At 38.7% G+C, this 143,220-nt stretch overlaps 11 protein-coding genes and 2 long non-coding RNA genes across 19 annotated transcripts; 5 read left to right on the forward strand and 8 right to left on the reverse strand.

Annotated features, from left to right (window-relative positions):
• The first annotated feature begins 20,198 nt into the window (after positions 1–20,198).
• Positions 20,199–21,639, forward strand: LOC121809511 (RING-H2 finger protein ATL16-like). 3 transcript variants are annotated; one of them, XM_042210179.1, is made up of 2 exons: positions 20,199–20,924; positions 20,991–21,639. In XM_042210179.1, the coding sequence occupies exons 1-2, from the start codon at positions 20,429–20,431 to the stop codon at positions 21,326–21,328; spliced, it is 834 nt and encodes a 277-aa protein (XP_042066113.1). In that variant the 5' UTR covers positions 20,199–20,428; the 3' UTR covers positions 21,329–21,639. The 3 variants fall into 3 exon arrangements, with proteins under 3 accessions (XP_042066113.1, XP_042066114.1, XP_042066112.1); XM_042210180.1 differs by having other exon boundaries at positions 20,199–20,920; positions 20,987–21,639; XM_042210178.1 differs by having other exon boundaries at positions 20,199–21,639.
• A 2,308-nt stretch (positions 21,640–23,947) lies between these two features.
• Positions 23,948–27,641, reverse strand: LOC121806814 (elongator complex protein 5-like). Its single transcript, XM_042206966.1, has 9 exons — positions 27,231–27,641; positions 27,021–27,110; positions 26,761–26,921; positions 26,614–26,660; positions 26,075–26,144; positions 24,960–25,180; positions 24,751–24,840; positions 24,484–24,559; positions 23,948–24,338 (listed from the first exon to the last, which is right to left on the reverse strand). Exons 1-9 carry the CDS (start codon positions 27,395–27,397, stop codon positions 24,157–24,159), a joined length of 1,104 nt encoding a protein of 367 aa, XP_042062900.1. The 5' UTR covers positions 27,398–27,641; the 3' UTR covers positions 23,948–24,156.
• A 422-nt stretch (positions 27,642–28,063) lies between these two features.
• Positions 28,064–29,916, reverse strand: LOC121806423 (WAT1-related protein At4g08300-like). 2 transcript variants are annotated; one of them, XM_042206453.1, is made up of 6 exons: positions 29,523–29,914; positions 29,392–29,454; positions 29,196–29,312; positions 28,730–29,123; positions 28,502–28,653; positions 28,064–28,419 (listed from the first exon to the last, which is right to left on the reverse strand). In XM_042206453.1, the coding sequence occupies exons 1-6, from the start codon at positions 29,702–29,704 to the stop codon at positions 28,275–28,277; spliced, it is 1,053 nt and encodes a 350-aa protein (XP_042062387.1). In that variant the 5' UTR covers positions 29,705–29,914; the 3' UTR covers positions 28,064–28,274. The 2 variants fall into 2 exon arrangements, 1 of the variants encoding a protein (XP_042062387.1); XR_006051671.1 differs by having other exon boundaries at positions 28,330–28,419; positions 28,502–28,666; positions 29,523–29,916.
• Positions 29,917–39,063: 9,147 nt separating this feature from the next.
• On the reverse strand, positions 39,064–46,242 carry LOC121809300 (protein tipD-like). Of its 2 annotated transcripts, XM_042209860.1 has the most exons (8): positions 46,033–46,242; positions 45,342–45,608; positions 43,184–43,676; positions 42,860–43,016; positions 41,406–41,450; positions 41,092–41,257; positions 40,413–40,783; positions 39,064–39,606 (listed from the first exon to the last, which is right to left on the reverse strand). In XM_042209860.1, exons 2-8 carry the CDS (start codon positions 45,552–45,554, stop codon positions 39,288–39,290), a joined length of 1,764 nt encoding a protein of 587 aa, XP_042065794.1. In that variant the 5' UTR covers positions 45,555–45,608; positions 46,033–46,242; the 3' UTR covers positions 39,064–39,287. The 2 variants fall into 2 exon arrangements, with proteins under 2 accessions (XP_042065794.1, XP_042065793.1); XM_042209859.1 differs by having other exon boundaries at positions 45,342–46,242.
• A 2,957-nt stretch (positions 46,243–49,199) lies between these two features.
• Positions 49,200–51,539, reverse strand: LOC121808664. Its single transcript, XR_006052235.1, has 3 exons — positions 50,956–51,539; positions 49,773–49,834; positions 49,200–49,243 (listed from the first exon to the last, which is right to left on the reverse strand). It is a non-coding gene; the product is annotated as an uncharacterized LOC121808664 (long non-coding RNA).
• Positions 49,846–51,503, forward strand: LOC121808663. Its single transcript, XR_006052234.1, has 2 exons — positions 49,846–50,552; positions 50,644–51,503. It is a non-coding gene; the product is annotated as an uncharacterized LOC121808663 (long non-coding RNA).
• Positions 51,540–60,538: 8,999 nt separating the features above from the next.
• On the reverse strand, positions 60,539–63,625 carry LOC121806654 (cyclic nucleotide-gated ion channel 2-like). The gene is made up of 8 exons (XM_042206771.1): positions 63,468–63,625; positions 62,805–63,396; positions 62,394–62,609; positions 62,009–62,316; positions 61,824–61,935; positions 61,501–61,737; positions 61,349–61,435; positions 60,539–61,231 (listed from the first exon to the last, which is right to left on the reverse strand). The coding sequence occupies exons 1-8, from the start codon at positions 63,611–63,613 to the stop codon at positions 60,755–60,757; spliced, it is 2,175 nt and encodes a 724-aa protein (XP_042062705.1). The 5' UTR covers positions 63,614–63,625; the 3' UTR covers positions 60,539–60,754.
• A 9,596-nt stretch (positions 63,626–73,221) lies between these two features.
• Positions 73,222–79,654, reverse strand: LOC121808801 (glutathione S-transferase T3-like). The gene is made up of 2 exons (XM_042209377.1): positions 79,317–79,654; positions 73,222–73,435 (listed from the first exon to the last, which is right to left on the reverse strand). The coding sequence occupies exons 1-2, from the start codon at positions 79,652–79,654 to the stop codon at positions 73,222–73,224; spliced, it is 552 nt and encodes a 183-aa protein (XP_042065311.1).
• Positions 79,655–89,465: 9,811 nt separating this feature from the next.
• On the forward strand, positions 89,466–92,118 carry LOC121807845 (EID1-like F-box protein 2). 2 transcript variants are annotated; one of them, XM_042208184.1, is made up of 4 exons: positions 89,466–89,628; positions 89,701–89,746; positions 90,928–91,698; positions 91,900–92,118. In XM_042208184.1, exon 3 carries the CDS (start codon positions 90,937–90,939, stop codon positions 91,678–91,680), a length of 744 nt encoding a protein of 247 aa, XP_042064118.1. In that variant the 5' UTR covers positions 89,466–89,628; positions 89,701–89,746; positions 90,928–90,936; the 3' UTR covers positions 91,681–91,698; positions 91,900–92,118. The 2 variants fall into 2 exon arrangements, with proteins under 2 accessions (XP_042064118.1, XP_042064117.1); XM_042208183.1 differs by having other exon boundaries at positions 89,467–89,628; positions 91,903–92,118.
• A 2,216-nt stretch (positions 92,119–94,334) lies between these two features.
• Positions 94,335–96,810, reverse strand: LOC121807846 (membrane-anchored ubiquitin-fold protein 2-like). Of its 2 annotated transcripts, none has more exons than XM_042208185.1 (5): positions 96,655–96,810; positions 95,917–96,250; positions 94,935–95,099; positions 94,668–94,764; positions 94,335–94,586 (listed from the first exon to the last, which is right to left on the reverse strand). In XM_042208185.1, exons 2-4 carry the CDS (start codon positions 96,047–96,049, stop codon positions 94,709–94,711), a joined length of 354 nt encoding a protein of 117 aa, XP_042064119.1. In that variant the 5' UTR covers positions 96,050–96,250; positions 96,655–96,810; the 3' UTR covers positions 94,335–94,586; positions 94,668–94,708. The 2 variants fall into 2 exon arrangements, with proteins under 2 accessions (XP_042064119.1, XP_042064120.1); XM_042208186.1 differs by having other exon boundaries at positions 95,917–96,068; positions 96,655–96,807.
• Positions 96,811–97,656: 846 nt separating this feature from the next.
• Positions 97,657–104,178, forward strand: LOC121807843 (nuclear transport factor 2-like). The gene is made up of 8 exons (XM_042208182.1): positions 97,657–97,822; positions 100,609–100,796; positions 101,232–101,529; positions 101,608–102,015; positions 102,211–102,332; positions 102,508–102,573; positions 103,633–103,696; positions 103,781–104,178. Exons 2-8 carry the CDS (start codon positions 100,611–100,613, stop codon positions 103,993–103,995), a joined length of 1,359 nt encoding a protein of 452 aa, XP_042064116.1. The 5' UTR covers positions 97,657–97,822; positions 100,609–100,610; the 3' UTR covers positions 103,996–104,178.
• Positions 104,179–104,420: 242 nt separating this feature from the next.
• Positions 104,421–108,212, reverse strand: LOC121807842 (LRR receptor-like serine/threonine-protein kinase RPK2). Its single transcript, XM_042208181.1, has one exon. The coding sequence runs from the start codon at positions 108,004–108,006 to the stop codon at positions 104,593–104,595; it is 3,414 nt and encodes a 1,137-aa protein (XP_042064115.1). The 5' UTR covers positions 108,007–108,212; the 3' UTR covers positions 104,421–104,592.
• A 15,256-nt stretch (positions 108,213–123,468) lies between these two features.
• LOC121809460 (ribosome biogenesis protein WDR12 homolog) lies at positions 123,469–129,885 on the forward strand. Its single transcript, XM_042210094.1, has 13 exons — positions 123,469–123,724; positions 123,870–123,970; positions 124,654–124,760; positions 124,936–124,971; positions 125,069–125,154; positions 125,704–125,768; positions 125,846–125,956; positions 126,051–126,173; positions 127,171–127,314; positions 127,714–127,959; positions 128,039–128,074; positions 128,393–128,489; positions 129,494–129,885. The coding sequence occupies exons 1-12, from the start codon at positions 123,568–123,570 to the stop codon at positions 128,483–128,485; spliced, it is 1,305 nt and encodes a 434-aa protein (XP_042066028.1). The 5' UTR covers positions 123,469–123,567; the 3' UTR covers positions 128,486–128,489; positions 129,494–129,885.
• The last annotated feature ends 13,335 nt before the right edge of the window (positions 129,886–143,220 follow it).

The following is a 143,220-nucleotide window of genomic DNA, read 5'->3' on the forward strand; positions in this document are numbered from 1 at the left end:
CATTTGCTCAAATGGATCCATGAATGTATTAACTTTGGTAGAATATTAAAAAAGATGATTTGAGATGAAAATTGGAGAGGAAATGGAGGTAATTTGAGAAGAATAGATGTGTGTTTGTGTGTAATGAGGATGAAATGAGAGTATTTATAGAGTTAAAAAAATAAAAAAAGGAAAATGATGGTTGAACGGTCATATGACCGTTTTAAATTTTTAATATTTTTTTATTAAATTCGATTTTTTTTAAAAATGGTTTATTGCGTCAGCGTGACGAAGCCCACTAGCGGACCGGCGAGTGGGCGTCACGCATGGCGCCGGAGCGCGCCACGTCGCGCAAGCGCATGGCGAGACAGCTCGCGCGCCGTCTCGGAGGGACGGGCGTCTTGGCGGGCTGGAGACGAGACGGGACGCTGCAACGCGTCCCGCGCCCATCTCGTCTCGGAGGGACGAGATAATGGACACCCGCGAGACGCGTTGCGGGTGCCCTAACGGTATTAAAACTGGTCATATCGAAAATCAGTATACTAAAACTTTCGATTATGTTCACTCGGAGTTTTCGATGCGGTAATAACTTATCAAGCCAACCTTGTGTTGGAATTCTAAACCTCGTTGCTTTGATATTCCACTGGAAGTATAATTGAAGATTTTAAGGAAAAATTTATATTTATTATTACATATTATTGCACACTGCAAGACGTTAGAATCATATAATTGTCATATATATTGACTTATCCGATAGTTTAGAAAGAAAATATTAAATTAAGTTAAGCGGTTCCCTTTCCATTTCTTCAAAGCAAAAAGGGCAATCTCCAAGCATTTTCCTAAATTATAAAAAAGTAGTGCAAGACCTGGAACTGCAAGAGTTAATTAATTACTCAAAGAATATTTTAACCAGCAGCATATTCGTAAATACTTCCTTTAATATATGCAATACAGTCTATTTATAAAGTTGTTGGATAAAAAAACTATTGTGAAGGTGAATTACTGACATCCACATAAAAAGATATATGCATCGTGATCAGATTTGTCGAATATTAGATATTCTGAATCTTCTGTTAAGATTATGATCACCGAAATTATTTAGAGAAAAGCAAAGCTAATTAGTGTTCAAGATGTCGATCTCAAGATGGTTATGCTCGTACGAATCGAGCATTATTATTCATTTGGTCAAAAATGGGATAGAATTTTCAAATGCGTAAAGTATATATTGCATCCACTGATATTACTTGTCGTCAACATATATTATTCAATTTCATTTGACAACACAGAATAATTCGTCTTGCTTTTACTGTAAGGTAAAAACATTATGATTCCTTTATTATTAAAACACTCCAAATTCATATTAAACGTTAAACATTTATATACTTGTAGAATGAATACGAATATCATAATTAATCTTTTTGAACTGTATATTTTGCAGAATTAGATGAAACCTTGTTCCATATATCTCATCATTGATTTTAACTAATTGAAAAAAAAATGTAAAAGTGCACTCTTCTCAAGGTTCCCTGTAAACTTCCAATTTGATTTTTAATTTAATAATCACATTAATTATGAGATATTAAGTCAGATCACGTAGTCTATTAAAAATGAACACGGATTCAATTACAGTAAAATATTCGTTTTCTATTTTTCCTTCCATAATTCATGTTAGTTCGAAAAAAAATGTTTGCCAAATGAGACGTGACACCTAAAAAATGAACTTGCTTGCGGCTGAAATAGTGTTACTATTTTGAGTCCGGAGGCTCTTATTGTTTTAATAGTGCTCCTATGTTCCCTCACAGTTGAGGTAAAATTTTTTAATACGGAGTTTAAGAAAGGAATGTTGAGTGTGTTAAATAAATTTACTATATATGAAAATGACTCAACTATGATGAAACTTATCGAAATAGAAAAATGACTAAATTATAAAGGAAGATAGTTGGTTAGTCTTATTTTAAGTTAAGAGGGTTCAAGGGCCTTCTTTGATCAGTTGGTTGGTGGGTGGGCTTAGAGCATCTGTAACGCGGTGGGCCGGGCTGCAAGTCGCGAGTCCCGGCCCGTCCCATGCGTTACACGAAGGAGAGTCACGGCCCAGGCCGGTCCCGGGGCCGCGTTCCCGGCCAGGCAAGCGTCCCGCGTCCCGACCTGGGACGGCGTTGCACGGTGACAGACCGCAACTGGCGAGTCCCGGCCCAGCGTTACACGCTCCTCGGGCCGGGCCGCAACCGATTTTTTTTAAATTCGAAATTTTTTTCTATAAATATTACTCCATTTTCATACACATTCAACTCCACATTCAACTTCAAATCTCTTCCTGGAATTCGAAAAAATGCCACCTCGTCAAAGAATATTCGAAGATCAAATGTCTCGGTTGTTAGAAGAGGTGGTACCGGCAATCCAAGAAGAAATCAACAACGAAGTTGAACGCTACCAAGCTGCTGTTCAAGCTTGGAGCGAACAACAAACCCGGGTACCACGTACCCGGATGTATATTCACCGAGACCGTGAACAAGCTGCCTTGCGGCTTTTCACGGATTATTTCTCTAGAGATCCGCGATGGAGTGATCAGATGTTCCTACGCATTGTCAACGCAGTTGTAGCTCGTGACCCGTATTTCTGCCAAACTACCGATGTTGTGGGCCGGGAAAGTATATCGACGTTGCAGAAATGCACGTCTGCCATTCGTCAACTCGCTTACGGAACTACATCAGATATGTTCGATGAGTATCTCCATGTAAGCGAGCCTACTGGATGGGAGTCCCTCGCTAGATTCTGTCGGGCAGTCGTCGAAGCATTCAAGGATACGTACTTGAGAAAGCCAACGACCGACGACATTAGGAAGTTGGTCGACTTGCACGAGTGGGCCCACGGCTTCCCGGGGATGCTTGGAAGCATCGACTGTATGCACTGGCAGTGGAAGAATTGTCCAACGGGTTGGAGAGGACAATACACTAGCGGGCACAAGGGCACACATCCCACGATTGTGTTGGAGGCTGTTGCCGATTGCAGATTGTGGATCTGGCATGCCTACTTTGGTGTCGCGGGGTCCAACAACGACCTCAATGTGTTGAACGAGTCTCCATTGTTCAACGACTTGTGTGCTGGGCGAGCACCGAACGTAGAGTTCACGGCCAACCACCGTCGGTATAGTAAAAATTTCTATTTTTCGAGGATAGATGTAGTAATTAATAAATTTATAGGGTTTGTGTGGTTATCATGACAAACAATTAATCATCGGTTTTTAATAACCAAATTCAAACTAGAAACTAGGCATGTAAATTCGGGTACTCGTGGGTACCCAAACCCGAAAATTTGGGTACCCGAACCCGAAATCTAAAAAATATCATACCCAATACCCGACCCGTATGTGAATTCGGGTACCCTAATACCCGATGCGGGCATCGGTTTTTAATAACCAAATTCAAACTAGAAACTAGGCATGTAAATTCGGGGTACCCGTGGGTACCCAAACCCGAAAATTTGGGTACCCGAACCCGAAATCTAAAAAATATCATACCCAATACCCGACCCGTATGTGAATTCGGGTACCCTAATACCCGATGCGGGTATCCAAACCCAACTAATCAGGTACCCATAAACCCGAAATTATTATATTTCAAATTTATTATTTTATATAAATTATATTGTGATGAGAATAGAAATTATTAAAAATAACACAATAGTTATTTATTGACTATTATTAAAAGTCTAAACTTCAATTCTAAATTTCTAATGTTTTAGCTTTCTCTAAATTTCTAATATGTATAAAATAGACATTAGACAAATAGTCAAATAGACACTACTTAATTTTAAAATAAAGAAATTTTTGGCATAAATTGAAACATAAAAGATATTAAATAAATTTACCCTAGATTTACCCTACGGGCCTATGGCCTCATACTAAATAAAAATATTTATCTCAAATACATAATTAATCAGGTTTAATCGAGTATTAGTCGGGTACCCTAATACGGGTTTCGGGTACCCTAAACTCGAAAAATTCTAACATTAAGGGCATCCGCAATGGGCGGACGATGGCACGCCCGATGGCGCGCATCGTCCGCGCCATCCATTGTCCGCACCCATTGCGGGTGCGCGCCATAGAGCTCGGACGATAGTCGCGCCCTATACTTCGGTCGCGGAGGATAGCGCGGATGATGGCCATCGTCCGCCCCATTGTGGAGGTCGCGGACGATCAACCGCGGACGATGGCACGCGGTTTCATTTTTTTATAAATACCGTTCATTTGTAACATTTCATTTCACTCGATTTCATCTTCGAAACTTACAATTACATAATTACTACGAAATGGATTCAAGCCCCAATAGTCCTATGTTTAGCGCAGGGGCGTATTGGCCGGGTACAGAACCCGAAGATTATCGTTCGTTCGACACCAACGCCCATTACGATCCCGATTTCAGTACGGAATCGTATGGGTTGTCTGACATGGAGCCGTCTCCGCACCGCCCAACCGCAGCGGCCGATCCCGACCCCGCCGCAACCGCTTCCGCCCCAGCGAGAAAGAAGCGAAATCGGCAGCGGGCGCAGAAGTTGCCGCCTCCCGGTAATTGTGATGAGTACGCCCCCGGCCGTACGAACTACAACGACGACGAAACTCTCACCTTGGCCCTGTGTTGGGTAGATATATCGGAAGATCCGATATTCGCGAACAACCAGCGACAGATCGCGTACTGGGAACGCATCGCGAACCTCTACAATTCGGTGAAGCCGCCGACCGCGTACAAGCGCAAGCGTGAGCAACTTCGCAAGCACTGGGATCAAGTCAAGAAGCAAGTGAACTTGTACGCGGCGGAGTTCGAGAAGTTCATGCGGTCACAGGGGAGCGGCGAGAGCGCGAGCGACGTGCGCGCTAAAGCGCTGTTGTCGTACCGGTCGATGTACGGCGACTTCAAGCACGAGGCCATCTGAGCGCTCTTGAGGGACAAGCAGAAGTTCCAAGGTGGAATTCTGCACACTGGTGCGCCGAAGAGGACGAAGACCACTGAAGCTGGTGATTACACGAGCAGCGGCAGCGGCAACCACCCGGTTGACCTCAACCGGACGTACGTGGATGAAGGGAGTTCCGGCACACCGGTGTCCTTCCGGCGTCCTCCCGGCGTCAAGGCTGCGAAGGCCAAGGGGAAGGCGACCGCGACCTCATCGTCGACCGCTGCAACCCAAGCTCCGGTCCCGGTAGAGCTCTCGACCCAGACGGCCACCGCGTTTGAGTCGTTAGCAACAGTGTCGATGGCAAGGACGATGTTGCAGACGCACAGGGCCCTCAAGAAATGTACCGACCCCGACGAAGCCGAATATCTCCGGGCGTTACTCGATGAGTTGTGTCGGAAGTTGGAAATTGGTCCGACTTAGTTTTTTTTTATTATTAGTTCAATGATGTAACTTTTTTTTATTAAAACTTCGCCGTTTGTTATTTAGACCGTTTTTTATTTACTCGTTACTTGTTATTTGAAAACAGTTAAATTAATTAAACAAAACAATAAAATGATGATGTGGCGCACCATAGGGCGCCCCACTGCAGGTGGGGAGGTAGGAAGATAAAACTGCTGACGTGGCGCGCCTTAGGGCGCCCCATTGCTAATGCTCTAACTACCCAAACCCATACCCGAACCCATAATTTCGGGTTTCGAGTACCCAAAACCCGTCGGGTATTGGGTCGTGGTCAGGTATACCTGAAACCCGCGGATTAAATTTGCAGGCCTGCTAGAAACCCCAGGTTTGAAAAAAATTGCTTGCAGAAGTTTTTTATCACGAAAAATGCTCAAATTGCCAATTTCTGAATAAATTTGCCAATTTGGGAGTCTAGCACAACTCTCAAGGCTTTGGTCAAAAGATGGATCCCGGATTGACCAATACAGGTCCAATAGTATTTTGAATAGATTGACTACTCTTTGTAAATTAACTATAGTTCATAACTATATCTGTGCAGACTGTAACAATTAAAATTCATACTTATAATTACTCTGTATACTTCTTAGTTCCTTCGTCCTACTCAAAATATCCACATTCTTAAGTATCACGAATTTCAGAAGGAGTTATTAGTTAGAGTAAGTAAGAAAAAAAGATAGTTGGAAAGAGATTTATTTCTAATATAGAAAGTTGATATTTTAAGTGAGACAAATAAAAGAGAAAAGTTGAACCTTTTGAATGGAAATAGATTTTAGTTTTGTATCGAATATATTTCAACTCGGAAAGTAGTTAATTAATTAAAAACAAATACTAGTTCTTTGGCTGCACACATGACTGCAATTAATTGCAGGGTTTAAAATACTTAGTTTTAATTAGGATGTATTAATTGCATAGTTCAATTTGATGAAAATTCAGTTCGGTGAAAACTGAAAATTGGCTATATATAAAAAATTCATGCATTGAGCACATTCAAAATTAAAGTTAAAGACTTTGAATAACTTATAGTTTTTGTATATTACTCCACCATATAACAGTCTAATAGAGGGTATTATAGTTTCATACCACTAGTATTTTAAAAAAGACAAGTCCTCGTTTCAGTACTTAGAGCATCCACAACGGAGAGCATGTGCTCGTCCGTCCATCCATGCCAGCAGCGCGGAGGAGCTATCCGCCGCTGCGCTCTTGCCGCTGGCACGGCGCTGCTCGATGCATCGAGCACGTCCGTGCCAGCGAGCAGGCGACGTGGCAGCGTGTGATTGGCCAACGGCATATCCGTTGGAAATTTTTTTTTTTTAATTTTTTTTTAAAAATAAAAAATAATACAAAAAAATAAAAAAAAATATATTTTCCCAATCCCAAAAAAATGGCCATTTTTTTGCCCATTTTTATGTATTTTTTTTATTTTTTTCCCCAAAATCATCTATAAATACATGCATTCATCATCCATTTTTCACATCAAATCATCTCTCATTCATCTCTCATTCATATTTTTCATACAACTTAATATCTACACCTTAAACTCTCACTCAAAACCTCAAATGGATTTCACCCATCTCATTGCGGAAGCGGAGCGCGAAGAACAAGAATACTACGAACAACATCGTGCCGCTTATGAAGCATATGTCGCAGCGAATACCCCCGCCCATCCTCCTCAACCAACTAGATCAACTCGCCGCTACATCCATCGTGACCGGGAGGGAGCCCACGAAAGGCTCGTTGCCGACTATTTTGCCGACCCGCCGCGGTTTCTGGAAGATTACTTTAGGCGTCGTTTTCGCATGTCAAAGCGCTTGTTTATGCGTATTGTCAACACATTGTCCGCCCATTTTGAATTCTTCAAAACAAGTCCAGATGCAGCCGGTCGGCAAAGTCTCTCGGCGTTGCAGAAGTGTACATATGCCATCCGACAACTCGCTACTGGGCAAACGACCGACCTCTTCGACGAGTATTTGCATGTCAGTGAGTCCACTGGAATCCTTTGTCTTAAAATATTTTGCGAGGGCGTTCGTACAACTTTCGGTGATGAATTCCTTCGGGCACCCGCCACCAATGATTGCCAACGGTTGCTTCGTCTTTACGAAACAGTCCATGACTTTCCCGGTATGCTTGGCAGCATTGACTGCATGCATTGGAGGTGGAAGAATTGCCCGACTGCTTGGAGGGGGCAACACTTAAGCGGCCACAAAGGCGGCGGCCCAACACTTATCCTTGAAGCGGTCGCCGACTACCGCCTATGGATTTGACATGCATATTTCGGTGTTGTCGGATCCAACAACGACTTGAACGTGCTCTATTCTTCACCCCTCTTCAATGATGTGTTGAATGGTGTAGCACCGGCGATCGACTTCACCGTCAACGGAAATGTATACCACATGGGTTACTATCTCGCCGATGGTATCTACCCAAGGTGGTCGACTTTCGTGAAGACGCTCAGCAACCCGCAAGACCCGAGACGGGTTCTTTTTGCGCAACATCAAGAGTTCGCGCGGAAAGACGTCGAAAGAGCCTTTGGGGTCCTTCAAGACCGATTCAACATTGTGAAGGCCCCGTCTCAGTTGTGGTAAGTGAAAATTATTGCCGACGTCATGTACACGTGTATTATCTTACACAACATGATTATAGCCGACGAAGGACCGAGGGTGGCTAGCTTTTATGACGAGGATGAAGCTGGAAGCTCAAGCTCGAGGTATCCCCCACGCTGAGGTGTGCATACGACGGTGGGTGAGAGGATCGAAACAAGACACACAATGCGCGATTCCCGAACCCACGTTGAGCTACAAGAAGACCTAATCAAACACATTTGGGCGAAATTCGGCCACGAATAGTGGTTTTTTTTTATTTTAGGAGTTGAATTATGTATTTTTTATTGATTAGGAGTTTAATTATGTAATTTTTAATTTTTAGGATTTTAATTATGTAATTTTTAATTTTTAGGATTTTAATTATGTAATTTTTAATTTTTAATGTATTTTATAATATTATTCCGGGTATTTTTAATGTATTTTAATTTTGTGGAAATGTTTTTATTTAAATTGAATAATGGAATGGTGGATCCTTATGCTCGTCCTTGCGGAAGAGCACGGATGTGGGTATTGTGCTCTTGCCTAAGAACAGGCAGAAAAAGTGGGATCGGGCCTATATCCGTGCTCGTTGGCAAAAGCACGGTTGTGGATGCTCTTAGTATCCTTAAGGCGAGTAACACTAACTAATTTAATTTGGCACTATTAAAACAAGACGTCACTAAACTTAGTGCTCACCAATTTGGACCATTTTTTGGAATAATTCATCACGCGCGCCTCAAGCTCACAATTTTGTTTGGCATAGAAAAGATTCAAAGTCTGATATATCCAAAGCCACCACAATGACCAGCCCAGATACATTGCATACCAAGTTAATTGTTCCAAAATGGAAGCTTCTATCCACGTGGCCTTAAATCTCGGCCACACGATCGTCCAAGTAGAACATTCCAACTCATATAAATTGCCACATCACTTCAAATTTAAGTGCACACAATCACAAAGACCAAATATAACTAACTATCATGGACAGCCACAACAGAGAAATCTGTTGGTTTCTGTGATTACAAGAGATAAAAGCCGGGCGTAATACAATCCGAAGAAGGAATACAAAAGAAAACTGAACTGAAATTACAATGAAAAAGAAAATCGAAACAGAAGACCGTAAAAGTGTTTAGCCGAGTCGAGGAGTCATCTTTCCGCAAGACGAGATACGCCCCGGTAGTGCTCTTCGGATTGGCGTTTCGTCCCCAAAGATAAAACGGTTACGTCTCTGGTGAAGCAGCACCGCAATCAACAGAGCTCCGGCGAACTGGATAAAGGAGAGGGCAGAGCTTTCGACAGAAAACCAATGCAGAGAGAGGGAGAGAGCTTATGCTGTTATGCTTGTGAATATTGTGTCTAATGCAGTGGAATGGCTAGCCTATTTATAGGCCAAGCCACCATGCAGGGTCAACCAAGCCATGAAGGCTCATCATGGCAGATTCGTAACCGTCGGCGATTACAAGAGTGTGGCAGGAGTGTGCCTTTCGCGTGTGGAGTGCGTGGTTTTCTCACGTGGCAGCTTTGACTGTGCCACGCTTGACGATCCAAACCCGAGCGAGTCCAAGTCCGGGACCGAGACCCGCGGCCCACGACCGCGACCGCGACCGCAAGCACGAGCACGGGCACGGGCCCGGGCGGGCAGGCGGCGGCGGCGGCGGCGGCTGGGCGCGCGTGTGCGCGTGTGTGGGCTCTTTCACCCATCTTGGTCTACTATAATTATTAAGTAACATAAAGTCACTTAATTTAAACATATTAAAAGATGTGTCACTTCTCCAATGTGGGATAATTAACACTAGTTAATTATTCCCTAAGCTCAAACTCTAAGCTTTAATTAAAAAGCTAATTATGCCCAACTTTAATTCACTATTTCTCACTCACACTTTGAGGTATTTGTAGGATGACTTCCTTCATTTCCACAACTCATAAGGAGTAACATCTTTTCCTTTGAGAGGGATCTTATTCAAGATATAGTTGGCTGTCAAAACAGCTTCCCCCCACATGTTATGTGGTAATCCTGAAGTTAGAAGCAATGCATTCATCATCTCTTTTAGAGTTTGATTTTTGCGTTCTGCAACACCATTAGATTGTGGTGAATATGGAGCAGTTCTTTGATGAATTATACCACTTGCGTTGCATAACTCCTCAAACGGGGCTACATATTCGCCTCCTCTAACGCTTCGAATCGTTTTGATTTTACAACCAAGTTGATTCTCAACTTCGTTCTTATAATTTTTGAACGCTTCTATTGCTTCATCTTTACTTCTTAAAAGATAAATGTAGCAATACCTTGTGCAATCATCTATGAAAGTGATAAAGTACTTTTTACAACCTCTAGTTTGCACCATCTTTAAATCACATTCGTCCGTGTGAATTAATTCAAGGGGTTTTGTGCTTCGTTCATCCGAGTGAAACGGCAACTTAGTCATTTTTGCTTCAAGACAAATTTCACATTTATCTTGAGTATCCACTTCATTAGCCTTTAGTAAATCTAAATTCACTAATTTTTTTATGGCTTTTGAATTTACATGTCCCAATCTACAATGCCATAAATTTGAACACTCAGTCAAATAAGAGGAAGTAGATGTTTTATTATTATTAGCCAACGGCTTTGCAACACTGCGAGTTGCCACACTAAGCTTGAAAAGCCCATCGGTTACATAACCTTTTCCGAGGGATTTTCCAAACTTATACAAAACAAACCTATCAGACTCAAATACAAGTTTAAACCCCTTATTAACTAGTATTGATCATGACACTAGGTTCTTGCGGATGTCCGGGACATGCAGCACATCCTTCAAAGTGATAGTGACGCCAGACGTCATCATGAGAATCACGTTGCCAACGCCGAGGATTTCGGACGATGCTTGATTCCCCATGTTGATCTTCCTTCCTTCAACAGCAGTGTAGGAGGCAAACTTGCTCCTATCTGAGCAGACATGAGCAGTAGCGCCAGTGTCGATGTACCAGCCACCCTTGTTATCAACAAGGTTAACCTCTTCAGTGACCACAGCAATGAGGTCGTTTTCATCCCAGTCCTTGAACTCCTTCTCAACGACGTGGGAAGCCGGCTTCTTCTTCTTGCTGCGGCAGTCCTTTGCAAAGTGGCCCGGTTTGCCACATTTGTAGCAATCGCATTCAAACTTCTTTGCAGGCTGCTTTCCCTTCCCTTTGTCACTTGGACGATTTGGGCGAGGGCGTTTGTTGGAGGGACCGCCCCGCTCCAACAGATTGGATTTGGCTTCAAGTGGGGTGAAGCCCTTAGCCTTTTGGTCACTTTTGCGCACATCAGCCTCAATGCGCAATTTCACGATCAAGTCTTCAAGGGCCATCTGCTTTCGCTTGTGCTTGAGATAGCTCTTGAAGTCCTTCCAACTGGGAGGAAGCTTGTCAATGATCGTGCACCTTAGGAATTTGTCGGGCAAGGTCATCCCTTCAGCCACTAATGCATGGATGATCATTTGGAGCTCTTGGACTTGCTCCTTGATGGGTCGAGAGTCGACCATCTTGTAGTTCATAAACTTGGATGCTACAACTTGTTCAGTACCTGCAGCATTATCTATGCTATACTTCTTTTCTAGGCTTTCCCACATTTGTTTAGATGTGGTTACATTGGAGTATACATTGTAGAGACTATCATCTAATGCACTTAAAATGAAATTTTTACATAGATAATCCCATTTTCTCCAAGTATCATAGTCTGCTATGACTTCGAGCCTAGTCTCTTGATCGTTTGGCGCGGGCGGCTTATTGTCCGTGAGGAAGTTGGTGACGCCCAATGTTGTCAAGTAGAACAACATCTTTTGGTACCACCTTTTGAAGTCAGATCCTCCAAACTTTGGTGGCTTCTCGGCAGGTGGCATCATTCTTGGTGCCAAAGGTGCCGAACTTGGTCCATGGAAGGAACCAATTCCGTTGCCCCCGAAGGAGCCAACAACATGGTTTGGCATAGAGCTCCCACCATTCATGTTGGGCATAGAGCCCGCCATGGTCGTACCAGCCCCGAAGGGACTAGCACCCGCGTGAGACTCGAAGGCCCCAACATTCGTGTGAGACCTGAAGGCCCCAACACTCGATCCATTAAAGGATCCGAAGGAACCACTAAAAGTGGAACCAACCGATCCACCCGAGGTGGATCCACCAGTGGGCCCAAGGGGGTTAACAAACTCCCAAGGGGTTGTTGATGAAGAAGGATAGCTCCCGGGAGTGGGCATCATCGTCGGAATCAACGAAGTGTTGACAGGTCCAGTGGTCGCTATGGTGGTGGAAATGGCGGCGGCGGTGGTGGCAGCAGCGGTGTTGGATTCCGTCGACATCTCCAGCAAAGGTGTTAAATGTTTCGAAAGTGTTAAGTTCAGTTTATAGTCCAAATTCCTTCAAAAGCAAGTTTTATCTCGTCTTGCGATTGTTGGCTTCTGGGATTACAAGAGATAAAAGCCGGGCGTAATACAACCCGAAGAAGGAATACAAAAGAAAACTGAACTGAAATTACAATGGAAAAGAAAATCGAAACAGAAGACCGTAAAAGTGTTTAGCCGAGTCGAGGTGTCCTCTTTCCGCAAGACGAGATACGCCCCGGTAGTGCTCTTCGGATTGGCGTTTTGTCCCCAAAGATAAAACGGCTACATCTCTGGTGAAGCAGCACCGCAATCAACAGAGTTCCGGCGAACTGGATAGAGGAGATGACGGAGCTTTCGACAGAAAACCAATGCAGAGAGAGGGAGAGAGCTTATTCTGTTATGCTTGTGAATATTGTGTCTAATGCAGTGGAATGGCTAGCCTATTTATAGGCCAAGCCACCATGCAGGGTCAACCAAGCCATGAATGCTCATCATGGCAGATTCGTAACCGTCGGCGGTTACAAACGTGTGGCAAGAGTGTGCCTTTTGCGTGTGGTTTTCTCACGTGGCAGCTTTGACTGTGCCACGCTTGACGATGTGTCAGGCCACTTGGATTGCTGACTCAGCGGTGTTCTAAAAAGATTACTACGGGCCTGCCAAGACCGAGACCGGAACCGGGCCCGCGTCCCACGGGCCCGGGCGGGCGGCGGCGCGCGCGTGTGGGCTTTTTCACCAAGATAAAGTCACCGGAAAATAAAGTCACTTAATTTAAACACATTAAAAGATGTGTCACTTCTCCAATGTGGGATAATTAACACTAGTTAATTATTCCCTAAGCTCAAACTCCAAGCTTTAATTAAAAAGCTAATTATGCCAACTTTAATCCATTATTTCTCACTCACCGGAAATCGTATTTTAGAAAGTGAATATACTACATTTATCTACGTAAAATGTAGATCGACGCTATATCATTTAATTTCACAAAATTAGATGTCTCGTCACATTTATTATTTGGTCAAAATCCATTGACCTGACATATTTATTCCATGATTTCTAAAAAATCAAGTATAGAGGCGTGAGGAAGCGGCCGTCGGGAAAGTACGCCGCCGAGATACGAGACTCTGTCAATCAAGGCGCCAGAGTCTGGCTGGGGACATTCAACACCGCGGAGGAGGCCGCCAGAGCCTACGACACCACCGCCTATTCCATGAGAGGTCACTTGGCGATCCTCAATTTCCCCCATGAGTATAACTTGCACAGCAGCTCCTCGCATTTTGCATCCTCCTCGGATTCGACTAGGAAAGATGATCGTGGGAGACAAGTTATCGAGTTCGAGTACTATGACGACAATTTGCTGGAAGAGCTCCTTCAATGAATATAGAGGTGGGGAGTATTGTTTTGTTAAAGAGGCTGAGAGAAAGTGTTACTAATAAAATTTATTGTTTTGTGGTGGCTAATAAGTGTATGTAAAAGGGTGATCAGAAAATTGTTAACACCCTTCATATATGCTTTAGACAATTGTAGCATGAGGATCATTTGTTACTATGCAATTGTACATACATGAAACAGTCTATTTGAAAGTTCAAGCGATAGTGAGTTGCATGTCTAAGGATATGAACCATATGGATCAACCTTGGGGCTAGGGGTGTGGAATCACTGGCATGTGCATGGAGGCGCACAGTCTGCCTACAATGGCGTGTGGAATTTGGTTAGACTTTTAGATGTTATTGCTCGCAATTTGTCCCCAAAATATTGACTCATTTTGTCATTTTAGTCCGTCCCATAAAATTAGTAAACTTTCTATTTTTTGAAACTTTTTAATCACACATTATACTACTAATAAGATGGGTCTCATTGTCCACTAACGAAACTTAAATTATTTGCTCTTTCTCTTTCATACTTTACTAATTCTGTATTAAAACTCGCGTCGTCCTCTAAGTCTCTATTTTTATGGATGGAGAGAATATAAAAGATTTTATCTGCAATAACATTTTCATCATTATCCCACAACTTTAATCAAGCATTTTATCTCAACTTGAGCTACCACACATTTACTAATCCAAAATACCATTAAGTTCAATAATATAATTTGATAAAACCAAATTGCAAAGTAGTACGCAGAAAATACAGAATCACATACTTAAGTTTTGAGCATGAACATAAATTCAAATAGATACTGAAACCAGATGAACTCTCAAAGGCAACGAGAAGCTTATCTTCAACCCGCGGCTGCAGACGGAGGGTGAGGAGGAAGAGGGCGAGGAGGGCGGTGGGGAGGATCCGGCTGAGCATAACCGCACATTCCATACAAGCAACGCCTTCGAAACCCGCATCTGTTATCGCACTTCCCACAGTTATTGCGGTTTCTATTTGTGTTGACACATCGTCCCCTGCAGCATTGCCTTGTGAAACGGCACCGTCTCCCGCATTGCCCGCAGTTGTTGATGTCAAAAGTCACGTCCACGCATCTGTTCCGGCAGCACAGAACCCGGACTCCCAGGGGTTGCCCCTGCCCGCACACCCACGGCCGCAGCCAGCAGCCAGACGGCGGCCGGGGGTTATTGAGCCTGGCAAGCCATGGGGATGAGTTTGTAGCGTTGTTATGTTCAAGAGTTTGAAGAAGTAGGCTTTTTCCTTGTGTTGGTTGAAGATGTAGAATCAAAGGGAAGATGTATAGTAGGAATAGGGGAAATATGGTGTTTAGATTCATTCTGTTGTTACTTATTTTCTGACATTTTCATTGCACAAGGTAGGATTGTTGTTTTGAAATATTTATAGGAGTAAAAGGGGGTTCATTATCTATGATTCCGCAATATTCATGTTTTTTCTTAGTTGGTTACTCGCTAAGTCGTGATGGAGTGAGTATCATGGCCGACTTCGCAGCTTTTACTTTTTTTCCATAATTAATATTGGCTTTTTTCACACCATCAGCCTTTCAAAGCTTCCTCACTAAGGGCTGTTATTACAAAATTAAATAAAGACTTTTTTTTAGAGGATTATTGATCAAAATTGAACCATATGCAGACTCGTCAGTTATAGATAACATGAAGATCATTTTTAATTTATTTTAATTCATTTAAGAAAATGTGGATTTTAATAATACGAAGACCATTTTAATAAACTACTAATTTAAAATGACAATGTGCAGTTATTATTTTAATCAATAAAGTATATTTTACTTGAAATTTACGTATGGGCCGAGTTTAGTGGCCAACAAGGCGGCCCAATAAGATCATTTAGACTAAACTGGGTAACCTACTTAGGTCATCAAAAGGGCCGATGCTATACTGTTAAGGATCCAATTGCAAATGGTAAATCCTCACAAATACAAACTTTACTCACTTCTAAGAAATAATTTCCCTATTCTCATTTTACCCTATAGCGTATAAAAGTATATTTGGCCTACTTTGGTAAATGTACACTCACACGCTCACGCACAGTTCTCTTACATTAGGTTCGTTTCCGATAATAAAAACTTTATGTGTTCATAAGAAACATGACTTATCATGTTAGCATATATATAGTCTACATTTCCTATAAAATTATGTTGAGCACAAACCTATCCCACATCAGGTATTGGAGTTAAGTTGAAAGGTGTATATAAGTCATGTCCAACTCTAATTAGTTTGAGGTATTTTGGGAATGATCCAGAAACAAATTCTTATGGTTTTGACCCAAAGCAGACAATATCAAATTACTGTTGCAGTTGACTATTCGAACAAATATAAATACATTTTTTCCCATGGTTCTTTGCAAAAAATGTTGTTTAACTATGTGTGTGAGTGGACTTAGTGGTAAATTGGTAATTGCTTGAGACCAAAAAGGTCTTGAGTTCGAGTCCACCATGACGTAACTGTAAAATTTATACACTTGTCTATAAAAAAACACTAGTTCGTTTATATTTTAGTAAGATTATATTGATGGAAATGGATGAGATAGAAAACATTAATGTTTTGTTAAAAAGTAGAATTAGTTTGGGTTGGATGAGAAACTTTCAACCAACTCCTAGTATTAAGTTTAAGACGAACTTAAATATGAAAAGCTTAACAAAAACGTTTTCTGTCTAGAATATCATTTAAAAATCGTCGACCTTAAATGTTCAAAAGGAAGCCTCACTCTTTTTTATTGCAACAAAGACGACAGAAGAGAAAACATTAAAGAATACAAATCCCATAATGTTTGGAGAGAGAGACAGTGATGCGTGTAATCGAGATATTGAACTTTTGGGATTCTTTCTACACATAGTTTGACTTTATGAACATATGAAGTGATATCATATATAGCCATTAATAACATGTTAGTCACTCAAAAGATTTGACTGATATGAGTTGAAGGCTGCTTTCATACTTCAAAGTTCCAAATTTCCAGTAGGTAGGAAAAAATATCATATATACGTACTTAATTTCAGTTTTTAAATTTAATGTAGTAGATCGATAAAAATAAAAAATTGAATATTTAACATAAATTTAAAATTAATCAATTTATATACAAAAAAGTTAATTTGATTTGCTATTTTATCAATCTATTATATTGGTCGAAAGTAGATATATAGATCTTCAATAGATCTCCTATATTTTTACTTTAATTTTGTTTGCCACAAATCAAGTTCTTCCTATCCGAAAGCACTAAATAACAAAGAAAATCGTATAGGAAATAAAAAGGATAAACAATATTAAAATAAAACATATTGTTACAAGCGTGATATGCACGCGCCTGCACAGAAAATATTCAAACCACATTATTATTAATGCTAGATCTTGGTTTCACTTCCTCCTAGATTTCATACTATTCAAATAAAACCCCAAGTTCTTATGATGCGTATTCCTTCTAGATTTCATACTGGTCAATGGTCATATAAAACCCAACTTCTTATGATGTCAGATAACATTAAGAAGTGGGGTATATAATTGTGAGTTCACATTTAGATTGACAAAAAAATATTACTCCAATTTAAAGGAGCTTTGTGTTTTTAGAGGATGCAGATGCTCTGACACGTTTCAAGAAAATGAAACCGGGAAGAGGGAAGAGATGCATTGTCGATGTTCCATTTACGTGGTCAAGTGATGTAGGGGGTTGTCCCTCCATCCACACACCCCTCCTTTTTCCATTCCGAACGCATCACGAAGGCTACTCCCTCGCAGCTAAGCGAGTGAGTTTCATAATTTATTTTTAAAATTCGATAAATATACTTAAATGCGAATTTAACCCAATATTTAAAATATATCCGGTACTTGATGGATTTCAACCCAATCGATTTTCTTTTTCATTCTTTGTCCTCTAATACTTTAAACACATCTATAAATACTACAATCAATCCATACTTGTTTCACACTTAAGATTTTACGAATCGAAACCGTCACCGAACCACCGGTTAACTGGCAGTTTCACGGTTCCGACAAGGTATCTGAGGAGTCAGCAGTTGGCAGCTTTTTCAGGCGATTTTTTGACCGGAACCGGCGGTTTTTTTTATCGGAACCGGCAAAAACCGGCGGTTAACCGTGAAACATGCGGTTTTCCGGTGGTTCCGCCGGTTTTACCCCAAACCCGCCGGTTTCGGCCGATTTTTAATTTTTTTTTAATTCTGATTTTGAATTCAAATTGATCCATTTTCCCCCATTTTTGAGATCTCCGACGATCGGATCTACTAGCTTTTCGAATTGAGTGTCGCCTTTGGGTGGTGGCGCCGCCCGCAGCCTCTTGCATTTTCTCTTCTCACTTCCTACACTGGACATAGCTAAGATCGAGCAAATAAAAGAAGGATTGTGAAGGGAATGGTGGAAGGTGAGTGTGGTTCAGAATCGGCTGAATTTAAGTAATGAAACGACTGTATTTATGATGAGAGAGATGAGAAGGGAATCGGTAATGTACCTTTTTAAAATGACCGTTGATAATAAAATCAATTTAACCTATGGTTATAACCGGAACGGGCGGTTTGGATTTGGATTTATGAGACAAGACAACACTGGTAAAACGTAAAAGCAACCTTACGTATCTATTATTGGGAACTGATCGGCTATCGAGAGTTTCCGATACTCTCTATAATAGCTAAGGAGATTTTCGCCGTTCCCGCTTCCACCGTCGCCGTTGAGCAAACTTTTAGTCTCGGTGGTTGTGTCCTAGATGACAAAAGGAGCAATCTCTCCGCCAAAAACATGGAAGTCACTATGTTACTTGATGATTGGGCAAAGGCGGACATGAGAGCACAAGAGCCGGATTTCGACTTCCGTGTAGAGAGTGATGGTGAAGACTTTTCCACCGATGACGAGGTCGGAAGCGAGGGCGCTCAACAATATCAATGACGCGGGAGGGGGGTGAATGGCGAGCACGGCCGACTAAAAAGGTAAGCAATGTAAGAGAACTACGTGGACTTTGATTCCTCAATAAAATTGTGGATACGTAAGCAACTCAACTTAAATTTGAAAAGTTTAACTTTGAAAGTTTAAGTTGAGCTCAAGCCCTTTTCAATTTTTTCCTTTTTCCCCCTATTTCATGTTTTTTTGTTTATGTTCCGGGGACACTTTTAAATTATCACATTGTTGTATACTTGTAGATGTATTGTAAACTGTAATGTATCGTTGTCCGTTACATCTCAAATTCAATAAAATTGATATGATTTTCACCTTATTCGTCTTATTTCAATTTAAATTATCCATTGTCTTGTTCTAATTTATTGTATATGTCCAAATTTCAAATTACATAGCAAAAAAAACTGCCAAAACCGAACCGGAACCGCGAGAACCGTCCGAAAACCGGCGGTTCGGAACCGGAACCGGAACTGCCGGTTTTAGAACCAGAACCGTGAAATAGCCTCACGGTTCGGTTCCGATTCCGCCTTTCTCAAAACCGGAACCGCCGATGACTTCCTAATCTGAACTAAGGAGGGGCTACCTTTTATATAAAAAGCTGAAGATTAATATTTTTAATAGGACCACAATGTAAAATTTCAACAAACATAAATCACATTCATCTGTGTCCATATCTGTTGACTTTACATCAACCATATAGTGGGCGGTGGACTTATTGGCCACTGTCCATGACAAACTAACGATCGAATAGTGAGATACATCGTCACTCTTAAAATAGCTCAAAAAAAAATAAAGTTGCTCCATATCTACGATTTGAAATTATTTCCCATTTTAATTCTACAGTTTGTTGAAAAATCGCCCTTTAGTAGACATAAGATTTAGACATCTATCCTAACTTTCTAACATCAAAATTCAAATTGACTGAGAACTTTGAAACCTATTACCTAGTTATTGTCGTTTGATGCCAAATTTATCACCAGTTGATCGAAATTTCCAATTGCACAATCAGTTTGTCGAATTCCATTTTATCAATACGTGACTCGATTACTTAGCAAACATATGACGAAAACAAGAACGAACAATTTAAACAATAGACTTTTACAAGCCCCTTTTACCATTTTGAGAGATTTCAGAAAAAAATGACTCAATTCGCAGGCCTTTCGAAATTTGAGATTAAATCCGCTGACCTTTTGGAATATGAGAACGTGGATTTAAAAAATTTATCTATTTTTTTTCTTATTATTTCTCAAACAATATTTACCAAATGACCAAAGAACCCCTAATATTTTCAATATTTTTCACCACATATTATATTAACTGGATGATGATTTAAAAATTGTGTCAATGATCTTTTTTCTGGTATGCTCTATTTTCGATCCCTTGATTGTAGGGGATTGATTTCTTTCCAACAATTTCTAGTGTTCATGAAAGATGGTACTGAAATACGAGTATTAATTAGCTGTATTTAAAATTTGATGAATAGGAGCGCAATGCACTCAAATTTTATTTCCTTAAAGAGGGGCCCCACCCACCCACCCACCCTCCCTCCCGAGTTAAAGAGGCGTATCACATTCACATCCAAAATCTTTTCTCCTTTCTTCTCCAATAATACAAGCATTTAATCCAACCTAAATTTTCATAAGCTCTGTCTCTTTCTTCTTACCGAACCTTCCCTTTCGACCCCAAATCTTCATAAATTCAAGCGGCGGGCTGCCTTAAATGCAGTTGTAGTGTGGAGTAATTATTAACGATTATGATGAACATGTTCAATATCTCCGATGACCCAAAACCCATCCCACTTATATAAATACTACTAATAATGGATCTCTCTCCCACGAAGAGCCCTCCACCACCACTCTCCCACTCCCACACCAGCTTCCCCATCATCGCCGTCGCCGTCATCGGCATCCTCGCCACCGCCATCCTCCTCGTCAGCTACTACATATTCGTCATCAAATGCTGCCTCACCTGGCACCGCATCGATCTCCTCCACCGCTTCTCCTTCTCCCGCCGCCGCCCCCCCTCCCAGGATCATCCCCACTCCTCCCCCGCCGACACCCGCGGCCTCGACCACGCCGCCATCCGATCAATCCCCATCTTCAAATTCATTCAAACCCACGCCAAATCATCCGACTGCGCGGTTTGCTTGAACGAATTTCAGCAAGGAGAGAAGCTCCGTCAGATTCCCAATTGCTGCCACGTGTTCCACATCGATTGCATCGACATCTGGCTTCAAAACAACGCCAACTGCCCGCTCTGCCGGATCAGCATCTCGGCCCGGCCCGAGATACTCCTCCCCATTGGCCCTGATCCGGATCCCTTCCCCGGCAGAGACGAGGATTACGTGGTTATCGAGATAGGCACGTCCTCGTCTCTGCCGGGGATCCAACAGGACGAGCTTGCTCCTCCGAGGAAAAAGGTACAAAAAAAGAGCCATGTATCGAGCATGGGAGATGAGTGCATCGACAGTAGGCGGGGGAGGGCGGTGGTGCAGCCGATGCGGCGGTCTTTCTCAATGGATTCGGCAGCTGACAGCCAGCTTTATTTAGCTGTTCAAGAAATTATTCAACGCCACGGCCACGTTAATAATAATGAATTAAACCAACATGAAGCTTGCAGCAGCACCAGACTTAAAAAATCATTTTTTTCATTTGGTCAGGGAAGATGCTCCAGAACTGCAGTTCAGGTTCAGCCACTTGCCTTGGACCCAAGAGCCTAGTTTTTTTTTTTTTTAATATTATTTGTGTTTCTGTTTTTTTTTTTGTGGTTATTTTAGGCAATAGAAGTGTAGAGATTAATTAGATATTTTAGAGTGGTACAGAATGGTGGTTGTCATATAGCAGTGAAAAAGTTTTCAAGATTTGCATAGATAGATGGACGAAAGAGATGGCTTTTGCAATTTTGGATTATTTGGTAGCATTACAAATTGGATGGCTTAATGATGATGGATGGACCACCAATATCTAATTTTGACATTAAGCCATTATTGTAATAATCATTGCTATAACAAGTTCCTTTTGCTTTCCCTCACTTTTCCTCCTTTTTAATTTTCAATAATTGCGATGATTCATTACCTAATGATGTCTCTCCTATTTTAATTTCCCACCTTGAAAATCTCCTATTTTAATGTCCCTCCTAATATGAAAATTGTTTGGAGCTTCATTGTTAAATCTCCGGTTTTGAGTTCCCGATGTTTGACAATATAACTGTGTCTAAACATTTTGTGATAAAAATAATGTTAATATGTAGTAATAGTAATACTCGCGAAAGCAGGCTGAATTTTTTTTAAAATGAAAAAAAAAAGTGAACTTTTGCAGACGGCATCGACTGAATTATTTTACGCACGCTAAACATATTATTAGGTGTATTTGTATTTCCATGACAACGTTTGTTTTCCACTTATTTTATTTTTATTAATTACTATAATAGTATTTTATATTTAGACATTCTTACCATCTATCACTATATATTCAAATTAATTAAGATTTGATTTTTAAAATTTAAATACAAGTCAAATCTAATCTAATGGAGTACTATATTTTTAAATTTCTCTATTGGGATTTCTTATCGTATGGATTTTATATGATTCATATATATTTGGAATCAGCGTCTCTTGTTCTGCCGTTATTTTTTTTATTTTTAATATTCAAAATTCTCATACCTGTCTATTTAAATTTTCCTTTCTCGGTATTAGATAAGATTATTTTTAGTTAAGAAATTCAGGTGGATATTTTTAGAATGTTTGTGGATCAAACTTATTCTGATACTGATCAATAAGAAGAAATTCAATGCATTTAATGATACTTAATTAATTAAAAAGTTTTTGTTCGATAAAACTGTTTAATAAAATGTGAAGTACATATATATTATCTCGGTCACACTCACATTAAAATTGTGCATTTTTACCTTTTTAATTTGTTGCAATCAAGAGTATTAAGTATTCAGAATACAATTTGTCTCTTTTCTCTTCTCATTCATTCCATCTAAAATTTTGTATTATTGAAGAAAGATATCATTTTGAGATAAATGGCGTATTTTGTAATGGAAGAAAAGACACCTGGTAAATAATACTAATGCGTCATTGCAGGTTATGTTTTTATTGTAAATATGTGAGATTGTAATATAAGAAATGAGTGACTTTTTATCAGAAAAATTTGCACAATTTTGACGCATACTCTTTATAGTGACTGTTGTCCATTCTTAATTAACAAAAAATTGAGTACATCCTCCGTCCATAAAAAATAGACAATTTAACCATTTTTGGCTATCTATCAAAATTAGACTAATTCTAAAAAGTTTTAAACCATTACTAACCATATATATAATTATAAATGTGGACTCCACGATCCACTAACACTACTTCCACCATATTTTCCCTTTCTCTCCAATTTACCAATTATACATTAAAACTTGTGTCATTTACAACTTTATCTATTTTTTTTAGACAGAGGGAATATATACAAATTTATCATACACTAAAAAAATTTAGTTTAATTGAGGTTGAGCCTGTTGATAGAGGACCCCTACTTACCCAAAATCGAGCAGAGGCATTGCAAAATGACAGATTACCTAACTAGACAAAATAAAAGATGCATTTACTTATTTCAAGGTTTTCCAGCCTGGAGAATAACTACTGGGTGTTGAAAAAACACTCTCCATAAATCAGCTACCAAACTAGATTAGAAAATAGTAGTATTTGCAAAAAAGTTCTTTTTGCACTTAGCTGTCTAATTGATTTGATAACTGTATCACTCATTTGAACTTACATAAGCTAATGATTCCAAACCATGTATATGTCTGCACTATACACAATCATTTGGATGTGGCTTCCTTATTTGTTTTTCATTATTTTCTTGAATTGAGTGTATATATTCCTTTCCTTGTTTCGGTTACTATTCGTTCATATCAATACAATTTCCCTCCTATCAATACAATTTCCCTCCAATTCTCTACATTTGATGTAAGGAAATGTTCAACAAGCTAAATCACCGGCATGAGTAATTTTAAAATGAAATCAGATTGGAAGGAAATTCATCCACACATCTCCCCAATAATCATAACCCCTCCACTCTTTCATTTTCATTCTACACTCCAGCAAAATCATCAAAGGCAAGGTTGGACTTAACTGATTCAGTTTTAACAGTCAATGACAATTTATACTGATTTTAGTGAGAGACATAGCCTTATACTGTATCCCTAAAGAAAGTCTTCAACTTTGCCCTGTCGTATGGGAAGGATTGACTTTAAGTCACATAGGATATAGTACCTACTTCAAATCATACGTACTTCTTAATTTGATAACTCAAAACTTGTTCCTGTAACAAACATGCACAAAACAAATAGGAGTTCCAACTCCCAAAAAGATGGAACAAACATAAAATTATTTCCAGATAGTAATTTTCGAAGCAGTGTAGCACTCGAATCTTACATATTCAATGCCAAAAGTGGATTGACTAATATACAGCATCTGCAACCAGTGTGTACGATTTCAAATATCGCCATAAGAAGAAAACCCATAATTTAAGGCTCTAGTTATCCTAATCTGAATTATATATCCAAATCATCATCAGGGTCCTCATCTGAATCAGGCATCTCGTCATCTGAATCATGAAAATAGATTATCTCCCCCCTGCCAGAATCTTCCTTCTCAAAACAAGTTTGTTCACTGTCACCTTTGCTCTCATTTAGAGATTTCCTACCATCATATATTTGAATGTTTTTGCCATCACCTGTGAAGCAAAACCTTATGGTTACTGTAAAAATAAAAAAAAAACTTGAAGCCTTAACAGATTCACCTTCCCCTAGTTTTATGAAGCTAAGTCTAATAAAGGAATGACATTACGAATCAGTTACAAATTCAAGATGAATCAGTACCTTGGTGCTCAAATGGAAGGACCACTTTTGCTCGGTCATTTCGCTCCTTTTCAGACAACTGTAAATTGAACTGGACCTGAAAAGAGAAACCCTTTATTTTTCATATGAGCATATACAAATCAATTGTATTATTCCTGAGTTATACGCTGGCCTGTATTTGTAATCTGTATGAGTACATTATTACTAGCTAATTAGTAAAGGCAACTTCATGGACATCGTGCCAAGGGTACTGTATAATAATATCTAAGCGAAAAACAATCGACTTACCTTAGGCACAAGGCTTTGAGAAATTACTTCGCCTTCTGTAGAAAAGGGTGTAAAATTGATGGTTGAATTCTCAACATTGAGCTCTTCAACCTAACAGAAAATAGCTCTTTGTAGTTTAAGTACCATAGAGATTAGAGATTGGAAGTGCTCAAATATCTAAAATAAAACACATATGCTGATATATGATTTGGGGGGGGGGGGGTGTTTACCATAGTTTTAACAAGCCCATTTCGACATTTAACGTGCACACTGAATTTTCCTCTTTTCAAGTTATTTTGCATCAAGGAGAGGCTCGCAGAATTTCCACTCAGTCCATCCATAGGTTGAACCGCTACAGTAGCCTTCATAGATGATATATACTCAAGAGCAGCAGTAGCCCGGGTCTCATGAAGATCCGAATGTATTAACCAGAATAAGCTAGAAACTTGGCCTTGTAATAAAAAAATAAAAAAGTTAGAAGGTATTTGTGTTGGATTATGATCAAGCAAGTGAAGCAACAAGGAATGAAAATAAGGCCATGCAACACAGGAATCAATTTACTCAAGTACCAATAGCTTGTCTCAAAAAAAAAACCTAACACATTTCTCCCTTGTTAGCTGTCACCCTGAATCTGTTAGTGCAAACAAAACTACAACATATCATCATTCCATCATGAATAACACAAAGGATCACCTTTGCATTCCAAATGATGATGTTACAACTCATGTAGGGTGAGTACTTGCGCTCCAAAATAAAGGTAAGACCACCTTTCACTTGCATCACGCCACCAACTGCCTTACACACTCACCTAACCCCCACCTGAAAAATTAAGCCTTCTAATTCTAGTGAATTTTGGTTTTCCTGGAGTTACAGGGTTACATTTAATAGTTCAAATATGCTGTTATGGTGTAGAAGTTTAAAGTATAAAGAAGTTATCATGGAATTAGTACTGATAGTATTTTAGCTTTGTTTGATCACAACATTTGCAAACCTGCCGTCTTAGTTTCCATTACATCATAGAATAGAGACAATAATGCGGCTCAGCATATTTCACAGAGACAAATTCTGAAATTTGTGAAACAAAATAACAAATAAAGAAGATTGCTTGAGATGAAGTTTACTAATTACAAGCAATGGTTATTATAGAGATTTTATGGATATGTGATTAAACTCTTATACAAAATTAGTTTTTTTTCGAACCTATGCTTTATGAGTGTAAATTTGCTCCAACTTGAAAATTAAATTAACTAGTGCTATAAACACAACTGATTCATGCAGGACACACAAACATCAGTATAGATCAAATTGATTGTTCTAATTAGTTACAAAGGAGAAAATTAGATACCATGACTCCTAAGTTCACTTAAGAGTGATGCAACTGACGAAACTGATGCATGTCTTAGCATCTCACTAACCTGATAACAGAATCACAAGCAAGTCCAAAATTTCAAACATAAGTTAGTGGGCAATATCATGTTGATTAACTGATATTCTTATATTTACATGAGAGGAAATCCTCCTGGGCTCCCACCCAACTTGTTTCTGCACCTCATCTTAAGGCAAACAATTCCAAATGAATGAAATCAAGAAAATGCTCTACTATATATGTGAAACTCTTTTACCATCTTAGGGTATCACAGTTGGTTGAGTAAGAGATCTCAATGTTGAAAAGGAATTTGATTTGAAAACGTTACTCTGACATGATGGCTGCAATACATTATAGAACCAAAATATTGCATTTTTCTGTCCATTGATACATGTCAAAAGTTGTTCTATATGCATAAAATTTCAGCATTACAAAGCTATTCCATTCCATTATCCATATTTACAAATTATTTCCCAAATTCTGAACAATAACAATTATTGAACAAAGAACCAAATTACCGAATCTATGGCAACCATGAACCTTCCTTTCCCATCTACCGACAATTCTGCCACACCAAATCGAACAACATCTTGTTATAGCATGAAGCAGCTGTTTACATTACTCCTTAGAAAAACAGCAAATACATAGTCATGCAGTATGAATACCTTTTCCGCGATGAAGAATCAATGAAAATAGCTCATCCAAATCATTTTTACACAATTTAACTGTCACTGAAGATCCAAGAGAGTCGTTGGCAATTCTCCCACTATTCGCGAGCTTGCTCTTCCAACCCAACGGATCCGTATAACAGTCCAAAACCTTAAACCTTTCTCAGTACTAAAAATGGACAGCACAACCTTATCAATAATTCATCGAATTCCCAAATTATAGATAACTACATGGGAAAATGTGTCAAAATTTAAACCATGTACTTGCAGAGACGTTGTATCCTTTGCTCTTCAACAATTGTTCATAGTACAAAGGACTCCGCGAAAACGCAACCAACACAATGCCACTGCCAAAACAGGAAATCGAGCAATTGTACAATCTCAGGACGAGGAACAAATTGCAAATGACACGCATATGCATAGGATTAATAATGAATCAAAGAGATCATTATTAGGTTCGGAGTGACCTTGATTGAGATTTTTGGGAGTGAATGAAGGAGGAAAGCTGAGAGAGGATGTGATCGAAGACAAAGAAACCTAAGGAGCAGGTGATTGTGTGGTTGATGGTGAGAGCGGGGGCATGCTCCCCTTCTAAGCCGCCGTCTCGCAGCGTCCTGCAAATCCATTCCGCCATGTTCCGCGGCCGCAGAAGCTGGAGACAGTTTGCTAAAATGGAAAGTTTAAACCCTGGTTTGAGGGTTTAAAGCGTCTACAGCGAAATCGAGGAAGGGGAATTATATCACACAGAAATTAGAAACGAGGTGTAGTTTGTAATCATCAAAGAATGATGCTGTATTTCATAGAAGCTTTAAATGACGCAAAACGCATTTTGCATTTTTTCAATAGCACCTTTGGGTAGGCACTCTTCACAAGCCCAAAAACTTTTCAAAATTGCACAGAAGGCCATAATTGTTTCGTATTTCGGAATTGAGAAAGTGAAAGAATGAATTGAAAACGTGAACACTACTCGCTGAGGAATTCGAATATTTGATTAAAAAAAATCAATACTAATTCTAAGACATGAGGAAAAAAAATTCAAGAGAGATTTGATAAAGGTCTAGATTTCATACCTAGCTCATTCACGACTCAAAATCATAACTGATTACTCTTTTATGGGCTGGTTAAGGTTCATGATTCTGCCGCACTGAAACCGATGATTTTGAAGCGAAATCTACGATTTTTGTTGTGATACCGTGTTGTTAAAAAAGTAATTTATTTAATCTTGATAAAATCAAAAGAACAAGAAAAAAGATACTTGATTTGTCCGCAATTAGGAGCCTTATTTTGCCGATTTAGTATGTCCGTGACTAAGAGTTCAAATTCATTTATCAAATTATGTACACTAATTCAAAGTTCATTCTTCCATTATGACTTTTCTAAGACACTTCCTTGAATTAAACAAGCGTAACATGCCTAGCAAAACATATACTCCGTACAATGCTACTTTTCACTATGATATTAGAATTTGTGTCATTCTTGTTTCTGAAGTATTCTTTGGATCCACCTCACATCTATGCTTCTCCTTTGATATTGTTTTCCTCTTGGGAGAAGATTGGTGCCTTAGAATCTTCAGTCTCTTTCCTTATTGATTCATCATGTTGTTTACCCCACAAAAGCAAATATAGTCCAATTACTACAACACCACCACCGATTATGCTGCAAAAACAGAGCTAATCACTTAGTACTACTATAATAGACATGATTAGATTAAAATTTTGAGAGCAGATAAAACTCTGACCTTCCAATATATAGGTTTTCACCAAGAACAAAATATGAGAGAAGCGCAACTAGCACTGTGGAAAGGGGATTAAAGAGAGTGACGAAGACCGGTCCCTTCGTTTCCATGCACCACAGCTGCACATAGGTCACCATGCCCGAAATGACTACTCCCTGCTCCATTACACTAGAAGATGTCACGTACTATAATAATCATCGAGGAATAATTGGCAAAATAATAGAGCCTTACACCATATAAGGTAGACCAGAGATCAATGTCGAAGCCAATAGTCCATGCAGATCGTTTATGTTGTACGATGGCCGTGTATAGAGCAGACTGCGCTGCTCCAACAGCATTCATCCATGTTGTTAGAGACAGCTGCGCTGGATACCGTTTCAAAGTATATGCCTGCATGATGTACCAAATGGACCATGTTATGCAGCTTGCAACTACAAGAAGTGAGCCTTTCAACCATTTCTCTTGAACAACTGATGTGATTCCATTTATATGAATGAGTGCATCTCCTATTTTCCTGAGCGAAGCTCCTTTGTACAATGTCATCGTCATCACACCTGCCAACGACACCCCTGTACCTAGGATTTTCGCGATCCCACGGGGGCTACGGATGTTTACAACCTCCAGTCTGCCCATAAATCAATCCGTGTTGGGCCGTATTAATTTCAACATCACACATATATATGTTAAAGGTATTTACCTGAGTATAATTGCTAGTATGAATGTCAAGGAAGCTATGGTATTGACCATACATGCCAGCAGTGTTGGAGATGTGTACTTCAAACTTGTGAAATACATGTTTAGAGTTAAACTCACCCTGCAGCAATCACGGCGAACAATTTAATTATGGTTATTATATATTCTTCAACGGATTAATCTGACATTTTGATCCGCACCCGAGTAGAGAAAGTACGAAAATCTCAACGAATATAGCCTTTGTCAGCTTTGGCCTTGTTTTTCTGCACAACAAAACCAAAAAAAATGTAATCCATCCGAGAATTGTGAATGCATGAATAGAGTTCTGTACCTCTCCATAAAATAGGCGAAAGGCAGCATAACAAGAGTGGCTACGATGTGCCTATACGTGACATAGACGGAGGGATCCATCCCATGGTTGAAGGAAGCTTCAGTGATGATATACATCACAGTATAGCCTATCTGAGACAGAACCATGAGCATGTGAGGCTTGAAGGACACCAAGGAGGCCATGGCTAGTCTTGTCTTTTACTTGCCTCATATCGTATCATACGCACTATACATATAACAAGAGCCAAGAGGGGGAAAGAATAAAAGGGTTTCGATTCCTGTTGCATATTGCAGTTGGCATCCTGTTCCGTGTGATGTAAGAATATTATGGTGAAATGAGATGTGCTCCCTTTTTTTAAGATTTTTGCAAGGGAACAATATGTGCGTGACTATTAAACAGATTTTCAGTTGGGTATATAAAGTTTATTCTTTGGAGTGTGGGATTCTTCTTCCTATGTAGTTATAGTTGTTATCAAATTTCGTTTTCTCTGTTTGTTGCTCACATGATTCTCATTCAATGCTAGCTAACCGTTGCAATCACAATATTTCCAAATAATATCTATATCAAACAATATTGCAACATCATAATGGCTTTTTTTTTTTATAAATTAACTTCATATATTTATATCATATATATGAAGGAGGAAATTACAAATCAACTCCTATAACAAGGAGGAAAGACAAATTACGCCACCCAGGGTTCGAACTCGAGACCTCCAGGATGGACGCGGTATCCAGCACCCTTTACCGCTAGGCCAAGGGGCTTGGATTTGCAACATCATAATGGCTCAAAATCTGAAATTGAGCGAACTGATACACATATTCTTTCTTAAACTTCTTTTTGACACTATTGCACCCTCATTTCTTATCGACAACATTATTGAAATATTTAAAAGATCATAGAAAGTATACTAATACTATATTACAGGTACTCCACACACATATATAGAGTTGTGATCATATGATAACCCCTAAATATCGTAATAACCCTATAACCAAATCTGAATCACACATATTTTCTAATCTTGTGGTTGAGATTCAAACTTAGATTTACTTCATAAAAAAAAGGTGCGGGGGTAAATATGTCATTTCCCTCATTTAAATTTCTGAATTTCGCTCCATTCTTTCTCTCTTTCTCAGTTCGAATCTTTCCTATTCTCCGCGATTTGGTTTCAGATTTCCATACTTTGGCGGCCCGGGAAGATTTCTTCCGAGAAGGGTTCGACGCGGTCGGGCGTCCCAGCCACACGACGCTGCAGAAATGTACTGCAGCAATCCGTCAGCTTGCGCCTGGACAAACAGCCGACATGTTCGACGAATACCTCCACATCAGAGACACCACTGGGCGCATGTGCTTGCTCAAATTCTGCAAAGGCGTCCGGGCAGCCTTTACCGACGAACTTCTCCGGAGGGCAAGCACGACCGATTGTCAGTTCCTCCTCGACCTGCACGAACAAGTGCACGGATTCCCCGTGATGCTTGGCAGTGTCGATTGCATGCACTGGCAATGGAAGAATTGCCTGGTGGCTTGGAGGGGTCCTACACAAGCGGCCACAAAGGCACCCACCCAACCGTTGTACTCGAGGCCGTTGCCGACTACCGGCTTTAGATCTGGCACGCGTACTTCGGGGTCCCTGGCTCGAACAACGACATAAACATGCTCCACAAGTCCGACCTCTTTACCGAAGTTTTGGATGGTAAAGCGCCGGCCATCAACTTCGTCGCCAACAACCGGCTGTATAAAATGGGGTACTATCTCGCCGACGACATCTACCCGAAGTGGCCGACCTTCGTGAAGACATGCAACAGGCATGCGAACCTAAAGCAGGCTCTTTTTGCGCAGAAGCAGGAGGCTGCTCGCAAGGATGTGGAGAGGGCGTTCGGGGTTCTCCAAGCGCGCTTCAACATCATCAAAGCTCCGGCTCGTTCGTGGTTCATGGAGAGCATGGTCGACATCATGTATACGTGCATAATCTTGCACAACATGATTGTCCAAGACGAAGGACCCGAGACGGGAAATTGGTTCGACCCCGAATCCCCCGGAAGCTCAACCGCAAGTAGTCCGCCGCGAAGTGGAGCGCATCCGTCAATACAAGAACGGTTGTCTATTCGGGCAAGGACACGCGACTCTAGCGCCCACGTCCAACTCCAAGAGGATCTAATTGAGCACATTTGGGAAAACTTTGGTAGAGAAAATTAAATTATGTCATTTTTATTTTTTTAAGATTTTATTTATGTCCATTTTCTATTTTTTGAATTTTAATGTTGTTTTAATTTTAATAAAGTGTGTTTGTTTTAATTGAATTGGGTTGGAAAAAAAAATAAAAATGAAATTTAATGAATAGTAATTTAAGGGACGGAATAAGGAACGGTTAAGTGACGCAGCGTTGCAGGTTCCGTCCCTTAGTTAAGGGATAGAGGAATAAAGTACAGTGGGGCCCTCAAATAGTAGTTTAAGGGATGGAAGAATAAAGTACAGTGGGGCCCTCAAATAGCAGTTTAAGGGACGGTGGGGGGACATCGTAGTGGATGCTCTAATAATTCTTATGTTCGTGTGAAGAAGTTCATATTCTCCGGAGTCGTGCAAAAACACAACAATGGCATATCATTACTTGTCAGGTAATTAACAGCGTCCAACTACTTGTCTTAGAGTATCTCCAATGGCGGCGTCGGCACCGGCACGCAGATTTTTCGCCGACGCCGGTGCTGACGCCGAACCATTGCAGCCGGCGTCGGTGAAATCGGCGTCAAAATCGGCGTGCCCACGCCGATTCTTGGGCTGACGCCGATTCTCACGCCGATCCGCACGACGCCATTGTAGGCCCCGGATCGGCTTCATACCGGCGTCAGATTTTTAATTTTTTTTTAATTTTTCGAAGAGTTGTGGGAGCGGAGGATTGCAAGACGTTAGTTTTTATTTAAAATTATTTAATTTTTTTAAATGTACTTTTTAATTTAAATGAAAATAGTACGTTTTCGCGTATATGTGTAGTATATTTAATTCCGTATTTTGTGTGATTGTTAATTGTTTGTTTTTCATAATTGAGTGATGTGGTTGGGCTATTGCATGTCCAGATGATGTGGTAGGAGGATTTTAGTGCTGATGATGTGGCAGTGACAAGGTTATGAGAGGGCTATTGTATGTCCAGAACCACTGGAGATGCTCTTATAGCCAGTTTCGATAAAAGGAATTATAAAAACAAAACAAAGTATAAAGTTGATCAAATTCACATGCTAAACCACATGATTGCATATTAGAATGCAAACAATTCATGCACAAAAAATTAAATCCTAACCGAAATTGTTTGCAACTTCTGTACATGATGTAGAACTTGACCAAGAATCTTCTACTATCTTTGCAAAACTAGGTTATGATCTAATATGTACAGATTTGCCTCTATCCCTTCGGGGGTGTTATTAAATTTCTTAGTTCCTTTCTTCTTTTCATCTTAATGAAACAATATTGTTTTAATCATAATTGAAAATGTCATTTTATACATCAGTGCGACAATCATAAAAAAACTTAAAAACTTATTTATTCATTATCTATTTTATTTTCAAATCTTATAAAACTGATCATTGATCATACTTCATAAATTTAAAATAATTATATTAAATAAATATTTTCTCCTTTCATTTCAATAGTTTATTTCCTTTTTAAGATGCTCAATTTCATAAAGTATAGTATTCTATTAAAATGAAAATTCAATAATAAGAAGCACACTCCAACTAACTATCTACAATATGTTATTGTGGCTCTCTAAGACTAAGTTATTCTATATCACCCACGATTAATTCAATAATAATAGACCAATTATGACCCATAATATCTCTCCACTCATACTTTATCAATTAAAACTAATTCCTCTACACAATTATAACAAATTTAGATTCACTCTTATTTTGTTAACATCGACACGACACCTACTGAAAAGAGAAATATTAAATTAAACTTTTATGCATATATGTCACTAAGATATTAGAGCATCCGCAACGGTGGCATCCGTCGCCACGGCCGTCCGCGCCGCTGGCACGGACACTACCCGCTGCCGCTGCGCTCGCGCCGTGCCAGCGAGCAGCTGACGTGGCGCGCTGGGATTCGTCAACGGCATAACCGTTGTGTTTAAATTTTTTTTTAATTAAAAAATCGTTTTTTAATTAAAAAAACCGATAAAAAAATTCACTTCCCAAAAAAATATATCCGTTTATAACCGTTTTTTCCACTTTTTAATTTTTTTTCATTTTTTTACCCCAAAAATACACACTTTCATCTATAAATACCCCCAATTTCACTCCCAAAAATTCACATCAAACTACACAATTCTCATCTTCATTCTCTCATATCCATTTTCATCTTCAATCTCTCATATCCATTTTCATCTTCATTCTCTCATACCATACAACATCACTATGTCCGGCCAAGACGATAACCCTACGGGCTCCCACGGTTGGAACCCCGAATGGTTCGATTCACAACCGTTTCCTAGTCTGGAAACGGACTATTCTGCCCCTCCTCTCACCCAAGATTTGGGCGTTCCGGGTGGCTACCGGCCATACCCGGTCGACGAGCAAGGTGCCTCCGATGGGCGATACGGGTGGACACCGGAGCCTAGGCCTCCCGTCCCTTCCCAAACTCCGACTCCTCCATCTCGCGCCGGTGTCCGCACACCGTACTCATCGGCGGAGATGGATAGATTGTTCAAGGCGTACTTGGAAATCTCCGAAGATGCGGTGGTTGGCACGAACCAATCCGGCGATCACTTTTGGTGGCGCGTCTCTCGGCGGTACAATGCAAACCGGCCGCCGGGAACGATCGAGCGCAACGAGAGTATGGTGCGCAACTGCATCGGCCGAGCCAACGACGAAATTGGCAAGTTCAATGGCTATTTCCTCCAGGAGTCGCGGAATGCCGGGAGCGTCCGGAGCGAGGTCGACATCATCACTGCGGCGTTGAGCACCTACCAATCCATGAACGGTAAGTCGTTCAAGTACCTAAATGTTTGGCAGGAAACGAGGACGCACCCGAAGTATCTGGGAGGCGTAACATCCTCCTCTAGCGGCTCCTCCAAACGGTCACGGTCGGCATCCCTATCCGACGCCGGCGAACAAGTGGCTAGCCAACTCGCCGAAGCTAACTTGGGTAGCCCCGACGCCGGACCAAGCAGTTCCCGACGCCGACCGCAAGGAAGGAAGAAGGCGGCGGCCGAACGCCGTCGCACCACGACTCCATCTGCCCCCGCCCCCGAACCCGCACCCTATGTTCCACCTCCACCCCCGAACAACTCGTTGTGTGCCCTTTTGGCCCAACTCAATATGGCCGATAGGTCAACTATGACCCCCACGCAACTTCAAACGCACGAGGACATGATATTGGGTCTCAAAAAACAATTGGGGTTGGTGCCGCCGGATGCGTAGTCTTCCTCGGGTAATATTAGCCAATAATCATGTAATTTTTAATTTTTAGGAGTTTAATTATGTAATTTTTAATTTTTAGTTTTTTTATTATGTAATTTTTAATTTTTATGATTTTAATTATGTAATTTTTAATTTTTAGGATTTTAATTATGTCTTTTTTATTTTATTTGTAATTTGTAATATTTATTGTGGTTTTTTAATGAATTTTAGTATTATAGAAATGTTTTTGTGTAATTGAATTTTAAATTAATTGTGCTCGTCCTTGCGGAAGAGCACGGCTGTGGATGTTGTGCTCTTGCAAAAGAGCAGACAGAAAAAGTGGGGTCGGGCCCACAACCGTGCCGCTGGCAAGAGCACGGTTGTGGATGCTCTTAAGATAAGAAGGAAAGGTGGGAGTAATTTGAGTTTAAGAGCGAACACATGAATGGTGAATTTCAAGCGAGCGATGGATTTGAACTGAGTGATTTATTCTTAGTTCACTTGGATTAAATTAATAATGATAATGTAATAATGAGTTGCGTGAAAAAGTTTCAGTTTAGTTGACAGAGAGAGATGGTCAAGGAATCCGTCGACGTTGCTGGCATACTTGACCTTCTGCATAATAGCATCGCGCGAGTGAAACTGCTTCTTCACCTCAGCATCCATCTTGGTCGTGAAACCTCCTCACACCATCAAGCATACCATCCATGACTTCGGCATTCTTCACGATGTGGAATATCCCGAGCTCCCTCGACGCCCTTCCCACCTCCCTCGCAACCTTGCCCGTTTTGATTTTAAACGGGGAGTATGATTTTCCATTTAAATACTAAAATCTTTCATCGTCCCTAAAGAATATGCACTTTGAATTCGATACAGTATTGTTAGTGAAAAATGAACTCCGCCTTATTAAGACCGGAAAAAAGAAAAGAAAAGAGTGTGTGTTCTTATAAGACGGATGGAGTATATGATAAAAATAAAAATAGAAAATAGAAAATGAAATAATAACTTCTGATATAATTTGTGAATACTTTAATTGATTATTAATATTCTCTTACGCTACTGGCCACACTTCATTTCATCTCGTATACTTAAAGAAAAATCACTACACCTTCGAGCTTTACTTAAGACTTACGGGAAATGATTTTGTAATGTTTTATGTTTTACTATGTTTATGCTTTATACTACTAGTTCTTTCAGTTTATTGTTGAGCATTTTTGCTGGTCCACTCTATCCCTCCGGGTCCATCCACATATTTTTATTTCTGTCCATCCACAAAATTTGTCACATTCCACTAATTCATTTTCATTCACATTTTATTATAAAACTAACTTTTTCAACTCAGTTTTCATTATATTTTTTAAAATTTGTGTCCGATCAAATATGACAAAATTTTAAAGACTGAGGGAGTACTAAATTCCGTGCCATCACAAAATATCAAAACTTTACATAGTGACACTAATAAATACTACTCTCTGTCACATAAGAGTATGCACTTTTAGTTAGACACGAGCTTTAATACATAATTGATAAAGTAAGAGAGAAATTGAAACAAAAAGTAATTAAAATATTATTAGTAGAGATTGAGTCTCACCTCTTTAGAAAGAAAAGAGTTTTCATAAATAGAAAGTGCATAATCTTCTATAAGGAAAAAGTGCAATTTTTTTTATTTTTTATTTTTTGTAACGGAGGGAGTATAAAAATTCATCAAAATTATGTAATCAACTGACCACTGAAATTATGTTGTGGTGACCAACAATGCCAATTCAACACAATCGTGGACTATAATAGTAAGAAGAAAAATAGGAGTATAATTGTTGATTAGTTAAACAGAAAAAGGAAATCTCCTCAACAGACCTTTCAGCATAGCATGAGTGCATCAAACGTATAATTATTTATTCCCCAATCTCGATTTCTTTATTAGTACTTACATGAAAACATAGATTGGAGTACAAAATAAAAAATGATTAACAGCAAATTATGTATAACCTCTCACCTTAATAGGACTACTTGTCAATAGTTTCTATATGATTCGTACAACTTATCAGGCATAACGTACTGCGGGTTGAGGCCTTCCATTTCGATTTTCAAAACTTGGAGCACTAAGTGACCAAATAACCTCCTTGGTGGCTTGGATAGAGGCACAACAAACTCCAACATAAATCTCAATAATACCAAAATTATGAATGCTAGTATTTGATAGTACCTCCTTAATTTCTTCATTTTCTTGAAATTCGAATGTGTGATTGAGGGAGAGAGAGAGAGAGTGAGTGCAATGGTGTGTGATAAACATGAAAACAGATCAACCTCGAACAAGGGCCACAAATTTTAGTGGACTAGCCTGAGGCCGAAGAGAAATTACACTCATTTGGACACGTGAAAGATGGAGATATGCAATGGCTAAATGTTAAAAGATCATTTGACTCGGGGAGATGGATTGGGGACTTTATTTGTAATTAAAAGACAAACTTATTATGGCTAAATGTTTAAAGATCATTTGACTCACGGGTTCAAACCCCGCCACCCGCTGGGAGACTTTCGGCCTTAATCCGCAAACCCGGTCGAGCAGGATTAGTCGAATTCCACCAAAGGCGGATTTGGTACACTTGTGGTCAAACCAAAAAAAAGATCATTTGACTCAGGGAGATGGATTTTAGTGGACTAGCCTTATTGTACCGAAAATACCAAATTTTCGGAATATTGAGATTTTCGGTACAGTATACGTTAAGGTAGCGGTATAAGTTTTCATATACCGCGGTATTACCGCGACATACTAAAATCCGGTATACACCGTAAAAGATAAATATAATTATATACTTATAAAATAGTACTACATCCGTCCCATGCTACTCGCACTTTTCATTTTAGGCCGTAAATTTGGGATTGATTTTTTTGTGTAATTAAAAAAGAATTTTAGGTGTAATGAGATATCACTTAATAAAAGAGCTCTTAACTTAAACTAACATATTAATTAAATGCATTAATTCTAACTTAAATTATAAATAGTGTAAGGACTTTGTGACGAGCCGAAAAGCAAACGTGCGAGTAGCACGGGACGAAGGGAGTATATTTTATGTATTTATAAATTATAAAATCTATTATGAAACATAAATATAATTATATAAAATATATTTAATACTATATACTTATTAAATTATAAAATATAAATAATATTCTAAAAACTCAAGTATTTTATTTTCATTGATATTGAAAGTTAGGTATACCGAAATTCCAGTATAACATACCGAAAATGAGGTGCGGTATCGGTATTGAAATTTGTCATACCAAAGATAAGGTATGCCGAAAACTTTGGTAAGGTATAGGCATGATTTGTTCTCTTACCGAATTTTCGGTACAATATACGGTACGACGGTTTTGGTAAGATATACCGTAGTACCATACCTACTCACACCTAACCGAAATACCACCATCACTATTATAAGGATTAGATTGTTGAAAAAATTAAAATTTTATTCAACTTTTAATTTTATGTTATAATTTTAAAAATTAATTACAAAAACAATGAATTTTAATTTTTTTTCAAATTTTCTACTGAGTCTAGTTTTGATGAACTTGTGTTATATGTGTCATTTAAAAAATGCAACGAAGACAACACTATCCATAAATATTCACTTTTCTAAATCACTTAGCAAATAACGCAACTACCTCTCAATTTGCACGTGTGCAAATCAATAAAATACGTATTAAAATCTCTTACTGTAACAGCTAATTTTGTAGGATGGATTAGAATTTGAAATTATGATTTTTTTTTCCTAATAATTTATCCTATCATAAAAGGGTGAGTATATTAAATTTAATTTGGATATATTATATTTCGGTAATACGTTTAATTTAAGGCTATGGATTTGATTTTATCTAATGGTCTTAGAATTATAAATATATTCCCCCACAACAAGCCACATATCTATCTTCGATTTGTTGATCATCCAGGAGTAATATTGATGGAGTTTAAGAGTAAATGTAAATATCAAGCTATTAGACTTGTTTGGAAAGAACATAAATAAAAAGAGAATAATCAAATCCATAAGATAACATGGCGAGTTTAAGGATTAGGGATAGACTCTCCTTGAGAAGGAAAGTGTAATACCAGATGAGTTGTGAGGCTTTGAACCGACTTGTAGCTTGCAAAATGATTGTTCAATTATACCTATTCCATTCTCACGTAATATTTGTACAAAAATTGGCACCACTGCCAAGCCCTTTTAACTTGGCTTTGGGTTAAAACCTAAACAAAATGAGTGAGACAAACATGCCCAGCATCACATTTAAGAGGAACAGTCACGGCCTAAAATAACACGCACATACAACACTTCACCATGTCTAAGCATCGTTGAACAGGTTGTATTTCATTTGCTCAGATGATTTTGTGCAACCCAATGTTCAAGTCTGAAGATATGGAGATGAGGAGAGGGAGGGTATGGTGCCATGCTGCTTTGAAAACTCGTTTGTGATGAGCTCGTATTGACTGGGATGGTTTGCGAGCATTGTATCTGATGTCAAAGACATGGATTACAGGGTCAGCTGACCCAGATGTTATGTACAAACCATCCGGAGACCAAGCCTGATTAACAAGAGCCGACTGTGAATCACTGCGCTCTTGAGACCACCCAAAGTCATGAATCTCCGTTCGCCTCAATCTGATGTCAAACAGTCTAAGCTGTCTCTCCGGAGTCCTGTCCATGTGAAATGCTCAGTCACATTAGCAGGGTCAAATAAACCAGAGCCAAATAGACTTCCTATTTTGACATTAGCAAAAGAATAACTAAGTAAAATCATTATTGCCTTTGATGTGGTTGACTGTCAAAAATTGCTTGAGCAAAAAAGCTAGTGTCAGACTTTCAAGTGCTAAAGTTTCCATGTTTATCACTTAATTCTGGAAAAATGTCCAGAATATGGCTTGCAAAATTTAAATTTCAAGCAATTCTGATCAAAATTTGAAAACTGAGTGTAGTTTTTCTGTAATTTTTACCTATTTCTTCACCTGCAAAATTGACTTTTGCCTAAACAATTACCTAGCAGACCTCTGGCAAGTTCTCATCCTTACCACTGGAGCAGTACTTTGACACCGTATGATTAAAAGCCTATATGCATGGATTTGTTTGCACCCTAACAACTTTCACTTACAAGGTCAGAAAATTAAAATCCACACAAGCCCATCAGCATTTTCATGTAGAACAGTGTCCAAACTTTCTGTAGGCATATTTGAATCACTAAAGTAAAGGGCTAATCTTGAATCACTCCTTATCAATGACTGTCAGATAGAGATCTACAAAGTTTATACAGCATGACTGAGTTGAACTAATCCAATTGTCTGAGAGTAAGATCTGAAGTACCCTTACCCCTTAAAAGTAGATGATGACCTTAAAATTACCAAGATTGTAGGTATATGAATGGAGTCAATACAGATAGACAACATATCAAGTTACTGATGAAATGGATTACTGAAATGTGGAAGGAACTCTATAAGGCATAAACTTACCCCGTTTGAACCATAAAGAGGTTGAAGTCGCATGGATTTGGTAGAACACTCATGCATTTGCTTTCTATCTGATGTTTATAATCTGCTTTGGAAGTTGTCACATCATACCCGATAATCCGCTTGTCTGCACCAACAGACATCACAATCTTTTTTTGCTGCATTCCAGCAATCCCCATCACGGCAGAGGAGTGAAAAGATTTGTGCAATGTTTTAGGTGTCCATGAGTCTTCTTCGGCTTTCTCAGTCCAAAGAACGACACCATGATCACTTCCACCAGTTACGAACAATTTATTGTCCCATGGCATGAATGCAATGCTGTTGATAATGCCCTTAGTGTGGGGCTTGTCTTCAAGAAAGTGCACACGTGTTCTCTGTCAATTATAATTTTTAAAATAAGGTTAGAATCAATCAAAAATTCAGACTTCCATACAACGTCATGTGAAAACAGTTACAGGTCTCTTGCAGCCCATTCATGGTCAGCAAGCAAGATAACATAATAGCAAAATTAAAGATATACGTACACTATACAAAATGAAAATGAAAATGACAATGAAAATGAAAATAGTGGGATGAAATAAGACGAACACTGAACATAAAAAAACAGCTTCCAGCAGAAAAAAGTATACTAGCAAGATTTGTATCAAATACAAACTACAATAAATTTGAATTAAGATGCTACCTCTTTTCCCTTGTTTAGATTTAAAATTGATATCTGAGAATCACCACCATCTGTACTATAAACTGAAAAAAGTTTTAATCCAAGAGGATGCCATGCTATATCTTCTGGCCATCTCCTTTGCTTGTCAGATAGACAATCAGTACTACTCAAAAGACTTGCACTAGAACTGCAATTTTGTTAAATAAAAGAAAAAAAAGTCAATTTAAAAAACTCAAGCTAGTCAATCACATTGTTTACAAGAGCATAAAAGGATAGGAAATTCTGAAGCAAATACAAAATAAAGTGCAAACAAATTTCAAACATAAAATACAGACCCTCGGTTTTGTACTTGCCACAGGTTGACTACTCCATCCAAGGCACTGCAAAAGCATTGACTAACGAGGTTAAAACTACAGAGGTTGTAAGGGATACATTCTACTATAATGTATGCCACCTTTCAAAACTATGCAGCCCAAAAAAAATGACAAGCCAAATTTTTTGCTATTATGAAATGCCCAGAGCATGTGAAAAACAAGCAATGATCATGCTCATGCCACCGAAAAAAAAATGTTACTCCCTCCGTTACACAGTAATAGAGGCATTTCATTTTGAGCACTCGTTTTGGAAAAATGACAATAAATAGTTAAAGTAGAGAGAGTAAAGTAAGATAGAGAATAGTGTAGAGAAGAGTATTATCTACCCTATTCTCTATCTTACTCTACTATTTCTCTACTTTAACAATTTATTATCATTTTTTCAAAACGAGTGCTCAAAATGAAATGCCTCTATTACTGTGGAACGAAGGGAGTACATGATATTGAACTGTTTGAACAGTAAAACGCATTAAACGAAAAAAAAAGTAATTGTGGAGTACATTTGTATCAGATCAATGAGGTTTAACAATAAAAGAAAATGAAATAAAGGATTAACTTGGCTCGCTCGATGATGTCGTTACAAGTAACTCAGGGAAAAAGAGTAAAATACCAGAATATTTTGTGATCAGTGTTATCAATCTCGTATGGAGGCTTATGGCGGTTCGCCTAAAAACCGCCATAGGGATATGGCGTATTAGTATGGCGGATATGGCAGTCAATAATTAAATAAATAAAATAATACTTATTATTTATACATAATTCAAAAATTGGAAAATAACAAAAATATAACATCTAAAACTCTTAAAACAATTAATAAAGCATAAAATACAGCTCTAACATCCATGTTTCTTGCATAATGCCCCATTCCTAAATGCAGTACACACGCAATGTTGTCAAATGGCGGATATGGCGGTGCTATGACAGCGCCATGTTGCTATGGCATTTCCACCATAGAACGTCATGCCATAGCGCCATGGCGCCGCCATATCCGCTATTTGATAACATTGTTTGTGATCACGTAACATTCTAAAATCAAATGAGCAATTTGGTTTAGTTCATATACTCTATGTGGACCCCAAAATATACCAAGATACACTAAATTAGGTATATAGCCAGCAAAGTGATATAGTATATGATATATTAACTTGAACTAGAACTCTCAACATTCAAACAACAAAAATACGGCACATAATTATTTAATCATTAAAATTTAGGATCTATAAACCATAGAAAAAAATTATGCAAATATCTGTGAACATTAATTCAAGAAGAGATGACAAGAGCATACGCATGGAAATTAACATCATCCTATATCCTTCCTGGCTAAAGCGTTTAAAGTATAAAAGCATACATGCTACATTTTTCCCTACTTGATAATTCTAATAATTCTCATACTAAATAGGGCACTCAATTACCTGGTAGCAAATAATTGATCATTTGTTGGACAGAGAACAAGAGTTCTTTGCTTTCTTTTGTGTTGACTAGGTAAAAGTGTCCCATGCTGACAGCGTACGGTGACAGGTGAAGAGCTTTTGCCAATCAACTTGATTAGATCTTTATGTTCAGTCTCCTCTGTAATTTACAGAAATAGTCAGAAGAACAAGATTATTATAAAAATATGAAAATTATCTAATGATAGCTCAAAATCAATTAACCACTAGGGAAACCAATTTCAAAAGAAAAAGCATACAGAGCATGAGAATTGATCAATGCAAGAGGATTCAGCAGAGAAGACAAACCATGCTTCCTCTTTGTACTTTTTGGTTGTGTTGCGGAATCCAGCTCAGATGATATTTTAGAAGCTTTTTCTCCCTTGGACTTAGCAGGGGTATTGACAAAAGTTGGTGTTGGTAAAGTGAGCAGTGATGCAGAATTACTGGGATGCTTGTTTGCAGATTCCTTTGTCTTGCGTTGGGAAATGTTTGGAGCCACAGAAGGAATTAGAATTTGTGGTCTTGACCGAGTTTGGTCAGGAGAGGAACCTTCGTTTCTATATGGAGGGCTGGATGGTCTTCTGGTAACATTCAGATTATCTCCAGAGGGCTTCACGTCATCCTGGCGTTGAGACTGTTTTTGAGAACTTTCGGGAACCGTCAAAGGACTCTTAGATCTTTCAACATCTAGCTCTTTCCTTCCATTAGTTAATTTTTTTGAAGCATTTGAGGTCTTCTGTCCTCGATGACGCGCCAATTTATTTTGGGTATCCTCTAGCTTCCTCTCTGCTTCATCAAGCTGCATGCACAATTTATAGGGATATTAGTCAACGAATTCTACTTCATGGTAAAAGAGCTATTGTAGAACAACATAGACAAATATAGTACTACTACAAACTTGCAAAAAGAGGGGGGTTGTGTTGGATAGAGTCCCAAGTGCTTGATCTGTTCTTGTTAAATTGTGTTTAGCTACATTCGCAACAAGGCCAAGTTATATAAAGAGTTCAACTTCAAGCAGTGTGAAGGTCCATTAGGGTCAGAATGAATAGGAAAGTTGGTTCGGTTCAAGGTGTTAGTGGCTCTCAAGTCTCAACACAATGAACACATTGAATTCGAAACATTTTGGTTAGGGATTGGAGGAGTATTATGCTGCAGTAAGTAACATGTTCCTCGGAAAACCCCTCCAATTTTACCTTTTTCACTTTTATAATAATAACAGCGATGATAATGGAACTATGTAAGTCTTCTCTACATTATTCTCTATCTTACTTTACTCTCTCTCCACTTTAACTACTATTGTATTAAATACTCCATCATTTTCCCAAAACAAGTGCTTAAAAGAAGCGCCTTGTTATGGTGGGACGGAGGGATTATGTTTTATCAACGAAAAAGCAAAACAAAATCTAAACATAATCCACTTTAGCAGAATATGCCATCTAGTAATAAACATAGCCGCATTAAATCCAGTCTGCCACAGGAGGTATCAGAATCAGATCGAATGCATCCTATGTAAGCAGAGATGTATTCAAGTAACCATACAGAAAACATTGAGAAACATGTGTTGAAATGGTAAAATTCAAGTTACTATCCCACTTAAACCATTGTACAGTGAGAGTGAGTTAGTGAGTTCAACATTAATCCAGACCTACTGTTGAATGGAAGTCTCTTTTGAAAACTTAAGCTGGAGTCTTTAAAAAAACTCACCCTGAGGAATCCTTCTCACACTCAGGCAAGCTACATAATACTGAAGCTTGCCAGGTGGATTGATAATTTCTATAAATCTGGCGCAGTGAGAGAAGTATATAAGTTGAATGCAATCTCTTAAAAAAGTTAAGCTATTTGAAGATATCATCATTTAATATTTTTAACAGCAATCAAGAATACACCTCAATAAGGCCATGGTATCATTAAAGTTCCAGAGAAACGAACATACCTCCTTCAAAATCCACGTACATTTTATTTTCATTGTCCAAAATGTTTCAGTGTGTAGAAATAACTAATTTCCCAACTAACCAACAATATGAGATGAGTTAAACCATGAACAATGCAATTGCAAAGTCAAAAGTGGACCTAAGATCAATCCAAATTCTTAACTACTCTTTCCACAAAAAGAAAAAAGCATATCAACTCCTACCACATTGTCAAATCCGACTCTGCAAGCTCAACCGAAACCAAACAATGATTTTTAATCATATCCCAGAATGGCAGTGAGGTGATCTAAATCAATTTTATGTATCATATATCTCAATTTTTCTAAGGCTGCAATACAACTTATTCCATGCACATGTAACTGTAAAGTTCATAACTAGAAACAGTATGTTCTTTACCTACATTACATTTTCTACATATTTCGTTATCCTTTGATGTACAAATCAGTCCAATGGAAACTACTAATAAAGTACTAATCTTTTGCGAACATCCACAATATCATACTCTTGAAAACGTTAGAGGAACAAAGGAAAACCTGAGCCTTGTAGTAAGTAATGCGCTGGCGCAAGTGGTCAACTTCTTTGGTGCGATGTTCTATCAGGGCCACAATCGCTTCTTCCTGCTCATTTCTGATTTGCTCGTTCATTTCTTCATCATTGTTTTCCTCGTCTTCTTCATCTTGCCAGAGTTTTTGCGCTGTTTCTTGTGGCTCGATTTTGGGCTTCTTCAGAAGGGGATACCCATCCATACTCTCGATTAAGGCGATTATGATTCTTTGTTTGGTTTCTGTTTTAGTGTATCTCTGGATTCTCGGATAAAGCCAGTGAGAGAATTGAGTGAGTGGGAGAATACAGTTTGATATTCAATTTGGAGGATTTGTAGGTAGGATTCAGATTTAGAAGAAAACAAAAAAATGACATGTATGAGTGATTGGGGATTCCTATTAAAACATTTTCCCTATCCGACCTTTGAGTTTTGCGATTGTTCCTGAATAATCGGAAGAAATTGCAATATTGGCACTTTCCGTCTCAGTTCTTTTCAAATCTTGCTGACAAATTTTCACTCTTTTACTGGAAAGTTGATAGCGCGGAAATGATAACAGCAAAAAAAAACGAGTTTTAGCGGTTTCAAAATGGATTGAAACAGCCTTTTTTGGATTTAGATCTTTAAATTTGGTTGTCGATAATAAATAACGTAGTTAAGAAGATAGAGAGATAATGGCATACTAGGCGGCGGCTGCGTGTTGGCGATGGATGGAGACGCGCAGACGGCGAGAGGTGCCAGCGGAGCGAGTTAAGTGAGATGCGATAGACGGCGGTCGACGAGGAAGAATTGGATTAAGGAGAGTGTTTAGCCGGAAATGGAATTAGAGGGAAGGTGAATTATGTCGCAGAGACAAAGGCTTGGCAATGGCGGATGAAGAATAGAAAGCGAAAAAACCTATGGCTATTTGGGCTTATTTAAAAGAGTGAATTGACCCAAACTTTTGCAACTAGTGACCCTAAGAGCATCTCCAGTGGGCGGACATCCCACTCGGACATCCACTAGGACATCCCAAAAACACCTCCTGTCACGTCACTAGGACATCCCACCCCACTGCCACATCACTAGGACATCCCATGCATATCCGCCCTTCCCATCGCCCTTCCCACTAGGACATCCCGCAATAAAAAAAATCATTAATTCACAAATAAAACAATTTACGTTTACGGAAATAAAATTTGACCGAGAATACGAACGGGAAAAATTAACAACTTTATCGGAAAAAACATACATGATTCGAAAAAAAAATTACACACTAATAAAAAAAAATTCATACATTATCACGTCAACCCCTCCGAGTCCAAACCTCTTCGATAATATCCTGCTGAAGTCGAATATGGGCATCTGTTTGCCGCATGTCGGCAAATGCACGCAGCCGCTCGACCTCTCCATGAGGTACCCCCATATTCACATTCGCGGTGGCCACGCCGTGACTTGGACCTGCACCCGTATCATCTTCATTGGTCCACTGAGTCAGTTCCGCAGCTTCATTTTCGACAATCATGTTGTGCATTATGATACATGCGTACATGACATCGCCGATGTTGGGAATATACCACTGCCGTGCAGGACCCTTCACTACCGCCCACCGACTCTGGAGCACACCAAATGCCCGCTCCACATCCTTGCGCGCTGCTTCCTGACGGCTCGCAAAGTATGTCTTCTTTTGTCCGGTCGCATGCTTGATTGACTTCACAAAGACAGGCCAGTTTGGGTATATCCCATCTGCCAAATAGTACCCCATATTATGCTGGTTGCCGTTGGCGACGAAACTGATGGCGGGACCAACGCCATTGCACTGATCGTTGAACAGGGGCGACGACTGGAGAACGTTGATGTCGTTGTTGGACCCGGCGACTCCAAAATAAGCATGCCATATCCACAACCGGTAGTCAGCTACAGCTTCAAGGATCATCGTGGGATGCTTGTTATTAACGCAAGTGGTGCGAATGAAATAAAATTCAACGAGCCGTATATATAGAGTTTCAAAAAAAAATAAAAAATAAAAACGGGACGTCCGACCGGACGTCCGAGTTGAAGCCACAGTGGCGGACGTCCGCCCGCCCGTCGCCGGGATGTCCGAGGACACCCGACGTCCTCACGGGACGTCCGTATCCGACCTCCGACCTCCCAACGGCGGACGTCCCGTCGCCCTTCCCGGTGTCCGACCGGACGTCCTACCGGAGGGGCGCCATAGGAGATGCTCTAACAAAAAAAAAAAATAGCACTAGAGGAGCCTAACAAAATATACAATCACAAATGAAGTATTTTTAGTCATTTTTCGGATGAAAATACTCAAATAGGTTGAAGGGCATTTTTGTCTGATCATCATGAAACTCGCAAACCTACTCTGCATACTTGCAGAGTTTTGTCAAATCATTATATTTGGTGCAGATTTCCCATGAGTTTTTGTGAATATTTATCTCTTTCTATTCATTTGATTTCACTCAAATCAAACAAATGTTCATCCATATTGATCAAACCAAGAAATTATGAATAATGTTATTAAATGAAATCAGATAAAAATAACTACCATTTGTCTGGTTTCGTATTTTCTTTGATGCCAAACACAACAGTTGAATATGGAGTACTTGAAGCAAGAAGTTTGGTTAATTTTAATTAATTCTATACTAATATTTGAAAATGGAATATTAAATTATAGTACTAAAATTCAATTTTTTCTGAATTGCCTCATGTATTTAAAAAGGATGCCTTTTGTAATGGTCGAATTGCGTTGGTTAATTCCACATTGTTTTGTTTATATTGAATTCATTTTTGTAAAAAAAACAATAATTACATTCTACAAGAGTAGCATTATTTAATCATACATATCACACTCAATATCAAGAAAGAATATAAGAACATATCATTAGTTGAATATCACAATATTTGAAAATATATACTATGATTTTGATTTTTGAAAAATGTATTTCACAATAAAGGAACATGGAAAAAAGGCAAGTAAATCCACACATAATATCAAAGTATACAAAATAAATATTGAATGCGGTAATAATAATACGCAAATGCAATATCTTTCTAATATCAAATAAATAATAGATTATAAGTAATAAGATTCAGCACGTCCAACAATATATATTGGACATTTTCATAATTGTTCATCAAACTCGTTATTATAATTTATACTAATAACTAAATATAGATGTATTTTTTTCCTAAATTTCGATTACAATATTTAATGATACATCTAAAAAAAATAATATTAAAAATAAAGTAAATGGATTGGGTGAAAAAGGTAGAGCTCACGTTGAGGATACCGATCCCCGTCAGCCACGCGGCAGATTTATGGACGTTGATTGAGCTGCCTACGTGGAATATCGAGAGTTTTAAAGGGAGGGATGCGGGTTTATGTTTAAGCCTTGAATTGAAAAAATAAAGGGAAATAAAGGGGTATTATATTATTTATATGAATAAATTTTAGAGAGAGAAAGAAAGATGTCAGAGATATAGAGAATCAAGGAGGCTACATGGCAGGGCGGTGTCAGCATGGAGTGTTAATTTGATGAGAATGCCCTTGTCACGACCGCACTTGCTAAGGATAGCATAGTCGGGGAACCGTGACTAGGGGTGGGGGTATAAGAAGCGGGAAAATAATTTAGGGGAAATAAAATCAAACATTGGTTGCGAGACATGACTAATCAAGTGCTGATACATAGAAAAAAAGATATTCGATGATGAAAACTCGAGTAATTGTTTGTAAAAATTTCAAAATATCAGAGTTTTGAACAAAATAGACTTGAGTCTTTTAAGATGCACAACGGAAGCAAATGAACGAGGTTCCATATATGAAGACATGAACCTCCAAGAGTCAAAATCTGACTGAATTAAATGTCTTGTCTCAATAGCACTTCCTCCACCACTTCGCTGCTCAACCTGCACATTTAGAAATATATGCAGGGCTGAGTACAAAAAGTACTCAGTGAACACATTGCCGAAAATTACACATATACATTTGAAAATATTGCCAATCCATCATCACAGTAACACTCAGGGTGTTATTGAAAAGGACCCGAGCTTACTAAAAATATTCACATTGGGCTGCAGCCCCTTTTTCCAGTACTTAGCCATATCTGATCACATTGTGCCGTCGAGATGGTGTTCTCGCGCGGTCACCTTCTCTGCCCATCATGTCAGAGGTATCCTTGTGCCGGAAAGGTGGCCACCCTCCACGGTCACCTTCTCTGGCCAACATGTCAGAGGTATCCCGTGTACACTAGTCCGAGCGGGGACATCACCCTCACTGGGACCCGAATTCGACTTATATCATCATTCATAATTCACTTTGCCTTAGCCAATCAGATAGACATCATACAAAAACATTTATGGCAAGACAACATCTTTAAAAATCACGAATCGTGTTTGCATAAAATACGATTTGTATTTTTAGTATAAGAAAGCTCACCTCAAATGCTTAACTCCTCAATCACCTTCTGCTTCAACCACAAACGAGGTGCAAAGTTCATCCTTTTTAAAATAATATGATATGCTAAAATTAGACTTTGCAAAATAACTTAATTTAAAACGATGCATGCATCCTACGTGTGTGTGCTCAAATTATTCTTGGTCTCTTCTTAAGGAAATTTCTGGATTCTCGTACACTAAAACTCGTATCAGCCTCAGCTCGGGGAAAAAATATTTAATTAGCTGACCTAAAATATCTTAAAACATTTGTAGTCGAAGAATACTATTTTAGAGGCCCAATACTAAAAAGTGGCCCAACTACCTAAGACTAATAATAAGGAAAATAAAAGAGTAAACATTTACTCCCTAACATTCATCGGCCTTGTACAAATTGGAGTACATTATTCAAAGATTTGAAAATACATATTCAAACAAAATTGAGAACAGTCATAACGTCAAAGTTTCTCTCTCTCCTTTATGTCAAAATTGAAATCCCCAAATTAGAAAAACTAGCCCTTCTTTTTCTTTCTTCCTCTCCAGCCTCACGCCGCCGCCCTCTCTCTCCCGATCTGCCGCCGCCTCCGCCGCGGATCCGCCTCCGTCGCCTCCTTCCTCTCCCCCTCCTTTCTCTCCATCGGCTCCCTCTTTCTCTCCCGGATCTGCCGCTGCCGCCGCCACTGTGCATGCACAGGCGGTGGCTTCGGCCTCCTCCGCGCCTCGTGCTGCCCGAGCAGCTTCCCGGCGCCACTCCAGCTGCAGCCTTCTCGCCGAACTCCGAATGGTAAGTAATGCCCAATTTTATCATTTCCCCCTTTTGTTTTATTCTTAAGGATTAAATCCTGAATTTAAGAGTTTGGTGTTTTTAATTGTAGGTCCTTAAGGCTGCGATTTTAGTGATGGATTTGGGGGGTGGGGGCTGTCACCGTCGACTTCCGGGCTGCCGAAGAGCACAGAAACGTACTCACGAGATAAGTTTTCCAACTAAGTGATTATTATTAGTTGTAGGACTAATTTGTCTATTTTATAAATTTGGTGAATTTTGAACAATCGTGTCTACTGGGAAGACTTAATGGTGAAACAAGTTAATCTTGATGTTTATTGTTAACATTTGGGCAGATTCTACTTCCAACTACATATATGCATGCTTGTACATATATGAATGAAAAGGAAGGTTTGGGGTTTACCTTTTGAGGTGGAATAAAGTTTTGTTGGATTGTAGTGCTTGACTCTACAATTACCTGCAACTCTGCAACTCTCCCTCCTGTGTTCTATGTGGAATTCTTTTTGGAAAGTTTGATTGTGAGGTGGGTGAGACAAAAAGATTTGTATATACATACATATACATAAAAGATGCAAGTGGTGTATCTTGCAAGAATGAGATGCAAGTGTCGTATCTCTCAAGAATGAGACGCAAGTGGCGTGTATTTTTCAAATATTCTGTCAGAGGATGATGATTTCTATCTGCAATCCATTAATGCAGCAATAAATGCTGTTGATAACAATTATCCTCTCAAGATCTGCCTTTTTGTATTTTATTATTTTATTTATTTATTTATTTAATTATTTGAGTATCTAATTTGGTGCAGGTATAATCGGTTCAAGTTCGTGGCTGTCCGCGTTGAAGTACCCTATTTTCTTAGAACCCAAGAAGTATAAATTAAATTTTGTTGGACTTTTGTTGGATGTACCGGACATTAAAATTTTGATTATAGGACATAATTCTTTTAGTATACATATATATATTTAATATACTTGGTTAACGTCACAAACAACAACAACGACACTCTATCGTAAACGACACTCTATCGTAGTTCGAAATTAATTACGTAAAAAGTCACTTATATATATAATTATGCCAACATTATTATTTTTAATAAAATCTTCTTAGCGGGTCGTTACAGCCCTTTAAGGGCCTGAGGGTGTAATCGTACGAAAAAAAAACCTCGTTTGTGATTATATATTTTGTTAGGTCCCTCTGGTGCTATTTTTTTTGTTATGGATCACTGGTGCAACAAGTGCAAAAGTTTGTTGGTTTTTGGGGATTACAAGAGATAAAAAGCGAGCGTAATACAACCCAAAAGAAGGAATACAGAATGGAAACTGAACTAAATGAAATTACAACTGAAATTCGAAACAGATTAACCGTGAACCAGTTGTTAGCCGAGTCGAGGAGGCCTCTTCCCGCAAGACGAGATACGCCCCGGTAGTGCTCTCGGTTTGGCGTGTCGTCCCCAAAGGTAAAACGGCTACGTCTCTGGTGAAGCAGCACCGCTATCAGCAGAGCTCCGGCGAACGGGATGGAGGAGAGGACAAAGTTTCGACAGAAAGACAATGCAGAGAGGGAGAGAGCTTATGATGCAGATGCTTGTGAATGTTGTAGTGCAGAAGCATGGAGTGGCTAGCCTATTTATAGGCTCAGTCCACTGCTGTGGGTCAACAGCCATGAAGGCTCATCATGGCAGATTCGTAACCGCCGATGGTTACGAGCGTGTGGCAGGAGTGTGTCTTTCGGGTGCGGAGCGTGTGCTTTTCTCACGTGGCAGCTCTGACTGTGCCACGCTTGACGACGTGTCAAGCCACTAAGCCACTTGGATTGCTGACTCTGCGGTGGTAAAAAAAGATTAAGTTTGGGCCAAGCACCAAGCCCAAAGACCAATTGCCAAGATTCAAGTCCAAGATCGGGCTCGGGCCCGGGCCCAAGGCCAGCGGCCGCGGCCGCGAGCACGAGCACGGGCTCAGGCGGGCGGCGGCGCGCGTGTGGGCTCTTTCACCCATCTTGGTCCACTATAATTATTAAGTAACATAAAGTCACTTAATTTATACACATTAAAGATGTGTTACTTCTCCTATGTGGGATAATTAACACTAGTTAATTATTCCCTAAGCTCCAACTCCAAGCTTTAATTAAAAACTAATTATGCCCAACTTTAATCCACTATTTCTCACTCACCGGAAATCGGATTTGAGAAAGTGAATATACTACATTTATCTACGTAAAATGTAGATCGACGCTATGTCATTTAATTTCACAAAATTAAATGTCTCGTCACATTTATTATTTGGTCAAAATTCATTGACCGGGCATATTTAATACCATGATTTCTACAATCCCCCACATGAGTGGAAATAGCCAAATGCATATGCATGCAGACACAAGCTCAACCCTCGAGAGGTATATAAGCATAAGGATAGGTAGTTGTTGGCTTTGAACCTTCCATAGTCGATACCATCGGATACACAGACGGCTTATTAGTGCGATGCTTTGAACTAATCCCCCACGGCGTGCACCGAGACAATGGTGTTAACGCTTAAACACCTCAACCTCATCCGTTCTCACGTTTTGTGTCTGTTGCGGTCTTGGACCCCACTTTGAATTCATAAGTGCGTTTTATGAAGCGACTACACTTCGCACTTACATAGGTGATTCTTAGTCAAGTACCTTGCCATACTTGGTCTCTTTGAGAACTCCATCTCTTTGAGATCCTTAAGAACCATTAAAAGTCATAGACTTAGCCTTTACCACTAGGCAAGTTCTCCAACACTCTATTGCTCTCTAGGGAATATATATAGTTGAGTGTTTCTCATGAACTCTCATAGCTTAGTTGTCCCTTTTGAACCAAGTTCTTGGGATCTCCAGTCATCATGGTTGGGTTACCACTATGATAATTCTTTAGTTTGTGGATTTCAAACTCATTCCCTCTAGCAACTTATTCATTTGATCACTGTTTAACCCTTTGGTTAGCGGATCCGCTAGATTATCTATTGACTTCACATAGTCAATTGTAATCACCCTTGTTGTGATCAAATGTCTCACGGTGTTATGTCGTCGACGTATATGTCGAGACTTACCATTATAGAAGCCATTGTTTGCCCTTCCAATAGCTGCTTGGCTATCGCAGTGGATCAACACTGGTGGCACTGGCTTAGACCAACATGGAATATCTTCAAGGAAGTTCTTAAGCCACTCGGCTTCCTCACCCGCCTTATCTAAGGCAATGAACTCCGATTCCATTGTTGATCGGGCTATACATGTCTGTTTTGTGGATTTCCACGATACAGCTCCACCCCCAATAGTAAAGACGTATCCACTTGTTGAAAGTGAGTCTCTATTATCGGATATCCAATTGGCATCACAGTACCCTTCAAGTACCGGAGGGTATCTCGAGAAGTGTAGCCCAAGATTTTGAGTGTGTTTTAAATATCTCAAAACCCTCACAAGAGCTCTCCAATGCTCTTTGCTTGGATTGCTCGTGTAACGACTCAACTTGTTCACGACACAAGCAATGTCAGGTCGAGTGCAATTAGTCAAGTACATAATGCATCCGATCACCCGTGCATACTCTTCTTGTGCAACGGGATCGCCTTTGTTCTTGCTCAAGTAAACGTCGAGTTTAATTGGAGTCTTAACTGGCGCGCCATCATAGGCTTTGAATTTATTCAATATCTTCTCAACATAATGTGATTGTGTTAAGATGATTCCATCAGACGTTCTTAGAATCTTCTTTCCAAGAATTACATCGGCTAGACCCATGTCTTTCATGTCAAAGTTTCTCTTTAACATGACCTTTGTATCGTTAATTACTTGAGTGTTACTACCCAAGATTAATATATCATCAACGTATAGACACACTATAACATGACCGTTATTAGTGCTCTTGATGTAGACACATTTGTCACACTCGTTGATTTTAAACCCATTTGATAACATCACATTATCAAACTTCAAGTGCCACTGCAATGGCGCTTGTTTCAATCCATATAGAGACTTTACGAGCTTGCATACCTTTTTCTCTTGTCCAGGTACTACAAACCCTTCGGGTTGCTCCATATATATTTCATCTTCTAATTCACCATTTAGAAACGCGGTCTTTACATCCATTTGATGAATCTCAAGATTGTGCAATGCATCAATAGCGAGAAGCACTCGGATAGATGTAATCCTTGTTACAGGTGAATATGTATCGAAGAAGTCATGTCCTTCCTTTTGTTTAAAACCCTTTACTACTAATCGGGCTTTATACTTATCTACTGTTCCATCGGCCTTAAACTTTCTTTTAAGGACCCATTTGCATCCTAAAGGTTTAGCACCTTCGGGCAAATCAACCAACACCCAAGTGTGGTTTAGCAAAATTGAATCAATTTCGCTTTGAACAGCTTCTCTCCAATGTAACCCATCTGGGCCATCGAATGCTACTTTTATAGATGTCGGTTCTTCATCTAACATAAAAGCAATGTAGTCAGGACAAATGTTTTTGGTGTTCTGACCCTACTACCACGTCTTAGTGCTGTATCATTTGGATCGGGCCTTGCACGCTTGCGCGATTCAGGTTCCGCATCCGCTGATTTAGAACTAGTGGCTTCTTCTTCCACTGGTTTAGAACTAGTGGCTTCTTCTTCAATTCTTGTCTCAGAATTGGTTACGACCTTTTCTTTGTCTTTGCAAGGAAATGTATTTTCGAGAAAAACGGCATTCCTTGACTCAATTGTTGTCCCTACTGTTATAGTCGATATTTCGGACTTGTGAACAACAAATCGATATGCACTACTATTAAGTGCATATCCAATGAAGATGCAATCAACCGTCTTAGGTCCGATTGTAACTTCTTTGTGCGGAGGAACCATCACCTTTGCCAAACACCCCCACACTTTGAGGTATTTGTAGAATGACTTCCTTCCTTTCCACAGCTCATAAGGAGTAACATCTTTTCCTTTGAGAGGAATCTTATTCAAGATATAGTTGGCTGTCAAAACAGCTTCCCCCCACATGTTATGTGGTAATTCTGAAGTCAGAAGCAGTGCATTCATCATATCTTTTAGAGTTCGATTTTTGCGTTCTGCAACACCATTAGATTGTGGTGAATATGGTGCAGTCGTTTGATGGATTATACCACCTACGTTGCATAATTCCTCAAACGGGGCTACATATTCGCCTCCTCTATCGCTTCGAATTGATTTGATTTTACAACCAAGTTGATTCTCAACTTCGTTCTTATAATTTTTGAACGCTTCTATTGCTTCATCTTTACTTCTTAAAAGATAAATGTAGCAATACCTTGTGCAATCATCTATGAAAGTGATAAAGTACTTTTTACCACCTCTAGTTTGCACCATCTTTAAATCACATACGTCCGTGTGAATTAATTCAAGGGGTTTTGTGCTTCGTTCAACCGAGTGAAACGACAACTTAGTCATTTTTGCTTCAAGACAAATTTCACATTTATCTTGGATATCCAATTCATTAGCCTTTAGTAAATCTAAATTTACTAATCTTTTAATGGCTTTTGAATTTACATGTCCCAATCTACAATGCCACAAATTTGAACACTCAGTCAAGTAAGAGGAAGTAGATGTTTTATTCTTATTAGCCAAAGGCTTAGCAACACTGCGAGTCGTCACGCTAAGTTTGAAAAGCCCATCGGTTACATAACCTTTTCCGAGGGATTTTCCAAACTTATACAAAGCAAACCTATCAGACTCAAATACAAGTTTAAACCTCTTATTAACTAGTATTGATCCTGACACTAGGTTCTTGCGGATGTCCGGGACATGCAGCACATCCTTCAACGCTATTGTGACGCCAGACGTCATCATGAGGATCACATTTCCGATGCCAAGGACTTCGGAGGATGCTTGATTCCCCATGTTGATCTTCCTTCCTTCAACAGCAGTGTAGGAGGCAAACTTGCTCCTATCTGAGCAGACATGAGCAGTAGCGCCAGTGTCGATGTACCAGCCAACCTTGTTAGTTAACCTCTTCAGTGACCACAGCAATGAGGTCGTTCTCGTCCCAGTTTTTGAACTCCTTCTCAACGACGTGGGCAGCCGGCTTCTTCTTCTTGCTGCGGCAGTCTTTAGCAAAGTGGCCTTGTTTGCCACATTTGTAGCAGTCGCCTTCGAACTTCTTTGAAGGCTGCTTTCCCTTCCCTTTGTCATTTGGACGGTTTGGGCGAGGGCATTTGTTGGAGGGACCGCCCTGCTCCAACAGATTGGCTTTGGCTTCAAGTGGGGTGAACCCCTTAGCCTTTTGGTCGCTTTTGCGTACATCAGCCTCAATGCGCAACTTCACGATCAAGTCTTCAAGGGTCATCTGCTTTCGCTTGTGCTTGAGATAGCTCTTGAAGTCCTTCCAACTGGGAGGAAGTTTGTCAATGATCGTGCACCTTAGGAATTTGTCGGGCAAGGTCATCTCTTCAGCCACTAATGCGTGGATGATCATTTGGAGCTCTTGGACTTGCTCCATGATAGGTCGAGAGTCGACCATCTTGTAGTCCATAAATTTGGATGCTACAACTTGTTCAGTCCCTGCAGCATTATCTATGCTATATTTCTTTTCTAGGCTTTCCCACATTTGTTTAGATGTGGTTACATTGGAGTATACATTGTACAAACTATCATCTAAAGCACTTAGAATGAAATTTTTACAAAGATAATCTCCTTTCCTCCAAGCCTCATAGTCCGCCATGACTTCGAGCCTAGTCTCTTGGTCGCTTGGCACGGGCGGCTCGTTCTCCGTGAGGAAGTTGGCGACGCCCAATGTCGTCAAGTAGAACAACATCTTTTGGTACCACCTCTTGAAGTCAGATCCTCCAAACTTGGGTGGTTTCTCGGCAGGTGGCATCATTCTTGGTGCCAAAGATGCCAAACTTGGTCCATGGAAGGAACCAATTCTGTTTCCCCCCGAAGGAGCCAACAACGTGGTTGGGCATAGAGCCCCCACCATTCATGTTGGGCATAGAGCCCGCCATGGTCGCACTATCCCCGAAGGGACTAGCACCCGCAAGAGACCCGAAGGCCCCAGCATTCGTGTGAGACCCGAAGGCACCAGCACTCGATCCATTAAAGGATCCGAAGGAACCACTAAAAGTGGAACCAACCAATCCACTCGAGGTGGATCCACCAGTGGGCCCAAGGGGGTTAACAAACTCCCAAGGGGTTGTTGATGAAAAAGGATAGCGCCCAGGAGTGGGCATCATCGTCGGAATTGATGAAGTGTTGACCGGTCCAGTGTTCGCCATGGTGGAGGAAATGGCGGCGGTTGTGGTGGCAGCAGCGGTGTTGGATTCAGTCAGCAAAGGTGTTTAAAGTTTCGAAAGTTTTAGTTCAGTTTAATGGTCCAAATTCCTTCAAAGGCAAGTTATCTCGTCTTGCGATTGTTGGTTTCTGGGGATTACAAGAGATAAAAAGCGGGCGTAATACAACCCAAAAGAAGGAATACAGAATGGAAACTGAACTAAATGAAATTACAACTGAAATTCGAAACAGATTAACCGTGAAACAGTTGTTAGCCGAGTCGAGGAGGCCTCTTCCTGCAAGACGAGATACGCCCCGGTAGTGCTCTTGGTTTGGCGTGTCGTCCCCAAAGGTAAAACGGCTACGTCTCTGGTGAAGCAGCACCGCTATCAGCAGAGCTCCGGCGAACGGGATGGAGGAGAGGGCAGAGCTTCGACAGAAACACAATGCAGAGAGGGAGAGAGCTTATGATGCAGATGCTTGTGAATGTTGTAGTGCAGATGCTCAGTCCACTGCTGTGGGTCAACAGCCATGAAGGCTCATCATGACACATTCGTAACCGCCGACGGTTACGAGCGTGTGGCAGGAGTGTGCCTTTCGCGTGTGCTTTTCTCACGTGGCAGCTCTGACTGTGTCACGCTTGACGACGTGTCAAGCCACTAAGCCACTTGGATTGCTGACTCTGCGGTGGTCTAAAAAGATTAAGTTTGGGCCAAGCACCAAGCCCAAAGACCACCCAAAGACCAAGATCCAAGTCCATGATCGGGATCGGGATCGGGATCGGGCCCGCGGCCGCGAGCACGAGCACGGGCTCAGGCGGGCGGCGGCGCGCGTGTGTGCGCGCGTGTGGGCTCTTTCACCCATCTTGGTCCACTATAATTATTAAGTAACATAAAGTCACTTAATTTATACACATTAAAGATGTGTTACTTCTCCTATGTGGGATAATTAACACTAGTTAATTATTCCCTAAGCTCCAACTCCCAGTTTTAATTAAAAGCTAATTATGCCCAACTTTAATCCACTATTTCTCACTCACCGGAAATCGGATTTGAGAAAGTGAATATACTACATTTATCTACGTAAAATGTAGATCGACGCTATATCATTTAATTTCACAAAATTAAATGTCTCGTTACATTTATTATTTGGTCAAAATCCATTGACCGGACATATTTAATACCATGATTTATACAAAGTTATGGTCATTTGGTACAGTCACTCTATTTAAAATATTTGTAGGTTTATTTTTGAAAAGGGATAAGCTTGTCTAACCGGATATCTCCATTGTCAAGACCTAGAACCACCTAAAAGTCGAACCTCTGGAAAGAGAGGGACAAATATATGCAGAGGGGAAACAAGGAGAAAAATATAATAGACATGAAACCACTACTCCACTCCCATAGCAGCACTACATAAACAGACCAAAATAGCTGCAGCTTGAGCAGATATCAGTTAGACAGATCTGAAGTTGCTAAATAGTAATGAACCCAAATGAAAGAAAAAGAGTTTAAAGTGGAACATTCTAACGTGTCGCTTAGAATAGGACGGAGTAGTACTGATAATCAATCCAGAGGTGAAGAGTGTATTTTTTTTAGTATTATTAATGGATATAAATTCATAATATGATTTCTAGTAATCGATATTGATTACATATAAAATACAATGATATTGATAATTTGATATACATCGCATTAAAACTTGTCACATGTAATATTTCAAGAGCTTAAATAAAATAAGAAATTAAGAATAAAATAGAGATAAAACTAACACACGAAATAAAACTATAAAAAGAATAAAACTATACATCGCATTAAAACTAGTTTTTGGAAGCAATCCTTGTATAATCTAATTATAATTGGTAGATAAAATAGGTGGAAGAATTATGAGTTTTTGGCAAATTTTAGTCTTTCCCATTATTTTTAAACATTAGTCGTCAAAAATATGAATTTAATTTTTTTTATGATTTTTTAGTTGTAATATGTTGTTGATTAAATACACATATGTTTTAATTTTGAAATTGCTGACATGATTACATTAGAATTTTGAAGATGATATATTCCCTCCGTTCTGCAATAGGAGTTCTATTTAGTTATGATACGAGTTTTAAGAAATTGTAAAGAAAAGTGGATTGAATAAGTTAGTGGAATATGAGGTATCACTTATATATATTAATCTTATAATAAAACGTGAGTGGAATAAACGGTGAAATGTGGGACCTACTTACCATTTATGATAAAAAAGTGAAATATGATTCTTATTGTGGGACGAAGAGAGTATTAGATAATTTGCACTTATATTAACTCTGATGGAAATTTTTAAAAATGTTAAAATTTATTATTTTGTTCACTAATTTTTAAAATCAAATAACAACCCAAAATTTGACCAAATTTAATATTACAACCCAAAATTCGACCAAATTTATGATTAAAAGATGTGTAACTATGAATATCTTTCTTTTGTCGACGTTGTCGTGTCTATTTCATATCTAAGATCTTACATATCGTGTCCATTCCGTGTCAATAACACAATCTCTGAATAATTATTTCAAACAATAATCGATTGGTTAGTAACATTAAGTTTCTCTGATTTATGTGCCTACATATATATGTACCTTCCATTCGCTCACTTATTTTTCATTATTATGGATTAGAATTTAAACGTTTTTTTTTTGAATTATCTCATTAAAATTGAATTGTTTCCAAAAATAAAAATACCATCATCTCAAGATTTAAGAAGTACAGTACGTTGCTAAAATTTTCGTTTTCCAACTCTCCAATTGGATTGTATTTCGAAATGCCATATCCATAAACGCCAGAACAATCGGATTTATACAGTCGAAATCCTTACAAAGCAATACTACTTGGTTTCGTAATTCGAGAATGAAACAAATATCAATTCTTGAAAGCAAAAAAAAGAATAACATTTAGAAAGCATCATGAAACATATTGTGATGATATGAAGCAGTTGGTCTCACTCAAGATGATCGTGAGGCCTGATCGACATAAAGAAGGCGGCATACTGGCGGAGAAGCCGATCGCTATCATCTCCGGTGGAGCGAAAGCTCAGCGTTCTGTCAATGTAGCGCCGCCAAGCCAACTGGATGTTGACGGCGGCCCAAGTCCTCCAGTTGGAGGAGTAGTACCTGGAGGTGCGTGTCAGCCTCTCGTTGGCGAATTTGTAGCGAAAGTGATCGGTTATGTATCTCAGATGCTTGGCTTCCAGGGCGAATGCTTCGGTGGACTCGATGCACGTGAATGTGGCGGATGAAGCCGGAAGTCTGTCCAGGAAAGGGCGGCGGAGGCACCACGACATGAGCTCGTCCCCAAAGAAGCCTCCGGGCTCTAGCATGCTTGTCGCCACCACTCCCCGGCTTAGGTTTTGGCTGCTCTGCACACGGCCGCTGACAATGAACACCATCCGTGGCACCGGGTCTCCTTCTCGTATGATCTAGAAATGATGGATAGTTGAATATTTTTTAAGACTCTTTTGCTATTAAAAGTAGAGCAGTTTGATAGGGTAGATAATGACCAAAAAACATTTAAATCGTGGAAAGGACATCATTACCTTTTCATTTTTGGAGAACACGAGAGGTTGAACACGGTCGCATATGTTGTCGAGGATCAGGTCATCCAAGCTGTGGAATATCGGTACCTAAATAAACATGAATCAAATTGTAAAGTGCTTTGAGAAAATGCAATTGTAGTCAAAGAAGTTACCTTTTTAATAAGATCAAGGCAGAGGAAGCGCTTGATGTCTCGCCTAAGCCCTTCAGGCAAGTCTTGAATGAGTTCCATCTCATCATCACACCCCAGAGTTGCCCATTTTTGGTGCTCATAACGCCGGACTCTTTGCCTCAGCTCCCAGGGCAGCTGTCTCCTCTTCATCCACCATTCTGTGTCACGGATCCTCAGTTGCATCTTTCGCTTTTTGGCCATCACGGCGTGCAAAAATACCTGTGGTACATGAAAGTTGAATAGGTCTGTTAGAAATCCAACAAGGGGAACCGAACCATTATCTAAGGATAGATTTGCACAGTTACCTGAATGTTACCAATTAACAAGGTGAATAACATGAGGCCACTGAGGACGGTGCATATACTGAACATCACTTCCAACCAATGGCTCGTGGGCTCCAAGTCGTTTCCGAAGGTGCTGCAATCAAAACACCTTTAGCAACAAAGCCTACTGGCTAATTATGTTGTTGCAAGAGCTATTCAATTATCACCTCAGAGTCATCAATCCCCAGAAAATAGGATACAGGATCTTCACAGCGATGGAGTTGCTGGAGACGACGGGGAGAGCCCACTTGTATATCCCATACTGGAACGGTCCGTTTACATCCAAACACAAGGGTTTTCTCATGGTGGAGTTACCACCACAGGGGATGTCCATACGCCCTGATTTCAGTATCTGATAGCAAACCTCCTCCGAGCAGGACAACGACAGGTTACACGTTTTACTCATATCACAGCGTTTCTTCAGGCACGATGCCACACGCTGTATGGCTAGAACATACCAGCATCCACCAGCAACCTGAAAAATACAAACAATGAATGTATAACATCCTTTCTGAAGCAGCTATAGAGAATTTTATATGGATATGTACTCACATGAGAAGCAATGAAGTATGCTATGAGATTAAGGCCAAATCCCCACCAAATTGTACCAAATATATACCCTGTGACCTTTTGCATTCTTCTCATCAAACATAGGCAATGATAAACCTTAGGGAGGAACTGGAACAAGAAGATGAGTAGGAGAATGGTCATTATCAGCTTTATCTGCTCGTTTCTTATCAATCGCGGTACGAGTAGCCAAAATGCCGCCTGCGGCAAAATCGAAAACCAAAGCTTAAGGCTAAGAAGCCGAACATTGTATGCACAAAACAACGATTTCTGAAACCAAATTTGTCACATCCAACTCAAAGCACAATCTCACAGAGCCTCTTACTATATTGCAATATTGTCAATTCTAATCTTACTAGTAGTATTTAATTAAAATAAGATTGATACTAGTATGACCTGAGGCAGGGGCAGAATGACAAAGACATCAAACCAGAAGCCTTTGAGGGAGCGGAGGTAGTGTGCGGCGATGACGCGTGCGTCCCAGACGAGCTTCCCGCAGCCGATGACGAGCGACTCCCGTGACACGAAGGCGAGGCGGAACTGCAGCCAGAGGTGGCCGAGGTGCTCAGCGTCGACGCACGTGCGGAGAACGGCCACCGCGGCGGCCAAGCCACCGTCCATGTAGAGGCAGGGCGAGCCACCCCGGCCGATGGAGAGCGCGTAGAAGAAGAGGGGGTCCACCGCCAGCGCCATCCCACGCGCCAGCAGAAACGCCCTGTTCCACCTCTGCACGCGCTTCGTTCGCGGGTCCAGCACGCCGCCGTGCCCCTGACGCCGCTTCTGCTTCTCCGGCCGGTTCTTTATCGGGAGCAGCGAGGAGCCGGCCGAGGCCTCCCACTCCGACTGCCCGGCCCTCTCGCAGCTGGTCGAGTGGAACACTGGAACTCCCACTTGAGTGCATTCGTAGCACTCGCCGGAGCTGGAGAATTGGTAGTCCTCATCGCCGATTTCGGGCTGGACAGATTTCCGCCGGAATATTCCAAACCACCTGCGCTGAACAAAGTTGAGTACTGATTAATAAATTAAATTGGGAATGAATGAATGAATGAATTGAAGAACCTTGAGATGGGGAAGGGGAGAGGCATCTTGGAGGGTAGGAAACCATTTAAAATGGTGCAAGAAGAAGCAGAGATAATGAAAGTGGAGATGGGAGGTGTGTGGTAATATGTAGGGAATGATAAAGTTGATGAATGGATGGGAATCATTGGCCATGTTCTGTTCTGTTATTAGCATGTTTTGATGCTGACAATTGGTAGGAGTCTTTGTGGAGACGAGGCGAACGTGTAGGACATGCATGTCTTTTTTTTTCTGAGCGCTAACTACTGGGCATTGCTAAATATGCTTCATGTAAAAAAAATTTACTGCACTGCAGTTTTCAAAGTTGATGTTGTTACTGTCCTAACACAGTCATTCTCGGATGTATTGCCATTGATTTATTTTGACGACTTGTGCCGTTGTGTGTACATTTTGGACTTGAGGTTAATGACGAAGTACTTCTACTTCATCTATTCAATTCGATATGAGTCGTAGAATTCCTACATAAATGAGTTTTATCAAATATTCCGAGGCTCACAAACCTATTTCGATCTAAATAAACTTTTATATGTAGATATATATGTTTCAATTATTAATTACTTCCCCTGTCCCTAAAAATAGTACTAGTATAAATTTTTGACTGCACACACATTCTAATGCATAATTTGTAAAATAAGAGAATAGATAAAAAAAAAAATATAGTAGAAGTAGTGTTTGATTTATTAAGTTATAGACAAAGGAGCTGAAACAAAAGTCTAGAAAGAGTGTTAGATCATCTTGAGTAAGACAAATGAGTGTCAATTATTAAGCCCTTTTTGTCATAAGATTATTAATATTATTGATTAGATTTGAAAAACTATGAAACTATTCATTTGGGATTTATGTTTCACCTAGGATGATGAAATTTATATTGCTCTATATATTGTCTGGTAAGTGAAATAAATTAGTATCTTGCTACCCCACGTTATCCCCATTTTCCGGGAACCAATTACATCTGTGTCATCCTCCATCAGGAATTTTTGTGAGATTATTTTCTTATATCACAATTTATATTTAAAAATAAAATCATTTATTAAATAAAAAATATATTATTTATGCAAACAATTACTCATGTCCACATATTTATATAAAACTAAATAACTTATCTAATTTATTAACTAATATACTGTAGTTAATTTCAACTAAGCTACTAAACATAATGACGAAACATAACTAATTTAGTATAACCTTTTTTCTCCGACTAATAAATCGAATGTTAAATCCACCATAAAGTAAATAAAAAATCATTATTAGTTATTATTAAAAAATTGAGTTACGATTATTAATATAAATAGTTATAAGTAGTACCCAAATTATACATTTATGCTTACGCAATGTATCATTTAATGAGTAATATATTCTTAATGGCGGCAATTATATATACAAACATCTCCTCGCTTTCTTCCTATGTTTTATTTCGATTCGATTCCACTTTAATTAATTTTGTGAGGCCGAGTATGATTGCCTAATTTATTTCAATATCATATAGCACCTCTTAATTTTTACAATAATTGAAATGAGATTGAAACAATAATGTAATCATTTATAATCTTGGAAAATATTTTGATGTGCTAAATGACAATTATGAATTATCAGTTATATTATCATGAATGGGAATTATGTGATCGATTATTCTCGATCTCCACCACCAGAAAATAAAATCGAAAACAAAAATTGAATCTTGAAGAGAGGAAAAATAGGACACGATATATGTATGTACAGAAATTATTTTATGTCCGGTCCATTGATGTGGATGTCGCACTGATCGTCAGCTAGAAATAAAGATCTAATAACGTATGTTCTTTTTATTTATTTATTTATTTATATACTTACTTATTCTTGTATTTTTTACGTGAAAAGATAAATATTTTAAAATAAAATATGAGTACATAGTATCTCTTAATTTAAAATTGGATCGTGTTAGTTTATTGAGTCTCGATTCTATTTTTAGTGATATACTAATCTATCCTTAATACTGCATAATTTTGGATATTTTTAATACTATTATTTTAGAAAATTATAAACTAAAATTAGGAATTAATTACGATAGTATATTTATTAACATGCTACACCACGAAATATTACTAGTATAACTGTAAAATAATGTTATTACTTAATATTGTACTAGTACTATATTGCATTATCAAATGAATTTTCATTTAACCATTTTATAGCTTAACTTCTATTTTTTGTTATTCTTTAAAAGCATATTTCATTTTTTGGTTAAATGTTCTAAAACAATTATAATTTGATAAAAATATCTACAAAATATCTCAATATAAGTAAAAATATTTAAAAAATTGAGCATTTTCCTTATCACAATTGAATTAGTTAGTAAAATAGTACTTACTCCATAATTATAATGATCAAGCATTTTTATTTAACGTCACTTTCCTATTTTTTTTGTTAATTTTCTAATTTTATCTTAACTTCATTCTTTTTTCATTAAATTTAAAATAAAAGTTTATTTGAATATTTTTATTTTTGTTTATTTGGAGATGAGTACTTTTACATTAAAAATATTAATAAATATTTATTCCTTAATTAATGTGAAGGGGTGATTAAGTACATTAAAATTTAATTAAAATGGATAATTCAGTATTTTCATAAATGATTATGATATAATTACGTAAATTTGTAATTATCCTTTATTTTTATTTTACTTTGTTTTGTACCGGAGGAAAAAATGAAAGATATAGAAAAAGTTGGGAAGTTTTGGCGTCGGGTTTCCGAGAAGTGCAACGTTACCAAACGAGAGGTGCACCAGTGTGTGATTACGACATGCGACGGTGGAACTTGTCCCGGGTGCAGAAGGAAGTGACTCTCTTCGATGTCATCATGGTCAACACCCAAGAAATATGGCCTAAAACGACCATAATTTCAACATTGTCCAGAAATCGAAGGCTTTCTTTATGAGGATGAGAAGATGATTTTCAAGTTCTAGAATATTTAGGCACTTGTCCATTGGAATCCAAAATTCAAAGGTGGATCCGAGGCTAGAGGTGACATGCCAAAAAGGACCTAAGTCTCTGCCAAAGGCAACTACTCGCTGAGTAGGAGAGCTTTGTCCATCGACCTAAACATGACAGGGGAGGAACCGTCAACTATGCCTCGTCTTTCAGCACTCAAAGTCGTCCCATAGGAACAAAGGGAAAAGCGAAGGGGGATGGTCCGACAATGAGCATTGAATTGCTCCCATCCGGATCCGCCTCAATTCATAGGATTGCTAGCGCTTTTAACAAGATCAACAAAACTCTCTACCTCTGGTAGTTGGATACACTGACGGAGAAATATATGACAAGATGTCCAAATTGACTCTAGAGCTGCATAAATTGTTGAACTCCTTTCGGACTTGAAGCCTACGAATATGGAATGTAGTTTTTAATTTTAAATTTCTCGGAATTAGAATTTTTAATTATTGACGACTTATAAATATTTAGGTCTTGTAATATACACTTTTTAATGAAGTAATTTAGTTATTTATAATAGTATTATGAACTTTTAATTTGTAATAAAAATGAAAATGTTACTCCAATTAAATTGAGAAGAATGGTGATATGACAATGGCTAGAGAAGTAGAGATATGTGGAGAGGTATCAATTATGATTTGTGGATGGTGAAAGCATGATTTTACGAAATCAATTTGGAAAAACAAAGCTAATTAAGGTTCAACGGTGAGAAGCGTTTCATGTGGTAGATATAATATGGTTGTAACTAAGAAGGCCCATCAAAATCTGTCAGCTTATGAAAACTGGTCTTTGTGTGTGCAATGCATGTGAGCACCAATAATTCAATTTTATATTTATATATTGATATTGCCTATACATATTGTTATCCATCTAAATCGCGGTTGGCATGTTTCTAGATTTCATACAAATATACTCCCACTCTTATATTTACACATAATACTCCTTTAATCATGTTTCGTAAAAATCATCATTCATTAGGATTTAGGAAGAGGTAGGTTGATCGATTTCTAGGTAGCCCCCACTGGAGTCTTTACCCAACTCAATTATATGTACGGCTATCTATTAGCACTCTTTTTTCCATATTTTAAAAGATTGATTAATAATATTTCTCATTTGTCGCTGACTTTGATCTTAGGTCTTACCGATAAACTGTGATTCATCAATTATATACATGTCCAGGTTATCTTAATTAAATTTTATAACATGTGCACACACAACTCTGACCATCTTCAACCTCTAAAATAGCGTACAACGCTAACTTTTAGCTTCTCGGCTGCACTCCTATTTTGAATTTTTGATTCACCATTTTTATGCGATGACCATAATTATTCTAGAGGTTTATATTTTGGGTTTGGATGAAGAGATTGGACTAGAGATCATTTTGTATTAATTTTGAATATAATTAATAGTATTAACGAATGATATTCTTTTCTTACAAAATACTAATTGGGCAAAGAGTTGAATATAGACTATAATTTTCTTGCTAATTTATCTTTTATTGCAACATTTTACCAGATACAAATCTGAGAAATCCCACTTTGAAAAAAATTACTACCTCCATCCTTGAAAAATACTCTTTCCGTCCTATAAGAATATGCATTTTTAGTTGTGCACAAGTTTTAATCCACAATTGGTAAAGTAAGAAAGATGAGAAAGAAAAGACAATTAATGTATTGTTAGTGAGAATGAGTCTCACCTCATTAGAGAGAAAGAAGTTTCCAAAATCAGAAAGTGTATATTCTTGTGGAACAGACTAAAAAGAAAATATTGCATATTCTTGTGGGGCGGAGGGAATAGAAACTTTTGAAATTGCATGGGTTTTAATGCATAATTGGTAAAGTAAGAAAAAATAGTCAGTAAAATAAGAGAAAATAAGTATAATGGGTAAAGACGTAAAGTAAGAGAAAGGAAGAGAAAAATTAGTGGAATTGTGTTGGTGAATTCGGAGTTCCACATCCTAAAACAAAAAGTTTCTATTTTTAAGGGATAACTAAAAATGGATATAATTTTTATTTTTAAAGGACGGAGATAGTAGTAGAACTTGTGCCCCCACTTTTATGGATTATGATTTTACAGTCAAATGTGAATTTGTAATGATGCAGTGGAGTGTGGAGTCACTTAACAAATATGAAAAACAAAAAATGAGATTTTAAATCGTCAACAACACTAAATGACAAATGTGAACATTATTTCGTGAATGGTTGAAGTATCTTTTATAAAGGTTAGTGATAATTATATAGTATAATCAACCCCAATAATGTCCTTTAACAAAAATATTAAAACCATGTAATTGAGTAAAAAAAAAGTGGTACATACGTCCCATTAATAAAACAATGATAGAATAGATTGATTGCGAAAAGTTAAACAAGAAGTTGAAAGGGGGCACCTGTCATTTGGACTGGTCTTTCAAGTTAGCAATCTCCGTACACTTCATGCAAATAAACGTACATCTCTTTTTCAATCTATTTTGGACATTTTGTTAGTAAATATGGACGGAGGGTATGAACTACGAAGGTTCCTTCCGGTTACGAATCTAAATTATATACTACTTCCACTTCAATTAAATTTGGTCAATTTTATTTTTAAAACGAATTTTAATAAATACAGTATTATGTAAGTGTATAAAGGAATGTCGACATAGACACACATTTATTGTAGAGATATTATATTTGAGAATTTCGGGTTTGTGGGGCACTTTACTACTAAAATAATGAAAATGTATCTACTTTGTTATTTCTTCCATCTATGGGGAAAACGCCATCCTAGTTGGCGTCTTATTAAGTAAAAACGCCAACCAAGTAGGCGTTTTACAATTTATTTTTGATTTTATGCAAACACAATATTTATTTTAACACCCCAAATGAGTTGACGTGTTTAATTATAAAACGCCATCTACATTGGCGTGTTTAAGCAAATATAAGAAAAAAAATCCATAATCATAATTATAGACGCCGATTACGTTGCCGTTTTTAACAGTAAAACGGCAACCTGGTTGGCGTGGTACCGTTGAAACAGATATAAGTCAGATCTCTCCCCAAAATCGCGAACCCTAATCCTTTACCCTCCCCAAATGCGAAAAACCTTAAAGTTGCGCGAAACCCTTGCTCGGGTCGACGCAATCGGCAATTTGAGCGTGAAGATTTCGATTTTGGCTCATTCTTCCACACATTAGTCTTCCTATTCGGTTAGTATATATAATTTTTTATCAATATTTGATGAATTGTTATGATAGTATATATTGTAGTGTCATTAATAGAAAAATATTGATGATATATAAAGTTTCCTCTACATAATGATGAATGTAAAAATAATACATATTTATTTGTGTTTTACATTATTGCAGATAGTATGACGTGGTGTGTCAATTTATATTGGGGTGGAAAGATAATTCCCAGAGCAGTTATTTCATATGATCCTCCTTTTTCAAAAAGATTCATTATGTTGGATGAAAGTGTTTCTTACGATAAGCTTGTGGGTACAATTTGTGAAAGGATGAGATAAGCATATTTGAAAACAAAGTTCAAATAATATGGAAACGTATTATATTCGTTGGATCCGGAGTCACGTTTATAGGTACTCTACTAGAAGAAGTATGCATGCCACTAATGTCCAGTGAGAGTATGGCTACAGGAGGTCAAATTGAATTATTTGTTGAGTATTCGGCAATTACTCAACAAAATAGTCATCATGTCATAAGTTATGATGTTGGTACGTCTACGAGAGCCCAAGAACCAAGCTTCGCTGCAACACAAAATTTTGATGTTGGAGGCGTGCGTTTAGGGGACAGTGACAATTGTCATGTGGTTGATGACATTATAGGTCCTGATAAAGTCGACTTTCTTGATCCACAATCACCTTATGATTCAGAAGATGTAAACATTGTTAGTACAGACTCAGATGGTGATCCGTCTGATGATGAACAATTTGTTGATTCAAGACCATCCATTCCAGTTGGAGAAACAGCAGTTGAAGAAACAGTGGTTGGAGAAACAACAGTTGGAGGAAGAGTAGTTCCACAGTTCCCACAGTGTGGAATGGACTATTTTCGCACCTTACCAGGTACATATGATAGTTTTGATCCAAAGAACTTTGAGGTTGTTGATCCTAGTGTGCATTATTGGAGTGAAAAAGATCCTAGCAATGTCGGTTTGCATACTAAATTTAAAACGAAGTTAGAATTGAAGACAACCGTGACTTTTTGGCATTTGGAAAAAATCCGACAATATACAGTTGCTGAAAGTAAAGGAAGGAGATGGCATGCGGTTTGTAAGTGGCCACAAGGAAATCCGGATGATAAGTCATTACCGAAATGTTTGTGGGAGTGTCGAGCAACATTGAGAAAGCATGATGAACACTGGAAAATTAGAGTGTTTAGCACTGCTCATACTTGTATGGGGGATCGTAATTATAATGGGCACGCTAATCTTTCGTTGTCCATGATATCATTGAGTGTTCGACATCAGATAGAAAACGATCCTGCCTACAAGGTAAAAGCTAGTGTGGCGGATATTGAAAATAGATTTCATGTGAAAATTAGTTACAAGAAAGCATGGTATGCTCGGAGGACATCTATTGAGCTTGTATATGGTGGATGAGAGTGGTCATTCAAAGTTTTATCGTCTTATTTGAATGAAATGCAAAGACAAAATCCCGGTACAATTGTCGAATGGTTGCATGATGACAGATTAAGCCACGGTATGAACAAGGTATTCAAGTACGTATTTTGGGCTTTTGGACCAACTGTGGAGGCTTATCAACTATGCAAACCAGTTTTAACAGTTGATGGAACTCATCTACGTGGACGATGTCGAGGTAAAATTCTTATTGCCGTTGGATTTTATGCTAATAAGAAATGTTTGCATGTTGCATATGCCATTGTTGATGAGGAAACCAAAGAAAGTTGGAATTGGTTTATGGAACGCATGAGACTTCATGTAGCAAAGCATGAAATATGTGTAATTTCTGATAGCCATGTGGGAATCATAGATGCAATAAATTCTCCCATATGGAAAGAAGAACCTAAAGGTCATCATAGGTTTTGCTTGGTACATGTCAGAAAGAATGTTCTGCAGAATCACAAAGGTATCATGGTTAAAAGATTGGTTTGCAAAATGGGTATTGCTACCAAAAAGCGCAAGTTTAAGAAAAGGCGTCGTTTACTTCGAGACGTCAACAACGAGGCTTTGCAGTACCTTGATACCGTGGATTTAGAAAAATGGAATTTGGCGTATGACAAACACAAAAGATGGGGTAAGGTGACCACTAATATGGTGGAATCTTACAACAATGTGTTGAGAGGCACAAGAGAACTCTCAATCAAAGCTTGCATTGATATGACATTTTGGAGGACAATAGAATGGTTCAATGAGCGGTCAATTGCATCAACACAGTGTGCGACACCACTTACCCCGTGGGAGCATGAAAAGGTGTGCAAAAATGATGCAAAAGGTCAGTTACATAATATGAGAGCAACAAACACAATTCAAGGGATTTATGTGGTTCGAACAAGACGTCGAATTGGTGGAAATGGTGGTAACAAGTGGAAGGTGTTGTACTTGGAGTCGAACTGCAAATGTAAAAAGTGCAGATGTGGAGACTTCCGTGTTCACATGCAACAACAGTTGCGCGGTTTAGAAATGACAACATAATATCGTTTGTTAATCCCGTATACCATACAAGTGTTTGGGTACACCAATATTCTGGGGTGTTCAATCCACTCATACACCCAGATTATTGGGACGTGCCTGAATGGACTTTGCAGTGTTCACGAACTCAGTTAATGCCTCGAAGTCACGGTCGATACCGTACAACTAGGATTCCTAATCAGATGGATGTCCGTGAAGCTGACCAGCCACGAGCATGACGCCGTTGTAAAAAATGCCGTCAACTTGGTCACGACAGGCACAACTGCCCGACTTCTTGATTTTTTAGACTTGTGTATTGATTACTATTTGATTACTATTTGGATTTATGTATTGATTACTATTTGGACTTGTGATATTTTGTCTGGACTTATGTAGTATTCAATATGTTGCCTAATGTATTGAATACTATTTGTATGTATTGTATTGTGATGGTGGCTCTGCAGGGTATGTTATGAATAAAAACGGGTTTGGAAAATGTTTCTGTATTAAAACGTCAACTTGATTGGCGTTTCTATCCAAAATGTTTAACGCCAGTTTTTAAAAAAACGCAGCCAAAGTATAAAACGTCATTCCCGTTGGTATTTTCTGCATTAAAACGCCAACCTGATTGGCGTTTCTAAAAATAATGTCAAAACGCCAACTTGACTGGCGTTTCTATCCAGAATGTTTAATGCCCGTTTTTAAAAACGCAACCAAAGTATAAAACGCCATTCCCGTTGGCGTTTTCTACATTAAAACGCCAATCTGATTGGCATTTCTAAAAATAATGTAAAAATGCCAACTTGACTGCCGTTTCTACCCAGAACCAATTCATGAACCATTTCTACCCAGAACCGTTTCTACCCAATCCTGCTCATTAATACTTATTCAAAATATTGCAATCTTTCCTACCAATTATATAGCATATTCAAAAATATAAATAAGAATAGAAAGATGAGTTGTAAAATTATCAAATATAAAGATTACAAGGTTCACAAACAAGAAGATCAACTCAATAACCAAATAAAAATAGTTCTAGTTTAGTTCAATCGTCTCGCCTTCTCCGCATAAATAGGCCCTGGATCCCCTTCCCCATTCCGGAAGTAGGGAGTCTAGAGGGATGAGCATCTTGAACAACAACATTCTCTAAATCCACCCCGAAAATATCATCTCGCATAGAAGACTGAGGTGGAGAATGGTAGACATCACGGGACCAATATCTTCACCTGTACCACCAGTGTGGCTGACAGAATGACGACCTCGAACTTCAGATCTAGGTGGAGGTGGAGGCACAAAATCTTCATCAGAATCATCTACCAAATGAGCATCCATCCTTGAAGATGACGACTCTCCACTAGGGCTGGGGAAAAATATCAAAAAAAATGATATATCGCTCGTATCGTATTGAAAAATATTAAAAAATTATCGAATTTTCGATATATCGTAATTTTCGATACGATACGATACCGTATCGTAAGTTTTCGATACGATAACGATATGAATTTCCTTATATCGCGATATATCGTTTTATATCGAATATACGATATATATCGATATTTTCGATATATCGTTTTATATCGAATATACGATATATATCGAAACATATTGAAATTCAATACATATTAAAATTTAAAATTATAAATATATATAAATCCATTTAATTGTACTTGGTTGTGTTGTATTTTGATTATGGAGATAAGAACACTATTAATTTTATTGTGTTGAAGTTTTATTATTTTTTGTGTGAATTTTAAGTTTTGAAATTATAATTTTCGATATACAGGTATTCGATACGATATCGATATTTCGATATATCGTACCGAAATTCGATATATCGAAATATCGATACGATAACGATATTCATATTATCCATATTGAAAGTTCGATATATCGAAATTTCGATATATCGAAACTTTCGATACGATAACGATATGAAATTCTTTCATATCGATATTTTCGATACGATATACGATACAACGTTTTCGATACGATATCTCGTATCGTCCCAGCCCTACTCTCCACAAGTAGTTTTCTTCTTTCCACGTCGTTTCCCTTTTTGCCTCACGGGCATGACAATGTCCAGCTCAGATCGCTGGGAAGGACGGTAGTCCATCATCTCAGCCCCCCAGATACCTGCAGACCATCTTCAACCATCTTCGAAACTGTTACCAAATCCGGTCGGCCTGTCATATCTCGCCCATCTTGAAAGTGACGTATTTTTTGAAGCGTTTCCACCTACAATTTTCAAAATTAATTACATCTCATTATATGAATTTAAATAATTAATATTTGTTTCAATTTACCGCGAAGCTATGAGAAGATGTCGTTTCATGGAAGCCCTCTTGAGCATGCACGCCAGGTTTAGTTAAGTACACCACAGTTATTCTACGAAACCAATTCATATATTCATCTGATGCAATAGGCTCATTTGAGTACTTCAAATCAGTCCATACCAAGTTGTGCCTATTGTCCCACTCCTGTATATAATTGTGGTGGTACTCAACCCAATTTCAGCCAGATTTACCACTATGATCCTGTTTCACAAACTCTTCCGGGTGGAACCGGTTGGGGATCGGGATATACGGTTGGACGATCCCAAATTGTCGCAACACTCGTTGTGGCATGTGTGGCTCAACCAAATTCCAGCAAATAAGGGATGTTATCGACGTCCATATAGGACGACCGTCTACACAAACATAAGGCCTCCAAATAAACTACATATGAAAAAAATTTAGTCAAAACAAATTCAATCAAAACAACAAATAAAAAAAAATAAGTTACATAAATTACTTGGTTGGCGTGCATTCTGGAGAATTGATCTCTGAAATTTTCAATGCAATGCACGGATGCTTTTACATATGACGCCGGACCACTCCATTTAAAAAAATTAAATTATGAGCGATTAACACGGAAATTAATGAAAATTATTCTTAAAAAATTAATTAGTGATCAACTTACGCGACTGCACATGGTGCGTAGTCTACATGCACGGGATTTATCATCTTTGGTCTAATATTTGGGATTCTCTCCCAAGCCCACAATTGTAACAAGGTACAAGCTCCCCCGACATCGGTCCTCCTATCAAGGGCAACTTCACATAAATTGTGATACAAGCAAGCAAGAGTCGCACCACCACAGCTATAGCTAGAACATCGTTCTACATCCATGAAAAATTGCAAGTAGAAGAATGAAATTTTATTTCCGGAGGCGTTTGGGATCATCAGACCACCAAGTAAAAGCAGACAATAAACACGAGCATGTTGAACATATATATAGTGGTCGTGTTCATCACTTAACTCAATCCTTAGTTGATTTGATAAGCTTGTCTATTTTCAAACCATTTCTTTCAACTCAACTGTATCTGGTGTAAATCCAAGATAATCCAAAGAAAGTTGCATCCAATAGTTGGCATCCTTAGTAGGGATGTAACCCGTCAAAACATCACCGTCAACTTTGTGGCCCCATAAGACCTCCACGTCTTCCAATGTAACTGTCGCTTCACAGACTAGAAAATGAAACGTGTGAGTCTCTGGACTCCATCGTTCAATCAACGCGGTGATAAGATGGTGGTCAATGTCTTTTGGTTGACCACACCTCAATATGCCGCCAAAGCCTATCTCGTCTATTATTGTCAAAACACGGGGATGTATGGGAATATCCCAAATGATTCATTCATATCTTCTACATCATACGTCTTGTGATTCAACTTCTGCCCATATATTTTGAGAGACGTGTTGTCTCTGAAGATACAATATGGAAGGGTCCTCAGGACCACATAAGAGTCTTCGACGAGAAGTTGAAGATGTTGCCATAATTTACCTACATAACATTCACAATTCAAATTAAACAATACACAAACCTAAACAATTTCAATAATTGGATACTATTCAACCCAATATCACAAAATGGAACAGCAATATCAAATAATGCATAATAGCTTGTGTCTGCCACATTAAACAAGTTCACCTACACAACATTACATAAAATTGTAACACGATTCACCTACACAACATTCACAATTCAAACTAAACAATATACATAAACCTAAACAATTTCAATAATTTGTCACTATTGAACCCAATATCAAATAATGTAACACCTAAACCCAAATAATGCAACACCAATTTAAAACCCACATTAACCAAATCAAGTTGCCCAATATTTAAGCTAGAACAACACTACCTAGTTTGTTTTTAATCAAATTTATACCCTAACTAAACACCAATATCTCAACTATTAATCAACAATAATGTCATTCAAACAAGCCAATATGCTAAATAATAATGCAACACAGAATTTCAACTCAATTTACAACTCATTACAAACTCTAAATAACTATCAAACAATTACTCTAATATTGTAAAAAATAAGCATACTAACCGAAAAATATATCAAATATGCGGAAGAATAGCACTGATTCACTCCTTGTTGATGCAATTGATGGAGGGAGGGCGAAATCACCGAGAAGCCGCCGTTGTGTGCGGGTTTCGCGATTTGGGGAGGAGAATATGATATCATTCATTCTGTCTAAAAACGACAATGACGTTGGCTTTTCTAATTTAGTTTTTTTTTTGTAAATTTATTAAACACGCCAACGCGATAGGCATGTATAAATTTTAATTTAGGATTTATTTTATCCGAAATTTGCTTATAAAAACGCTATTACAATAGCCGTTTTTTAAATAAACACGTCAACCAAGTGAGTGTGTTACGATAAATACTGTATTTGCATAAAATCAAAAAGACATTGTAAAATGCCAACGTGGTTAGCGTTTTTACTTACTAAGCCGCCAATACGGGTGGTGTTTTTCCCATAGATGGAAGAAATAACAAAATGGGTACATTTTCGTTATTATAGTAGTAGAGTGCCCCACGCATCCGAAAAACTCATTATATTTAGTGTAAATATTAAAAGAAGTGGTATTTTTTTTGCAAGTTCAAATTTGAAGTTTCTCTGTTAGCTCTAATATTTAATTAAATCTATTTCCAAAAAATATTTTGATGTTAAGATGTTTGGTAAGTATTATAAAATTCTACTAATAATTATGTCGGCTATGTATTTGAGGCACCAAAATAAATAGCAGCCCAGCTGCTTGGCCCTCCAGTTTTAAAACAACTGCCCAACATATACTAAAATGGCCCACCCATTCATTACTTGCGGCCCAACACATTTTATTAATAAAATTTTATCCCTAGATGAGTTATCAACCCTACCAAACATGCACGCTTTTCATCCTCCCATCACTCTCCGAACGCCGAAATGATGTGGGACTGTGGGAGGGATGGGCGACGGCGATGGAATGTTGCTGCGATGCTAATTTTGTAGTATTACTCAAATATACTACATTCTTCGGTTACTATTAAGGTTTTTCACAAATTGGTCTATTTTCACATTAAAACTGTGTCATTCACAATGTGGTCTATTTTTTATGGATGGAAAAAAAATACATAAATTATGATATTTTTAAAATTTTCTCGAATTCAAATTTTGTTGAAATCAAAGACGACTAGACATCAAAATTTTAATACTCCGTTACATATGTTGCTATATAGCTAAGAAGTTTGATTGTGAGGCCCAAAAACCTTCCCAATCACAACTATTAGGTCATCCACATCACTGTCTCAATACCGCCTCATCCATTCACTATTCATGGGCCTCACTGCACTTTTTACCTCATCTCTTAACTAAGAGACAGCACCTGCAACCCTCCATTTCTTAAACATCTCATCCCTTAACAATTCATTCAATTTCATTTTTTTATTTTTATTTCCAACAAATTCAATTAATAAAAACACACTTCATTAAATAAAAGAAAATTATAATTTAAAATCCTAAAAAAAACAAAAAAAAAACACATAATTAAAATCTAAAAAAAAATAAAAAAAGACATAATTTAAAATAGAGGGAACATCATTTTTGGTCCACGAACTTTGCCAAAGTATCATTTTAAATCCGTGAACTTTGAAAATATCATTTTAGGTCAGTGAACTTTGAGTTAGTATCATTTGAGGTACTTTTTACTATTTCCAAGTTTTTTTGGACGAAAATACCCTCAATACCTTAAAGTGTATATATTTTTAATAAATTTATCATATATTCATATTTTTTTATAAATATCTTTACAATATATTTTTGAAAATTTTTCTAAATATAATTTGACCTTAAATATTATCACTTAATTTTGTTATAAGCAAGTAAAATTGCTTCTTCAATTTTTTATATTAATTTTTTAAAAAAATTGAATAAAGAACTTTCTTTAATAATAAAAAATTGAATAAAGATCTTTTTATAAATATCTTTACAATATATTTTTGACAAATTTTCTAAATATAATTTGACCTTCAATATTATCATTTAATTTTGTGACTTGCAAGAAAAGATCTTTATTCTATTTTTCATTATTAAAGAAAGTTCTTTATTCAATTTTTAAAAAAATTAACATAAAAGTTGAAGAAGCAATTTTACTTGCATGTCACAAAATTAAGTGATAATATTTAAGGTCAAATTATATTTAGAAAATTTGTCAAAAAATATATTGTAAAGATATTTATAAAAAATTATGAGTATATGATAAATTTATTAAAAATATATATACTTTAAGGTATTGAGGGTATTTTCGTCCTAAAAAACTTGGAAATAGTAAAAAGTACCTCAAATGATATTAACTCAAAGTTCACGGATTTGAAATGATATTTTCAAAGTTCATGGATCTAAAATGATACTTTGGCAAAGTTCGTGGACCAAAAATGATGTTCCCTCTTTAAAATACTAGAAATTAAAAATTGCACACTTAAATTATAAAAGCTACTCCGCCGGCGAATCATCCCCCGAAGGCGGTGGCGGTGCACCCAAGCTAGATGGAGGCGGAATACCAAGTTGACTTGCCAGATACTCAATGTCGGCATGATGGGCTTCCTATTGGGCAGGCGTCATGCGGGAAGTGTCAGCCATCGTGGCGGTGAAGTACATGGACATTAGGGAGGACGGCGGCCCTTGGGAGCCCGTCTGGCTTGATTCGCCTCGACCCCTCCCCCTCCCTCTAGCCGCCTTCGCCGCCTTGTTCCCTTGCGGCAGACGTCGTGTACCAGAGGAGCCCCCTGCATCGGATGTCGGGAACTCAACCTCTTGTGAGGCGTTGCCTTCCCCGTCATCACTAGACGAGTATTGGCCACCCGCCGTATGCTTCGTGCATTTCGAGCTCGAGCTCGAGCCCGTGCTAGAATCGACACCGCCAACCCACCTATCAAGATGTTTGACCATCTCCCAAACATCGGGAAATTTGAAATCCTTGCCGGTGTCGGATTTAAAAACTTGCAAAGCCGCTATCAGAATGTCGGATCCATTGGCTCCGCTTTGGTATTGCTCCGCTTCCCTCTTGTAGATCCCACAAAATATTTTGACATCTCTGTCGGCTCGCTCAAAATGAGGGTGAAGCATATTCAGGTTGCGGCTGAAGGCCCCCCTCGGCTTTTTTGCGTTGTATACGTCGGTGACCTTATCCCAAAAATACTTGCGGGTTTGTTGATTCCCGAGGATAGGAACGTTCGACGTGCTGATCCAAGCGTCGAACAGAGCCATCGTCTCCGCTTGTGTGTATGGATGACGGCCGTCGTCCTCACGGTCCTCCACCGCCTAATTTGGGATAATCCCTGCGTTTGCGTGCTCCTCGGACGGGAGGGACGATAGTTTGCATCAACTGAAAAAGATGGTGTTTGGTACGCCGTCGTCGACGAGCCTTGGGTGCCCGGCGACGAACCAGAACCGGAAGCACCCAAAACATTGTACATGCCCCCCAGTCGACAAACGCGTTCAAGTCGTAGCCGCCGCCCTCGCCGCCGGAGTTTTCGTCACCGGACATTTTTACAGAAATTGAAGAGGAAAGAGAGATGATATGATAGTGTTTGTGAGAGTGCAGTGTTTGTGTGTGGAAAAAATGGTGGGGAATTGGGTTATTTATAGACGAATGTGGGGAAAAAAAGAAAAAAAAAACTGCAAAAAAAAAACGGTAAAAAAACGGCTGAAAAAAAGGTCAATTTTTTTTCCAGATTTTTTTAAAAAAATAATAATTAAAAATAGCCTAAAATCGACACCCACTCGCAGAGCCAGCGAGTGGGCGTCATGCCCCAACCGCTGCTTGCCACGTGGCAGACGCGCGTGGTGAGACAGCCCGCCACCCACTCCTCCCCCCGGGCTACGAGACGCGACGGAGCACCTGCATCGCTGTCTCGATGCAGTCTCGTCTCGCATCGAGATAGCAATGCGGGTGCTCTTAGTCGTGAGTCATCTGAAGAAGATATAAACTAATGGCTTTGGCTCTTCCCTTCTACAATCAAGTCAAATGTACCACTTGTAAATTCAACTACTAGAGTAGAAGATGGAATGTGTAGGGATTTTTAAGTTAGAAAAAGAATTATTGATATGATCTTAAGATTCGAGTCCGAGAAGCATGTGAGCCCGAGTCCTTTGGAAAGGCTAGGGAGACCCATCAGAAGAGCCATGAAGTGAAAGGCGCAAAAAGATCTATCCGCCCTCATCCGGAAGATGCTAGAGAAAGAAGCTTCGAGGTCCGAAGGAACCCATTATAGGAAGATGATGCTCCAAGTCAAAACAGGTCGGAATGAGAGGCATGAAGAATGCTCGGTCGGGCGTTCCACACCCCTTTCCATCGTACAATTGGTCATAACTAAGAACGGACTCCAAAAAGTTCGTCTGGGTTGAGCAAACTGAACGCTCGACCGGGTGTTATGCTGACATATGACCGAGATTCCAAAGAGTTTTCCCTACCGGGCGAATCCGTCCAACAAAAAGCCCGACTTGGCATTAGCATGTTTTGTACTCCAGAGAGTTTGCTTGGTAGGGCGAATTGTCACCTCAAAAACGCTCGGGCCTAGCCCGTGCAATGTTTAATCCGATTTTTCACTATTTTACTCTCATTTCTTAGGATTCCTATTCTGCATACAAATACTAGTTTGTGAGACATTTAGATTAGACTTTGATTAATTAAAATTGTAAACTTCTTTTTGAGCTTTCTTCCTTGTGAGAATTTATCTAATTCCTACTTGCTAGATTGTTTTTTTAGTTTTTCTAAAACTATCAAGTGGTAGGGAGATTTACTAAATGTGAACAATTGGATATCCTGAAAGGCGTGAAACATTTTTCAGATCAAATCAATTTGGTGGTTCTACCAATATTTGATCGGATGCAATTCAGGTTTGTAGAAGATTCGTCTGTTGATTCTGCGATCACAACTTTGAATCGAAAATGATCAATAAGAAGAGGCCTGAAACGAAACGTCGCGTCTCTTCGGATATTAACTGATTTTAACTATTTTTCAAGGGTTTCGAGAATTGCAAATTAGTCCTTCGACTATCAAAAATTACATTTCCGGATGAATTTTCTGCACAGCTCGACCCCAGCCAGGGGCTGCCGCCTCTTGGACCCCGCTACTCGGGGGCGCTGCCCCCGAACCCTTGTCTAATCATAATAAATTCAAACAAGCATGCACTCCGCACTTCCAAACTTATATGATGTCTCATTATGATAATATTGATCAATCAAGTTAATCCAATTACACTAAAATAACCAACATCAAGCACGTGTGTGCACCTACTGCTTGTATAATCGTAGAAAAGTGAAAGCAATGGAGAGATTTGCCTTGACGAAAGTAGTATAAGGTTGCCCCATCTTCTTGAGCAAGGTCTTAGATACTTAAGAGGGTCCTCCCACCATACACATCCTTCCCCTTTTTTCTTCCCCATCAATTTCATTTTGAATCAATTTTTTGCAGTCTAGCTACACTTACACTTTTTGGTGTCTAATTGAGATCAAGCATATTGACAAATTTTGGGGTAATCAATATGTATTCAATCATGAAGATCCGTATCAATTAAGTTAGAATGACCTAAAGATATGTGAAATTGAAATGATATGATTAAGAAAGTTAATTTGGGATTAAGTACCTTATTTAGACGCTTATATATTATCAGAGTATGTATTAAAAATGTTAACACGATGATAATAAAATGTCAACATAAACTTAAGTTGATATTTAAATAGATTGTGTTGACATTAATATTTAAATGTCAACACAGTTTATTAAAATGTCAACACAAATATGTGTTGACATTTTAATGTGATCGTGTTGACATTTTCAATATACTACGTTGATGAATTAACAAGTTAGCAATTTAAGAAAAGTTAACATTATAACGCACCCCTTAGAGAGTATTTATATAAATTACTATAAGTTATTTAATATTTTAATTTTTTTTTATTTTTGGTTACAAGAGAGGGCATAGCCCTTAAGAAAATATTACAGTGTATCCAGCTCGAACACATGAGATTCCCAAACGATCACTCAATAACAAGTTCCGTACTCCAATTGGTGGCTCATCATGTAGGTACATACCTGTATCCCGACCTGACGACCACCTTGCCAAAAAATCTGCAACTGAATTAGCCTCACGATATACGTGTTTGATTACCACAGACTAGTTTCTATCACACATACTCCAAATATTTCGAACGAGACTGAAACAACTTCCATCCTCTCTATTCGAGTTAATCATAAAGACCACTGATTGGTTGTCACTCTTGACTTTAAGACTTCGTATTCCGTTGTCCCAGACAAGCTGCAAACCATCATATATGACCCATAATTCAGCCACAATTACCGAACCATGTCCTAAGCTCCTGGAGTATCCTTTAAACCAGACCCCGACATCATTCCTAATAACACCACCGCCTGATGCCACTTGAGATACTCCCTTCACTGCCCCGTCCGTATTGAGCTTCCAGCTACCTGACGTTGGAGGGGACCAACTAACTAACTTGCTCAATGGAACTGTAGTCATGACTTTGCGTGTAGCATAGTTTTGCACAGCTCGCGCCCAAGACCTGCTCTGGCTTATCTTGCTATCCATCGACCACGTCTCACCCCCAAACACTTTAGCATTCCTGTTTTTCCATAGTCTCCAACAAATTAAACCAAATATAGTACTCCAAGAGTAACCATCTGCTACTTTGCTTTAGTTCAAATTTTCAATCAACCAAGTCTCAAATGGAATAGAGATAAACCTGAACCAAGTATCTCTTGGGACTATCTTACTCCAAACGGAAGAGGCAGTCGGGCAGCATCTCAAGACGTGATCAATGGATTCTTGTGCTCCCCCACAAACAATACAAGTTGCATCATCAGTAATATGTCTGCGACACCTCTCAACATTGGTAAGTAATCGGTCTTTGAAAGCAAGCCATAAAAATTGCCGAACTCTATGAGGACCTTTATAACTCCAGATCGAGACCCAACAATTATCCTTTGAACCCCATCAATCACGAGAAAAATAGCCATATGCTTCCGCCACCGAGCTCTTCCCATTTGATTTCCACCGCCAAACACAAAGATCATCGTCTGCTTCCTCATTTGGAGGGCATATACTAACAATTTGCATAGCTGCTGGCTGAGTAATAACATTTAAATCAGTCCACTTCCAGTTCCCACGCTCATCCACAAAATCACAAACATAGGCATCAACTTCAACCATCGCATCATTTACCGTATGGTTGATTAATGGCCCTAAACTCGAGATCCACACATCTAGCCAAAATTTTGTGAGCTTCCCATTACCAATAGACCAACAAATACTATCATGGACATCGTTCCAGACTTTCGATAAGAAGCCCCAGAGAAAGGAACAATTGGCTCGTTTTATTGTAGTTGGGCATCCTTTATCGATCTTATACTTCTCCCTTAATATTCGCACCGATAAAGCATCCTTATTCAAAATAATTCTGAACCCAAACTTCACCATAAATGCTTGATTGTGGACTCTGAGGTCGCGAATGCCAAGGCCACCTAACTCACAAGTGGCAGCTTCTTTTTACCATCTGAGGCACCCCATACGAACTGCCTAATAAGCTTTTCAATTTCTGTAATTACTGCAGCGGGAAGGAGGACCACCTGCATGCAATAACTCGGAATTGCAGTTAAGCACTACTTTGGCTAATGTAATTCTCCCAGCTAGAGACAACGAACTTGCACTCCATCCATTCAACCGAGCTCGGACTTTGTCAATTAGGTATTGAAATTTGTTTTTCGTGACCCTTCCATGGAAGATTGGGATCCCCAAGTATTTCCCCAAATTACATACTGACTGAAACTGCAAATGATTCTCTATGGCTTGCGCAAGACTGACATCTATATTCAGAGAAAAAAATAACTGAGTTTTGCTTGCACTCACTTTATGCCTCGAATGGTGATTGAACTTGTCCAGGATTGACTTTAAAGTTCTTGCGTTCTTCATATCAGCTTTGCAAAATAGCACTAAATCATCAACAAAGAACAAATGAGAGACCGGGGAACCATGCCGAGCCAGCCGAATAGGATCCCAATCCCGGTCCTGGACTGATTTATTAATACTATGGCTCAACTTTTCCATGCCCAAAACGAACAGATAAGGCAAGAGGGGATCTCCTTGATGAATATCCCGTTCAGGTTTGAACACGCTCGTAGGAGAACCATTCCATAGCACCTGCATTGTGGCTGTGGACACACATTCCATGATCAAACTAATAAGCTGCTGAGGCAACCCCAGATCCATCATACAATCCTCCAAAAACTCCCACTGAATTCTATCATATGCATTTTCTAGATCCACTTTAATCGACATCCACCCTGTTTGAGTTTTGCATTTATTCATGGAATGGTCGCATTCTTGAGCAATAACCACATTGTCTATTATACTTCGACCAGCAATAAAGCTTAGTTGGTTAGGAGAAACCACATATTTCATGAAATTAGCCATCCTCCTAACAATGATCTTTGTGATGAGCTTGTAAAGAACTGAGCATAGGCTAATAGGCTGAAATTCCGTTAAAAATTCCAATTCTTGGACTTTTGGAATGAGAACCAGAGAGGTTCTATTGAGGGCAGATTCAAGGGGAGCTCCCTGGAATACTCCCATGACCACCCGACATATCGAGTCTCCAACCACTCCCCATTGTGATTGAAAAAATTGTGCATGTAGCCCATCCGACACCGGAGCTTGTAGAGGCTTCATTTCAAAAAGAGCTGACCGTATCTCTTCTTTCGTCATATTTGCATTCAAGATCTCCAAGTCCTTCAGCTTAATGGAAGGAAAGCAGCCCCGCAACGGATAGGGCTGGCCATAAATCTGAAACTGTGTATAGCTGTCTATAGAAAGAAAGAGCCGAGCTTTGGAGTTCACTAGGATCAAAGCACCACTCGTCCCCTGATAACTGAAGGGCCTCAATTTTATTTTGACGTCTGCGAGCAAGTGTCCGATTGTGGAAGTATTTCGTATTCCTGTCCCCAAATTCTAACCAGTCATCCCTTGGTTTTTGGCGCCATAATATTTCTTCTAGGTCGAGCACCTCCTCAAGCTCATCCTTAAGCTTTTGCTCGAGATCCACCAAATTGTGAGAATGATGGACCTCAAGTGCGGCTTGGGCCCCTTTTGTTCGAGCTATTAATTTTCTTTTTCGATTGCCAATATTGCCAAAAGTCTCTCTATTCCATAGTTTTGCTGACTCGGTAAACTGTTTCAAAACTGAGGTAATAGAAGGTTGTTCAATCCAGGACTCCCTGACCATTCTAGCAAAGTCCTGGTGCTGCAACCATCCTGTAAAAAACCAAAATGGTTGTTCCTCGTGCCATCTCAACTCACCTCATATATTAATCAACATAGGCCTATGATCAGATTTAATCCGTGGGAGGTGGAAAATTGACGTTTCGGGCATGGTTTCGTCAAACAGATTGTTACACAAGGCTCGGTCAAGTCTCTCATAAACTGATCCCCGGTTCCAAGTAAACATCGGACCACAAAACCCCATATCACGCAACATGTAATCAATAACAAATCGCTGAAAACTTGGACTAACCCTTGAGGAAGCAACAATACTACTTTTCTTCTCATAGTGATTCAAAATAGCATTAAAATCCCCTGAGATAATCAATGGACCAGATACCTCGGCTGCTAGCAGTTGAAGGAACTCCCACAGAACTCTCCGCTTAGCCGGTTGCGGGCTGCCGTACACAAAAGTGGTAAAAAGTACTTCTTGCGGAGTACCTTTTTGTATCCGACAATGAACAAACTGTCTATGGTTATATATAATGTCTAGCTTTAATATTATCATTCCACAACACCTATATACCACCCACAAAGCCAGTTGCCCCCACTCTATGTGAGAATTGATATCCCAATTTACCAACAACTGCATCTGCTCTATCTCCACGTATTCTAGTTTCCATTAAAACAAAAATATCTGGCGCAAACTCCCAACTAAAATTGCGAAAGACCCTATCAAAATTGGCTTTCCCAACACCTTGACAGTTCCATGTAACAATCTTCAGCTTCATTATAATTAAGAATGGCAGAAATGGGCAACTCGAAGATGAGTTAAACTAACCGAGACGGACAGCTTCTCCAAGCACATCATCTTCACCATCTTCCATTGAAGAGTCGAGGTCCAAAATTCCAGAGTTTGCTCACAGCTTCAGCAACTGGAACGAGAGCCTCAGGATTTTTATCTTTTGCAATATCAGGGGGTTCGGTCTGGAGGAGTCGACGGTCAGTAGAATCAGGTAATCCAGCCAACCCCGGACCTTTAGCTGCTGGTAGATTCCCTGAATTTTCCATGTTCTTGTTCACCATTAATTCACCTAAGATTATGCTTTTGTTGTCATTTATCTTAACCGATGTATGCTAATGGGTGTTCAATTTTGTTTGCCCTTTTCTAACCCCCAAAACCAGATCTTTTAATGTCTGCTTCGGGTCGGGCCCATCTTTTGTTTTTCCTCCTATGCCAGCCTTCTTATGCCCAATATTTAAGTTACAAGTGATTTTGCTGCCCTTTCCTTTTTGGGCTTTCACGTTGCTTTTCTCCCAGCCCTTAGCCTTTTTTTGTTTGTGGGCCTGCTTCAACAATGTTAACCCCACAAGTCTCTCCCACATGCGTATTTTTTAGCATAACAAATTCCTCTAAAGTTAGTGCCACAATTTGCTGGGGAGAATCTCACCAAATCTTCCTCAATATCACTACCAGCTACCTCAGAATCTTCATTTGTTTCAACCATTTTTCCTTTCCTACTATCACGCTGGGTCCCATTCATATCTGACAATGCCGCAAAAGGATTTTTATCCAATTTACCATAATCTTTTCCCAACCCAGATCCACCAGAATCTTTTCCCAAACATGGCCCATCCCGCATCATCCTCTCGACTTTCGTTCAACCACCATCCACTGCCCAAACTTCTCTTGAGGCTTGGGGAATCCGTTACAGCCGAAGCCGTAACAACACCCTCGTCGTCTGCTTGTATTTCCTCCCTAACTTCTCCCTGGCATGCCACCTTTAGGTGGCCATACTTCCCACAGCCAAAGCAAATCAACGGAAGTGCCTCGTACTCACATTATAAGGAATCCCATTGACCCAAACCGAGACTTTAGAACTTTCGAAAGGTCAACCGACACTGCTATCCGAGCAAACCTCCCCCTAGAACTTTAGAACTTTGTTGGTGATCAATTGTTTGATCACCAGATCTTTTAATATCCTGCACAAGCTTCTGAAATCTATCCACATTATCATCAATATCCTTGGACAAGTCAAGCTTAAATTTAAACAATTTTTCAAGCAAATACATCCTTTAAGACATAGAAGTTTCAGTAAACAAAGTATCAAGGTGTTTCCACATTTCAGAATCAGATTCAATATGATCAATTTTCCTAATCACAGAATCAGACAAATTGAGAACAATAGTAGTTCTAGCCAACTCATTCATTTCATCCAGTTTTTCTTGAGAAGTGTCATCAGGTAAAGAACCATCAACAGCTTTAAACACTTTCTGTTGAATAAGAATGCATTTCAACTTCTGTTTCCAAATCACAAAATCATTTTTGCCATTAAAATGAATTAAACCAACAGGTTTAGACATCTTTGAAATCACTTTTGCAAGAACACAAGAAGCAAGACAGAAACACACAACCTTACAAACTTTCAGGCACAGTGACATACACAGCAAGACCAGGCACACTTTCACACAACTTTCGCAACAAATCAGACCTCAAATCCCTGACTGTCACGAGCACATTGGCTAAGACTATCCCAGTTCGCAATAACTCACTTCTGGAGGGCGCAGGGGGTCACTTAGGCAGTACAAATGCTTGGTGGTCAAGTAATGAGAGATCAGAAATCACAGAGCACCAAGAAATAACGGAAGCAATAAACACAGAGAAAGCAAGAAACGGCCTAAGTCTAAGTCTTTGCCAAAGACTGTCTACCAGCAAACAATATCTCAATCATATATTTGGCACTAAACAGAAAAAGAAAACAGGATATTCAGCCAATTTACCAGAGCGAACCCTCACTCGAAGAAGGATTCACTTGCCCACCTCCTTAATGTTACTCAGCGTGCCAGACTAGTCCCCTCGTGGCTCTGATACCACTGTAGGGATCAGACAAGTCCGGGTTCACTATTTACCGAGACCTCTTTGTTCTTATACAAGAGAGCTCAGCCAAACTCTCACCCACGCGGCTTATTTACAAAGAATCTAGCTATTACATAAGAATCCTAGCCCTCATTGACCGGATGCTACTGGACCCTCAATGAACCCTGCACACTTAACACACACGTTAGCAAAACAACAAGGATCCTCTCGGATCTTAAGAGTAAAGCAAACAAGTAAGCAGGAAACACAAGAAACACAAAGAAACCGAATAGATCTTAGCAATGGCTCAGCCACCCGCTAATAGTACGAATCTATTCTCCAGAAACCAGATCCAAGGGAGCACCGTTGAATCCACTAGTGATTCACCTCACACAATAGATATCAACCCCAAACAACTCCACTATGCCAGATCTGAAACCTCTCGAACACAGACTCACAGAAAACCCTCACACACAAAACCCTAGTTTCACCAACACCACAGCAACCGAAGCAGTTGCCTTCTCCAACACTCACACAAGATCAATCACTCAAATAACCATGAAAGATCACAGAGAAACAACTAGAGACTCATCGGTGAAGAAGAAGAGAAGAGAGGATTTCAACAGTCGAGAGAGAGTAGAGAGAAGATAGAGTGTTTCGAATGTCAAGAGGCAGAGAGGAGTGGCAGGGGTGTATATCACCCGGGCATTGGGCTAGGGCAGCCACCGGCCCAATTCCTATCTGGGCCTCATTTAATCACAGCCCAAAAAATAATCCACCTCCAAATATCCAAGAACGTTTATCACATACTTTCAGTATAAACAATTTTGTTGGCGATTTTCAGTCAACCTGACTTCGTTAGTTAAAAACAAAAGGAGGTTACTTACACTTCAAAAAAATAGTGAATGTATATACGTGACAGCCTGGTTAAGTTATCATTTCCATAGCTCTTCTAGATACCAACTCCCATTCTCGTAAACCCTTTTATTTACTCCATCCAAATCGCTCAATGCAAAATCTCTTAGCTCAAAATTGATTTCTTCTTCCCATGTATGGGTCAAAACTGTTTTCAAGAATCGGCAAGATTCACCATTTTTGCTCGTTATCAGGTGCTTGCAAAAATTTTGTGCTTCAAGATGTGCTTTCGCAAATCCCTAATTTCTTCTTTCTTGTTCATGCAGCTGAGCCCGGGGGAATATGCTAAATCGGGATTGCTTTTGAAGTGAGGTTAGAATATTGTTTTCATGGAAATGAAGACGTTTGCTTATTTATTTCTGTATTCGACGGATTAACATTTTGAATTTGAGGAAATCTTTTCTACAGTTTTGGATGATGGGTTTGTTTGGGTTTCCTTATGTGGAGTTTGGGGTGGATTTTAGAGTTCTAAGGACGTTTAGGCATGTGATTATTGGTTTCGAATTAGTTGCTACCAATGCAGGTTGTGTTAACAATTACATGTATTGAGTTTCGTTGGATGGTTGACATATTCTTTCAGGATTTTGCACAGACTGGTCTTCTCATTAAATTCGTGTAAATTACATGTGCTGAGACATGTATCTTTCAATCACCTCGCCAGCCAGTAAGCTTTTTTGGGGTTCAACAATATATAGTGGACAAAGCTCTTCCTTTCAGTAAAATTCTATTGTCATCCTTTGGCTTAGAGCTATTCCAATTTGGTGGTTTGTGTTGGAGGATAAAGCTCGTGCTCTGTGTCTGTGTATGTCTGACACCAGTCACTTGTGTGACGGGTTGTGGTTGTCTGTTTTCTTGCATTTAGACTGTTCTATTCTATTACTACTTGGGGGAATTAGTTGGTTTAACAACATTCGGTCTACAAATTGGCAGACCATTAGTCCCTAGGTGGTTTCAAACTTTCAGTTCTTGCTCAATGAGTGTCTGGTTCCCGGGAGTTTCTCTCGTTTCTCTTTTCTGTAGTTAGCCACCTGTTTGTTTAATTAGTTTCTGCTCCCTAGAAGAGAATAGCTGAACAATATGGATGATGAAAGACTGATTCGCTGATACAGAAAGACATGCAATCGTTCTAGCACTTGTCTAGAACTATTTCTCTTAGCCAACTTGTTTATCTTGTACCAATAGTTATGGGTCTTGATCTAAAGATACAAAGTAAAAGCAAACGCTTATATTTCTTCATGTTTTCGCACACAAATTCCCTTCTTGCTACATTTGATATCTTATATAGTATTCAGTCTTCATTTTTGAGATGCCGCCTTATTTTACCTCATGGCTTCTTAATCCTGCTTTTTTGGATATACAACTGGATTCTTCTTGCATATCTCATCAGTGAATGTTAGTTGTTAGCTTACCACTTTCCTGGTCAAGGATATGGGTGCCACTGGGATTTCTGGCGCCGAACTAGATATTAATCACAATGCCTCTTTTTGTTCCAGGTTCGGAAAATGATCCTGACAAAGCAATACCGCTGCGTACATTCGCCAAGTTGTGCTTGTACAAAAGGTCACCTTAGTGAAGAAATCATATTTTTAGTTTTTAACCATTTAAATTGGAACCCGAAATTGATTGCAGCACTTTCTTGTGCTTGCAAATGGTTTGATGATCTTGCCAAACGTGTTCTTTGGAAGGAATTCTGCAAGACTCGAGCTCCTAAGATGATGCTTGATATGCAGTCAAGTGGGAGTCATAGTGTAGATGGAAATTGGAGAGCTCTTGGTAAGCTGCTCATATATTGTTCTGGATCGCGCAAGGATGGGCTGTTCAGTAGTAGTCACATTCCAGGTCATTTTGTCTACCGTACACGCTTCTCAAGGACATCAGGGAAGAGCTTTTTGCTACCACAATGCAGAACAGATGTCTTATACGTATCAGATCCTTGTGAGCACCTTGACCAGGGGGATGATGGTGATGTGGGATTCTTTCGTGGAATATTCAAATCTTTTGCTACTTCAAAGGTCAGGAAACTACTCATAAACAGAAGCGCTCCACTGCATCCCACTGAGATCTGCCCTTACTGTAAGGCAAAGCTATGGAACATGCTCGCGGCAAAGATGATACCATCGAGTGCTAGCTGCCGGTTGGGTGCTTATGATGATTGCATCGAGTACTATGTTTGCCTTAATGGACATGTGCTCGGGATTAGTACCCTCTTGCCCTTGTCGGACACTGATGAAGCATCGGAAGAGTGAGGCATGATTAGAGGCCAGGTAGGCTTTGCTACTTGAATCTCATGTTCAGTTCTGTATTAGACAATTTTTACTAGTTGTTTGTAGCTAATAAGAGTGCATTTTCTTTGATGGTATAGGTTGGAAAACATTTGTTTGCTCATTTTCTACACTTTTCACATATTTGGTAGAGTAGATAATTGTCCAGAAAATGTGTTTACCGGTATCTCTATTTAATTTCAGCAGGTGTCAAAGACTTGATGCTTAATGGTGGCTGCTATAAATTGTATTTACTCAGCTGGCCACACACATGATTGTTAACTACTCTATCTACCCATTGTTTGTACATTTGAATGGAAGTGCAGCTTGAGAGTATGTAATATACAAGTGCTTGTCTTCAATTAATTTAAACGACTCTTAACTTGATTATAAGGGCTTATTACATCAAGGGAAATTAATTTATTGGTGTGGCAATAGTCTCATTGCGTTGGTGAATACGCTTGGTCTTGGCTTCTAGAGTCTATGTCGGAGACCGCTCCTGATCCCAACTTTCTAAATAGAGGCAACTGGCCGTTGCCAAATGCTGTCCGCTACTATGGTATCCTCATCTTTCTCAACGTATTTAGATCACATGCTGGCCTCGCCCCGTAGTTTGGATCTTCCGATCTGATATCCTCCTTTAACTGTCAACAATGTTAAATGTAGCTGATTACTAGATACTCATGCTTCTAATATTCCATCACACATTGTTTACTAGTCCAATTTTTTTTAGTCCAATTTCATCGCCAAATGAATGAGGGATGTATCCTTTAGGTTCAACTATATATATAGTGGACTAAACTGAAATCCTAATGTCATCCTTTGGATTAGAGATTTAGACTTGTTCCAATGTGGGCCTAGAAATGACTTCGTATCTTGGCATTTCATCATGTTTGGTTGGTTTGTTAGGTAGTATTTCATTTTTTTTATAAGACTAAAGTCCTTTTTTGTACTAAATATATGGCGTTTTTATGATTTTGATCCAAAACATTATCTTTTGAATTATTTGGTTCATCACAAATAAAAACGGGTCACATTTGGTCTGAATGGGATGAAACTGTTTAAGTTAACAGTCAAAGAATCTTAATTGAATTTTGACCGGATTAAGAGTTTATATTCGAATTTTTATTCTTTTTTAAAAAAATTCGAATTTTATTCGAAATTATTATTATCAAAAGGAACTGCTTGTCATTTATAAACCCTAGTATAATTTTACATTCTTTTTCTCTCATTCATCTTCTTCCTCGGTTTGTTTTGGAGAGAAACCCTAGTTTTTGTAAGAACCTCAAGTAACCCAAACTAACCAACCATGGACCATTCGAACTACAGCAGAGAGACCAGTGAGAGTGGCGGTGGACGTGGCCTCCGATTCCGGTATGAATTCTGCCATTTCGGTACGAAATCAAGACAAATCGACACAAAATCAAGAAAATAAGACAAAATCAAGACAAATCAACACAAAATCAAGGCAAAGCTTACCTTCTCGATTTTCACTCGGAGCTGGTTGACTGTGTTTCGCCTTTCTCCTCCTCTCAAACGTGTACTTATTATCACGAGGATCGCCCAAGCAACGGTGATAGGAGTCATCCACGAACCAACTCAAGGAGAACTAGGGTTTTTCGTGAGACTGGGGTTGAATCGAAGGTAAATCGCCGCCCCGAACCAGAGTTGAACCGCCCGCGAGAGATGGGGGAGATAGACGAGATTCAGTGTAGGAATTGTAAAGAGAGAGATTGGGGAGATAGACCATCGGTTCATTCCATTTAGTATTGTTAAATCATTTTATGTTTTATTTTATTTTTGTCAAAAATTATTAACGTAAAATTTGTAATTTTTTAGTTTTGGGTTAATTAGATATTAGACATTAATAAAATATAATTATTAATTCTTAATCCAGTCAAGATTCAATTAAGATTTGTTTATTGTTAAATTTAACAGTTCCGTCCAATTCGGACCAAATGTGATCCGTTTTTATTTGTGGGGGACCAAATAATTCAAAAGATAATATTTTGGGCCAAAATCATAAAATCGTCATATGTTTATGACCAAAAAGGGTCTTTAGTCTTTTTATAATTACACCTATTACACCTTTTTTATGATAGACAAGTCAAAATTTCATTAAAGCCAAAAAACGACAGAATAGAAAAAAAAAATAGGAAAATTCATTTCTTAACATAAACCACCAATATTTACGGTTTATTAAATGGAGGGAGATGCGCCTCTGCTTTTTCTCAGGCTTTGAGTTAGTTAATTCTGGGTAACTAAACAACTATGTGCATTATTGAGCCTAATAAAGGCCATTTCTGTCATTTTTTTTCTTACAAGCAAAAGCCCCAACACCAAATGGCCTGCATAAAAGTGTAAGACATTGGCTCGACCTATAAAAGCTCAATCTGTGCATCTATTATTGGCTCAATGACAAGCAAGAAAGAGACTGCAGAATCTCTCCACCAAGAACAGTTGTGGCAGCTGCCACACCTGATGAAATACAAGAAAAACAATATCCGCCCACCTTTTTTGTACGCAACTACAAAGGCACATCGTGCACATGAATGGCTATACTGCCCATTGTGCTAAATAGTATTGTGGCCAGTTCAAGGAAAAACTAAAACTTACTGCACATACAAAGCAAAAATGAATTTTGACCCAAGAACTAAACCATTTTCCCATTCAGCAACTGTAAATGTCTTATTTCCAAAAACAGTGTATAAATCCTCAAACGAATTAAAACAGTGATATCAGCAACTATAATGGTTGCGAGAAATGCCTGATATCTGGACGCCTGAATCTAGACTGAGTATGATTTATGAGGACTTCACATTTGACCATCTGTTTTCTAAGAACCAAGAATTACACATGTCTCCGTGTTGTTCCTAACTCCATTACCTTATCTGTATTCAATCATTAAACAAGAATCAAGTTTGCCATCAACAGAACATTTTTGTAAGTGAATAAAAATGCTACTAACCAACCTGGAATACGTGGAATGTATTGTTGCTTCTGGAGCTGCATCTCATAATATCACACAGCCACATTTATTCTGCTTTGAATCACTCAGCATTTTCTTCTCTGTGCCAAGATGAAAACATTGACATACTTTAATGAGATGTGACATGGAAAAGTGGAAGGAAGAGAAGGCAAATGAGAGTGATTTTTCGCACAAATTGCAAACTGATCAAATGTTATTTTTATTGTATTTGTACTCCATTTATGAATTCTCAAACAATGTTAGACCAAACCTTTCTCCTTGGCCGGAGGTTGAACAACGACATGCATGGTCGTTACTCCACCTGGAATATCATATAACGGGCCCCTGCATTCTCCCACAGTTATGTTGTTCTCTAATATTCTTCCCCCGCTAATCAACTTGATGTCTTTCACTGTAAGTGGACCATTTTGTTTATCTGTTTCAAAGATACATATTAAGATCAGTATTAAACTAATAGCTAGAAATTATTAGAATTGCCAACAATTGTAACACTTGTATTATCATTTTGAGACAGATCAAACTTTTTTACAGCATTGTGAGATGCTTACAACATAATGACTATGGTGTTATTACACTGCAAATGCAGGTGACAAGATGCATGCATTCCCTCATATCTATAACTGCATTTGTTCATCAACTATAGTGTCGACACTTCCAGCAGTCCTAAATATGAATTTTTGGGTACATTATTGCACATCTCTTACGGTAATAAAGAGATCCCTATAGGCTAGGCTTTATCTATATTTAGAGCCATACACATTTTTGGAAGGTCCAGACCTTAATCATAAAATAGCAATCCGGTAATAAAGGCATACAAGACTTATCATATCATAACTAGAGTTATTTAATTCCTGATCTTTTAAAGTAAATAAGATCTAAATTCATTCTCTAGTCTTCATTGAAAAGACTGAGAAAGTCATAGCTCAAGATTTCAGTTTCTCCTTGAGGGATACAGAATATGAGATTAACTACTACACATACGTATCTATCTCAACTTTGAAAACAACCCACATTAAAGATTTGCAGCTACATGCCCCATCAAAGGCACATGTAAAGTTTAAATTCTAGCACAACCACAACCAAAAAAATGAAATAGGACAATGCCTCGATGGATTGACAACAAATAGTGGGCTGCTAATCTCAACCGTAGGAGCAACACAGCTAAAAAGCAAATCTATAGAAATCACAAATACACACATAGAGAATCATATCTATTTGAAAGTTTTATCTACCTTTAGGCCACTGAGATATGATATTTTCCTTCATGGTGGCAACATTCGTTGCTATTGGAAAGCTTTTTGGGCCAATATCTGATCCATCGATCAGCCTAAACTTGATCTCTAACTGTTCTTGTGCTCCAGACATCTCCAGATCAGACCCCACTCTTGTAGTTGAGAATTAACACCAAGATTATTCACTCCACAAAATCACGAAGCAATCTATCAAGAATTAACTATAGGTATTGAAAGATTTGCTTCTCCTGATGATTCACAACAGCAGCACCCCCAATTCTGGGCAGCTGATATTGGATTATTGGATTAAACGCAGGAACATTATACCAACTCCCTATCAAAGAATGTCAATGCATGATTAACTAAATGCACTATTCATCACTGTAAAATATAATGTGCATCTTCGATTCAAAATAGCAAATTCAAGAATACGTAAAATAAAACTGACACATAAAAGCTAAATAAAATGGAAGCTAATTAACTGACAGCAGAATCTAAACAGCTCTTTTACAATAAACCCTCTGGGATCAAGATTATTAGCTCTTTCTATTTCCAGATTCAACAAAGATCGTGGAAATCTTTATTTTAATTCCACTTTAAGATCGAATTTATCGACAAGTCAAAAACCCAAAACTAATGAAGAAAAAAAATTAGATTCTACTCGATTTCCATATATCATCAAAATCCCAAAATTCAAATTCATAAGAAGTAGAAAAAAGAATTGCAAAAACAGCGTACTTGATGTGGGATCTGCTTCCTTTGATATTCCTATAGAAGATTTTTAGTTTCCAAGAAACAACGAATCCAGTAAGTGGAAAGGAAGAAGAACAAGTTGCAGTAGGTTCTCAAAATACGGAAAAGGAGAAGCGGCCAATGAAGCGAGTAACTGAGTAATTAAATGTTACTACTCCACTTTAATTCGGTGGAACTTTGACAATTGACATGGACGTGGATCTATGAATGTGCCTAATTTCATGTTCACTAAATTACGGTGGTTGTATCAATATTCCATTACTAAATTTTCTTTTATGTTAATATTACCAAATTTTATAATTTTTATTTTGATTTAGTTTTGTTTATAATTTTTTTTCGCGTGGAAATTAAAGCCACATGACTTTCCTATTTAACTTTTTTAGAATATTGTCAATATGATTATCTATTAAGGTGAGTATAATTCATTAGAGTGGTGTTCGATTTTCTAGATAAAAATAATATCAAGATATAATTTAGAATTGAGTTGTGAGTTTATTTTAATCTCGGGATACAATCTTGCAAACCGAACACTCTCTAGAAATATTATATAATTATTTATTATAAGACTAAATTGTAATAGGATAATTATTTTAGTTGGAGAAGTGACTATGACTCATTATCATATAAATATGTATTAAAAAATAAATTATGAGATTTAATCTCATAAATCAAACATAATAATTATATTCAATTATGATAGTAGTAGTAGTATAATTTTTCAAACTAAAGAGGATAAATGGTTATGAATAGTATTAATATGAAATGAGAGACAAGAACTCATTAGAGAAATAGATATAGGTGATGTTGAGTTACTACAGCATATTATTAGAATGATTATCTATTTAGGATTAAAATTTTAAATTATTTTAGTTGGGGAAGGAGTATCATTAAATTTGTTAATTTTATAAATCAAATATAGTATATAATATTTCAAATAAAATAGAGTGATAGACTAATTTGGTGGAGTGTATGACTACTTTGTTTTTGTAGATGGGAGTAATATTTTCGTTTCTAGTACAAGGGAGTACTATTCAAAGACTTTGAATCTTGTGTGCCTCGTTCGACAACCAAAATTCGTCTCCTTTACTTCATACTCATTTTCTCCGCATTGTCGGTGTCACCATCTGCTCCTAAATCGAGTTTCTTCAATCAGGTAACAATCGATTTATCCAACGAATCAGATCATTTCATGATTTTGCTTTGCAACGTGATCACTGCAAAATGCCAACTTATTGCTCGCTTTTTTTTTTATTGATCAGAAACTGTGCTTGTTTAATTGTTAGATTTGCTCAATGAGCTCTCCATTCGCTCTTACTTTGCTTCCTAAGGTTTGCTTTTGATTTTTTTTCACGGTTAGATCTGCTGGTTGAATCAGTAAAGCTGTCCATTTTTTGTTACTTTTATACTCCATCTTCTACTATGTGAAGCTGAGATATGTAGTTGCACATTTATGGTGAAACTATTTGATACCAGAATATCTTTGGAATACATCATATCTCTATTATTTAGTTAATTAGTGATTTTCTATATCTTTTCTATATAATTAGGATATTTATTTCTTGATCATTAAGTTAGGTTACTCCTATTATAAATAGTAGCCTTTATTATCTTTTGAATCATCCATTTTTTTGAAGAAATATATTTATCTTTATCCTTTTATCGTCTTTTACTTTTCTCTGCAATTTACTTTATCAAAAACCCTAGTTGAATGATAGTTGGCTGCTCGACGGGAGGATCCCGCGAACGAACCAAAATCTTCTCTGCGATCTCTAGCAGTTATCTGTCGATACGAGTTTACTCGTATCGACTGGTGCTTTCATTTCATGCTCATCTCCCAATTCGACCCCAAGCTGATCGACGGGGGAAATTCTGCATCGGTGAAGACGATCTCTAAGTGCGAGGAAGACACGCCCACATATATTTTTTCCATTATCAGTTCTTCAGTCTCCAGCATAGCCAACCTCTTTCAATCGACGATCTAGAGATGCTAGCGCTGGAGGAAATTGGTCTGGCCGCCCATACACCGTTGTGCTTCAACACGAACGTACCAGGCCCCTATGCACAGCCGAGTTACTTCAACGCTGGAACCCAGTCATGGCAACCTGTCTATCAACAGATCCGACAGGTCTTACAATTCGACAGACCGTTCCTCTCGCCACTGCCCATGCTGAGCCCCACATCGTGTTGGTACCCCAGAGTCAGAACGTGCAATTTGGATACTCCTATCCAGACCCGGCGCGCCCAATTCCAGCGCCTCCCTTTAGTATGCCAAGGCCCTCTTCGGTGTTCTACCCGTGACCCGAACCTGACCCACCAGACGGGCATCTGGTATACACCGCTGCACAGTCGCCTTACTAGCCCCTCCAGCCACTATCGCCTCCATACCAACCGCCATACAACAACGTCGGCCATATGAAGCCCCTCGACATGCCATGTGATTTGGTGATGTCGACTTTGGAACCGAATCTACCGGAGGTAGCCTTGGTTTCACAGCTCGAGCGCCTGACTGCAATTGTCAGAAAATTGGAGTCTTGGATGGATGCAAACGCACGCTGCGTGGGCGATCCACACGCCGCGACGAGCCATTGCCGCACAGCCGCCCCACTGCCCGCTGCAGCTGCTGTCTCGTCCATGAATCTGCCCCCGCCAGCTCCTCCGTGCAGCCCCGATATCAGTGGAGATGAGGGCGAATTGTTAGACGATGACCCACCCCCACTAGCCGTGATCTCTCAATCGGGCGACTCCAATACCATTCAAACATCGGTCCCTCATTTTGTACTTGTTGTTTTCCCTGGTTCTATAAAATTGGGGATTTCAGAGGGTGTGAAACGCGACTGCTTTAGTTCTTCTCTCGGCAAGAGTAGAGTTACAGAGAAATTTCACAATTTGGATGATATAGGTTTTAATGATGCCGCGAATCCAATTGATGGTGATGTTGCAAGAATGAATCATCGACCAACATCGCTTGACGGTGATACACAGTGGATTCCTCCGCGCAAGGACACGTCGTGTTTGAGCATTCTGGGACGCGTGGACAAGCTTCCCATTTTAACAATGAATTTTGGCAACCACAATGGTCATCCTTTGATGATTTTTGATGGAGGTGATGAAGGGAGATGCTCTACTGTTCGGTGTGCGTTTGATCTGGGTGGGGATACCTCGCCAAAGCTTTTGTTCGCCACTCTTCATTTTATCGTGGTTTCCACCTTGAATATCTATGGAATACCACCATATCTCTATTATTTAGTTAATTAGTTAATTAGTGATTTTCTATATCTTTTCTATATAATTAGGATATTTATTTCTTGATCATTAAGTTAGGTTACTCCTATTATAAATAGGAGCCTTTGTTATCTTTTGAATCATTCATTTTTTTAAGAAATATATTTATCTTTATGTTTTTATCTTCTTTTACTTTTCTCTGCAATTTACTTTATCAAAAACCCTAGTTGAACGATAGTTGGCTGCTCGACGGGAGGATCCTGCGAACGAACCAACATTTTCTCCGCGATCTCTCGCAGTTATCTCTCGATACGAGTTTACTCGTATCACTATTATTAGGGTTTATGGTTTGACACAAAAATTAAGTGATGATGGTTTTTTTCGTATTCTTTAAAATTTTTATTGATTATTTTCTGCACTTTTGTTTGCTATCTATTTTGATGTTGATTTTTTGTTGTTGCACGAGCATGTGGTATTCCGCCAGTAATTAATGACGAATCTTTGTTTGTGTATATGTGCTTTATTGTTCGGTTTGGAGTTTAGTTGGGTTTTAGTTATTGCCGATATTTATTCCATTCACTTTTTGGTTAAGTAAACACTTCTAGAAAGTTAAATTTATAGGACTCTTCTCTACTTATTTTTTCATGGTAATCTTGAATGGAACATTTCAGGGTGATGTTTTTTTCCTTACTTATCATTTTTTGAGCCCTCCTTTAGGAATGACAACGCAAACTGAGAGTTCTCTGCCAGCTCCCAGACCTCAAGTGATTGGAAATGCCTTTGTTGAGCAGTATTACCATATTCTCCACCGTTCTCCTGAGCTGGTTTATCGGTTTTACCAAGATGCAAGTATGTTGAGTCGACCGGATCTTAATGGTGACATGAAAACTGTGACAACCATGAAAGTGAGTCAAGCTTTCATTTTCATACTTGCTAATATCTCAGATATCTGAGTTAAGTCCTCTTACTCAGGTCTCTCTTTTGAATACAGCACAGCTGTTCCACTAGTTCTTGATGTATCCATATAGTACCCTATACTACATGAGACCGATTTCAGGTTTTTCCATGCATCATATAAGAGAAAAAGATTCTAACATTCTTGTAAAAATTGAGTGGAGATCAGATAACTGAAATGCGGATCCAATTAGGCTAACCTTCACATCCTCTGTTTTCACCTACCTGAATTGCTATGACCTATAACTCAAGGCCCTGCTTTTGATCAATAAGTTTAGTTCTAGATAGCCTAATTTAGTTATACTGTTTTTTTAAGTTTAGCTTCTGATCAGCAAGGGAGGTTTAATGAAGATTATGGAGTTAATGCTAGTCTCATTTTTAACCAGAGCATAAATGAGGAGATATGTAACTTGGACTACAAGAACAAGAAGGCAGAGATAAAAACTGCTGATGCTCAGAGTTCTTTTAAGGAGGGTGTCATAGTCCTTGTGACTGGGTGCTTGACTGGAAAGGACAACATGAGAAGGAAATTCACGCAAACATTTTTCCTTGCTCCTCAAGACAAGGGATACTATGTTTTTAATGATGTTTTCAGATACGTGGAGGAGAGTAAATCAGATGTTGTCTCAGAGGTGGCTACTGTAGCTGATGACATCCCATCCAGTTCTTTGCCACAAGATCCAGGTTTTCACTTCTCATTCTAAAATCTGAGCAAAGATGCTTTTCAGGATGACTTTCTTATCTTTGCTAATTTGTTTTCAGAGCCTGCGCTGGTGGTTGATCCCCCCAAAGAAGAAAATATAACTTACACAGAGGGAACTAAGACTGTTAAGGAGAAAGATAATGGCCTAGTGATTGATGAGAGAGTAGCTAGCCACCCTAGAGACATTGTGGTGGAAGCTGAAGCTTGTTCAAATGAGAAGCATGCATTAGCAGAAGAACCAATTACTTCTGCATCCCACGAGGATGCTCCAAAAAAGTCATATGCTTCAATAGTTAGTTCTAAAACAAAGGGACCTGCCAAAGTTTATGTTCCTACTAAAGCAAGAGTAGCTTCTAGAAAGAGTGAGCAGCAATCTATTAATCCTGCTGCAGAGGCTTCAGTTTCTGAAGCATCAGTGAACAATGCAACTGTTAATACCCCAGAAATTGATGATGCCCGGGATGAAGGTATTTTATCTTTTTTGGAGCTCTTTTGCAACATTCAAATCAATGTAAGAGCAAATAAAATGAGACATCGAGATTAAGAAAACTTGATGGAATAAAAGACCTCCATGATGTGTAGTCAACAGTTCAATAGCTGTCAATTCTTACTTATGCCCTTATTTGATGAATCCATTGTTCTTTTGTGTTTTTTCCTTACAGTTGAAGGTCATTCCATATACATCCGGAATTTGCCTCTAGATGTGACTGTTGCTCAACTTGAAGCCGAATTTGCAAAATTTGGACCTATTAAGCATAATGGGGTCCAAGTCCGCAGTAAAGAGGTTAGCCATAATGCAGGTTCTTACTGCATTATTCTTTTCTTGAGATAATACTGATAGTAGTATGTTAGTATTACATACTTATCTTGCATGCATGCCACAGGGTGTTTCTTACCCCTGGCAATCCATTTTGCATCTATTGGACAGTTTGTATAATGTCTTACTCCTGTCTTTGCAGCTACAAGGATTCTGTTTTGGCTTTGTTGAGTTTCAAGAATTCAGCTCCATGGAAAGTGCAATCAAGGTCTGTGCTCTACAATTCTAGTTATTGTCAACAGGCCTCGAGAAAGCTTTTGCTCTTTCAAAAACCAGCCTCCTTGAAGCTCTTATGTTGACGTTTATTTTTGTTCTGGACCACAAAGGCATCGTTAGACTCTTTCTGCAATCCTTTTCTTACTAATGCAGTTGCATCTTTCTATCCCGCGGCCTCATGATTTGAGGTTTGAGCCATCTTATGCCACGAGAATCATGCAATTCTGACCTGGCAAGAAAGCTGTCTGTATCAATCATCTTTCCGTCAACTCTTGATCTTGTTGCCATGATTTTTAGCTTCTGGACTGTTTCCCTTTTCATCGTTGCTTGTTCTGCGTTTAGCTTTAAGCATTAGAGCAGATATCGGGACTATTGAAACATCTCCATCTCATCGTATCTCATTTCAAAGCCATATAGATGGAACTTACTAACTCTGCATGAAGTGAGATCCTAGTTATTTGGTGTTGTTGGAAAAAATCGATTAGCGCTTTTCAAAGATTGCCAATATTAAAACTCTATTCTAGAATGTTTTTAATTCTCATTTTAATTGAAAACAATGAGATGTTTTTCCTCCTAGAAATGAGTACAATGAATGGGTTTATTGCAACATTAAATTAAAAGACTGTCACGGTGCTTTTCTTGTTGATGTACAGTTTTGTCCACTTATGTTTTTTCTTTCACCTATACATGCGTGCTATGCAACAATTTAGCATATTATCAACCATTATACCCAATTGATCTGCTGATTTTGTCCAAGCTGTTCACAATTGGTGATCCTTCTAAGAACGAGAGGTTGAAGTGTTTGCATTCTATTATTCTTTCATTTGAATGCTTCAAATGCACACTTGTTTATGATTTGGAAATTTTCGGAAGAAGAGTTAGCTTAACTTCTCTGCTTTTGATGTTCATAATTTGCTTAGCTCTCCAATCCCTGGCCTATCATATATTATTAGTTCTAGTGTATTTTTGTTGTTCTGGTGATTCATACTCTAATTAGAACTTATAGATGGTTTTTTAGTCCATGTTATAATATTTACTTTTCACATTTCAGGCTTCTCCTATAACTATTGGGGACCATCAAGCTACTGTGGAGATAAAAAGAATTACGACTCGAGGTGAGCCAGAACCTTAACTTTTTATTCTCCCAGTTCCATGCATGTGATACTTAATAAACTGAGCCTGACATATATTTCTTGTAGTTGGCAGCGCGAGGGGGAGCCGTTTTAGTTCTTCCAGGGGAGGGTTTCGTAATGAAAACTTCAAGGGCCGTGGCAACTTCAGTGGTGGTCGGACCTACGGCATCAGGGGTCGAGGAAATTTCAGCAGTGGGCGGAGTGGAGAAGGATATCACCAACAGGGAAGAGGACGGGGCAGCCGACGCCTCAGTCCAATTCAGCATGTAGCTGCAGCGTAGATCGAATGTGAGATATATGCCTGAAATATCAGATGTTGCTAGTCATTTGACTCATATATATATTTAATCATAATCAATTATCTTCTTGATTTGGTTGACATTTAGTGTAGTCATTCAGTTATTCCTAACTAGTAATGAATTCTGAATGTAGCATATTGTTAATTTACAACATATTTCCACGAATCCATGAGCTCTCTGCCTCAACTTTCTTAGATTGAAAGTTTTAAAATTAATATGAGGGTGTCTACAAATAATAATTGGATTAATAGTTCGTCATTAGTACTAACTATTAATTAATCAGTAGTATTAGTATTAGCACTAAGTACGGACATTTTCGTTAAAATGCTATACTGACGGAACAAAATCGAATATTTATAAAGTTGAATTGTAAGAATATTTATATATTACGAATTGTAAGATCGTGATGTAGGAAGCTTGTGCATTGATATTATTTGAACAGAATATTCATATTTGAAATTTGGAAACGAATTCTTCTAACCCTAATCTAGGACATGGCAGAGAAAAATGGGGCAAGGAAGCTATACTTCTCATTTACAATTACAAGTAGCTACAAATTACATCCCTAAAACACCTTTCCTAACACGACGGCGGCTGCAGCTGTTTCAGCCGCCGTACCACCTGCTTCATGGTTGGCCTCGTTGATAGCGACTCCACTGTGCACACCACTGCCAAGTGCAACACTTCCACCAGATCGTCGTGTGGTCCCGCATCCCACAATCCGGCTGTGAAGAACTCCTTCGCCCGCCCCTGCCTCAGTAGCATACACCCCCAAGCCACAATGTTGAATCCGTTCCCATAGGAAGAAAACGAGGGATCTAGTGCTTTCTTGTCGGAGATCAGCTCCAGCAGCACGACCCCGTAGCTGTAAACATCCGCCTTGTCTGATACACGGCAGGTCATGGCATATTCCGGGGCCACGTACCCGAATGTTCCAGCCACGCCAGTGGTGGCGTGAGTCTCCGAAGTCCCGAGAAGCCTGGCCAGCCCAAAATCCGAGAGATAAGCATTGTACTCGTCGTCCAACAGTATGTTGCTAGGCTTGACATCGCGATGGAGAACGCGTGGCACACACTGATCGTGCAGGTAGGCCAGTGCCCGAGCGATGTCCAGAGCAATCTTGTGCAGTATCCTCCAATCAACAGCTCTTGTGGATCTCTCCTGTATGAACTTCTCCAGATTGCCTCCCGGTAGATAATTATATATCAGAAACATCTCTGTTTCACTGGCGTGGTACCCGATCAGGGTCACAAGGTTCGGATGTCTTAGCCTGCCCAGAGTCTTGATCTCTGCATCGAATTGCTGAACTCCTTGGAAGCGGCCAACCGCAAGGCGTTTGATGGCCACCAAGTGACCGGGTGAGATTTCTGCCTTGTATGTCGCCCCAAAACCTCCATTGCCTATGCAGTTGCTCGCGTTGAAGCTGCTCGTGGCACGCACCACGTTCTCAAAGGTCAGTGGGACTCCAATGTCGTTGAAGACGATCACTTCCTTTCTGGCAGTTCCGCTGACTCTGGACCTCGGTTTCCATTTCCTGGTGTAAAAGAAGAGCACGACAAGAGCAAGGAAAACTGAAAACACTGCTGCTGCTGATGTTATAGAAGCAATTTCAACTGAGTTTAGGCTGCCGTTGCCTCCTTGTTGCCTCGAAGTTGATGGTGGCGAAGAAGCTGTGTCTGGCGAGTTTCCCACTGTTCCTTGTTGCTCTGCAGCTGATGACGACAATGAGGACACAGGGCAGTGCATAAAAGGATTCCCAAGAAAGCTGTTGCACTGATTCATATTACTGTTGACAGGAAGCGGCCCAGACAGATTATTGAATGACACATTAAACGCTGAGATAGAGGATACATTTCCCAGTTCGGAAGGGAGCTGCCCCGATAGTTTATTGTTGTTCAGGAGGAGAACCGTCAAGTTTCTCAAATCTGCAAGACCTTTTGGAATTTCACCGGATAGAGAATTTGATGACAACTCAAGAACCTCGAGAGAGTATAGCTGCCCCAAACTTGCAGGGATTGAACCATCCAGATTATTTCCAGCCAAAGAAAGAGTTTTGATATCCTTTAGCTGGCCAAGGCTGCTCGGAATCGAACCTTGCAAAGGATTCCAGCTTAAATTAAGAAGAACAAGTGAACTCAAGTTTCCAATGCTGGGAGGTAGAGTTCCAGAAAACTGATTCCTGGAAGCATCTAGCAGTACCATGGACTTGCACACTGTGGCCATCTCAGTTGGGACTTGGCCCGATAACCCATTGTCACTTACATTCACTATGACACCTCTAAGTTGATCACACTTATCCAACAAAGCTCCGGGAAAAGTCCCTGACAGCTTGTTGCTTCCTGCAAGAAAGGCATAAACAGTTTGCTTTCCTACTCTTTCAGGTGCAATAGGCATTGGTGGTAGGGGCCCACTGAGATTGTTCGAACCGAAGTTATGCAATACCAATAAACTATCTCCATCTCCAGAAAGTGGCAACGAGGATTCGAGCTGAGCTCTATATCTGAAATACGACAGGTATGCATAAGAAGGATCATAAGTTCCGGTAGAATCTCCATACAAGGACTTTACAGGAGCACATGATTCGTAACTGAATCTGGGTATTGGACCCGAAAAATGATTCCCACTGACATCAAACACTTCCATACAAGGTACAGGAACTTTGTCACTGATCTCCCCACCAAGCCGGTTGGAGCTCAAATCAAGAAACTGCAGCTTCTTGCAGTTGCTGAAGCTGACAGGCATTTTCCCCGAGTAATAGTTTTCAGCCAAATTTAGCATCTCCAAGTTACTGCAGGAACCCCAACTATCGGGAAGGTCCCCATCCAACATTGCTCTAGGCACCCACACCATCTTCAAGCTTGAGAGACGCGTAATTTCATTCGGAAGGGTACCCTCATAGAAATTGTACTCATCAGCAGGCAATGCCAGCTTTTCCATCGAATAACCACCACCTAAACTCGAAACATTTGGAAGAGGATTCCACGAGTTTGCCAATACAAGAACTGAAAGACTTGTACAGTTACCAATCTGAGGCGGAATAGGACCCCCAAAATTGTTCCTCGAAACGTCCATCACTTGAAGTTGACTCAAGTGACCCAGCTCACTAGGAAGAACCTCCTCCAACAGATTCGAGTACAATAGAAGGGTCTTCAGCCCACTGCATTTTGCAATTTCACTTGGAATACCATCAGTCAAAAAATTCCCAGAGAGCTCCAAATGCTGGAGCTTCCCACAATTATCACCAATCTCAGCTGGAATAGATCCACCAAGCATATTAAACGACAAATGAAGCCCGCTCAAATCCCTAAATCTGCCCACGAACCCCGAAATCGATCCATTCAACTGATTCCCAGCTAAATTCAGTACTTGAAGGCCCATACAATTTGACAAAGAACTTGGCAGCCCTCCAGAAATTTTATTGAATCCCAAATTAAGGACTTTCAAATTCCTCAATCCACTAAATCGAGAGGGCAAAGCGCCCGAGATTAAATTCCCTTCAAGATCAAGCACTTCAAGCTTTTCCATACCCCAAATTTCAGCAGGAATTTCACCACCCAATTCATTGAAAGGCAGTGATAAAATCCTGAGTTCGCTAAGCTTAGCAGCAGAAGCAGACAATTTACCCAAAATTTTACGATCCCGACCCAAACAATTCCTTCTAATCCCAAACCCATAAAGCGGAAACTGAGCAATTCGAGCACAAGATAAAGAATTACCTCCGCCGGTTATATTGAGCGCCACGACCCGCGAACCCGGCCCGCACGAAACCCCGGCCCATGAGCAGTGATTCGGGTTGTCCAAAGCCCAGCTGCTCAGCACTCTGTAGGGGTCGGAAATTGAGGCCTTGAGCTCCAAAAGCGCAGATTTATCCAAATCGGAGCCCCAAACCGCTCCATTTTGAGCTGAGAAGAAAACGAAGAGCAGAATCAAGAGCTTCAACGGCTTGTGGTTGCGGAGATGGCGCCATTTCATGATGAAAGAAGAACGACCCATCACTGAAGCCCGAAAAGCCCGGCCCGGAGCCTTCCTTGTCTCCCTCCCAATCTCTATTGAAAACACGTCAAAGCCTTCAACCCTAGCCCTAATTTTGGGGCTGCTTTTGCTGCAATTTTTAATTGAAGTCGTGACACAGAGTCTACGAGGAGTAAAGAGGAGAGAGTGACAGGAAAAGAGAGAGAGGAACAGAACAGTGAGTTGTTTCTTGATTTGAGAAAACGCGTTGGTGTTCATATTTCCTTTTCTCTTTAAAAAAATTAATTTTCTATTTTCTTCGGTAATTCCACATAATTTTGGTCTTAAGCTGGACGACAATATAATATAAGTCGTTGCACTCTTCACATGTCTATACGATTGGTGAGTCTTATTCAGACGACTAATTTACTCTGTGTTTATTGATGGTATACACATTTTAACATTGTCGAAACTATCAGAATCTAGATCTAATGTAAATGGCTAGAAAACCTCGATTAGATTGAGGATGTAGAGAATCAGGTTAAATAGGTTTCTTTTTAATACGATAAATCTAGTTGGATAATCAAGCTATTTGAATACATTATGAACTAAAAATTTTGACATGCTTTGAAAACTGATATATTGAATGCTAGTATTAAAATTAAACATCTTGATATATGATTATAATAATCGACCTAACCTAATGGGCATAATAAAACCATGTGGATAGAGTATTTCGTAAAATAAATGAAACCAAAGAGGTAAAGAAGTAAGATACCAACGTGATTTTAAACATTATGTACTGTATCTTTTTTATTTTTTTACTACTTAATTAATTTATTGTTGTCTGAGTATGATATATGATCTGTTCTTTGTTCTCTCCATATATTCGAATGTTCAAAATTTTCTATTACTTCTCCAATATTGTTTTCATTATGAATTTTTTTGGTATATAGTTGTTATAATTATTACATTACAAGATATAGTTTTATTATGTTATGCACAATGGAAATATTGTCTCATTAGAGCATCCACGATAAGGCGCTCTATCCTCCGCTGCATCAGCATTTTATCCTCCTACCCTTCCACCTGCAGTGGGATACACGATAGTCCGCCCTATAGCACCACAATTTAATTTTGTATTTAATTTTTATGTTTGCAAATATATCAAGCAAAATAAATAAACAAAAAGCACCACAATTAAGGCAAATCCTACATTTACTTCATTAAAAAAAGTTACAAGAGTGGAGATAAAAACCAAGTGCACTACAGATAAAAAGCGCATACTCTACAGCATTCCCAATTTGCGGCGCAGATCATCGATCATCCACTTTAGGTATTGGCCTTCACCCGGGTCCTCGCACTGCCTGAGGGCATTGTGCGTGTCTTCTGATTGGCGGCCGCCACCAACTCCCCGCAGGCATGAGCCGCAGCCAAAGTCGGGGCCTGGGTTGGGGTCGGGGTCGAGATCGGGGTAGCGGTCGGGGCCGGGTTCTGTAAGGACGTCACCTTCGCCTTGCCCTTGTTCTTGGCAGTTTTGTTGCAAATGGGACGCCGGGAGGACATCGGTGTGCCCGAACTCTCATCCTCGTACATCGGCTGGTTGAGGTCCATCGGAGGGGCGCCGTTGTCGCTGCTCGTATAATCACCACGGCGGTGTTCTTCGTCCTCTTTGACGCAGCCGATATGGGCAGAATCCCTCCTTGGAACTTCTATTTGTCCTTCACGATAAGCCAGGAGGAGTAGTGCTTGAACTCGCCGTACAATGAAATGTACGACGCAAACTCCCTATCGTGCACATCTATAAACTCTTGCCGCTGCCCTGCTCCCTCAAGCACTTATCGTACTCCGCCGAGAACAAATTGAGTTGCTTCTTCATCTGATCTCAATGCTTGCGAAGCTGCTCCCTATGGCGCTTGTAGGCGGCCGCATGCTTGGGCTCGTTGTAGCGCTCAGTGATGCGCTCCCAGTACGCAATTTGCTTTTGGTTGTTGGCAAATATCGGGTCCTCTGAAATATCAACCCAACACTTCGTTAGGAGAATGCTTTCTTCAAAGCTGTAGTTCGTCCTCCCTGGGGCGAATTTTTCATTCTTCTCCGTAGGCGGCAACTTCTGGGCTCTTTGCTTGTTCCTCTTCTTCTTAGGGGCGGAGCCCGAGGCGGCGGCGAAGGCAGAGGGGCGGTCGGGGGGCGCGGGTGGGAGACGTCTCTATGTTTGACAGCCCGTACAAATCCAAGCTGAAATCCGGATCGTACTAGGTGTTGGAGTCGAAGGGCCGGTATTCGTCAGGGTCTGTACCCGGCCACCGTGCACCACCACCTAACATCGGAAATCCGTCGGGACTATTGGATTTGGGAAATTACCGGGATTCATTATAAATTGAAATAGAGAGAATGAGATGAAAGAGTGAATGGAAGAGTGAAAGAAGAAATAGAAGTGTGGTGTGTATATATAAATTTTAAAGAATTAAAAAAAACGCGTTGCATCGTCCGCAGTATCGTCCGCGTGACCCGCGGTGGGGCGGACGATACGTGTTCCGACGCCATCATCCGCGGACGATGTATAGGGCGCGGACGATGCATCGGGCATTGTCCGTAGGGCTGCAGTGGCGGACGATAGCCCGTCCGATGCACATGCTCTTATGATGTAATATTGTACCATTCTGAAGCTTAGAGCATCCGCAGCGGTGGCGGTTGGCGCCACCGCCGTCCGTGCCAGCGGCAAGGCGAAGGACCGCCACCGCTGCAACCGCGCCGCTGGCACGGCGCTGCTCGATGTATCGAGCACGTCCGTGCCAGCGGACGCACACGTGGCGGTCTCCCATTCGCCAACGGCATAGCCGTTGGTTTCAAACATTTTTTTATTTTTATTTTTTTTAAAATCGGATTTTTATTAAAAAAATCGATAAAAAATAAAAAAAAAATTTCACTTCCCCAAAAAATTATATCCGTTTATAACCGTTTTTCCCCACTTTTTAATTTTTTTTTTATTTTTTTTACCCCAAAAATACACACTTTCATCTATAAATACCCCCCAATTTCACTCCAAAAAATTCACACTTTCACTACACAATTCTCATCATCAATCTCTCATATCCATTTTCATCTTCCTCTCACACCCTACAACACCACTATGTCCGGTAACGACGACAACCCAAGCGGCTCTCACGGTTGGAACCCCGAATGGTTCGGTTCGCAACCGTTTCATAGTCCGGAAACGGAATATTCGGCCCCTCCTCTCACCCAAGATTCGGGCATTCCGAGTGGCTACCGGCCATACCTAATCGACGATCAAGGTGCCTCCGATGGGCGCTACGGGTGGACACCGGAGCCTAGGCCTCGCGCCCCTTCCCAAATGCCGAATCCTCCATCTCGCGCCGGTGTCCGCACACCGTACTCACCGGCGGAGATGGAAAGATTGTTCAAGGCGTACTTGGAAATCTCCGAAGATGCGGTGGTTGGAACGAACCAATCCGGCGATCACTTTTGGTGGCGCGTCTCTAGCCGGTACAATGCACACCGGCCGCCGGGAACGATCGAGCGCAACGAGAGTATGGTGCGCAACTGCATCGGCCGAGCCAACGAAGAAATTGGCAAGTTCAACGGCTATTTCATCCAGGAGTCCCGGAATGCCGGGAGCGGCCGAAGCGAGGTCGACATTGGGTCTCCAAAAACAATTGGGGTTGGTGCCGCCGGATGCGTAGTCTTCCTCGGGTTATATTAGCCAATAATTATGTAATTTTTAATTTTTAGGAGTTTAATTATGTAATTTTTAATTTTTAGTATTTTAATTATGTAATTTTTAATTTTTAGGATTTTAATTATGTCTTTTTATTTTATTTGTAATTTGTTATTTTTATTGTGGTTTTTTTAATGAATTTTAGTATTATGAAAATGTTTTTGTGTAATTGAATTTTATATTAATTGTGCTCGTCCTTGCGGAAGAGCACAGTTGTGGGTGTTGTGCTCTTGCCAGAGAGCAGGCATGAATAGTACCGCCCGGGCCCACAACCGTGCCGCTGGCAAGAGCACGGTTGTGGATGCTCTTAGAGCATCTCCAGTGGTCGGCGGCCCAGCCATAGCCCAGCCATGCCACACCAGCAGCACTAAATTCCTCCTGCCACATCAGCTGGACAAGCAACTGGACAAGCAATAGCCCAACCATAGCCTTGCCACATCATCAGCACTAAAAACAAATAATTAAACAATCATACAAAATACGGAATTAAATTTACAACACATATATGGGAAAATTCTCTAATAATATTAAATTTTAAAAAATGCATTACTTAAAAAAAATAAAAAAATTACATTACTTAAAAAAAATCATAATCCACGCACGGGCCCACCCCTTCCGGCGCCGCCTCACTCCTTAAATAGAGAGAGTACTCGTTAAAACAAGTGGTGCGAATGAAAATGTCGTGCAAATCGCGTATATATAGTGTTTCGAAAATAAAAAAAAATTGGCTCGCCGGTTCCTCGCCGATCCGGAGGCTGCAATAGCGGCGAGCCGATCGGCGAGAGAATCGGCGAGCGCCCGGGAATCGGCGTGCCCTCGCCGAAATTCTCGCCGATTTGGCCCTCACCGGCTGCAATAGCTCGGCGAGCGCCAAAAATCGGCGAGCCGGCCGCTCGCCGACCACTGGAGATGCTCTTACACGATGGAAATATTGCATAAACGATTTTGAAAAGACGGGCTTATAAAATAATTAGGATAGTACATAACTGTGATGGTTCAAACGACTAATTTCATTCGCAACAATGTTGAAAAGGAGAGAATTATAATTAGTTAGGGTTTTATTAAAAACATTATGCAATATGAATTCAAATTTTGAAAAAAAAACATAGAGTAGAAATACATATTTTACCAGTATATTGTGATTGATCTACTCATTAAAAACTTGGTTTACTACTTAACTTATATTTTCACTATTTATAAATATGATAGTCCATGTTGTATGTAGAAGATAAATACTCCATATTCACATATTTATTAACAATACACGATTAAGCAAATTACTGGCATTATTAGTAGATGAGTTAACATATTTGAATTCCTGTTGACTAACAACAATAAATATCCTTCGGATGGGACATCCAATAATGACATGACAAATAATATTGAACTCTATTTTTCTAGTAATAATAGTATAATATACTAGCCATGATTTTAATTGATTACTTACTTGGCTGTCTAATCAATTTATTTATTGAGTTCTAGGTCTTTAGAGCATCCCCAGTGGGCGGATGTCCCACTAGGTCATCCACTAGGACTTTTCAAAAATATCTCCTGCCACGTCACTAGGACTTCCCATCCCACTGCCACGTCACTAGGACATCCCCTTCACAATCCGCCCTTCCCATCGCCCTTTCCACTAGGACTTCCCGCAATAAAAAAAATCACAAATTCACAAATAAAGCAATTTACATTTACGGAAATAAAATTTCAACACGAATACGAACGGGAAAATTAACAACTTCATTTAAAAAAAACATACATGATTTGAAAAAACGTGGTTGCGGAGCGAAGTAGTCTGCATACAACCGAATATGTGCAGCAATGTAGTCACGGGGTACTGTAGTTCGACGATGGATTGGCCGAGGTAGCGCAGTCTGCTGCCGCCGCTGCGCCCTCTGCTGTAGCAGCCTATCTATCGCACCTTCCACAGCGACCTCCAATTCATTCTCGCTATCACTGTCACTAGACATTCTAGATATACTTGAAATTAGAGATGTAGAGAGAGAAAATTGTTAACACAAGTGGTGCGAATGAAATAAAATTCAACGAGTCGTATATATAGAGTTTAAAAAAAATTTAAAAAAAAATAAAAATCGGATGTCCGACCCACGCCACAATGGTGGACGTCCGGACGTCCGCCCGCCCGTCGCGCCGACGTCCGAGAACACCCGACGTCCTCACGGGACGTCCGTATCCGACCTCCCCTGCCATAATGGCGGACGTCCCGGTCGCCCGTCGCGCACGTCCGACCGGACGTCCGCCATTAGAGATGCTCTTATATTTGTATATTGTGGAGATTAGAGAGAGGTGGGGTTGAGGAATGGCTGCCAGAACATGGTCAATAAGTAAATAGGCCCAAATGTAGGCCCAGTGGTCATTGAATTGATTTTTGATGGCCTTCCACTATTTACTTCACTAGGGTCGGGATTGTCTTAAATCTAAAATTAAAAAAAAAAAAATGGCTAAGAGAGATTTTTTTAATTGAAAAACCATGATTATTATTTCTAAACATATTACCAACATTTAAGAAAATGTCCCTATTCCATCCTATAGCCCTTAATCAAAATTATGGTTCTCACTAATAAACTCTAACTAGAAATCAATATATCAGGGAGAAAACCGTTTACTGCTTTAATAACCTTTTTTACAAGGTAAATAAGAAATATACCTTCTCAATATATCTATTCTTTTTGGAGATGCTCTTAGCCTTTTAGAGAGAGGAGGTGTGAGTTATGCCGAAAGTTCATCTTGAATATTAACCATTTGGTTCTAAAATGATCTAGAACTTAGTTAGGACTTAGGAGCATATTCTACCTTAGACATAGATATATCTATCATCTATCATAAAGCCCTTGATATTCTTTTTGAGGGAAAATAGAAAGATGAAGTGGCTTTTATTTTTTTATTTTATTTTGAATATTATCCAATAAAATGCTAGCTTCTTGAGGAAGTTTTGAAACAGTTTTAAATAGGGTCCTGCCATTAATTGAATCTGCATTTATGTATTATGGACTAATTTTCTGATTGCAAAACAGGGGGTGGTTCTGCTTGGAATCAGGCGATGACTCCGGCAACGACTCCAGTGAAGGAACAAACATATCAAATTAGCGAAAATCTACATAGAATATTTTGATTTATATATTTCTCAAACTTTGAAAAACTAAATATTAGTTTTAAATTCTATATTATGAAGCATGAAATAAAATGAAACATGAAAAAGATACTTACGGAGGCAGCGGCGGCGGTGCAGGCACTGCAACTCTGCAAGAGCCATCCGACGACACCATGGTTGGCCAAATAGACAGTTAAGCGGGATGAGAGGAAACCCGACGAGCACGGCGGTGAGCGTGGCGGCGTCGATTGGCAGAGAGAGGGAGGTAGTCCTAAATTAGGTATATATTATTATGGGTATATTATTGTGCCTTGAAAGTTAGATTTAACTAGGACTATTAATTAATTGAATTTAGTATATGCTTCATATATATTTTTCAAATTATTTTTTTTACAAAAGTTATAAGAGTAGTAGTATATGTTAATTGAGGAATGATCTGCGCTCAAATTGAGTGCCAGCATCTTGTCGTGTGGGTTTTAGTTTAACATCTATCTGCAAGTTTGAGATTTCTGAAATTTTAGGAGAATTGAGAAATCATCTCAATTCAAAGGAAAAAAACAATGAAACGAAATCGAGCAGATGTAATAGCATGAGATAAAGGAAAAAGAGCAGATTGATTAAGAAATAAGAGACAGTTTCATACTCCTAACATAAAAGGAATTAAGAAAACAAATACTTATATTACTATAAAACTGAAAAAATAAAAGAAAAAATGAAAAATAAAAAATGACAAGAAGAGGCGCTCACGCTTGCGCTCAAAATGAGCGCTTAGTAGCAGAGCAATCCTCTATGTTAATTAGCTTTATATTTGGATTAAAATTATAATTGTGCTATAGAGTTTAGTTTATCTTCTATTTATTTAGGTTTATTCCATATTTAAAGAATTAATCAATTAAGCAAATCTAAACAAATTATAATGTTGACATCATTATCATAGCATAATCAATTAAGCAAATCTAAACACATTATAATGTTAACATCATGATCATAGCATAATAATCTAGGATGTCGCGTTAGAATTGGGATCCCTTTGCGGCTGAATGCACAACGGGGTCCTCCAAAATTTTATACTTCATCTATTCCATGATAGTTGAATAGTATTTTTTTTGGGTTATTCCAAGGTAGTTGAGTCATTTCATATATTGACAAAAAATTTATATTCTCTCTGTTAGTGTTTGAGCTCGTCAAGATCGGATTGAGCTGGTGGAAGAATCAAGTCAGGAAATAGCCGTTGGGAACCGAAACAGAAACTAGCCGTTGGAAACGGTTATAACCGTTTTCGGCAAAAGGAAGCTGTTCGCCAAAAGGTGTTCGCCAGAAGGTGTTCGGCAAAAGGTGTTCGCCAAAAGGTGTTCGCCAGAAGGTGTTCGGCAAAAGGTGTTCGCCAAAAGGTGTTCGCCAGAAGCTGTTCGGCAAAGGCAGCTGATCGGCAAAGGAAGCTGATCGGCAAAGGAAGCTGTTCGGCAAAGGAAGCTGATCGGCAGAGGAAGCTGTTCGGCAAAGGAAACTGTTCGGCGGTTTTTCTTGATCGGTACTACTTAAGGAAGTTGCGATTCATTCCAGAACTAACAACAACAGAAATCAAAAGTGATAGAGAGAGAATTCAAGAGAGGAAGTGTTATCTTTCAGCTGTGCGTTTTTTAGCTCTCGAAGCAAGAAGTTTTCGGGCGAGTTGAGGGTTTTCCATCTTGTAAATTCTTGAGAGTTTTGAGTGCTCTTGTGTTTGTAATCTCTCGAGTGATCAATAAAGAAACACACCAGATTCTGCCCGTGGATGTAGGCTTACGCCGAACCACGTAATTCGCTTGTGTTCTTCCTTGCATCTTGTCATTTCATTAATTTCCTTTTCGATCGTCACAACCATAAGTTCGTTCTTCACAACGTGGCGCCGTCTGTGGGAACTTCAATCCACGAATTGATCGAGAAGGCACAAAGTTTTGGGAGTTCTTTCTTTGTCCTCAAGAAGGCGCTCAACCTGTTTGAATAATGGCTGCAGCAAGGTTTGATGTTGAAAAGTTCACAGGCCGAAATGATTTTGGCCTATGGAGGCTGAAGATGAAAGCAATCTTGATGCAACAGGGTTTATGGGAAACCCTAAATGGTGGAGGCAGTAATGGGGGGGAGAAGCCCGAGCCTGATGAAAAGGAGAAGGCAAAGGCTCAAGACAGAGAGTACAAGGCATATAGTACCTTGATACTCAACCTCAATGACAGAGTCCTCAGAGAAGTTTCAAAGGAGGAGACAGCGGCTGGAGTTTGGTCCAAGTTGGAGTCATTATACATGGCCAAATCTTTGGCAAATCGGCTGCACCTGAAGCAGAAACTTCTCACTTTCAAGATTGCTGATGGAAAAGGTGTGTTGGAACAGCTCGAAGAATTTGGGAAGTGCATCGATGATCTTGAGAACATTGATGAAGAGATTAAAGATGAGGACAAGGCTCTGATGTTGTTGAATTCCTTGCCACCAAGTTATGAGCATTTCAAGGATGCTATACTTCTTGGTAGAGAGTCCAAGATTGGATATGAAGAGGTGTACTCTGCTCTAAAGCTCAAGGAAATCCAGAAATCTAATCCAAAGTCCACTGAAATGGTGTCTGAGAGTCTGAGTGTTACTGATCACAAGAAGAATGTGAAAAGAAAGTCACAGAAGAAGCCATGGAAAACCAAGACAGCTGACTGGAAAGAGACCAGATCATGCCATCACTGCAAGAAACCAGGCCACATAAAGAAGAATTGTTGGGTTTGGAAGAAGAAGCAGGCCGAGGAAGAGAATGGCAAGAACAATGCTGATATTGCAGAAGAGTTGGTGGTCCCGGAGGCTCTGTGTGTGACTGAGGACATGGAAGAACTTCCATGGATCATGGATTCTGGATGTAGCTTCCACATGTGTCCAACTAGAAGTCATTTTGAGGAAATCAAGAATGCAGCTGGATCAGTTTTGTTAGGAAATGACCAGATATGCAGAATCAGAGGAGTTGGGTCCATCAGGCTTAGACTTCATGATGGCTCCATCAGGTTACTCACTGGTGTGAGGTTTATTCCAGAGATTAAGAGGAATTTGATCTCTATTGGAGTGTTGGATGCAGCAGGATATAATTGCATATTGTCTGATGGGATTATGAACATCGTCAAGAATGGTGATGTTGTTATGATGGCTGAGAGAAAGAGAAGCCTATACTATCTAAAGGCAAGTGTGGTTACTGGATCTGTGAATCTGGTATTAGACTTAAGAATGTGGCATCTCAGACTCGGACACTTGGGAGAAAATGGAATCAAAGAATTGGCCAAGAAGGAGCTGATTAAGCTGGAAAATCCCAATGAGCAGTTGGGTTTGTGTGAGCAATGTGTGCTCGGAAAGAGTAAGAAACTGCCCTATGGGAGAGGAATTCACAGCTCAAGGTCACCACTAGACTATGCCCACAGTGACTTATGGGGCCCAGCTACACCAGCTTCATTGGGTGGAGGTAGATACTTTCTATCCATTATTGATGATTTTTCTAGAAAATTATGGGTGTTTATCTTGAAGGAAAAGTCAGAGACATTCATGAAATTCAAGGAGTGGTGTAGGGAAGTGGAGGTGGAGAAAGGGTGTTCTTTGAAGTGTTTAAGAACTGATAATGGGCTGGAGTTTCTGAGTGGGGAGTTTGATTCTTTCTGCAAGCAGAAAGGTATGAAGAGGCATAGGACATCTCCATCTAATCCCCAACAGAATGGAGTCGCTGAGCGCATGAATAGAACCATCCTAGAGCGAGTTAGATGTATGCTCTTTGGCTCTGGAATGGCTAAGAGATTCTGGGGTGAGGCTGTGAGTATGGCAGCAGTTCTCATCAATAGAAGTCCTTCTTCAGCTATAGCTTTTGACACTTCTGATCAGAGATGGTATGGAAAGGCCATGGATTATTCGAATATGAAGATTTTTGGTTGTATGGCTTATGCACACATCAGGCAAAGTAAGTTGGAGCCAAGGGCCTTGAGATGTGTGATGATTGGATACCAAAGGGGAGTGAAGGGCTACAGGCTGTGGTGCATAGAGCCAGGAAATCAGAAAGTTATTATCTCTAGAGATGTGCAATTTGAAGAAAGTAGGATGCCATTTCTGGAAAAGGCTCAAGAGAGCCAGAGGTCATCTCATTCTGAGAAAGAACCAGAGCCTGAGAGGATGGTGGAGATGGGTGTTCCAGAACCTGAGGAGGCTGAGGAATCAGTTCAGGTGGAGGTTTCTGGAGCAGATAGAACTGCTGAGCCTGAACAGCAGATGGGAAATCATGGTGAGCAAGAAGAAGCAGGTGCTGATGTGTTGAACCCTGAGCAGCAGGATTTGGGTGACTATGTTCTAGCCAGAGATAGGGTCAGAAGAATCCCTAAACCATCTACAAGATACAGTGAAGAAGAATACTTGCTATATGCACTATGTGTTGCAGAAAACATAGAGTATGCAGAGCCTTCAAGCTTCAAGGAAGCTATGAGTTCTAAGGAGAGCAAGCAGTGGATGGAGGCTATGATAGATGAAATACAGTCCCTGATCAAAAACAAGACATGGGTGCTTGTGAAGAGACCTTCCACACAAAAACCAGTGAGTTGTAAGTGGATATACAAGAAAAAGTTGGAGGTTGGGAACAAGATTAGGTTCAAAGCTAGGCTTGTAGCTCGGGGGTTCACACAAGAGGAGGGAATAGACTATAATGAAGTATTTTCTCCAGTGGTAAAGCATGCCTCAATCAGAATTTTGCTAGCTATAGTTACTCAAAGAAGTTGGTTTTTGGACCAACTTGATGTGAAGACAGCCTTTCTTCATGGAGAGCTTGAGGAAACTATATACATGAATCAGCCAGAGGGATTTGTGATACATGGGAGTGAAGATAAGGTTTGTCTACTAAAGAAAAGTCTATACGGTTTGAAGCAAGCAAGTAGACAATGGCATATCAAGTTTGATGAACATATGCAGAGTATGGGATTTATAAATTCCAGATATGATAGTTGTGTCTACTTCAAATCAAAGTCTGAGGGACCTGCTGTGTATTTGCTATTATATGTAGACGACATCTTGCTTGCTGGACCAGATAGACAGGAGCTAGATAGGGTGAAAGCCTTATTGAAAAAGGGATTTGAAATCAAGGATCTGGGGAGTGCTAGCAAGATTTTGGGAATGGATATATTCAGAAGTGCAGATAAGAGGGTGTTGTGGTTGTCCCAAGAAGGCTACATTCAGAAAGTACTGCATAAATATCAGATTGACAAGAGTAGAACAACCTCAGTTCCACTATCACAACAGACTAAGCTGTCCAAATCACAATGTCCCAGAAATCAGCAAGAAGAAAGAGAGATGAGCCAGATACCTTATTCCAACATAGTTGGGAGTGTGATGTATATGATGATATGCACAAGGCCTGATATTTCTCATGCGGTAAGCGTGGTGAGCAGATACATGTCCTGTCCGGGAAGAGAGCACTGGTTGGCTTTGAAAGGGATTCTCAAGTATCTTAAAGGAAGTAGTGATCTGGGAATAATGTTCAAATCAGAGAATGAAGGAGATAAGGATAGCATTATTGGGTTTTGCGATTCAGATTATGCAGCTAACCTTGATAATAGGCGCTCACAATCTGGGTACATATTTACCTTGTTCGGCTCCGCGGTGAGCTGGAAGTCTAATCTCCAATCCGTAGTGGCTCTATCGACGACGGAGGCAGAGTATATAGCTCTTGCTGAGGCAGTAAAGGAAAGCTTCTGGCTTAGGGGTATAGTTGGTGATTTTGGGGTGAAGCAAGAGAATGTTGTGATCAAGTGCGACAGCAATAGTGCGATTTGTCTTTCGAAACATCAGACATATCATGAACGCAGCAAACATATAGACGTGAGGCTGCATTTCATTCGAGATGAGGTTGAGAAGGGTGCGGTGAAGATTGAGAAGGTCAGCACCGAGCACAATGCGGCTGATGCACTTACTAAAGCCCTACCGAGATCCAAGTTCCGACATTGCTTGGATTTGGTTGGGGTGGTCCGAAATTTGTAAGTATGGGAAGGAAGGTGGAACTGGTGGTGATGGATCTTAGATTGCTCAAAGGTGGAGGATTTGTTAGTGTTTGAGCTCGTCAAGATCGGATTGAGCTGGTGGAAGAATCAAGTCAGGAAATAGCCGTTGGGAACCGAAACAGAAACTAGCCGTTGGAAACGGTTATAACCGTTTTCGGCAAAAGGAAGTTGTTCGCCAAAAGGTGTTCGCCAGAAGGTGTTCGGCAAAAGGTGTTCGCCAAAAGGTGTTCGCCAGAAGGTGTTCGGCAAAAGGTGTTCGCCAAAAGGTGTTCGCCAGAAGCTGTTCGGCAAAGGCAGCTGATCGGCAAAGGAAGCTGATCGGCAAAGGAAGCTGTTCGGCAAAGGAAGCTGATCGGCAGAGGAAGCTGTTCGGCAAAGGAAACTGTTCGGCGGTTTTTCTTGATCGGTACTACTTAAGGAAGTTGCGATTCATTCCAGAACTAACAACAACAGAAATCAAAAGTGATAGAGAGAGAATTCAAGAGAGGAAGTGTTATCTTTCAGCTGTGCGTTTTTTAGCTCTCGAAGCAAGAAGTTTTCGGGCGAGTTGAGGGTTTTCCATCTTGTAAATTCTTGAGAGTTTTGAGTGCTCTTGTGTTTGTAATCTCTCGAGTGATCAATAAAGAAACACACCAGATTCTGCCCGTGGATGTAGGCTTACGCCGAACCACGTAATTCGCTTGTGTTCTTCCTTGCATCTTGTCATTTCATTAATTTCCTTTTCGATCGTCACAACCATAAGTTCGTTCTTCACACTCTCATACTCTACTTTCTCTTGTTCTCTATTACTTTATTCATTCTCTTACTTTGGTCTCTCATCTTTAACCTTTAACACATCAATTTCTTAATTTCCATGTCTAAAGAGGAAAACTAAATTGGATAAAGGGAGCATAAAAAAATACTTTAAAATTATAATTAACGAATTATATCATGATGCGAGTAACAACACCCCTTGTTGTGCAACCAACCACAACAGGGGATCCAATCCTGTCCCATTATGGTGGATCATAGTTTTGCTCTTGTCACATTGGGCGCTTAGATGCGGATTTTAAATAAACTAGTGATAACACCCGTGCTATGCACGACACATAAGATTTTCAAATAATGAAGATAAATATAAGAGGTGAATATAGGATGAAAATTGTAAACATATGAATACATATTTGTGTTGTCGTTTAGCTTGTGAATTAATTCGGAGAAAAAATATTGCAATAAAGAATTAAATCTCAATTTTAACCTAAATAAATGGAATGCAAACTATACTCTCTAGCACAATTCCAATTTAAATCCAAATATAAGGCTAATTAATATATAAATTTAATAATTTAATTATATATAAAAAAATTATTGATAGTGCACTATTTAAAATGTGTTTCAAAACTTCTTCAAGAAGCTAGCATTTTATTGGATTCATTATTTGTCCAATTGTTTTGCCTTCAAATATTAATTAATTAATTAACTATTTTCATGTCTAAAAATATTTTGGAAGACTTAAAATAAAATAAAGAAATAAAAGACACTCCATCTTTCCATTTTCCCTTAAAAAAGGACATCAAAGTCTTTTCACCCAACTTGCAATCTAGATTACACATAATGATGCTTGATTTTAATTAGATTGGTGGTTAGGTCTAAGATTGTGGCCTGATTGTTAAATTGTAATTGTGTTCTCAATTCAGTCAAGGCCACCAAAAGATAAATCAGATAAGAGAATTGTTTGGGTTAATATTCCGTTGACGATTGAAACTAACATATAACTATCATATATTGATATCAAAAGAAAACTAAAACCACTACATAAATTTTATGGGCTATTGCTCCAACCACCAATTGGTTTTAGGAGAAATCCATGGATTTGTACCATGATACTAGAGTGAGTTGCCGGCTGTGAGCCAAAATTAACTGATCTAACAGTATATTAGGATCGAAACCGAAAAAATGATTGCCCCACAAGGCCACAAGTATATCTGGATTTTAGATTTGGACCTTCGATCTTTTATCTTTATCCATTTTCTAGTAGGTCTCGGTCTTTTGTCAAAATGAGTATGTAATTCACTTTATTAAGGATATGAAAACAATGCTATATAATTGGCAATAATTTGGACTATAGATTTGGGCCTTCGGTCTTTTTTCTTTGTCAATTTTCTATTAGGACTCGGTCTTTTTATCAAAATGAGTCTGTAATTCACCATATCAAGGATATCAAAACAATGTTATACTATAATTTGATTAACATACTTTTGCAAGTCAAAGAGCTGATTCTGATCAATGCTAATGTATATTCAAATGGCGCCGAAGTTCTTACAAGACAAGACTACCAAAATAAGTTCACCATGTTTAAAATCATTTGTTTATATAAAAAAACGCTAATATAATGGAACACAATTAAATACTGCATCATAATTAAATTCATTTGTTTATATAAAGAACGCTAATTAATGGAATTGGAACACAATTAAATATTTCTCATAGATTATTACTCCACTATTATTACATCGGTTTTCTAGGACACAATACTAAGCGATTAATAACGGGTGGAGAGGTTAATAATGTTGTTTTGGGTATTGCCTATAAATTTATGCTCATTTAACAATTTATTTTTTTCCCTACTACTCCACTTTTTAACCCAATAAAAAAATAAACACCACTAAACCCCCTACCCTCTTCTCCCTTAAACCCTAGCTGCGCCTTTTCTCTCTCTCACAACACCTGCATCAACGAGTGCAATGGATATTGACGGAGACGGAGAAGCTAGACAAGTTCAGGTGCGCTTCGTAACGAAGCTACCACAGTCGTACAGAGTGCAGCAAGCTTCTATCTCCATACCTGCCAATCTCACTCGCTTTGGCCTCTCTGCACTCATCAACAATCTCCTCCTTACAAGTATTTATTTTCTTTGATCGTGTATTTGTTTGATTTTTTTTATGAATTTTGAAATTTGAGAGGAACCTTGTGAGTTCCGAGATTATAAACCTTGTTTGTATAATGCGGTGTTGAATTGCTTGTTGATTATGGTTTAATGTATCAGCGAGTGAGGATTGGACAACAGAGCCCTTTGATTTTCTTATTGATGGAGAGCTGGTTCGCATGTCACTTGAAGAGTTCCTCCTTGCCAAAGGCATTTCTGCTGTAAGTTCAGTTTTTTTACTTTTTGGCCTTAAGTTACTTCAGATGTACTGTACACTGCCAATTTTGATACTCCTATTTGGATATGATGAGATATGCTTACAGTTTAGGAATAAAAAGAGATTTTGACAATTTGGAGTTCTGGATTGATTGCTTTATTGGCACCAAGTTGTTTCATCAGACTGGATGTCCTCTCCTTTCATCAGTGTGTAGTGTTATATTTGGTAGTCTAATTAAGTAGCTTTTGTCAGTGTATTTCTGTTGTATTTGGGGGTTCAAATAAGTAGTATAGTAACTTATTTTGGGGGCTGATCAGCCACAGATGTCATTTGAAAGAAAATTTTCACTCAACTTTTGAGGTTTTAGACAATCACCTTCACGACCATTCACGATTTTGCTGATATAGGCAGTCCACTTTTGAATGATATATGCTAGTGTAGGCCGTACAAGTACAAGTAATAAACCTTAAACATGTTATGTTTTGTGGAAGACTAATTTTTACAAGCTGGACAAAAAATGATGGTATCTTCTTTTGAGTGCAGAAAAAATTATATTACCTATTTTCTTAAATGGATTGTCATTTCCCTGTGAGCCCCGTGAGACTGCATGATAAAACATTACAAATTTCGATAATGGTAAATAAATGTATGTTGTTTAGTTACTGATGATTTGTGTTCTTTTTATAGGAAAAAGTACTTGAGATTGAATACATTAAAGCTGTAGCTCCTAGGAAACAGGAGGAGCCTTCTTTGCATGATGACTGGGTCAGTGCGCTTGATGGTTCCAGTGATGGGTATGAATCTAAGTCATAGAAGAGAGTTCATTACATGTTATAGTTGCACTAAATGTTCCTGTAGCACACAAATTTTAGTATTTATATTTACCCACCTTAATGAAGTGATATGATTTTGAGAATTGTACACATCTATACACATGAGCAATGATTTGACTATTGCTCAATCAAATAGGTACATTTTGACCGGATGCTATGATGGTTTTGGAAGGTAACTTAATAAAATTGCCAACTATACCGATTATTATCTTTATCATTTTGTTTACTATAATTCCCTAATGCAATATTTTTTTGTCTATTGATTCTAGAATATGGAAGGCTGGAGGAATATGTACACATGTATTAGATGGGCATTCTGCCCCTGTCACTTCTGTGTGTAATTTGATGCCCAAAGGTACTAAGGGAGGTTCTTTCCTGTCCAGGACATTATTTTCTCCTCTTTTACTTTTCTACATTTTTTTACATTTACAGTTTAACAGGACTTTACAGAAAATTCTGATCACGTCTATGTTGTAAGTGCATTAGTTGAAACCTCCTATATAGGAGTAAAATTAATTTATTTTCACATCAGTTATGAAATGTTACTTCCAGAGCTGTATACAGGATCCTCCTTCTGATCCCTACTAACTCTTTTTTCTGCTCAATGCTCATCACAACTGTATTTGAGAATTTTGAGTGGCATAATCGAGCTTCTGGTATAAAAGCTCTACAAAGTCATTTAAACGACTTCCTGTTTTACTGTTAGGGCTTGAAATCATACCCTATGCATAATCTTCTACTTCCTGTGCCCCTTCATATATACTATATCAGCAACATTTAGAATTTTGAAAACTTGATCTATAGGATATGGAAGGATTCTTTATGACAATCATGGTGATTTATTTTGAACCATACCTATTTAATCTTTTTATGATCATTGAAAATGCTGTTTTCTTCTCCTTAGGTGACAGTATTGTTGATCAAGTTGTTGCTACTGGTTCGAAGGACAAGACGTTGAGGCTGTGGAAGGTATTAATCCATCTTCTAATGTGTCTCATATATGCTATTTTCTGTGAATGATTGCTGATTATTTCTCCTGCTGAAAGTTTGGTGAAGAGGATCCAATTGATCAACCAAAGAAGATAACCTCAGTTAAAATATTGTGGGGTCATACTGGTGCTGTTCAGAGCATTTCAGGGAAACCCTCTGGTGATATGGTATTTATTTTTGCTTCTTAGTTTCTTATTCATAATGATATAGTGCTTCCAATGACTTTGATCATTTCCCATGGTCTTCTTATTTTCTCCATAGGTGTGTTCTGGTTCTTGGGATTGTACTATCAACTTATGGAACACAAGTGCTAACGACACTGATGACTCAGTTTCAGTGAAGAAGAGGAAAAAGGGTGGTCAGGATGAGGAGGCTCTATCAGAGGTAGACCATTGTCAAGATAATATAGTTCTTGAAAAGCTATTGACTTGAACAGTTGTTGTGGAAAAAGTGTATATATGTTAAAGACATGAACTTACCTCCACCTCATTAACCATCCTTCCCTGCTGAATCTGAAATTTGATCAGGGAATTGCTAAAAAATGTTAATTGATGATGGTAGGTTGTGTATATGGCGGGAGGTTATCTGAACCAGAAAATCTTATTAGTAATTTTGTTATGCAGTGGTATTTATCTGTATTCACCTATAAATTTATGGTCATTTTAGGTGTTGGTTTGAACAATTTTTGTCTCATCTGCTGTCCTAAGTTGGCAATTACTCCCTCCTTCCCACAAGAATATGCACTCGTTCCTTTTTAGTCCGTCCCACAAGAATATGCACTTTCCAATTTTGAAAACTCTTTTCACTCTAATGAGGTGGGACCCATTCTCCACTAATAATACTTTAATTACTTTTTCTCTGTATCTCTCACTTACTTTTCCAATTTTGCATTAAAACCCATCCGAACCCAAAGTGCATATTCTTTGGGGACGGAGGGAGTAGTATTTTTGGAATAGGTGAAAAGGATGGCTATTTAATAGGTTGGTTTAAACAGTATCTATCAGTCCTCATGTTCGCACAACTGTGGGTGCTGGGTTCAAATTATTCAGTGGCAATGGTAATTATCATCATTGAGGGAGTGTGTAATAAATGGAATTAAAAATTTTAATGGGGTTAGGGTAGTGAATGAAAATAGATGAATCATTATCCTATTTTGATTTTGGGGATTTCAAAATATACATTAGTGAGATCGATTTTCTCTTGATCCCAGTTCCCTAGTTTGATTACATGCAAATAACCACTAGTCTTAGTAAATTCCTTCTAGCGGCGACCCCCCAAAATATATGATCATCTTCAAAAATTTTAAAATCTTGTATATATCGTGTGTTGAGATATCCCACACCTCACTGCATGTGATGTAGTTTGTCATATTTTTGTACAGGGTGAAGCGTTGACAACACTGGTGGGACATACGCAGTGTGTATCTTCTGTTGTCTGGTTGCAACATGAAACAATTTATTCAGGCTCTTGGGATCATTCTATCCGAAGATGGGATGTTGAGACAGGGAAAGACTCTTTCAACATGGTGAGTGAGACTTTACTATTCCCTACCTCCGTTTGCCTCTATTAGCCTGGTAATTATGTTGATAGTCTTAAATCTTGATAAGTGTAGTACTTATTCATAATTATGTTCATTTTGAAGGCCTGTATATTTTTCATTCAATTCTTCTATAGTACTAGTATCTAGCTTAATGTTGCTAATGGTTCTTATTATTTATTTAATACTGTATCTCATTTTACTTGAGAAACTATATCGCAAGACATTTGCACTATTAATTTTGCGTGAAAAAGGTGTTCTGTTGGCAGAACATTTTGTAAATCTTTTATGCAATGGGTTCTACTTTTTTCAAATAAGATATTGTCTGCAAATGGATTCATTATTGTCAAGTACTCCAATTGATAGCATTTTACTTTTTCTGCTTAGTCCTGTGGCAAGGCTATAAACTGTCTTAGTATTGGAGGTGAGAGTTCTGCCCTTATTGCTGCTGCTGGTTCTGATCCTGTTCTTCGAGTATGGGATCCTCGCAAACCTGGAACTTTGTCTCCTATATTCCAATTCTCATCACATAATTCTTGGATATCTTCTTGCAAATGGCATGATAAATCATGGTATCACTTAGTCTCTGCATCATTTGATGGAAAAGTGATGCTGTGGGATCTGAGAACTGCGGTATGTTGTCACTTATGTTCCTTCTATATCATGCTAGTAGTATTTCACACTTAGATTCTGAATCATCTATCTTCTGCAGTGGCCATTGGCTGTAATAGACTCACATGGAGACAAGGTACTTCAAATCTTGTGTCCATTTACGAATCTTGTTTTAATAAAAGTACTCCCTCCGCCCACAAAAAATAGGACACTTTCATTTTCTGCACTCGTTTTTAAAAAATGATAATAAATAGTTAAAGTGGAGAGAAGAAAAGTAAAAGAGTGAATAATGTAGAGAAGTCTCTTGTCTATATTATTCTCTCTCTTACTTTTCTTTCTCTCCACTTTAACTATTTATTATCATTTTTTCAAAACGAGTGTAGAAAAACAAAATGCCCTATTTTTCGTGGAAGGAGGGAGTATATTGTTTCTAAATGATATATTATCAATTCAGGTTTTGTGTGCTGATTGGTGGAAAGGTGATAGTGTGATTAGTGGTGGTGCTGACTCCAAGCTTTGCATTTCCTCTGGAGTACCAGTGCTGTGATCAGGTATTTCTTTGTCCATTTCTGAAGTGGACTGTGCACCTGATGCGAATTAAGAACTCAATTATTGTTAGGTATTTGTGATGTGAACATATTATTTCTATCTGGTGTTGAATAGGAAGCCTTATTGTAAAACTCTGGAATTGTGGTTTTATGCATGTTCTGATAGACATTGTTCTGTTTCCAAGACCAACAGGAGTAAACTGACATATGCCCACTACTGACCTCAATCTCACTTGCAAGTAATAGTCATTACATTTTTTTAAAAAGTAATAGTCTTTGTTGGAACAGACATGTCCAAAATATTAAGTAAAAGATTGATTTATATATGAATGCATTTTTATATCTATTTCCAGAAAACTTAATTCTAACCACATATGTGCTTCCACCAAATTTCTACCCTAGAACAGTTGCAGCTCCATCATCTTTGTATCTTAATCTCCTAGACCATGCTGTCTCATACCTTACACAATTCTAACTAGTCCTCAACATGCAGTCTTTACCAATAATTGATAGAGTAAAAAAAGCAAATAAATGGTACAATGAAAATTTAAAAAATAAAAGGTGTAACAAGTTAAAATTAGAAATAAACAGGAATTCTTGGAAGCTTCTTGTCAGTCTCATATATTATACACTGCCTAGTGCCTAGCTTAAAGCTGAAATAAATTCTTTCCTGCCTTCTTTCCTACCCCATATTTATTCAATGGGCATTTTTTTTGAGTGACTAATTTTTGCAATGATGGTTCCCAATTCTGCCCTTTATTTTATTGATCTCCATGGTTCCATCTAATTCTCTCTGCTAAATGCATTTGTACCAACCAACCAAACTAAATAGCTGCAGGCTGGGTCGTTACTGATGCACATCTATTCTCTGCCCTCTTGTGTATTTGTTTTGGAAAGAACCATATCTTGAATATGACTCCTGAATCAAAATCTATGATATAGTTTGGATGAAGAGTTCATATTGGCGACATTGTTGAGCTAATCTTATGCTAATTTATATATTTCAGGCCCGCATTGTTCCCTTTGCATCCAGAAGCATCTAATTCCTCCCTAAATCCTAAGAAAGAATTGTATGGCTGTACTCAGCGATCATGGTAACCTGATTGCAGAGTTCTTGCAGAAAGAAGTCGAAACTTGTGCTCTCAGCAGTCATGATGCTGGACTAGTTGAGCTTGCAACGCAATTAGTTTGCCAGGGTGCCCTGAGTGGTCATAAGTCATGCCGTGTACCATGGCTACTGAATGATACATCATTCTCTAATTAAGTCGATGTAAACTAGACAATAACTTATTTGAGCTTTATCTATCACTCCCCAATCATATAAAGGTGCTATACTGTTCAAAACGATTTTGAGTAGGAATACAAGATAGGAGTAGCCTTGTTTATTGTTCATTTTGCATTACTATTTAGTAGTAGATGTTGCATGTGGAATATTTCATTTGGTTTCTGCATGATTGTTACGCGATGAACTGGTGGTGGATTTGTAACAAGGTTTTTTGGAACTAGAATTATATTAATTCTACTCGAATTGAACTATAACCGTGGGATGGGGGTGTTGTTTTACCGAAAACCTACCAATGCTATACTGTAATATCTTGATAAATACTAATTTTAACCAACAAAATTCATATAACGGCTTGTTCAGACTATAGAGCATGCTACTTTTGTTTAGATTGTCTACACTTACGTTTATAATATCCAACTAGCAACTTTTCCAATATTTTTACGATGTTTCACTTCACATGATCATCGAAACAATAATTAAATTATATAGAACTACGAATAATCAAATTTGAGAAGAAATATGAATTATTGAATTAGTTCCGGTAAAAAAAAATTAATACTACAAAAATACAATGAACGTGGAGAATCTGCAATAGTATACTCCAGAAGTGTTGCGAGTTACCGAATTATAATACGCATCGGAGATGGAGCACTACCCTAACCGTGGGCATATCCAAATCAATGTGTATAGCAGCATAAGGTGTTATTTATTCACAAACTTGTGTTCACCATAATGGTCTTTAATCATGATGTAATTTATGTCGATGCAACCAATTTAGTACACCACTCTTCTTCGTATCAATGTATCAACTCATTTGAACTCACACGCACAATATGTTGAAATCTACTTTAGAACACATAAATTATATATGTAATTTTATAGAAGTTGTCAACATGTCTTTTATAATTTGCTTTTGATACCTTCTTGCAAGGATCACATCATAGATTTATATCGATTATTGATGGTTGTGTCTTAGATGACAAAAGGAGCATGCGCCCGCTAAAAACATGGAAGCCACTATATTATTCGATGATTATTAAGCAAAGGTGGTCAAGTGAAAACATAAGCCATATTTCGATTTTCGTGTGGAGAATGATGGTAAAGAGATTACTGATGATGAGACCGGCCCTAGAGAATGATGACAATGAGAGGCGAGCATGGCCAAGCCAAAAAGGTAAGTCAAGCAAGAGAATTATGTAAACTTTGATTCCCAACTCAACTTAAATACTATGACTAACTTTAGAAGTTTAAGGTGAGCTCAAGTTCTTTCGATTTATTTCTCTTTCCCCATCATTTCATGTACGGTAGAATTGTACAACTCTAATTCAAAAAACCAATTTTATTCTTCTTTATCGTCTTACTTTCAATTTACTATACTCATTGTCTTGTTCAAAATTTTATTTTATACACGTTAAAATTGTATATTCAAAAACTTCAAAATTATTAGCAAAAACATAAAAGAAAATCTGGAAAATTGTTGAAATTGGAACTGCCAATAAACGTTAAAAAAATTGGCGATTTCAAACCGAAACCCAAACCGCCACTTTGCTTCACGGGCCGATCACGGTTCAACAATCGCCATAATCGGAATCATGAACCGAGGTATCTAGGTATAACCCAATAAAAAAGATAATAACTGCACTGTGACCCTCTATCGTACATTATACTATTCACCTTATTGTGTAATTATCATTGAGTAAATTTTAATTATGAATTATTGTTGTACTACTACTTTGTAACTAGCTTGATCAAATGAGTGCCTCATATTTTAGAATCCCGATTTCAGTTTCTTTAATACTAGTATAAAATTGCAAGCTGAACTCAAATGATCTATTATGTACTTATAGCTCAATTAGCACTTTTATTCTGAAATAATAAAAAATACACTAAATTAATGAAATAGTATTTCCTCCGTCCAATAATAGATGTCACACTCTCCTTTTTAGTTTGTCCCACAAAAGATGTCGCATTTTCTTTTTTGAAAAAAGTTTCCTCCCACATTAATATATATATATATATATATAGTAGTGATCTATGGCAAATACCCCTTAACCAAATAACTAGAGAACAAATCATAGCCACAAGATCAAAAAAATCAAGGGCTAGTATTAATTTTCGAATTTAAGGAAAAATTAGTTCCCTCCATCACAAATTTACTCCATAATAACAAAGCGGGGGTATTATGGTCATTGCATAGCCAAAATCAAGTTTGAGAAGAGTGGCGACGAGCTTGCCGGCGAGGGATGCAGCAGCAGATGTAGGCATGGCGATAGGAGCGGGGACGGATATTGCAATAGAGACAGCAGATTACGTTCTGATGAGAAGCAGCTTGGAAGACGTGATCACGGCTATGGATCTGTCGAGGAAGACGCTGCAACAGATTCGTGTGAATTACGTGTTTGCAATGGCGTACAATGTAGTTGCGATCCCAGTAGCAGCCGGGCTTCTATCTCCCTCTCTAAAAATCAGGCTGCCGCCGTGGGTCGCCGGCGATTGCATGGCACTGTCATCTGTGAGTGTTGTGTGTTCATCTCTGCTGCTCAGGAGATATAGAAAACCAAGGCTTACAACTTTACTGGAGATCAGCGTAGAGGACTAATAATAGTCAAGTAGAGAGAGAAACAGAGTTGCCAGTTTTATTGGGATTGTATTCTTGTCTTTTAGAATATAAATGAGATAGATGTATTCATCCAAAAATTATAAAATTTTCTCATGTCAGACTATATGTCAAACTAACCACATTGACACTATCTTTTGTAAACAAGAGTGAAGTAAAATCATAATAAGAGTGATGTGTTTTGTGAACAAGAGTGAAGTAAAATCATAATAAGAGTGATGTGTTTTGTGAAGAGTGAAGTAAAATCATCATAAGAGTGATGTGTTTTGTGAATAAGAGTGAAGTAAAATCATAATAAGAGTGATGTGTTTTATGAACAAGAGTGAAGTAAAATCATAATAAGAGTGATGTGTTTGTGAATAAGAGTGAAGTAAAATCAAAATTTGAGTGATGTGTTTTGTGAACAAGAGTGAAGTAAAATCATAATAAGAGTGATGTGTTTTGTGAACAAGAGTGAAGTAAAATCATAATAAGAGTGATGTGTTTTGTGAATAAGAGTGATGTGTTTTGTGAACAAGAGTGAAGTAAAATCATAATTAGAGTGATGTGTTTTGTGAACAAGAGTGAAGTAAAATCATAATAAGAGTGATGTGTTTTGTGAACAAGAGTGAAGTAAAATCATAATTAGAGTGATGTGTTTGTGAACAAGAGTGAAGTGAAATCATAATTAGAGTGATGTGTTTTGTGAACAAGAGTGAAGTAAAATCATAATAAGAGTGATGTGTTTTGTGAATAAGAGTGATGTGTTTTGTGAACAAGAGTGAAGTAAAATCATAATTAGAGTGATGTGTTTTGTGAACAAGAGTGAAGTAAAATCATAATAAGAGTGATGTGTTTTGTGAACAAGAGTGAAGTAAAATCATAATTAGAGTGATGTGTTTTGTGAACAAGAGTGAAGTGAAATCATAATAAGAGTGATGTGTTTTGTGAACAAGAGTGAAGTGAAATCATAATAAGAGTGATGTGTTTTGTGAACATGAGTGAAGTGAAATCATAATAAGAGTGATGTGTTTTGTGAACAAGAGTGAAGTAAAATCATAATTAGAGTGATGTGTTTTGTGAACAAAAGTGAAGTAAAATCATAATAAGAGTGATGTGTTTTGTGAACAAGAGTGAAGTAAAATCATAATAAGAGTGATGTGTTTGTGAATAACAGTGAAGTAAAATCATAATAAGAGTGATGTGTTTTGTGAACAAGAGTGAAGTAAAATCATGCTGAGACATAAATCAATTATAATGAAACAGTACAATATCAATCCAGCATCAGACATGACAATGTTTTATTGAAAATACTGAAATAAACCATTTTATTATAGTATGGGATTACACGAATCATGTCGTAATAAACTCAAGGAGAACAAGCTCATCTCCATCTATAACCCATTAACAATTTGGAATCGTAACTAAATTAAATCAAATTAACATAAGTTTTCACTTATTAGTTAAATAATCGGTGATGTTGCTGCTTTGGGACTCAACGACGTCGTTATATCCTGAAAAACCTTGAGCCTCTTATCCACCACCTTCTTCTTCTTCTTCAACACATCGCTCTCACCTCCCAAAACCGCCGCCATTATCGCATCCTCAAAATCCTTGCTATTCGGCAAAACATCTGCCCAATTATCCTCCTTCACGTCAGCGGCAGAAAATGGAGCGGAGACCCTGCATCCAAATAGCCTAATTGTTGCCATGGATGAGCGATTGATCAAATCAATTAGGGCGCCACTGCTGCTGAAGGACCATCTGCTAGAAGACATGAGCTCATGCTCATCCAACGGCTTCAAATCATTACCTCGCTGCCAATGCTGCACCGCCCTTAGATTCCTCCGCCGCCCGAAAGCTCATGCCGGCGAATCCAGCTATCTCCGCTCTCCTGAGTGTGATCACCGCCGTGAAACGCCTCCACTTCGGCGCCGCGGAGAAGATGAAGAAGAACGAATCGCGTATGAGCTTAATTTCATAATGTGATTTCCAAAAATACCCTTGGCCTATTTTATATTATTAAAATAAATAATATTTGTACCATTTATTTGTGTGGCTGAGATTTGTTCTCTAGTTATACACTTAAAATTAGTTATATCTTTATCACTAACCTATATATATATATGGGGGAGCATTAAGCTCCTATTGTCTTCTTAGTGTTAAGTTCCAACATAATCTCAACCATTAAATTAGAAGTGTGGAGGTCCAGATGATGATTAAATAACTGACCCCGTGTTACATTATTAGTGGTAATTTGTACATTATGAGGGTATAAGAGTAAAATGCACTGGATGATACACGTTTCAAAACGGAAGGTGCGATAATTAAGCGGGATTTTCATAGACCTTCCATCTGCTCACTCTCTCTCTCTCACTCCAAACGTCTCATCCCATCAACCCACGATAAAAAATCTTCTCCCCCATTTCAAACCCGCTGAAAACCCTAGCCGCTGCTCACTTCGAAGACACACCACCATTACCGTCGATTTTTGCCGTGAAAAGCACCGTTGGTCGACGATTCACAGTTCTAGTGTGATTCCTTCGTCGCGCGCCGCTCGATTTGCAGTCGACAACAAGACGGGTTTCTAAAGTTCCGATTTTTGGTAAGAGACACTTCTGTATCGTCGATTTTCGCCATTAAAACACCACATAGTCGACGATTCACAGTTTTGTATCTACCAATTTCATGTTTTGCACAAATGTTTGTTTGATATTTTATGAAAATCATGAATTGGTGTTCATTTGTTTTAAGGTTTTGACCATTATTGAAGTTTTTAGTTGATTACTGATTTAGATTTGTGTTTTGTTCGATTTAGTTGAGGAAACCGTCCAGATTTTGGATTGTGGTTGACTGACAGTGGTTTGAATAATGTACTAATCAGTGTTGTACTAAATGATTTCACGATTTTGCACAAACGTTTGGTCGATTTATCTGTAAATCATGAAATGGTGTTCACTTGTTTTAGGGTTCTGTCCATTATTGAAGTTTTTAGTTGATTACTGTTTTAGATATGTGTTTTGATCGATTTTGTTGATGAAATCTTACTGATTTTGGACTGTGGTTGACGGGCAGTGGTTTGAATAGCCGATATACAAAGATATGTCGAAGAGAGGGAGGCCTTTTAAGAGTCAACCCACCCAAAATGCAGGTGAGTAATGTCTTGGTTTCCTGTTTTTGCAGAATTACATTATTCTGCATATGTATTCGCCGTTTACTTATACATTTTGGTAGAAAGATGTGTTCATTATGTTGGTTTAAAACGTGCATGTATTGTTTTGAAGGAGAACTTTCTGTCCAACATGTTTTTTTTGCTGTAATTGCTTACTTGATTTTATATCATTCGTACATTGATTGATTGCTTTTGTACCTTATGGATTGACATGGATTTCAACATTGCATTACATTTATAAGAGACATTATTTATACCCTCTTATACATTGTTCATATAATTCTTGTAATAGAGTGAATGTTGTATTCATCTGTGCATTATTTGCTTGTTGTTGTACATTATTTATTAAGTAATATGCATTACATTAGATTAATGTGATACATTATTGATACCGCCTAGGCTGCATTTGGCATTTGTATTCATAGAGTAGTTGTACATTATTGTAGACAATTGTGTACATTATTTTTAATTCACCTGTGCATTATTTGCTTGCTTGTGTACATTATTTATCAAGTAGTATGCATTACATTAGAATCATGTGATACATTATTGATACCGTCGAATTTAATTCCTTGCTTGTTGGACAGCAGCGAAACAGCCTAGGTTGGACTTTGAGGAAACTGTTGATGATGTTATTCCTATTGCAATAGCACAGAAGTTTCGACAGAGATTGGCCGAACAAAAGGCAGAGACAAGTACAACACAAGAAGAGGTAGAACATAGGAAACCTAGGGGGAAGAAAGTCGACCATCTGTACTGCCGACGGACCCCAACATAGTTATTTAATATATATTTCTTACTAAGTAATGTACGAATATAGTATTTTAATGTATGTTTTTTCTGATTCTGTTTGTGATCAGATGATCAACCATGATTCGAGAAACTCTACAATACTGAAAGATATAGAGAAAATATTGACATTTTTTATTTTGTTTTCCAGATATATTATTTTTTATGCTGATGTACATTATTTAGTAGTTAAGTATTACATCGTTTTGGAGTTTTCCTACTTTATAACTTTATCTCTACTATTATTATGTTATAAGTTTACTATATACGTTTGACCCATGGATTGGTAAACCCAAAGGGCATGAATTCAAGTTCCCTTTAACATAATTCTCTGCAATGTGTACATTATTCACTGTTACGAATGTACATTTATAGATACTATTGATACATTATTTACTGTACCAAATCTGAAACACACATTAAAAAACAAAATTTAATTCATGTGGTGGTACCATACCCTAGCCCCATGGATTGATAAACTCTAGGGAAATGAATCAAACTTCATGCCCTTGGTGATGGTTTCGTTTGTGAGTGGGTACTACAACCTAGCCCCATGGATTGCTAAACCCAAAGGGCATGAATTCAAGTTCCTTTCAAAATTATTCTCTTCAATCTGTACATTATTCACTGCTACAAATGTACATTATTAGATACTATTGGAACATTTTTTACTTTACCAAATATAACACACACATTAAAAAATAAAATTTAATTCATGTGGTGGTACTATACCCTAGCCCCATTGGTTGCTAAACCCAAGGGGAATGATTCAAACTCCCTGCCCTTGGTGATGGTTTCGTTTGTGAGTGGGTAGTACAACCTAGCCCCATGAATTGCTAAACCCAAATGGTATGAATTCAACTCTCGCTAAACATTAAATACTTACACAAGTACATCATTAAGTATTACGCATGTACATTAAAGGCCATTTGACGTACATTATTTAGTTCTACTTAGCCTAAACATTATTCCTTTAAACACGTACATTATTTAAATTTTCAGACGATACATTATTAGATATTAGGCGTACATTATTTCTTGTAAAAGACATATGCATTACTCAGAAACTGACGAGAATATTGAACTCCTATTTCTCCAATATTTTTTAGCGAAAAATAGTTAGAATTGGAGTGAAATCTATGAATCATAGAAAGAAATAAGCATATTGTGATTTAATAAAGGAAAAAACATAAAAGATAAGTAAATATGCAACAGAAGGCGTGAATCATGAAAATGCAATAACTGCTGATTTTTTACTACTCCCCTAAATGCCCTTTTCAAATTTTTTTTATTAATTTATTAAATTCATGTGGCATAAAAATCAGTCATTAGATCTTCAAATTGTGGGGCTGAGATTTAGGGAGAATGTTGAACAATAATTAGAAAAATGATATGAATACATATATATAGGGATGCAATCATATTCTTTTGTAAATATGGTTCATTCTTCCTTTTTAATCCTAGCCCCATGATTTGAAAATCCGATGGCCAAAAATCAAGCTGATTTTGATTATTAAAATTATTAAATTAATAGGAAAAAGGTCATTTTTGGTATAGGATTAAGATTCAGTTATGGTAGTTTCCATGATTTCCTCCCTCAATCACCAGCCAAAATACGTTGGAAGATTACATCCCTATTACACGCCAATGTTAATCACTCTCTACCAGAATTATCATCGTCTTCTACATTGAATACGTCTGCAATTTTTATTTTCTCGTCCCATAACAATTTATTGAGAGATTATATCTCTGAATTATCATTGCAAAACCTCTTTTCCATTGAAGATATCTGCAATGTTTGATTGTCGTCGCGAATCCTCTTTTCCATACAACACGTCTGTTTTTTTTTCATTATCGTCTCCATTTTTCGAGATTTCACTCATTCTTGTTTCATTCATGTCAACAATGGAAGAATGTTATACATTCAGTTACTTAATTGATTATTCACCAATTTTGGTAGAAAGTTATTGTATTAGTCGTGTAATTGACATCTATGGTTTTCTGTATTTGTTTGTGATTAGTTCATCCTTGTATTCAGATTTATTTTTCATCGATTGTCGTTTTATTTTTATGAAATCATCTAACATTTACAGTTTTTTGTGTTTTCTTTTCCTGAGTTACATCTTGTAAATTTTCGTCATTTACAGTTTTAATGTGTGTTTTAGATTTGGTACAGTAAATAATGTACCAATAGTATCTAATAATGTACATCTGTATAAGTGAATAATGTACAGATTGAAGAGACTAATGTTAAAAGGAACTTGAATTCATTCCCTTTGGGTTCAACAATCCATGGGGCTAGGTTGTAGTACCTACTCACAAACGGAACCATTACAAAGGGCAGAGAGTTTGAATCATTCCTCTTGGGTTTAGCAACCCATGGGGCTAGGTTAGAGCACCACCACATGAATTAAATTTCATTATTTAATGTGTTTAAGATTTGGTACAGTAAATAATGTACCAATAGTATCTAATAATGTGCATTGATCAGTGAATACTGTACAAATTGAAGAAAATAATGTTGAAAGGAACTTGAATTCATGCCTTTTGGGTTCAGCATTCCATGGGGATAGGTTGTAGTACGCACTTACAAACGGAACCATTACGAAGGGCAGAGAGTTTGAATCATTCCCCTTGGGTTTAGCAACCCTTGGGTTTAATGTGTTTAAGATTTGGTACAGTAAATAATGTACCAATAGTATCTAATAATGTGCATTGATCAGTGAATAATGTATAGATTGAAGAGAATAATGTTGAAAGGAACTTGAATTCATGCCCTTTGGGTTCAGCAATCCATGGGGATAGGTTGTAGTACCCACTCACAAACGGAACCATTACAAAGGGCAGAGAGTTTGAATCATTCCCCTTGGGTTTAGCAACCCATGGGGCCAGGTTATAGCACAACCATATGAATTAAATTTCATTTTTTAATGCGTTTAAGATTTGGTACAGTAAATAATGTACCAATAGTATCTAATAATGTGCACGGATTAGTAAATAATGTACATATTGAAGAGAATAATGTTGAAAGGAAATTGAATTCTTTCCCTTTGGGTTTAGCAATCCATGGGGATAGGTTGTAGTATCCACTCACAAGCGGAACCATCAATAATGTATCACATTAATCTAATGTAGTATATACATCCTTTGACATGCATAATGTATAAAATCAAGCAATTAATGTATACTCATATGTTAATAATGTAACTAAATAAAGAATTAATGTACACATAAAAAACAACAACCATACAATTACAACAAATGGTGAACGCTGCGCAATTGCTATCGGACCAATATCATCCAACATCTCTTCGTAGTCTACCCTTGGTAGCTTTGATGCTGTGTAAAAGACGGTTTCAAAATTTTAGAGTGTAATATAGCATAATATTGTACACGCAACATCAATTAATGAATATGTCATCACATATAATGTAGTACATTAGTAGCAAATAATGTAACAATTAACTGAATAATGTAACCTAATATGTGTAATAATACAATAGAGACTACTATACCCTAGTCCATGGATTGCTAAACGATTTGTCCAAAATAAGACACAGTAATGTATTACATTAATCTACTGTAATGAACACTTCTTGCTAAATAATGTACAAAAACAAGCAAATAATGCACAGATCAATAAAACACCCACTTAATTCCAAGATTTCTTTGGAATCAATTGATACAACATATCACAAACACATAATGGACAACACTGCTTACAGTAATGTACACCTATTCCATTTATACAAACGATAAGTTCAATAGATTACTTAATAATGTACAACAACAAACAAATAATGCACTAATTTAGGGGAACTAATAGATGTAGCTTAAACCAAAAACTTATACACCACTGCGTATACACCACTGCCTACTATAATGTACAAGTTCTCGATGAATACAAATGGCAAATGTAAGTGGAGGTGCCCACGGTTCGTAAATCGCCGGTTCCGAACCGGAACCGCCGGTTCCGGTTTTGAGAAAGGCGGAACCGGAACCGAACTGTGAGGCTATTTTACGGTTCCGGTTCAAAAATCGGCGGTTCCGGTTCCGGCGGTTTTTTCAGGTTTTTTTTCTTTCTCCTTTATGTAATTTGAAATTTTGGAATTATACAATAAATTGGAACAAGACAATGAATAATTTAAATTGAAATAAGACGAATAAGGTGAAAATCATATCAATTTTATTGAATTTGAGTTGTAACGGACAACGATACATTACAATTTACAATACATATACAAGTATACAACAATGCGATATAATTTACAAGTGTCGTCAGAACATAAATAAAAAAACATGAAATAGGGGGAAAAATGAAAAAAATGAAAAGGTCTAGAGCTCAACTTAAACTTTCAAAGTTAAACTTTAAAATTTAAGTTGAGTTGCCTACGTATCCATAATTTTATTGAGGAATCAAAGCCCACGTAGTTCTCTTACCTTGCTTACCTTTTTGGTCGGCCGTGGTCGCCATTCACCGCCCCTCGTCATTGATATTGTTGAGCGTCCTCGCTTCCGACCTCGTCATCGGTGGAAAAGTCTTCACCATCACTCTCTACACGGAAGTCGAAATCCGGCTCTTGTGCTCTCATGTCAGCCTTTGCCCAATCATCAAGTAACATAGTGGCTTCCATATTTTTGGCGGAGAGACTGCACCTTTTGTCGTCTAGGACACAACCGTCGACACTAAAAGCTTACTCAACGGCGACGGTGAAAGAGGAAACGGTGAAAATCTCCTTAGCCATTATCGAGAGTATTGCAAACTCTTTGGCATGTGTTCCCCACCAATCAAGAACGTCAATTTGTTGAGTATGAGGACCTGCATCTTGAAAAATAGAGCGCGATTCCAAATATATATCTAACTTCACAGCAGTTCTAATAGGATCAACATACTTTTGCCATAAATCGATCGCATCTTGAACACACAAATTCAAAATATGAGTAATACACCGCACATGAAAATATTTTCCATCAATAACAGGAGAACATGCACTGATGAGTTCATCTATACTAGCAGTGTTAGAGCTTGCATTATCAAAACTAATGGAAAAAATTTTATTGATCAATTGAGATTCATTCAAAACTAGAATGATCAATTGAGCAATTGCTTGTGCAGTGTGTGGTGCGGGAAATTCCCAAAATGTTATCAAACATTTGTTTAAATTCCAACTGTGATCAACGAAATGCACAGTGATGCCCATATATGAATTTTTGCAAAAACAATCAGTCCACACATCAGAGCAAATCGAAACTTTATGACCCAAGTTAACAATAAACGTACCTAATTGCTCATTCTCTTCCAAGCATTGTCTAACAACATCTCGAGTCATAGAAGTTCGACTCAATTTTCTTGCAGCGGCATCATAAACTTGTCGCATACTCGACTCAAACGCATCGTTATCAAAAGCATTGAACGGAAAATGTTTCATCACAACAAATCTAGACATTACATTAAGAACATTTTTGTGACCATATTTTAAAAGAGTAGTGCTACACATACCTGATGTTTGGGATGAACCATTCCCACACCCGGTCCCGCCTCCATGTTGAAAGTTGAGTTGAGTTTGGGTTGGAGTGATACCAAACTCGACCGGATGCGCTTTCTCCATGTGACGGGTAAATGTACCATATCCTCCACCCTTTCATAATATGTATACGTTTTCGCAATAGTTGCAATACACATTATAAATGTCCGTATCGATACTACCTCGTAACTTCTTGAAATGTTTCACCATGATGTTTGAGGTTAAAGATCTTTCAATTGGTTTAGGAGGTTGAGGAGGGTGTCCACGACCACGACCACAACGACTCCTTGTCCTTGGTGGTGGTGGGGGTGGCATTTCTTGTTGTTGTTCCTCTTCCGCCTCTTCTTCTTCTTCTTCTTCCTCCTCCTCATCATCGTCGTCATCAAGATTCACCGGTGTTAGAATTTGTTGAGAATAGGCACCGGGACCGGGAGCACCACTACCAGTACCAACATAAGCATCGCCAGCACCAGGGCCGTCCCGAAAAAATTAGAGGCCCTGTGCAAAAATCTAAAATGAGGCCTACCACTATAGAAAAAAAGACAATGCATTTTAAAGCTATATGATAATTAAAGAAATATACCATTTCGAACCTCGATTGCATAGTCTTTACTTGAACAACATCATTCTTTTGGTGTTCTTTGAAATGAAATCTTCGACGATGTTAGAAAAGAAACCGATCAGAATTGGAGTCACGGTACTAGAAAAAGGCCTGGGCGTTGCTATACAAGAGAAATAGCTTTGTTGGGCTGAAAAAATAGGAATACATGTATATGGGCTGAAATATTTCAGAGGCCCCTGAAAATTGGGGGCCCTGTGAGGTCGCACAGGGCGCACGGGCCAAGGGACGGGCCTGGCCAGCACCATATCCACGTCCGCCTTGGGATTGAGAGCGAGAGTGTGACATCCATAACCCGAAACATGCATTACGTTGCATATTAATATATTTTATTATCATTGTGTATCATATTACATTAGATATACATTAAATAGATTCTTGGATGGTTTCAAAGATATATATATATATATATATATATATATATATATATATATATATATATATATATATATATATATATATATATATATATATATATATATATATATATAGGGTTTTGATCCATGCAAAACCATTCTTAATACAAAAATGCAGAACCAAGCATACAAAAGTCATTTTTAGGTCATTGTAAGCTTATTTTTACGTCATTATAGTAAGGATGACATGAAATGATCTTAACATGACCTCAAATCCAAAGTTTATAATATGACCTAAAACTGCTTTACAATGACCCTCCGTGTTTTTGTTTAATTATTGACCATTGGATTGTCAAATCTCATGGTCAGGATTTGGTCTGGATTTTGTATTG

Source organism: Salvia splendens, chromosome 6 (assembly GCF_004379255.2).
Source record: "Salvia splendens isolate huo1 chromosome 6, SspV2, whole genome shotgun sequence".
NCBI lineage: Eukaryota > Viridiplantae > Streptophyta > Magnoliopsida > Lamiales > Lamiaceae > Salvia > Salvia splendens.

What these genes read in the sequence shown, in the direction of transcription:
- LOC121809460 (XM_042210094.1), top strand. Translation starts at nt 123,568, where the DNA reads ATGGATATTGACGGAGACGGAGAAGCTAGACAAGTTCAGGTGCGCTTC. An exon ending in CAACAATCTCCTCCTTACAA is followed by an intron (nt 123,725 to 123,869) that starts GTATTTATTTTC and finishes TTAATGTATCAG; the next exon opens with CGAGTGAGGATTGGACAACA. An exon ending in ATGAGGAGGCTCTATCAGAG is followed by an intron (nt 126,174 to 127,170) that starts GTAGACCATTGT and finishes ATTTTTGTACAG; the next exon opens with GGTGAAGCGTTGACAACACT.
- LOC121806423 (XM_042206453.1), bottom strand. Translation starts at nt 29,704, where the DNA reads ATGGCCTCCTTGGTGTCCTTCAAGCCTCACATGCTCATGGTTCTGTCT. An exon ending in TTCGCCTATTTTATGGAGAG is followed by an intron (nt 29,455 to 29,522) that starts GTACAGAACTCT and finishes TTTGTTGTGCAG; the next exon opens with AAAAACAAGGCCAAAGCTGA. An exon ending in GAAAACCTATATATTGGAAG is followed by an intron (nt 28,420 to 28,501) that starts GTCAGAGTTTTA and finishes CTGTTTTTGCAG; the next exon opens with CATAATCGGTGGTGGTGTTG.
- LOC121809300 (XM_042209860.1), bottom strand. Translation starts at nt 45,554, where the DNA reads ATGGATGGGTATCCCCTTCTGAAGAAGCCCAAAATCGAGCCACAAGAA. An exon ending in TTACTTACTACAAGGCTCAG is followed by an intron (nt 43,677 to 45,341) that starts GTTTTCCTTTGT and finishes TTGTGCATGCAG; the next exon opens with CTTGATGAAGCAGAGAGGAA. An exon ending in CTCTTTATGGTTCAAACGGG is followed by an intron (nt 39,607 to 40,412) that starts GTAAGTTTATGC and finishes TCACATGGACAG; the next exon opens with GACTCCGGAGAGACAGCTTA.
- LOC121806654 (XM_042206771.1), bottom strand. Translation starts at nt 63,613, where the DNA reads ATGATTCCCATCCATTCATCAACTTTATCATTCCCTACATATTACCAC. An exon ending in CTCCCCTTCCCCATCTCAAG is followed by an intron (nt 63,397 to 63,467) that starts GTTCTTCAATTC and finishes TGTTCAGCGCAG; the next exon opens with GTGGTTTGGAATATTCCGGC. An exon ending in TGGGGATTGATGACTCTGAG is followed by an intron (nt 61,936 to 62,008) that starts GTGATAATTGAA and finishes TTTTGATTGCAG; the next exon opens with CACCTTCGGAAACGACTTGG.
- LOC121807845 (XM_042208184.1), top strand. Translation starts at nt 90,937, where the DNA reads ATGATCCTGACAAAGCAATACCGCTGCGTACATTCGCCAAGTTGTGCT.
- LOC121808801 (XM_042209377.1), bottom strand. Translation starts at nt 79,654, where the DNA reads ATGGCTCTGTTCGACGCTTGGATCAGCACGTCGAACGTTCCTATCCTC. An exon ending in ATGGTCAAACATCTTGATAG is followed by an intron (nt 73,436 to 79,316) that starts GTGGGTTGGCGG and finishes ATTTTTCCCCAG; the next exon opens with CCCTAGTGGAGAGTCGTCAT.
- LOC121807842 (XM_042208181.1), bottom strand. Translation starts at nt 108,006, where the DNA reads ATGGGTCGTTCTTCTTTCATCATGAAATGGCGCCATCTCCGCAACCAC.
- LOC121807843 (XM_042208182.1), top strand. Translation starts at nt 100,611, where the DNA reads ATGACAACGCAAACTGAGAGTTCTCTGCCAGCTCCCAGACCTCAAGTG. An exon ending in AAACTGTGACAACCATGAAA is followed by an intron (nt 100,797 to 101,231) that starts GTGAGTCAAGCT and finishes ATTTTTAACCAG; the next exon opens with AGCATAAATGAGGAGATATG. An exon ending in TGATGATGCCCGGGATGAAG is followed by an intron (nt 102,016 to 102,210) that starts GTATTTTATCTT and finishes TTTTCCTTACAG; the next exon opens with TTGAAGGTCATTCCATATAC.
- LOC121807846 (XM_042208185.1), bottom strand. Translation starts at nt 96,049, where the DNA reads ATGTCTGGAGCACAAGAACAGTTAGAGATCAAGTTTAGGCTGATCGAT. An exon ending in CATATCTCAGTGGCCTAAAG is followed by an intron (nt 95,100 to 95,916) that starts GTAGATAAAACT and finishes TCTTTGAAACAG; the next exon opens with ATAAACAAAATGGTCCACTT. An exon ending in ACCTCCGGCCAAGGAGAAAG is followed by an intron (nt 94,765 to 94,934) that starts GTTTGGTCTAAC and finishes ATCTTGGCACAG; the next exon opens with AGAAGAAAATGCTGAGTGAT.
- LOC121809511 (XM_042210178.1), top strand. Translation starts at nt 20,429, where the DNA reads ATGGATCTCTCTCCCACGAAGAGCCCTCCACCACCACTCTCCCACTCC.
- LOC121806814 (XM_042206966.1), bottom strand. Translation starts at nt 27,397, where the DNA reads ATGGCGGAATGGATTTGCAGGACGCTGCGAGACGGCGGCTTAGAAGGG. An exon ending in GATTCTTCATCGCGGAAAAG is followed by an intron (nt 26,661 to 26,760) that starts GTATTCATACTG and finishes TTGGTGTGGCAG; the next exon opens with AATTGTCGGTAGATGGGAAA. An exon ending in TCATGGTTGCCATAGATTCG is followed by an intron (nt 26,145 to 26,613) that starts GTAATTTGGTTC and finishes TTCTGTTATCAG; the next exon opens with GTTAGTGAGATGCTAAGACA.